The sequence below is a fragment of the Rana temporaria genome, chromosome 7, assembly GCF_905171775.1.
Source record: "Rana temporaria chromosome 7, aRanTem1.1, whole genome shotgun sequence".
Classification (NCBI taxonomy): Eukaryota; Metazoa; Chordata; class Amphibia; order Anura; family Ranidae; genus Rana; species Rana temporaria.
In genome coordinates, this window is record NC_053495.1 from 181,572,652 (window position 1) to 181,716,830 (window position 144,179).

The window sequence follows — 144,179 nt, forward strand, 5'->3', positions numbered from 1 at the left end:
ATCCAAAACACCCCCTTCATCTCTTGAAACTCGTGCTACGAGAGCTCAAAAAAGATAACCATCCAGCAAATGAGATTGCATTCACACCTTCGCATTCTCGAAATGCAGGCAGAATCACACATCACAAAAGGAGTTGCAAAGATGGTGGTCAACAGCCTTTCGCTGTTCTAAAGTATGTCATAAAGTCTCCTCCCTTTTGTGGGCATCTGATCAGGCTCCCTCCTGTGGTCTCCCATGGCAATGGAAGCAGCTCTAAACACTGTAGCAGGAATCTCAAACAAAGCAACAGAAGTTCTGGTTGCAGATGTCCTCTCCGATATTATTTCACTCAGTAAGGATATACCAGACTGCAATAGTCTACAATTATATCGTCCAGCAAATTGGTATTATTCTGCAATAATCAATTCATATTAAAGTGGTTCTAAATTCAAAAACCTTCTATTAGTTGACACCATTAGCTCCTGCTGCTGTCAATCAAATGCTATGAGGAGGGAGAGAAGGGCAGGACTGAGCCGTGCCCTCTGTCTATGTGCGCACACAGCCTGACTCTGGAGTGAGCCTACATGTGTGCCAAAATAGGAAGCATCTTCCTATGGTAGCACATGGAGAAGAGGAGGAGTCAAAATCGCAATTGGGGGACTCCAGAAGAGGAGGTTCAGGACCGCTCTGTGCAATGGTAAGGATACTATGTTTGTTATTTAAAAAAAATACAGTATAGCCTTTACAACCGCTTTAATGAGCAATGTTAAATTATATCATACTGAAATATATACAAATATACAAATTATATGTATTCTTCCATGTTCCCTCAGTCAGTATTAGTACTTTGCAGGGGCTTTGGAAAGTCATAGGGGTTGATTTACTATAACTGGAGAGTGCAAAATCTGGTGCAGCTATGCGTGGTAGCCATTCAGCTTCTAATTTCAGCTTATTCAATTAGGCCCCTGTCACATGGGGCAGATGCATTGGACGGACTCTGCTAGCTCAGCAGGGGATCGCTCCATTGATCCCCACTGAGCAGGCAGATAACAGATCCATCTCCACTCACTGTGCAGAGATGGACCTGTCAGAGCCTGGGGAGATCGGACAAAAATGGACAGCCTGTCCATTTTTATCTGGTCCCATCCGATCCGACCCGCTAAACCAGGGGTCTCCAAACATTCGAAACAAAGGGCCAGTTTACTGTCCTTCAGACTTTAGGGGGCCAGACTGTGGCCATTGGGGGTTTAAATTTTTCTTTGCATTAGTGGGAGTAAAAATTGCCCCATCAAAACAAAACATTGCCCCATCGTTGATTTCATTGGGAAGAATAGTACCTCACTGTAGGTGTCAGTAGGAGAAATGGTACACCATAGTTGATATCAGTTGGCAGAATTGTCTTGTCTCAGTGGGAAGAAATAGTGCTCCAAGTGCCAGATAAAGCCAAGCAAAGGGCCACATCTGGCCCCTGGGCCGTAGTTTGGAGACCACTGCGCTAAACGGATGGCGAACGTATGGCAATTTGTCTGTTTTGAGCGGATCTTGTAGGATCGGATGGTAGGCAGGTGTCAGCAGACACATCCGTCTGCCCATAGAAGTCAATGGGTGGCCCGCTCGGATCCGCCAGACAAAAAAAATCTGGAAGCTGATTGTTTTTTAAGCAGAGCTGCACCCGGTTTTGCACTCTCCAGTTTTATTAAATCAACCCCATTGTTTTCTTACACTTCAAAAGAGTGGAAAAGTATCCTCTGCACTGCTATTGGCTAAAGTTAAATTGTGTTGGATTCTACATCTCTGTCTTATTGAAGCGTTATCCACTTCAATACCAAACTCTTTCACCCCTTTTCAGCCCTGGCCATTTTTAAGTTTTCAGCGATGTCACACTTTGAATGACAAACAATTATGCAACGCTGTACCCAAATTTTTTATTTATTTTTTGCTTTTGGTGGTATTTAATCACCACTGAGATTTTTATTTTTTGCTTTATAAATGAAAAATATAGAAAAGTTTGAAAAAAAAATCCTTTTTTTCTTAGTTTATGTTATAACAGTTTGCAAATAAATAATCGTTCTTCATAAATTTAGGTCAAAATGTACTCTGCTACATTTCTTAAACAATTTAATTTTTTTATTACCAAAATCAATGTACAGTATAATATTATTTAGTCTGGGTGAAAGTTGTAGTCTAAAAACTATTGTATATACGTTATTTAAAAAAATTCATGGAAATGCAAGGACAGTACAAATACCCACAGAGGTACCCCTTTTTGGAAAGTAGACAGTTCAAGGCATTTAGTAAGATTTAGTATGTTGAGTTTTTTTTACGTTGTACATTTTTGTCACAATTTTTTGCAAAATGGAGAAATTAAATTAAATGTTTTTTTTTGCAAAGATGTAATTTTAACAAAGTTATGTCTTACACACAGCGTAGGCATATTTATAATTACACCTCAAAAGACATTCTGTCATGCCTCCTGAGTATGGGGATACCACATGTGTGAGACCTAACCAGGTGACCCCGTCCCCCTGACATCACATGGTGTCAGAAGGGGTGGGGTCACTTGGTTACTTCACTGGGTGGCCTCGCCCTTGCCTATATAATAGCTGTCGAAGCCAAGAGACAGTAGTCACCGCGAGGCATCCCATTCGCCGCAATGTTGTTGATCACTGCCATAACCAGTAAAAAAAAAAATTATAATAAAAATGCCGTACATGTATCTCCTATAACTTTTGCGCAAACCAATCAATATACGCTTATTGCGATTTTTTACCAAAAATATGTCGAAGAATATATATTGGCCTTAACTGATAAAGAAATTCTTTATTTTATTTTTTTTGAGGAATATTTATTATAGCAAAAATAAAAAAATATTGTTTTCTTTTTTAAATTGTCTGGCTTTTTTTGTTTATAGCGCAAAAAATTAAAACTGCAGAGGTGATCAAATACCACCAAAAGAAAGCTCTATTTGTGGGAAAAAAAAGACGGAAATGTTGTTTGGGTACAGCATCGCACGACCGCACAATTGTCAGCTAAAGTAACACAGTGCAATATCCCAAAAAATGGCCTGGTCATTAAGGGGGTAAATACTTCCAGGGCTGAAGTGGTTAATAAACTAATTATCAAAAACTGTCTGTTGTGGTTTTTACTTTTTGACACTTTTTTGATGAATGTGAAGGGGTACAATTTGCCATTGACGCATACAACCATTCCCGGCTCAAGCTGCAGTGGCGTCAACTACCTCTGAGCCTGCCCCTGCAGAGCTTATAGAATCTCTTTCCCAGTGTAGCTCCTGTTCACATGGAATCTTTTAGCCAGTTTGCGTAGCCCCTTGAACGCTTAGGGGGCACTGCTGGTTCAGGGGACAATTCAGCAGATGAGCCCATAGAGGAAGAAGAGGAAGGGTGGATCAGACAGATGTGGCAGAATCACCACCAGCTTTTTGGAGGCGTGGTGGTGGAACAAGCTTCAACACTGAACCCTGTCCTGTATCCTTCCCAGCTGCCAGCAGAGTTACCCAGTGCACTGTGAAGGAAATGTAAAGTCCCTGTCCATGCTTGCTGGACCATGAGTCAGCAGTAATGTGAACCTTGCTGCTGACTGCCCTGTTGAATAAAGCCAAAACATTGCCTTCCACATGACGGTACAGAGCTGGAATGGCCTTACCTGAAAATAAATGTATTTTTGGAACCTGCCTCTGTAGTACAGCACATTCCACAAATTCACAAAAAGAGGGCAGAGTCTACCAGATGAAAAGGCAGCCGATATAATGCTAGCAATTTGGACAAGCTAGCATTTAGACGCTGAGCATGTGGATGGCTGGAACAGTATTTTTTTATTATTTTTTTTACGGTTCAGCAACTGAGGTAGGGAAATTTGCCTGGTAAAATCAACAATTTTTTATGATGTGGGTCTTTCAGGTGCTGTTGCCAGCGGACTGCATGGCAGGTCATCATATGTCTTGTCAAGCATGTGGTACCCAAGTGGCTGGTGTTCTGGCCATGCTTGATCTGCTTCAGACAGAAATTGCAAACAGCAACGCTGCGGTCTGCTGCACATGTGTGTTGAAAAAAGCCCACACCAATGAACTTTTGGAAATCAGCGAGGAGTCAGCAGCGTCCTGCACCTGTGGAGCTCTGTGGTGTGATGCAATAGGGTGGCTGCACATAAGCCGGGCCCCTGGAGGACATCCTGCCTTGTTGGAGCTGTACCTCCTCCTCACTTTCCTCCTCTGTTCTCTCAGGCACCCAAGTACAGTCAGTGACCTCATCCTTCCCTCTCTCCTCATCACTGGCGCAAACTTGGCAGTATGCTGCAGCTGGGGGAACACGACTACTAGTTTCTTGTCCTTCTATGGCATCCCCTCTCTCTAGGCTCACGTTACTTCCTCAACCTGGGAACAAACATTGGAGTATTCAAATTGCTGCGCATACTCCAGCAACAAATAACTGACACTATGGTCCAATAATTCTAGTGACTCCTCTGTGCATGATGGTGGGGCTACGGAAGGAGTAACTGTAGACAAGGAGCCGGTGGAATAGGCAGCTACTTTGTAAGGCAAACTAGCATGAGCCTGGATGACAGAGGATGAGCAGGATGAGGGCAGCTTAGTTATCTACTCCACCAACTCTTCTGCATGTTGTGGCTCAATAACACGGCCAGCAGCAGAAAAAAAGGACAAGCGTGCCCTGCCTGCAGAGAATGCACCATGTCCGCGACCACCATTTATCACTGTAGACACAGAGGCTGCTTACCCTCTTTTAATGGCCTATGAGCATCTGCTTCTCCTTGGTGTCCTTCCATACATTATGGGAATTTTTTTTACCACACCGCACTACACTGTATTATATACACTGCACTGCACTGTAGTATATACTCTGCACTGCACTCTATACTCTACAGTGCACTATATACTGTACACTGAATGCACTGTATTATATACTGTACACTGACTGCACTGCATTATATACTGTACACCGACAGCACTGAATTATATACTGTACACTGACTGCAATGTATTACATACTGTACCCTGACTGCAATGTATTTTATACTGTACACACATAGGTAGATTCACGTAGGGGCGCCTAACTTTAGGGCGGCCTAGCCTAGTCTTTTTAGGCTACACCGCCGTAAATTAGTTAGGCTAGTAGTGATTCTTAAACCACTTACCTGCTAATTTTCGGCGGCGTAGCCTAAAACGAGCGGGCGTAAGCGCGCCTAATTCAAATGACTTGGAGGGGGGCGTGTTGTATGGAAATGAGGCTTGACCTCACGGTTTTTTATGTTTTTTGACACTGCGCATGCGCCGGGCGACTACATTTCCCAGTGCGCATTGCGGCTAAGTAGGCCGTACGGGCCTACTGACTTTGACGCGTACGTAAACGACGTAAATCCCGATTTGCGGACGACTTGCGTAAACAACGTAAAAAATTCGAACCTCGCGGCGGGAACGGCGGCCATACTTGCTCATTTACATAATCTACGCTGGCCGCAATGAAAGCGCCACCTAGCGGTAAGCCAAAACATTGCAATCTAAGATAGGACGGCGCAAGCCGTCCTATCTTAGATATGTTTAAGTGTATCTCTGTTAGAGAATACACTTAAACATAGGTCGGCTTAGATTCAGAGTTAGGTCGGCTTATCTGTAGATAAGCCGGCCTAACTCTTTGTGAATCTACCTAACAGTCTTTCTTGGTCTGCCTGACCTTGGCTTGGTATCAAAAGAGCCCCTAATTTTCCATTTCTTAATAAGTGATTAAACAGTACTGACTGGCATATTCAAGGCTTTGGAAATCATTTTATATCCTTTTCCATCTTTGTAAAGTTTCATTACCTTGTTTCGCAGGTCTTTTGGCTGTTCTTTTCTACCTCCTCATGGCTCAGTGTCTAGCCTGCTTAGTACATCCATGTGAGAGCTAACAAACTCATTGACTATTTATAGACAGACACTAATTGTGATTTAAAAAGCCACAAATGTGGGAAATTAACCTTTAACCACTTCCTGCCCGGTCAATAGCAAATTGACATCCGGAAAGTGGTTCTGTTATCCTGACTGGATGTCTATTGACGTCCAGCAGGATAACATGCCAGCGCACGAGGGCGAGGGCGCACACGTGATCAGCTGTGACCAATCACAGCTGATAATCGCATGAACTAGGAAGTGCCAGTAAACAGCATTTCTCGGTTCATGCTGACATGAAGAGCCGATCAGCACATTGATTATCAGCACAGCCCCCCCCCTCAAATGTACCAATCACCTGTCAGTGCCAATCAGTACCGCCTATCAGTGCCACCTGTCAGTGACGATCAGTGCCACTTGGCAGTGCCTATCATTGGCACCTATCAGTGCCCATCAGTGCTGCATATCAGTGCCGCCTATTGGTGCCCATCAGTACTGCATATCAGTGCCGCCTATCAGTGCCCATTGATTCTACATATCAGTGCCTCCTCATCAGTGCCCATCAGTGCCACTTTATCAGTGCCAACTCATCAGTGACCATTAGTACTGTCTCATCAGTGCCACCTCATCAGTGCCCATCAGTGAAGGGGAAAACAAAATTATATGACAGAAACTAAAAAAAAACTTTTTGTTTTTCAAAAAATGTGGTCTTTTTAGCAATAAATTGTAAATTTTAACAGTTAACTAGTTAAAAAAATAGAACCAGTCAAAATATCAACATAAATAAATAAATGTTCTGGTACAATAGTTTCAATTGAGAAAAAAAAAAACAAGATACAGGCTTGAGCAAAAAAAAAGAAAAGGATCCCACACCGGGGAGCAAAACAGTGAAGTACATGTAAATACAAAATATACAAAAGAAACACATTTTCGAAGGTTCAAAGGGAAAATTAGAAGCACCCGGTATCTAGTGTAGTGTCCGAAGTGTCAATAAGTAAATACAGTAAGTAAATGAGGAAACAAAAAATCCTTTCTATAGATTACATACAAGATATAAAACTTTGCATTTTTCAAAACAATATTGCAATAAAAGAAAGCCTAGTCAACTTTTTCCTGGAGTTGGGCTTTGAAGAAACCATAAAAGTATAAAAAAAAAATGAAATTAAAAATACATTACATACAACATACACAAGCAAAATGTATTACTACTTAATCAGTTTATTAACACTGAGTTAATCAGCCCTCATTAACTATTTCTTCCCTTAGCTATTGCTTTTCTGATGATTTTTTTTTAATTTATAAATATTTATACTTTTTTTCATTCATTTTGTTTATAAATGTTTTGTGTTCCATAAAAATTTGCAAAACTGGAAAAAATTTACTTTTTTTCATTTGCAAATAACATCATTTTAGTGTAATTGTAAATGGACCTTTGGAATAAATGGTATATTTTTTCAGTGAAGCCATTAAAAATAAAAAACTAACACTGGTAAAAATTAAAAAAATCGATGTTTCAAAATGTAGGTTTTTATCCATAAATTACATAAAAAATGTAATATTCAAAACAAAACTGCAAAAAAGAAAGCCTTCCCCCCAATTTAAAATATGTAAAAAGTATATAAAGCCTTCATCTAAACCAATATCTCTATGACATTTCTAATCATACATTTTTAGTATTAATTTTTTTAATTTCCTAAAACTGTCTATATTTTTTATTTGAAACCAAAACTTATTAGCACTGCCCACTGGCGGCTGACTGTGGGGTCTTTTCACTACTTATTTTTCCATCCTCAGCCAAAACTGATGGCATCAGATGCCAGGGTCACAATGTCCTCTAGTCATGTCATAATAATGAAAGATAAACAGGAACTGTGTACATACCTGGCAGGGCAGCGTGTTAGTATCAGTCTGATTTTAAGATTTGGTAAAATGTTAAGAAATGTCATGGACATTATTGTTCAGAGGGACCTAGTCATATTATTCACTGGAATGTTCTTAAAAAACAACATTTTAGGCATCTTATGCCCCCCCTAGGCATCAAACAAGAGAGCATTGTCTGCTAATTTAAAGTGTTTAACTGGCTGGGTTTATTTTTATCACATGCTTTGGGACAGATTAACTAAAACTAGAGAGTGCAAAATCTGGTGCAGCTGTGCATGGTAGCCAATCAGCTACCAGTTTTTTTTGTCAATGCTTAATTGAACAAGTTGAAGTTAGAAGCTGATTGACTACCATGCACCGTGGCACCAGATTTTGCACTCTTCGGTTTCAACAGTGTAAATTTGCTGTCCCCTCAAAATAATTCAACACACAGCCATTAATTTCTAAATTGCTGGCAACAAAAGTGAGTACACCCCTAACTAAAAATGTCCAAATTGGGCCCAATTAGCCATTTTCCCTCCCCAGTGTCATGTGACTAGTTAGTGTTACAAGGTCTCAGGTGTGAATGGGGAACAGGTGTGTTAAATTTGGTGTTATCTCTCTCACTCTCTCATACTGGTCACTGGAAGTTCAACATGGTACCTCATGGCAAAGAACTCTCTGAGGATCTGAAATAAAGAATTGTTGCTCTACATAAAGATGGCCTAGGCTATAAGAAGATTGACAAGACCCTTAAACTGAGCTGCAGCACGGTGGCCAAGACCATACAGCGGTTTAACATGACAGGTTCCACTCAGAACAGGCCTCGCCATGGTCGACCAAAGAAGTTGATGCACGTGCTCAGCGTCATATTCAGAGGTTGTCTTTGGGAAAGAGATGTATGAGTGCTGCCAGTTTTGCTGCAGAGGTTGAAGGGGTGGGGGGGCAGCCTGTCAGTGCTCAGACCATACGCCATACACTGCATCAAATTGGTCTGCATGTCTGTTGTCCCAGAAGGAAGCCTCTTCTAAAGATGATGCACAAGAAAGCCCACACATAGTTTGCTGAAGACAAGCAGACCAAGGACATGGATTACTGGAACCATGTCCTGTGGTCTGATGAGACCAAGATAAACTTATTTTGTTCAGATGGTGTCAAGCGTGTGTGGCGGCAACCAGGTGAGGAGAACAAAGACAAGTGTGTCTTGCCTACAGTCAAGCATGGTGGTGGGAGTGTCATGGTCTGGGGCTACATGAGTGCTGCCGGCACTGGGGAGCTACAGATCATTGAGGGAACCATGAATGCCAACATGTACTGTGACATACTGAAGCAGAGCATGATCCGATCCCCTCCCCTCAGAGACTGGGCTGCAGGGCAGTATTCCAACACGATAACGACCCCAAACAAACCTCCAAGATGACCACTGCCTTGCTAAAGAAGACGAGGGTAAAGGTGATGGACTGGCCAAGCATGTCTCCAGACCTAAACCCTATTGAGAATCTGTGGGGCATCCTCAAATGTAAGGTGGAGGGGCGCAAGGTCTCTAACATCCACCAGCTCCGTGATGTCGTCATGGAGGAGTGGAGGAGGACTCCAGTGGCAACCTGTGAAGCTCTGGTGAACTCCATGCCCAAGAGGGTTAAGGCAGTGCTGGAAAATAATGGTGGCCACACAAGATATTGACACTTTGGGCCCAATTCGGAAATTTTTACTTAGGGGTGTACTCACGTTTGTTTCCAGCGGTTTAGACATTAATGGCTGTGTGTTGAGTTATTTTTAGTGGACAGCAAATTTACACTGTTATACAAGCTGTACACTCACTACTTTACATTGTAGCAAAGTGGAATTTCTTCAGTGTTGTCACATGAAAAGATAGAATAAAATATTTACAAAAACGTGAGGGGTGTACTCACTTTTGTGAGATACCGTGTATATATATATACACACACACACACATATGCAGTGTTCAGCATATTTGCCAGAAAACCTTTACTTTCCTTTGAGAATCAAATTTTCTATGAGACACTATACTACAAAATACTCCCACAAATGCGGGTCATTGATTGCAACCAAGATTTGTCAATTTGCACAAACAAGACCATGTTGCAAAAATGAATACACCCCAATGAAAGTCCTAGGAGCAAAGCTAGATTTTATACCTTATACCTTTATAATTTAAGGTAACCATATTTGGTTATTACATATACAGGCTGTGCTACCTGCTTTGTAGTGTCTCACAATGCAAATCTTCCAGTCTGCGTATAGTTGAAAACAATGCATGCAAACTACATCTGCTTTGTCAAGCACTAGAGGAGGACTATATCTTTTAAGTAACAGACAGTATTATTATTATTTAGGTACTTCTATAGCGCCGTCAATTTACACAGCGCTTTACATATACAATGTACATTCACATCAGTCCCTACCCTCAAGGAGCGTACAATCTAAGGTCCCTAACTCACATTCATATACTAGGGCCAATTTAGGCAGAAGCCAATTAACTTACCAGCATGTCTTTGGAGTGACAGTAAGCCTATATAGTGTAACTAGACAGCTAACAGTTGTCAACCAATGATTAGCTATAGAAAGATGTATTTACAGCATTAAAAAAAAAACACAGAAAAGTAAATCTGGGAAAAATATAGTAAAATAATTGAGCCATAAGAGTAGGAACCAGTTAAATGCTGTCTTATTACGTTTGGAAAAAAGGGTTTTGCTGCCATCTTCTGGATATTTACCATACTGCAGTTGTAGAATTTTTACCACCCATATTTTTCTGACTAATGTGACTTTAACTCTGGTTAAGTATATCATAATTATTATTATTATTATTATTATTATTATTATTATTATTATTATTATAATTATTCAAAAAAGTATTCTGCATTCATCCTCCTCCAAATCTCCAAACTTTTTTTTACATTTTCTTTTTCTTGCTGTGATATGACTTTTATTTAGAGGATTGCTATGTTCATTCTCAATGGTCTCACTGTATGGAGGAACATAACCATAGGTGTGCGCAGCCTATTGCATTAAGGTGTGCCCCTGAAGCTCAAAATGTATATAAATATAAATATATATATATATATATATATATATATATATATATATATATATATATATACACATATATATATATATATATATATATATATACACACACACACAGACACATGAATGGCGTCAGAGGATGGTGTCTGTCTGTAGAGCAGTGGACGTATCAGTAGAGCAGTGGACGGTGTCAGTATTTCTTTTTTTTATGTTATTAATATTTTTTACAATCATTTTTTTTTTAATGTTTTAAAGAGGAAGTAAACCCTTATGGGTTTTCTTCCTCTTTGTTTGCCTGCAAAGGTAAAGGATAATGGGCTACTATGCATTGCATAGTAGCCCATTATGTGTCATTTACCTGAAACCGAAGCCTGCAATGTCCCCGATTTCCTCGCCTCCACGAAGCTTCCATCTTTCACCCTCTTCCCTCCGGGTATCGCAGCTTCATCGCTGTGACTGGCCGGAGCAGCGTACATGCATGCGGGAGCCAACACTAAGAGCATGATACCATTCAGCAACGGCACGCTCAGTGAGCCTGTGCCGTTGTCTATGGCGCGCGAATGCGCTGTAGACATCAGTGGATTATTTAATGCAAATATCTCCTAAACCGAGTAGGTCTAGGAGATATTGCAAGCACCTACAGGTAAGCCTTAATCTAGGCTTACCTGTAGGTGAAAGTTCTCAGAGAGGGTTTACAACCACTTGAAGAGCCTTGTTGGGGTGCTTTGGTGAAATATTAGGGACCTGAACAGACCCCTGATAAAGGGACAGAGGCAAGCTGGCATTGCTGTGGGGGTAGGCTTGGGTAGCCTGGGGAATTTGCGTTGCATGGGGTGATTAGGGTGTGCCCAGGCACATCTGTCACACCCCAGGTGCATGCCTATGAACATAGCCATCCTCTTTTACTTACTCCTGAGATGGACTATGGGATTTATAGCATGCATAGAGCGGTTGCAACTAATGTACACTACTCGTTCCAAACAAACAGAAGCGAGGGGAGGGGAAAAAAGAGGTTTAGGAGCACATGGAATACATTACAAGGAGGCAGAAAAACACTGTAAAAAATAATTTCATGAAAAACAGATAATATAAGTAGTGGATGTATATGGGTATTTTTTGGACAATAAGGATATTGTTTATTACTCTTATTATTATTATTATTATTATTATTATTATTATTATTATTATTATTATTATTATTATTATAATTCATATTATTTGCATAGATATAACAACTGCTATGTTATATTATATCATTATTATTATTATTATTATTATTATTATTATTATCATTGTTGTTGTTGTTATTTATAAAACAAAACAATATATTATTATAATTATTATTACCTGTTTTTTCCTATCCAGCCTTCAATAAAACCCCTGAGTTATATATAGAAAAAAGAAAGCTAATTATGTATGGTATATTCTCAGCATTGTGGGCTGCATAATTAATATAACATTTGGCAAATATTCAAATAAGTAGCGTACATCATCTTAATTATGAAACATGAGTTATTTATGAAGAGACATACAACTAAACTGGTAAATTATTGAACAAGTAATGTTTACATTATTTCATTATACCTCCTTTCAAATATTCAAATGGTAATATTTTTCTAATTTGGTAATTTTTATTATTTTTAAATCTCTTTAATTTGATTGGATGTTTGTGTTTGGAAGTGAGCACAGGTTTACAAGGCTAGGCTAAAAATCGCATCTTTAATAAATGAATTATATTAAAGATGTAATATATATATATATATATATATATATATATATATATATATATATATATATATATATATAGATAGATAGATAGATAGATAGATAGATAGATAGATAGATAGATAGATAGAGATATATATTAATAAACAATCTTTTTTTTATTATTCTTTTTCTAAAGGGTGAGATGTGCACATGGCTTAATTAAAACTTTTTTTTTTAGATATGTATGGCAATCTTACAGCATGGAAAATAAATTGTGTAGCAAAAGAGAGAGAGAGCAAGATAGGAGAAAAGAAGATCACATGAAAAGCAAAGGAAAATATTTCCTATATGTTTTCAGTGAAGATTTTCAGCTTCTTTAGTAAATCAATTTAAAATGAAAATCGCCCCTTTTTCACACTCTGAAAGTGATATTAAACCAATAAATAAAAAAGTACATAACTAATATCACTGCTGCTTCAATGCAAAACCCCTAAAATATTATTACAAACAGAAATAATAAATATCTACTATGCAGTGCTGTAAAAAACTATCACCTATACACCTTGCAATATACATTAAAACAATCAATATTGATGTGCAATAAAACATTTATCAAAAAATTGCAACAATACAGATTGCAAAAGTTTAGTGTTTATAAATATGTAACCGTTCAATTGATTCAAATAAAAACGTAATTTCTCAAAAAGTGCTCCTTTTGAGAAAGGCATATATTTTCAACAATTCCGATTAAACATACACCAAGGTATCATCACCTCCAATTACCAATCAAAATATGTTAAAAATCCACTTAAAAAATGTAAAACATGTCAAACAATACAAGCGTTCCTTTTTATCATAATTATCTCCAGATAACATCTCTGATGTTTCACCTATTCCGGCTTCTTCAGAAAGGATAGTTGGCTAACAGGAGCATACACTATTATTATTATTATTATTATTATTATTATACAGGATTTATATAGCACCAACAGTTTGCACAGCGCTTTACAACATCAGGGAAGACAGTTACAATACAATTTAATACAGGAGGAATCAGAGGGCCCTGCTCGTTAGAGCTTACAATCTAGAAACTGTATTGATGAAACATACAAAACATCTTCAATGAAAGCTTACAAACATCACCTTGTGTAATGAAAACCATAATGAGGTAATTCATGGACTTGTTCACCCTATGTGAAATATACAAGGAAATTATAAAGAGGCAATCTATGATATACACTTGGGGCCAGATTCACAGAATAGATACGACGGCGTATCTCCTGATACACCGTCGTATCTCTTGTCGTATCTATGCGGCTGATTCATAGAATCAGTTCCGCATAGATAGCCCTAAGATCCGACAGGTGTAATTGACTTACACCGTCGGATCTTAGGATACAGTACCTCGGCCGCCGCTAGGTGGAGTTTGCGTCGTTTTCCAGCGTCGGGTATGCAAATTAGCAGTTACGGCGATCCACAAAGGTTTTCGCGTTCGTTACGTCGGCGCAAGTCTTTTTTTCCCGTTGCAAAGTTAAGTGTGCTATTAACATGGTGTAAAATGACTCCACCATGTTAAAGTATGGCCGTCGTTCCCGCGTCGATTTTGAATTTTTTTTTCGGCATAAGTACGTTACGCACGTCGCGATTCACAAACACTTCGGGCCGCCGTAATTTCACGCAAAGCACATCGGGAAAATTGCGAACGGAGCATGCGCAGAACATCCGGCGTGGGAGCGCGCCTAATTTAAATGGTACACGCCCCATTTGAATTGGGCGGGCTTGCGCCGGATGGGTTTACGTTACACCGCCGCAAGTTTACAGGTAAGTGCTTTGTGAATCAGGCACTTACACTGAAAACTTGCGGCGGTGTAACGTAAACGGGTTACGTTGCGCCGCCGCAATTGTACCTGAATCTGGCCCTTGCACTATTAATATACAGAAGTCCTTTTTGATCATATCCAATTAAAATGGGAAATGGTCAACCGGCAGTCCCTTGGCATACTTCATAAGGGCCTCACTGCTACCCAAAAGGAATCTACAATCAAAAGAAAATCTCTTGAAAAAAAAGTCCCTTAGTGATGAAACGCGTTGATAATATTTTTTTACAGCGCTGCATAGTAGATATTTGCTTTTTCTCTCTTAAGTATATCAGCCTGAAAGAGAGAGGGTCAAACAATTTGACAGAAACATATGAACAATTTGTAAAAAAAAAAAAAAAAAAAAAAAAATTATGGGTAATTTCTAGATCGCAACATATGAAGCACTAGCTCAGTTTTATAGAGCTGAATGGTTTTGATAATTTTAGAGATGACTAAAACGATTTATATAAATCTTACAGGGCTTTTTTGGTTACGAGGAGTAAGTTATATTCTGCGCAGTAGGTGATGTGATTTTCTTTATCCATCAAAAACAAGTTCTGTAAAAAAAATTTTTTAGCTTTCACTTGTTATTTTAGCCTTTTTTAATCAAATATTTGCAGGGGAAATCTTAAATTGACTCACTTTGTAAATGTTGGATTTTTGTTTTGTAAGCACAATTTTTTATTTTATTTTCACCTTTTATAAATAATTATTTATTAATTATTATTATTATTTATAATAATAAGAACAGTAGCACGCATAAAAACATTTTAGTCATTCCAAGAGTCTGTTTGTCCTTTTGTTTAGAGGCTTTTTGTTGGGGCATTACCAAATTGGTTCTGGACCACACTGGGTGATTTCTTTTAATATCTGAGAGGGGCTTTTCTTGGTTGCTGGTACCACGATGGAGATCTTCACTTAGATGATACCCAAGTCCTGGCATAATGCAAACTTCCACTAAAGAAGTTGACTTTGGGGTTGATTTACTAAAACTGGAGAGTGTAAATCTGGTGGAGCTCTGCATAGAAACCAATCAGCTTCCAGGTTGTTGTTTTTTTTTTTTGTCAAAGCTTAATTGAACAAGCTGAAGTTAGAGGCTGATTGGCTACCAATGCACAGCTGCACCAGATTTTGCACTCCAGTTTTAGTAAATCAACACCTATGTTATGAAAAGCAGCAGAAATTTCAAACAGCACTAATCACTAAAGCACTAACAGCACTAATAATCTACAACAGTTGGGAAAACCTATGTGACTCTTAGGCCTCGTACACACAACCGTTTTCCTCGACAGAATCCATCAAGAAACTTTTTTGCCAAGGAAAACGGTCGTGTGTATGTTTTTCATCGAGAAAACTGTTGAGGAACTTGACTAGAAAAAAAGAGAACAAGTTCTCTCCTTCCTCAATTTCCTCGTCATGTTCCTCGTCGGACTGGTTTTCTACGAGAAACACGTTCGTGTGTATGCTTAGAAACCCGCGCATGCTCAGAATAAAGTATGAGACGGGAGCGCACCTTCGGTAAAAGTAGCGTTTGTAATGGAGATAGCACATTTGTCACGCTGTAACAGACTGAAAAGTGCAAATTGTCTCTTACCAAACTTTTACTTAACACGCAGTAACATGAGATTAGCAAAAGCAGCCCCAAGGGTTGTGCCAGTGGAATCGAACTTCCCCTGCCGTCGTATGTGTTGTACGTCACCGCGTTTGAGAACGAGGAGATTTGGTCTTGACAGTGTGTATGCAAAGAAAGCTTGTCAAGTTTCTCCACAAGCCTGACAAGGAACTCGTCGAGGAAAACGATGTTTCATTTACGTGTGTACGAGGCCTCATAGAATGTTGATAGTTGAATATTGACAATATGTAATATCAGAAGGAAGGATCTTTTCGCACTCAGCAACCAAGTTGATTTTTTTATGCTTTTATGCTTAACAATTTTGTTGAATGCAATTTAACAATAATACACAGTTTTATGATATAACAATTGACTAGATCAATTTGTAGAAGTAAGCTAATAATAAAATCCCCATTCTCATGCTATGAGAAAAATACAAGCCAGAATTATTGGTTATATTAATAATTATAGATTATGCAACAGAGTTAAATAAATCATATAGTCAGTCTGTCTTTGTATTCAATTTGTTTTGGCTGAATCATTCACATTTCTTATCAGCAAGATTAGATCTGGTATATTCTGTCACTGTGACCAAAAACAAAGTTATCCTGACCTACCCAATTATTTACCATTCTTACTAAATTACAATTAGGTAAATTGTACAAGATACATTTAAAATAAAAATGGAATTTATAAATTCCTTTTAATATGTTAAATGGCCTGAGGGATGTGTTGGACATATTACATTTTAAAGTTTTGATTTTCTTTCTAAAAACAAAATAGCTGTTTTGCAAAAAAACAAATTTGGAAAGGGTGGTTGCAGATTAATAATTTACTGGAGATGGCAGTTTCCAAAATGACGTACTCAGGAAAATTTCACTATAAATACTGTGGGCAGTCCTCAGTCAGGTATTCACCATCATCATGAGGGGAATCATCCTAGCATTACTGCTCGCACTAGCGAGTGAGTAGCCTTTCCATATTATAACATTTTTATTATCACTTTAATATCATTATTATTTTCTTGACAATTAGATAAAGATCTTTTTTTTTAGCATTTACTTATATTTATTTTTTCACATATACACAGTTTTTATTTTTATTTAAATTAAATACATTTTTTTCATAATTTAGAATACTTATAAATTTATTGAATTCTTATTTATTGTCTTTTTTGTTAAATTTAATGCGATGCATTGCCACATTTAAAGTATTATTATATGGATAATGTTTTTTTTTAAATACTAACATTATTATATTTATGTCTCTTTACAGGTAGTGAAAGGTCACAAAATGGTAAGTGCAATAAGTAATAATAATAAGTAATGCAACTTGTATGTAAAAGACAAACTGGAACAGCACTGTACCTGCCCTATGGCTAAAGATCTAATTTATCTGTATCCAGGCTAATTTTTTAAAGTGTGTGAAGAAACATTTGTTATTTGTTTCTCTAATGCCTCATTGGATTGCCAGTTCTCTTTCTTTGATAAGAGATAATGAAAAGGAAGAACATGGCTAGTTGATAAGTGAAACAAGAACAACCCTTCTGAATGCTTTCAAATAATAGATCCACTATAGTCCTCTACATGTTATGTAACCATAATTCCCAGCATGCATTGAAAGCCCACAGTTTAGCTTAAAAAATCCATGCAAAATATTTACCGGTACTTATTTTTTAAAAGTGCCTGGGAAGGGTAAATGGTAAAGTATCTCCACTGAGGGCCACTAGCCCAACATATTTTACTATTATTGGCCCAGGGGGGAAATCAGCCCCTATCCCCTGCCCAGTCTCTGTACAATTTGTATACAGCATATCTCAATAGTTGAGTTGCAATGTATAGTCTGTAGGTTGACTGTAAAATTGTATATTTTTCTGCATGGGGAGACAAGATATGAACGGAGCGCTATCGGCTGTGAAAGCATAATTTTGCTTAGAAATCCCTTTAAGGTGTCAATAAAAAATAGTTGCTCATTACTGTGAACTTATACAATTGGATGAAAAGAAAATTCTGGACAGCCGCACTCAAAATCAATGCCTTTATTAAAAAAGAGGTAATAATCCCAAAAATACAAGCCACAGCAAACAGCTGAATACAGGAGCTGATGCGTTTCATACTTTCGAAAGTGCTTATTCATATTTATTTTTTGGATTATTACCTCTTTTTTTATAAGGCATTGATTTTGAGTGCGGATCTCCAGAATTTTCTCTTCGTCCAATTGCCTAAGCTTAGCCTGCACCTGCTGTTCCCATTTGGAGGAGGGCTGCATATCCAGACACCCTTCCTAGAGGGGCATTTCCTCCTCACTGTGAACTTATAACTATCTAATTAATATTTCTATATTGTTTTACAGCACAAATCTTAAATCCCTCCAAGACCTATCTTTACGTCTATGAAGGAGTTCTTCTAAACGGTCTTCCAGAAAATGGACTTACCAAAGCTGGTCTGAAGATAAACTTATGGGTTCGGATCGGTAGCATTGGTCAAAAGATGTTCCTTGCTGAGGTAATAAATGGAGTCCAGAGCACATTTTTTTTTTCTGTTCACTTATTTAAATTTCTATCTATGATGATGGGGAAAAAAGGATTGAGTTTAAAGATGTGTTGTAAATGAACACTTCCCCCTCCTGTCCTATATCCAAGCCATGACCAAATGTAACTTGTTTTTGGCCAGGTAAGGAGATAATGGAAATTGCATTACCAGCAGAAATTATCTAAGAAATACAGGCATACCCCACTTTTAAGTACACAATGGGGTTTATTTACTAAAGCTGGAAAGCTCAAAATCAGGCTCACTTTTGCATAGAAACCAATGAGCTTCTAACTCCAGCTTGTTCAATTAAGCCAGGGATCCTCAAACTACGGCCCTCCTGCTGTTGCGGAACTACAAATCCCATGAGGCATTGCAAAACTCTGACATTCACAGACATGACTAGGCATGATGGGAATTGTAGTTCCTGAACACCTGGAGGGCTGTAGTTTGAAGACCCCTGAATTAAGCTTTGGTATAAAACCTGAAAGCTCATTGTTTTCTGTGCAGAAGGGAGCCTGATTTTACGCTTTCCAGTTTTAGTAAATTAACCTCATTATGTACATAAAAGTGGGGTATGCCTGTAATTAGCCTTTTCAACATTTCTACCAGTTTTTTCTTTTACACAATTCAGATTCTTGAAGTTTCAGTGCAAATGATAAACCTTTGATCTAGGCAGATATAAAAGACACAAATGAATGCAGCTTTGTATTCATTAATACACTTTATTAAAGTAAATTGTAAAGGCAGAAGGTTTTTTATCTTAATGCATTCTATACATTAAGATAAAAAGCCTTCTGTGTGAAGCAGCCCCCTCAGTCCCTTTAATACTTACCTGAGCCCACTTTTGATCCAGCAATGTTGCACGAGAGACTCGGCTGTCTGGGACTCTCCCTCCTGATTGGCTAAAACAGCAAAGCGAAGTGCCATTGGCTCCCGTTGCTGTCAAAGTCAGTGAGCCAAAAAGGAGAGAGCGGGGCCATCTGAATGAAAAAAATACAGGTAGCTGCAGCTCAGCTCGAGTGCCCCCATAGCAAGCTGCTTACTGTGGGGGAACTCAATGGGTGGGAGGGGCCAGGAGCACTGAAGAGGGACCTGAGAAGAGAAGGATCAGGGCTGCTCTGTGTAAAACCACTACACAGAGCAGGTTAGTATAACATCTAAAACGAGACTTTAGTATCACTTTAAATGCAACAGTGTTAGTACCTGAATTTGACCTGATATCAGTCTCCTGCAGTCCCTGTACAGCAGGACTGGCGTGTGAGATGAAAAAGTAGCAGAAGAAACCATTTAGTTCATGTGCTCATAATAACAATAGCTAAGACAATTTGAATACAACTGCAGTCCTTTAATGGAATTGGTAATCATATACAACTACTATGACTAGTACAAAGACTTTTTGCCATCCTACACTGGTTAATACCTTAAAAAACATTCATTCTAACTTCTTTTTCCGCTGTCTTCACCAGGCTTATAACGTTGACGTGAAAGAATATCATGGAATATGGCCCCAACAGCCTTTCACCCGATCCTCCACACTGACCGAAGCCATTGCAAAGGAGTTCAAGAATCCTTTCAAGTTTGAATACTCCCATGGTGTAGTTGGAGACATCTTTGCTGAAGAACATGTGCCAACAGTTGTGGTCAACCTCATGAGAGGCGTCCTCAACATGTTAAACATTGATATCAGGAGATCAGAGAATGTTTATGACGTGGAAGAGGTTAGTACAGAAACTTTTGTCAATGATTACTGAAGTTATGGGGCAAAAACAAATGACGCTAACGCTAATAATGTTACATATTCTTCATAAATATATCAAAATATGTAAAAGTGTGAAAAGGTATAGTTCTTGCTTGGCAACTTTGAAGGTTTTGGTACATTTTAGAAAAGTTGTGACGCATGATATGAAAGTATATATTGCAAACAACTAAAGGTCAGTTTACCCAAGAATGATATTTCAGTTTTTATTGGATTGTTTTATAGTTTAAGCACCTGACATTCATTAGATATTTTTTTTTTGGGGGGGGGGGGTGGACGAGCTCTTGTTGAAATATTGATTTCCTAGGTCTATACCCCTGCTATGGCTGCTTTGAGAGGTTCCCACTTTTTATAAATGTTATAGTATAGAGCAGCCTTTTCATAGGTTGCTAGGGGATCTTTTGTCAATGAACAAATTGTACCACTCAGATAAGCTACCAATGTCGCCAATTAACTTAATAATGTATTCTTTCTTTTTTTTTTCACAAGAAAAATGTTTATTCAAATTTTTACAATACAAGCGATGCATTAACACAGTTAGTCAATAATGTATTCTTTCTAATGATCACCAGTTTTAGGGACCTTCTTCCCACTAACCACCAATGTAAGGAAAATTCTTTCCACTGATCATCATTGTAAAGAGCTTTCTTCCCACTGACTACTAGTGTGCTTGAGCCCTTCACTGATGACCAGTGTAAGGGGCTAATTTTCCACTGACCTCTAATTTTCACTGTCTGCATTTTTTCTTGCCATTATTATTCAGAAAAAAAAAATGTTTGCATATAGAGAAGCCCATTCCTACACACCATTTCGTTTTGTTTTATTTATTCTTATATTTACAACCTACTGTTCAAACGAATGTCTCGTGAGTTGTAGATATAGTAATTATTAGAAGGGGTTCCCTGAAAGCTGAAAGGTTATTTATTCTTATATCTACAACCTACTGTTCAAACGAATGTCTCGTGAGTTGTAGATAAAATAATTATTAGAATGGGTTCCCTGAAAGTTCTTTCAATGGTTCCACCATGTTAAAAGAGTTGAGAGGGGCTGGTATAGAGAATGTAACAGGATAAGCTGGAACACATAAAACATGGTGGAAGCATCTAAAACTTCCAGATTGACAGGAAAAGCATTAGGAATTATGGCAGGAAGAGCTTGCCATTTGAGTGTCCACAAAATAAAGAGTTCAGAGGCTACCTTAAAGGGTCACTAAATAGCTTCCTTTACCTTACTGCAGTCCTGGTTTCATGTCCTCATTGTTCGTTTTCTGTGCTCTGTACATCACAATAGCAGGAAACAACATGCAAAAACGAAACTGAAACTGTAGGTACATTATATGATTGATTTTTATCTATTTTTAATCATTTTTAAAATGAATCAGTTAACTATTATGTCTCTATACCCTGTAAACAGTAATTTCAACTCCTTTAATCCCACCAGGCTCTATCTATACCTAAGAAGATATGATAACAGATTGGAAAACATTGTAAATAAATATACAGAGTAGACAATATATACAGAGTAGGCAATATTTTTGGGGGTAGACTGTTGGGTAGGGTGTCTACCTTCTCTAGTCTTCCATGCTTGATGGGTATTCTAACTTAATGCCGAAATGCAAGATGTATCAAGAATTAAAGTTCCCGCCTTGCCCTGTGATCACAGCAACCTCCTTTTAGCATAATCAAATAGGGAAAACAGGACAGGGATGCAGAACACAAACAAATTATAAATAATAATAATTATAAATATATGAAAGAAAATTAACAGCTGACAACACTATTTCCTACTCCTTTAGGAATCCATTGTTGGAAATTGCCTGACCAGGTATGTGGTCCATCAAGTTGAGAATAAACCAAACTCCGTCATCATTATTAAATCCAGAGATCTTGACAGATGTGAGAATCGGTTAATACACAGAATTGGAATGCCCTTCGCGGAGCCCTGCAGATCATGTCAGCAGGTATGATGAACTTTAGCTTATGTTAGCAACACAGGGCTTTTTTTTGCCATTTCACAGTTAAGTGCAAGTACAAAGAAATGTAGAAGTAATATGTCTTAATTAATATGATTTATCACTCAAGGAACTGGATAAATCTTTAGCTAAAGGGATGTCTGAAGGAAGCTGACATGGGGGTCAATTGAATGTCCCAGTCATACCTGCCATATATTTAATAATATTGCAGTTATAATACTCCCCCCCCCCCCTGTTGCTTTTTGGCCAATCAGCCTGGGTTATAGTAAATTGTGGGAAAGTTTTTGTCTCTCTGGGGAGGCCCTATCAGGTTTTGGAGGAGGCAAGGGTAAAACATAATATTCACTAGTCTTTCCCTATTGCTTTCCTCTCTTCAGAAATCCAGGCACTTGCGCAGACTGCAGACGTTCACCTATAAACTTGGATTCAAGGGTAATGATGCAGTCATTGATGAAGTCCGTGCCAGGGAACAAACACAGTTTGCCCCATTTTTTGAACTTTATGGATCTGCAGTAACTGAAGTCAGGTAGAGTATTTACAGTTTTACAAAAAGAATATCAGTCTATCACATACTTATGCTATAAGGGTTTTAATTTGTAGAATATAAAAGACACAAACTAATGCAGCTCTGTAATCATGAATACATCATCCAGGGTCCAGGATCAGCTGGGCTCAGAGGAAGTGCACTGGATAATGTTGGCTATCAAACTGAAGGCATGTAGCGGCGCAGTAAAAAAAGTACTACAGGGGGAAATCCCTGGATTAAAGCTGAATATTACAACAAAAAATGTTTTTGTTATTTTTTCATCTTAATGGGCTATTCATTTTTATCTTTTTATTTTTGCCTCAAACTGTGCTTCAAAGGAGGTCTTCTTTAGATTTCCAAAGCTTAAGCTGAGCTCTGCCCACGTAGCAGAGTTGTGTGCTGCTTTTACAGAAATCAGCAGATGATCAATATTCACCTTGTTTGTTATCAGTCAAAAAAAAATAAAGTAAAAAACCTTTAAATGGGCCCTAATCCTAAATAAAAGAATATCCATATGAAGAAGCTATTCATTTACAATTATTTATGTCAGGCTGGAGAAATCTTGAGCATCTGTCAGATATTCATGGCTGAGGTTTCCATTCTATCCCCTAATAATATAATATTTTTGTAGCTGTCTGTGCCCTGCGTTTGGAGATTTCTTTTGTGTCACAAAGATAAGGAAGTAAAGAAAATCTCTAAAAAATTCCTAAAAACATTTTTTTTTCTAGTATTGTCATAAAAAAACATTTGTGTTGCTGCCTGTGTCTATATTAAAGTATCCCCGTGGACAAGCTTTTGACATTCATGTTTTTGCATATTCTCAAAAAGCATTAAAACAGCTTTTGTAATCTGATTTCCTTTAGATTTACCAAAACTATGTAGTGAAAAGGCCTGCCTGATTGCATACAAATTTAAACTTTTAAGGTTTGACCTCATATTATATGGTTTTGGTAAAGGAAAAAATCTACAGAAAATTGTATAGTGTGTATCCAGCTTAAGACTCTAAAGTTCCAACAGCTTAAAATCAATTGTTGTGTGTCTCTAAAAGGGCAGGCGGGCTGCTAAAATTCCATCACATTTGAAAGTAGCAAGAAAAAAAAATAGGATTTCAGTGCCTCTGTTATAAATTTAAAGTTTAAAGAATCTCTCCACAATGTCTATAGCTACAGACTTGAATGGAGGTGTTTTTTTCCAAAGTGCTTTTACTGCTTGTTACAAAAATGTATGTACTTTAGTGTGCATAATCTAGGCACAGCTTCACTTTTAAGAGCTTTCATTATTTTCACAAATAGTGATGGAAAATCTATTCAATGGGGACACAGTTGACATTGAAAAACAAATGTTCTAGCAAAAAGTTTAGGAAAGATTTTGTTTGACCTAAACATAGTCTATTTTATATTTTCTAGGACCACATGTTTTCTCTAGTTGTAATCAATAATCTATAGGTTGCTTTGGTCCCACCTATAGAAAGTGGTCTGAATGGAAAATGTTGCTGATGTAGCGGTCAGTAGGATTGCAGTTACCAACAATTCCCATCTTATTGGTTAATACAGAGAGAATGCATGTTTTCATATGAGATTTTTTGTATATTGTCTTCTTTTTTATATAAGGTTTTGAACAATAATTTATATAAATGTCTGTTCTCTTGCAGACAAGTTCTCTCCTTGAAAGAAATCCATACCAGCAGCATTGGTGATACCAAAGTACCACTTATCAACCGTGGTGGAATAAGATTGCGTCTAGGACTTGAAGTCTTACAAATGCCTATTCTCCAGATCAAGCATAAGAATGTTGAAGCACAGGTGAGAAAACATACCGTATATAGGAAAAATTAAGAAAGTTTGTGAGGAGCAACGTATGGCTCTCATAAAAAAAAGTCAACACCCAGGAACACAAACTTGTTTAATATATATTAGGACATAGGGGGGACTGTACAACAAACAATGCCATTTTTATACTAGATTCTCAAAATGACAATTTTTGATTTGGTGAATTTAGTATAGAATATTCATACAACAGGCAGATTCAGTCTATGCCCTATATGGAAATATATTTACATACACTAAAGTGCAAGTATCCAACCTACTGAAAAAGTTTTTGTTGAGCAGAAGAAAATTGGTAAAAGTATGTAATAGCAACCATTTCTAATGTTCCAAAGTGTTTTTAGAAAGCATTAAGGTTTGCTGATTTTTTAATGAATCTAGAGAAACACGTGATCAGTTAAGATACACATTGAGGTTGAGGGGGTGGTGAAAATTCTATATACAAAAATAGTTTTTTAAGTACAAAGACGGCAAAAACTATTTACATAAATACAAACACATATCATCTACTTTCCTTCCGCAGTTTTCCTGTGGGAAAAAGTCAGATGGAGCATACACATGTTCGTGATTCCTGACGAAAAGCTCTCATTGCAGTTTTTCCGATGGGAAAACCGGTCATGTGTACGGGGCATAAGCTGATGACTAATCTAAAATATCTGAGATCCTGCCTACACTGGTAACCAGGATAAATTAGGAGAGTGAATCTCCCAAACATAGACAAAGACCACAGTAAACATTTGACCAAGCTTTGAATGCTTACCATTTTACTCAAAGCTAGAACACATGAAGACTCAGGCCTTGTACACACGACCGAGTTTCTCGGCAAAAAACAGCAAGATACTTGCTGGGAGATATTTTTTTGCCGAGGAAACCGGTCGTGTGTACATTTTCGTCGAAGGAAACTGTCGAGAAACTCGACGAGCCAAAAAGAAAGCATGTTCTCTATTTCCTTGACGGGAATGGAGAAAATTCGCTTGTCGAGTTTCTCAACGGCTTCACAAGGAACTCGACGAGAAAAACGATATGTTTCGCCCGTCGAGTTTCTCGGCGTGTGTACGAGGCCTCAATCTATTGCCTTAGTGTCTGAACCAATAAGGAAGGTCCTTCTTCTTTCTCAGGAAGTAAAATCTATTTCTGCATAAGGACATGTCATGACGGCCCCCTCCCCCATTCTCCTGTAATTAACCCTAGTTTGTTAATGGGTTCCTCCCGGTTAGGAAACATTTTTGCTCTTGGGACTATGCTAGTAATGTTCTTTTTACCCCCCTCTTTCCATTTTATTCCAGATTGAAGAGACCATGCAAAACTTGGTCCAAAATAACCAGCAAGGAGTCCAGGAAACTGCTCCAATGAAATTCATGAAACTAATCCAACTCATGCGCGAAACAAGCGCTCAAACTATTACAACCCTTTGGAAGAAGTACGCGGACAGACCCATGTACAGGTACGATTCCCACAGTTACTTAATTTCCACAGTTTATCATTTGTGATGGACAGAAATTAGTGTTTGCTGCTAAATTATATTTACTTTATTTCTCAAGAATAGCTCCAGTGGATTGCAGTCATTCCAAAATTTCAAGGATCCTTTAAGTCAGGGATCTCCAATATTTCTAAACAAAGGGCTAATTTACTGTCCTTCAGACTTTAGGGGAGCCGGACTGTGGCCAGTATAAGTAGAAAATGTCTGGTGTCAGAGGAAGTAATCAATGTCCCATCATTGATATTAGTGGGAGGCATAATGGTCCTTCAATGGTATCAGTGGGGGGCGTAGTACTGCATAATTGGTATCAGTCAAGGGAATGGTGCTCCATCATTGGTGTCAGTGAGAGGAAGAGTGCCTTGTATCAGTGGTGGAAATAGGGCCCTATGGGCCAGATCATGGAGAGCAAAGAGCCACAAAACAGACTCTCAGTGGCTCTTACAATTCAATCCTTAACAACTGTTGAGATAAAATATTGTTTGAAAACTCTTTGAAGCCCCAGAAAGCAGATCCATACGTATCATAAAGACTAACCAATGAAATGTTTTTACTTTACAGGCAATGGTTGGTAAAAGCCACTCCACTGATAGGAACAAGTGTAGCTATTAATCTGCTCCAGAAGAACATCGGGCATCTAAATGACCAGGATGCAGCCATGGCCATCTCTCTTACCATGCTATACACAAAAGCCACTCAGCATACCATCCAACTTGCAGCTGTGAGTCCTATGCCTTTCCCATTGCATTGTTCCCCATTTGCCCAACTGATATATGAATTAACTTAAATTCCTCCACCAGGCTCTGCTGAAAGATCCCAATATCCAAAACTCACCGATTCTACGCAAGACCGCCTACTTGTCGTATGCTACCATGGTGAACAAACGCTGCAATGTTATTGAGACTTGTCCTGATGCATACCTGCACGTGAGTGCCACTTCTTCATTGCTATTATAAGTGGTATTGTTTTGTGTGATTGTATTTCTTATTTAATTTTGACACTGTTCAAGTCATTAGTAAGACCACATCTGGAATATGCAGTTCAGTTTTGGGCACCAGTTCTCAAAAAGGATATCGGGGAACTGGAGAAAGTGCAGAGAAGGGCAACCAAACTATGAGGAAAGATTAGAGGAACTGAATTTATTCTATCTTGAGAAGAGGAGATTAAGGGGAGATATGATCAGCATGTACAACAATATAAGGGGTCCATATAGTAAACTTGGTGTTGAGTTATTCACTTTATGGTCAACACTGAGGACAAGGGGGCACTCTTGACATCTAGAGGAAAAGAGATTTCATCTCCAAATACGGAAAGGTTTCTTCACAGTAAGAGCTGTGAAAATGTGGAATAGACTCCCTCCAGAGGTGGTTCTGGCCAGCTCAGTAGATTGCTTTAAGAAAAGACTGGATCATTTCCTAAATGTACATAATATAACTGGGTACTAACATTTTTAGGTAAAGTTGATTCGGGGAAAATCCAATTGCCTCTCGGGGGATCAGGAAGGAATTTTTTCCCCTGCTGTAGCAAATTGGATCATGCTCTGCTGGGGTTTTTCGCCTTCCTCTGGATCAACTGTGGGTATAGAATTGGGTATATTGGATTGTATGATATTTTTTTTTTATGGTTGAACTGAATGGACATGTGTCTTTTTTTAACCTGACTATCTACAGTTTTGTCGCATTGTCTCTGGAAATGGCATTGGCTGTTTGTATCAAATATTTGTTAAAGTATTTTTAAAACCCAAGCTTTTTTTTTTTTTAATGCAGTAAGGAATGGTTAAAATGCCTGTCAGTTTCTTGATTTTGTTTTCCCCACCATCGTCCCATTGGGGAGATTTTCCTTTACTTCATGTCCTGTGGATTTAACAGGAAGTAAAAGAAAATCTCTCCAGATTGGAAAAATTCCCTTCTATTCCTGCACTGCTGACAGCTTGAATTGATTTTATCTACCTTTATTATTTGCAGTGGAGTTTATTTACTAATACTGGAGAATGCTAAATCTGGTGAAGCTCTGCATAGAAACCAATCAGTGTCCGGGTTTTCTTGCCAAAGATTAATTGAATGAGATGAATTTAGAAGCTGATTGGCTACCATGCACAGCTGCACCCGTTTTAGTAAATCTACCCCAATGTATCTTCTTCCATCATAGACTCAGTCAATGTACAGGGTGGGCCATTTATATGGATCCACCCGGGTGTGCCATTTACAGTATATGGATACACCTTAATAAAATGGGAATGGTTGGTGATATTAACTTCCTGTTTGTGGCACATTAGTATATGTAAGGGGGGAAACTTTTCAAGATGGGTGGTGACCATGGCGGCCATTTTGAATCCAACTTTTGTTTTTGGTGTATCCATATAAATGACCCACCCTGTATTATATGCTGACATTTGAATAAAGAAATATTTTTCCAGTGTTCACTGTATGCTCTTATTCTTATTACAGCCCCTCCATGACCTTGCAGCTGAAGCCGCCAACAAGGGACACACTGACGACATTGTATTGGCATTGAAGGCTATGGGCAACGCGGGTCAGATTGCAAGCATTAAGCGTATCCAAAAATTCCTGCCAACCTTTTTCCCCAGTGCTTCCCAACTTAAAGTCAGAGTTCAAATGGATGCTGTGATGGCATTCAGGAATATTGCCAAGAGGGACCCCAAAAGAGTAAGTGTTTCTTTAAGAAAGGGAACTTATTATAGAATTCAGTTACAACCAGAATATACAGGGACTATAATTAACCCAGGTATAAAGAGTCACTACCCTGTTAAGTAGATGTTGTACATAACATATATTCAACAATTGACTATATTAATATATATTTTTAAAGGCACACTTTATTCTGATTTGCTGTAAAGCAGATGTCTCAGAACTGCAGCCCAGGGGCCAGATGTGGCCCATTACGTGCCTTTATCCAGCATTTGGGGCACTAATTCTCCCACTGACACCTACAATAGGGCATAATTCATGTCACTGATATGAACAATAGGGCACTATTTCTCCTACTGACAACAATGGGGCACTATTCCTCCCACTGATACCAATGATGGGGCACTATTCCTCCCACTGATACCAATGAGGGGGTACTATTCCTACCACTAATACCAATGATGGGGCACTATTCCTATCACTCACCCAAACAACGGTGCACTATTCTTCCCACTGACTCCTATTGACGTCAGGGCATTTTCTACTCACACTGGACACTGTTCGGCCCCTTGAAGTCTAAAGGATGGTAAACTGGCCCTTTGTTTAGAAAGTTTGGAAAACCCTGCTGTAGAGCATTAGCCCCCCATACGCTCCTTAATCAGCAATCTGTTGGTCTGAGAACTAGGGAGTTTTTCACAGCAACCAATCAGATTCTAAATTAGAAGAAGTAGAAACAGAAAAAATTGTTACAATGCACAGATTATAGGAAGTACACTTCCATTGGCCCTGTGAGGTATTCTCTGTATACTGGCTGCAGTGGGTAAAAGAGAACCAGGAAAAAGGGGCTTGGTAAATAATGTGAAGTTGTGTACACTTTGAATACCTATTTGTGCAAGGGAAATGTAAAGAAAACAACCATTTTTTCCTGCACACAATTGAATGATTGTAGTTGATACAGGTTCACTCCATCCACTAAGCTAAGTGAATATACACTTTCCAAAGAGAAAATGCCCTATTACAACTCCAGTGCATTCATAATGGACAAATACAGTTGTCTCCATGCACACGTGTATATATATATATATATATATATATATATATATATATACACAGGGCTCTTTTTCTCAGAGAATAGGTGCAGGAACTCCCTCCTTCTGAGTCACCTCTTGTGTCCACCATTCATTGGTTTCACCCCCTACCCACCTCTGAGCACCATTTCTTGGTTTCCACCCCCTACCTACCTCCGAGCAACATTCCTTTTCTACACCCCCCACCCACCTCCGAGCCCCATTCCATGGTTCCACTCCCTACCCACCTCTGAGCACTGTTTCTTGGTTCCACCCCTTACTCACCTCTGAGCACTATTCCTTGGTTTCACCCCCTACCCACCTCCGAGCACTATTCCTTCATTCCACCCCCTACCCACCTCCGAGCACTATTCCTTCATTCCACCCCCTAACCACCTCCGAGCAGTATTCCTTGGTTCGACCCCCTACCCACCCCTGAGCACCATTTCTTTTCTCCAACCCCTATCCACCTCCGAACACCATTCCTTTGTTCCACCCACTACCCACCTCCGAGCACCACTCCTTTGTTCCACCCACTACCCACCTCCGAGCACCGTTCCTTGGTTCTACCCCCTACCCACCTCAGGGCACCATTACATACATTCAGAACTGGAGGTGCCGGAGCTGCGTTCCCCCGCGTTCCTTCTGAAAAAAAGCCCTATATATATATATATATATATATATATATATATATATATATATATATATATATCCATAATGTGTGAATGAAAATTAGAATTGATATTAGGGCTTATTAATTGTCATGTGCCATGAAAGGCCGGTTCATAACAAAAGGGAATGCTTAGCCTTACGACTGTTTTAGAAATATAAACTGTATCCCCCAAGATGCCAGTCACAATATTTTAATTTTTATTTTATGCAATTTTAAAGGTTCAAGAAATTTGGTTGCAAGTGATAGTAGACCAACATGTTCACAATGAAGTAAAGATGACAGCATCAGCAGCCCTGTTGGAGAGCAGACCCTCATCTACCACTGTGACAATGCTGGCTCTTTTCATACAGAGAGAAAGCTTAACTAATCTACAGCTGTCCAGCTTTGTATACTCTCACATGAAGGCCTTGACCAAGAGTACCGTGCCAGAGGATCATGACCTGTAAGTTAAGATGAATCGCATACATTAATGTGCACCATATATTTGAAGAATGTTACAGTATATGTGGACAACGAAGGATGGAACTGCATCGGTTCTGCTACTTTGTGTAGCCTGCTTTAAACTTGCATGATTCATGAAGTTCCTAAACTTGTCGCATTGGGCAAAAGTTTTGTGTATGGAACAGTATTGAAGCCTCTGTATTCTACTGTACAGAAACATTCAGATTGGGAGAGGGAAGGGTAGCACTTGGAGAAAATCAGGACTCTGTTGCTTACAGGGAACATTTGGATGCTGTTTCTCCTTCAAAGGATGCAATGTAACATATAATGATGTTTAATTAGCAGTTAGGTAAAACATTTGACATTTATGTAATACAGTATATATATATAAAATATTGTCAAAATTATTGGGACACCTGCCTTTACACGCACATGAACTTTAATGGCATCCCAGTCTTAGTCTGTAGGGTTCAATATTTAGTTGGCCCACCCTTTACAGCTATAACAGTTTCAACTCTTCTGGGAAGGCTGTCCACAAGGTTTAGGAGTGTTTGACCATTCTTCCAGAAGCGCATTTGTAAGGTCAGGCAATTTTGGATGAGAAGGCCTGGCAACACAGTATGCGTATTTATTGACTACAAAAGAGTGAAAATAAAACAAAGAAGCTGAACCATTTTGGCGAGAGCCTTAGTCGTAGCGTGACTAAGGCTCTCGCTGAAATGCATCAGTTTCTTTGTTTTATTTTCACTCTTTTGTAGTCAATAAAAATGCATACGGATTGCAGTGTTTCCGGCTCCATTATTTTTGCATATCCTGTACTGGTGTTAATGGACACACTGAGCCTGGGCACCTGTGAGTGGATCCTTCAATTAAATTGGGCTCTCCCTGTAGAGTGTGCTGCTTTCACTAGACTCTCTTACACAGCCTTACCTGTAACATTATGGGATCTATTTATTAAGGCTCTTTCAGACAGGTGGTGAAACAACGGCTTAGCCAATTCGTTTTTACCACCCCCAGGCCACCAGTGTGAAAGAGCCTATAGGAATCCATTCATAAATGTTTTCACCCAGGGTTCACACAATGTTCACCCAGAATTTAGGTGTTTTATTCCAATTAAATCCAATTACATAAATGTGAAAATATTGGGTGAATAGACCCCTGAGGCCTCGTACACACGACCAGTTTCCTCGGCAGAATCCATCAAGAAACTTGGTGGGAGAGCTTTTTTGCCGAGGAAACCAGTCGTGTGTACATTTTTCATCGAGGAAACTGTCAAGGAACTCGACGAGCAAAAAAGAGAGCAAGTTCTCTTTTTCCTTGACGGGATTCTCAAATTGGCTCGTCGGGTTCCTCGTCGGGCTGGTTTCCGACGAGAAACTCAAAGCGTGTGTATGCTAAGAAACCCGCGCTAGCTCAGAATAAAGTATGAGACGGGAGTAAAAGTAGCGTTTGTAATGGAGATAACACATTTTTCAAGCTGTAACAGACTGAAAAGTGCAAATCGTCTCTTAACAAACTTTTACTTAACACGCAGTAACATGAGATTAGCAAAACCAGCCCCAAGAGTTGTGCCAGTGGAATCGAACTTCCCTGCCGTTGTATGTGTTGTACGTCACCGCGTTTGAGAACGAGGAGATTTTGTCTTGACAGTGTGTACGCAAAGCAAGCTTGTCGAGTTCCTCGACAAGCCTAACAAGGAACTCGATGAGGAAAACAATGTGTTTCGCCCGACGAGTTCCTCGGTCGTGTGTACGAGGCCTAAGTGTTACAGGTGTTCTGTAAAAAATAAAAATAAAAAGACTCTAGGGGAAGTGATTGGAGGAAATAAAAACATTGGCCGGAAAATAAAGGTGCAGGAAAAGTTAGACTTTTTTGACTCTCCCATTTTTTTTTACTTAGTGAGCTAATATTCTGTATTTCCCATTAGGAGCGCAGCCTGTCGTCTTGCATTGAAGCTCTTGAATCCAGAATTGGACAAACTGAGCTGGCGCTACAGCAAAGTCATTCACATTGACACATTCAACTGTAAGTAACAATGCCAGGCAGCATTTACCGCGTTCTACATACAGGGAATCCACAAGAACCAATCAGGGGTCGTGTCTCTTTCTTACTGCAGTAAAAAATTGTCCAAGCTGCAATGGATATAGAATGACTTCTGTAACAATTTTTTTACACATGTCATCTATTTAGTTTCATATGAATAGTTAGTTACCTTTCTATTCTAGTAAAATAAAACTGGTATATAACTAAAGATCTGATCATATATAATGTTATTTTTTAAATATAATGCACAGAAAGGGACAGTCACAGCAATAGAAAAATGTGTCTTGTTGTGTTGCAGATTGTTGGACACTTTCACCACCAGACCAGAAAAGTGTTGCCTTAAGTTCAGCATTAGAGAAAAAAAAAAGAAGTAATAGTTACCGGTACATAGTTAGTCTGGTTGAAAAAAGACACACGTCCATCCAGTTTAACCAATAAAATTGGTAATAATAAATTCCATTAAAGTAGAACTAGAGGTAAAAGTTGAACTAACAAGAAGTCCTATTTTGCACTAGGTACAGTGCGTTCCCAAATGCAAAAGTTGTTTTCCACTTTGAATAGAGTAGGGGAGGGTTATGACCCCTATTATTATTATTTTTTATACATTTGTGTCCCACTGGGGAGATTTCAGTTCACTTCTTGTCCCACTGCCAAAATAGGAAGTTAGAGGAAATCCTTCCAAAGCAAGAGAATCCCCAGTTGCCACCAGAACTAGTGTCCCCAATTGGAAGATTTCACAATTTTTCTATTTCTGATGACAACCCAAAATTTGGGAATTTCTGTAATTTCCACTCCTGGTGATAATGGTAAACAGGACACATTGAGGTGGTGTATCTTGCTAACGGGGAAACAGACAGCAATAAAAACGTGACAGGTGTTCTAAACTCTCTCCACTCTTTCCAAAACTAAAAAAAGTTTGCATTTAGTTATACTTTAAATATCAAAATTAGTAACCCATAGTCAATTATTTTTCATTATTTGGGGACTGAAGGTTTAGGAAATTGGGGGGGATCAGAAAACAAAACTTTACTGGACGTCTCTGCCAGCTGTCAACTCATTGTTTCCTGGAACTATGTATTCTTTTTATCTCTATAGATCCTCTGATGTCTGGTGCCTCCATCAACGCCATCATCCTCAACAGCCCTCTCACCGCCCTTCCCGTTGCTTTGATTGTTAAATTTAGAGGTTACATTGCCGGAGCTGCTTCAGATATTATTGAGGTAAAGAGGACGAATAATATGAAATCATTACACCAATTTCCATACTATTTTACTCTTATTATAATTATAACAATTTTTTGCAGTTTGGCGTGAGGGCCGAAGGACTTCAGGACATTCTGAGAAAGCAAAACATTCCTTACAATGAATATTCCATAAGGAAAAACATTGTCAAGATTGTGAAATCTGTGAGTATTCTAAAACTTTTCACGCTCTAAACATTAACTTGCTGACTTACAGTAGCGGCAGCCATTTTAAAGACTGAGCCCAAAACTTTTCACTGTATTCCCTTTATTTTTATCTTAAGGTTTTTCGTTAATGTAGAAAAGTAGAATCACATGGTTGTCATTCACATAGGGCTGAGGAGTTAGCAAACTATAAGCACCATGTTTGCAGACCATAGATGCCACGTAATCCGAGAGATATTCACATCGACCACATTACTTTGGGACGTGACCTATTCTTATAATTAAAAACAGCCACCTTCTTTGGTGGTAGGGTGGGAGGAACATGACATGGCTTTCTCCATCACCAAGTTTAAGATGGTGTGTACAGCCCACTGGTCCAGTACGCCCAGGTCCATCTTTAATATTGATTGGACCCTGGGCAAACATTTTCTTGGGCCCTCCCGAATCTACTTGTCAACTATTTTAAGGCAGTGTAGGCTCAAAGGGGCACCTGCTTTGGGCCCCACGACAATGACTGGGCCCGGGGAAGCAGCCCCTTTTGCCCTGCCTTAAAGACGGCCCTGAGTACGCCAGAACTGGACATGGAGCGTGTTTAGCCTATTGGAAATTCGGATGGCTGCAGAGTTTACCTCTACTTCAAGACATGAAATAAAAAATAAAAATGTTCAATAAAAAAGACAATTCTCATTTAGAATGTTTTACAGGCATTAGGGAGAAATAACTAATAAGAAAATACCAGCAATTATTGCTCCAGGGAATTTATGGTTTTCCCTAGACAAGAGATGGTAGTCAATTAATCGTGACTTTTTGGTTAGAGGTTAGCATTAGAGGGACAGTCTTGTGTTTATGGGGTACTGGGACCCCCTGAAAGGCTGCCACAGAAAGAAAATGCATTGTTCCCATATGAGAACTCCGGTTTTAGCAGTTTCTAAAAATGCTGCTCACTGTCTATAGATACAAACAAAAGGCTGTCTAGTGATAAGTGTACTCAATGTGGGTGAGATCCTCCATGACCTCTAAGGCCACATATGCCCTCACTGACAAACAGCCTTGGACTAATTATAGGTGGAAACCAATACTTTTTGAGCTTATGGGGGGAAACTGAATATCTAGAAGGAGACAATGCAAATAGAAATATTTCAAACTCCATTTAGAAAAATTCTTGAAAAACGTTGAACTCTGGAACCCAGTGCTGTGAGAGATCTGTGCCAGCTGCTAAGCCAATTTACTAAATCCTTTGCTTTTGTTAAGATTAGCTCAGTCTTTAAAATAGCCTCCTCTATTACACAGCATATGTCAGGTTTAGGTAAGTTTTGGTTCTGCGGATTTTATTATATTATTATATGACTATGAATTATTTTTATTTTTTTTGCAGCTGACTCATTTTAGATCTCTTCCTACTTCGGTATCTCTAGCCTCTAGTTTTGTTAAGGCTTTTGGTCAAGAGGTCCAATTTGGTGATGCCACCAGAGAAACCATCCAAAATATCATCCAGGTAAGAAGGGCTCATTCAGTAATGTGATGGTCAGTGCAGAAAAAGATCACCTATAGCAGGGGGTCTCCAAACTTTTCAAACAAAGGGCCAGTACGCTGTCCTTCAGATTTTGAGGGTGTCAGACTGTGGCCAGTGTGAGTAGAAAATGCCCTGGGAGAACATTGCCCCATCATTGATATCAGTGGGCGGAATAGTGCCCTATCACTGGTGTCAGTGGGAGAAACGGTGCCCCATTGTTGGTGTCAATGGGAAGAATAGTGCTTAATTGTCAGTGGGAGAAATAGTGCCCTTTTGTTGGTGCCAGTTGGAGGAATAGTGCCCCATTGTTGGTGTGAGTTGGAGGAATAGTATTCCACTGTTGGTGTCAGTGGGGGGAATAGTGCCTTGTATCCGTGACAGGAAAAGTGCCTCAAGGGCCGCATAAAGGCAAGTAAAGGGCCACATATGGCCCTCCAGCCACAGTTTGGAGACCACTGACCTACAGCATCCATTCAGAAATTTGTTTTTAATGATCTGAACTGAGCAAAGTGAAATCTGATTGGCAGATATGGCTTCCTGCATTATGATGCATATGATCGTTACACTTTATGGATCTCTGATCTTTGCATTGAATACTTTTGCATAGGTAATGACAGCATCTGAATTATTATTTTTTTTTCCTTTTTTCAGGCTGTGACTGAACCTTCTGCCCGAACCCCCATAGTAAAGAAGATCATTAAGAAGATCATAAATGGACTTGTTGGACAGTGGGTTAGCCCAATCCTGATAACAGAGGCCAGACACATTGAAGCAACCACCGTGGGTCTTCCTATAGAGATGGCCATACACTCTGCCTTTGTAGGCAGTGCTGCTGTTAACAGTAAGATTTATTATATTTATTGCAGGAAAAAGTAATGTTGCACAAATAACTATTGCGTTGTTCTCATCAGATTCAATATAAATGAAAGCAAGCTTGGGGTAGTTACTCATTGGCGAATTATATCTCAGTTGGGTTGTAACTTTATCTCAACAAAAAATTTGGTCTCTGCAAAACACTAGAATTCCAGCATACCAAGGATTCCAGTTTTTCCAGCATCCCTCCCCCCTTAACCTCTTGCCACATGCACATGCCACATGCATAATGCTTATGTATGGCGGCGAAGAGGATGGGCTTTAAAGCCAACACTTGAGTCCATGGGTGGCCATGGGTGGCACTCCCTGCACGCTCCCAGCACACCGAATGAGCTGACTAAGACAACCTCTCTTCTCCAGTACTAAGCCAGTGGGATTGGTTCTTGATCATGTGATAACTGTGACAGCCAATCACAGTGGTCACTTGACTGGGCAGCCCTTCCTTCCTGCTGGGCATAAAGGCCCAGTTAGAGGAATGCTGGGGCTTACTTGGTTTATTTCATATGCATATTCACTGAACAACCTCTGTGGATATTTAAAAAAAGTGTTTATCATTTAAACACATTCAATAATGTACAAATTATATATATATATATATATAAATATATATATATATATATATATATATATATATATATATATATATATATATACATACATACACACACACACACACACACACACATATACATATATATATATATATATATATATATATATATATATACACATATACATATACACACACACACATATATATTGTCAAAGATTGATTTCCTGTCTCAAAACAAGAGAAGCATGCAGTGGTTTGCTGGCCCAGACTGTTGTAACAAGAAGAGACACACACACACACACAGCTCTCTTGCTTGTTAGAATGGAGAAAAGGGCTGAGCTCCAGCCGGGTATCAGTTTTATTAGCCTCATTAAAATCACAGGGCATACAATTGATTGGTTCACATTAAACAGACACACCCACTAATCCTCCCACTCACCCACGGACCCACCCATTCACCCTCCCCTCACCCACCCCTCCTGTGACCACATGTCCAAGTCCTTTGTTTGATACTAAAGCACAGGGGTTTCTTGATCAACTTTGCAAGAGTTGCCTAGTCCAATCAGATGATTACACGAAGCAGACAGAAGGTGGAGGAGATTTAGCATAACAGTTCTGATTACAAAATTCCTTCAGTCATCCAAAAGTCAATGGTTTCCTTTCAAACAAGCTCCCCTGAGTGTGTAGAAGGGGGAGGGGGGGGGGGGGGACATCTGCACTTGGTTTCAAAATAGCTTTTGTCCTTCATATGTATAATGCTGGATTCATAACTTTAAAAACCATCATATATCATTCCTGATATAAACTCTTTAAGGAAAATAAACATTGGTTGTGATACATATATTTCACACATGCATATAATTAATATAAAAACCAGTATAACTTAATAAAAAATATATAAAAAAGAAATTAAGATAATATAAAAAGCATAAGACATTTCTGTGGTTCTAATAACTAAAATTAAACTTAACTCAAAAATAGGCATTTTATTATAATCACAATATATATGTGTGTATATATATATATATATATATATATATATATATATATATATATATATATATATATATATATATATATATATGTGTGTATATAAAAAAAAATTACAATGACAATAGTTATAACAACATTTGTATTAGAACCTGTATTGTGGTACAAACTAAAAAATCTAATAAAATATAGCAATAAAAAGGATATACCTGTATGTAAAAGAAAAGTCCAAGTTATTCAGTTTCACAGCATGCCATCCAGTGTCAGAACTGATGAAGTGTGCTTGGGGTACAATACGTACCATACATTTATTACTACTACATTTTATTGTCCCTATTACCACCATCTCTGATGGTGTTGGTCTGGGCAAGTCTTTGGACAGCATTTAAAGTTCAGACAAAAGGAAGAACTAAAACACTGGAAGAATAATTTTAGTCTTATAAAATGGGAGTCTCAGCGTCAAGCACAAGGAAAGCTGACAACCAAAGACTGACTACGTTTGTTCTTGAAATTCACTGTAAATTCATATAATTAGGGGTTTCCTTTGAATGGATATTTTTTTCTACATTTTGTGGTGGTTTTGTTTGTAAATATCTACAATTTTGTCTTTTTTTTTTTTACTATTATTATTATTATTATTATAAATAATAAATAAATAAAATATTAAATTTTCCAGTTGATATGAAGACCAACCCTCCTCTGACAGGCGAGGCAAGTATTGCTCAGCTGCTACAGTCTTCTGTCCAGATCCATGATGAAGTTGGCACCGGGTGAGCATCTCCAAGTCTATAACCCCATACATGTCTGCCTGTGAAGCTTTGTATATTTACCATCTACTGTAAGCAGTCTATGAGCCCTAAGCAAAAACAGTCGCTTTCCCCAAGCTCAGACAAAACGGCTACTGTTGTGAAATGCAGCTAAATATCAGGAGAGATCAGATTATACACAATTAATTAGGTAAGAAGAGGGATGTTCTGTGTGAATAAGTCAGTCATACACAGGCAGCCAGCAGCCATGGCTTGCAAATGTATGGTCATGATGATAGTCCCCTCCACCAAATCACCAAATATTTGTAGGATTAAAGTGTTACTAAACCCACAACAGTAAAATCAGTCTGTATATGCAGTAAAGCATGCTTGTTATACTCACTCTGGAACCTAAGGGGTTAATCTTCCGCATTGTGGGAAAAAGGCTGTGTGTTTTTATTTAAAGCGGGGGTTCACCCAAAAAAATCTATATACTATTAGATCCAGCATACTGCTGACATCTGCAGTATGCTGGTTTTTTTTTCCTCCCGCTGTACTTACGGTGTGATCGTAGTTTTCACCCAGCTTCCGGTTTCTCTCTGCCCCGGGGAGTAGGCGTTCCTAAGACAAGGCGAAGATGATTGACGTGCTGGTAAAGCGTGTCACGCCTTCCGAAATACACAAAGTGGGACTCGGCTTTTTACGGCGCCTGCGCAGTCAGCTCTACACGGCAGGCGCCGTATAGCTCCGTAAACAGCCGAGTCTCACGCCGTCTATTTTCGGAAGGCATGACAGCGCGTCTCCTGGGAGGATCAACACTCACTCCCAGGAGAGCTCCCCGTCGGGGAAAAGGAGAGACACGCCCACTCCCCACAAGGAAGAAGACCCGGTGTATTGTCACAGTTTGCTGCCTATCCTAGAATGCTCCGGAAGTCACGTGATGGGCAACTGCGCATGCGCGATGCGTTCCAAACGCAAATGCGATGTGTTCCAATGGATTCACGACAGTGCACACCAGTGAAACCTCGGTCGGCATCCAGGCTCTTTCCTTAACATCCCCGTGGATTGGAGGATGTTAAAAAAAGAGCCAGGAGGCCGAGCGAGAGGAGCGAGCCGTCCGAGCGAAGCGAGGACGTGAGGCCGACTGGTCACTTTCCCCTAAGTCCACATCGCCCTGAATGCCGGGTTCGCTGGTGTGTACTGTCGAAAATCCATTGGAACGCATCGCACTTGCGTTTGGAACACATCGCGCATGCGCAGTTGGCCACTACGTGACTTCCGCAGCAATCTAGGATAGGCAGCAAACTGTGACACTACACCGGAAGACAGCAAGAATACAGGTAAGTGTAAACATATGACAAACAATGACAACACAGCAGTGTTTTACTAAGGCTGGAGACAGGTTAGGTAGAAAGTTCAATTTGAGGGTGAACCTCCGCTTTAAAAATGTCATGGTGGGAGGGATGAACCAGGGAAGGCAATCTGTCTGACTATCTCATACTCTTACCTATCCTGCCCTCACCTAACAATTGTACTTTTATTTTCTCCACCACCCCTCCCCCCCCAGTTTTTTCCTTTTGTATCACTCGACCCTCCCTTTTAGATTGTAAGCTCTAATGAGCAGCGCCCTCTGATCCCTCCTGTATTGAATTGTATTGTAACTGTACTGTCTTTCCCTCATGTTGTAAAGAGCTGCGCAAACAGTTGGCACTATATAAATCCTGTATAATAATAATAATTAGTCTTCCACCTTAAAAATGGTTTCTATCCATTGTTTATGCCCTTGGATCTGACCATGTGTTCTCTCTTTATCTGCAGTTTTGCAGTTCATACTATTGCAACAATGGGAGTCAACATACCCATGATTCAGTCTGCGGTTGAACTTCATGGAAAGGTCAGGGCAAACATCCAAGCTAAGTTTAATATCAAGTTTGATGGTAAAGAGCAAAGTCTCAAGATGGAAAGTGAAGTGGGCAAGCAGGAGAAGGACATCATACATGGAAGGTGATGTGTGCACCATGTATTTCATGAGTTTATGTGTGTACTGTCATTATCGTTCATTTTCGTGCTGATTTTATATGTTTGCACATTTCACAATCACAGGTGGGAGGCTCCATTTACAAAATCTTCCCAATGATCAATGTTAGGCCCCGTACACACGACCGAGTTTCTCGGCAGAATTCAGCAAGAAACTCGATGGGAGCCGTATTCTGCCGAGAAACCCGGTCGTGTGTACACTTTTGGCCGAGGAAGCCGACGAGGAACTCGTCGAGCCAAATAGAGAACATGTTCTCTATTTCCTCGTTAGTCAATGGGGAAACTTGGCTCGCCGAGATCCTCGGCGGCTTCACAAGGAACTCGACGAGCAAAACTATGTGTTTTGCTCGTCAAGTTTCTCGGCCGTGTGTACGGGGCGTAAGGAGCATTCTTCCCAGTGACATGGGTTGTAAATACAGTCATTTTACCAGGGATTCCCTGATACCAGAGAGTTATTTCAAGCGTTTCTCTGTATTGAAAAGGTTGGGAAATGCTGCTCTAGAGAATCTTCAGTTTCTCAAGATGTGTACACCTGAGCCAGTATATAATCTTCCACTGCCACTCTTATTGGGACATAGATTTGTTTTCACCCCTAGACCAAACTTTTCAAACAAAGGGCCAGTTCGCTGTCCTTCAGATATTGAGGGGGCAGATTGTGGCCAGTGTGAGTAGAAAATGCCCCCATCATTGATATCAGTGGGAGGAATAATGCCCCATTGCTGGTATCAGAGTAAGAAATAGTGCCTCACAATTGACATCCGTGGGAGGAATAGTGCCTATCACTGGTGTCAGTGGGAGAAACGTTGCCCCATTGTTGGTGTCAATGGAAAGAATAGTGCTCCATTGTCAGTGGGAGATATAGGGCCCATTTGTTGGAGTCAGTGGGAGGAATAGTGCCCATTTGTTGGTGCCAGTTGGAGGAAAAATGCCCCATTGTTGGTGTGAGCTGGAGGAATACTATTCCACTGTTGGTGTCAGTGGGGGGAATAGTGCATTGTATCAGTGGCAGGAAAAGTGCCTCAAGGGCCACATAAAGGCAAGCAAAGGGCCACATCTGGCCCTCCGGCCACAGTTTGGAGACCACTGCCTTATATTGCGTACATACGATCGGAATTTCCGACAAGAAAAGTACAATGTGAGGTTTTGGTCTGAAATTCCGACTGTGTGTAGGCCTTTGTCTGTCAGAATTTTCGAAAATTTGAGAGCTGGTTCTCAAATTTTACGACTGGAAAAGTTCTTGGTTTGAAATTCAGATCTTCTGTTTGCAATTCCAACGCGCAAAAACGCATGCTTGGAATCACTGATCTTCATTTTTCTCGGCTCGTCGTAGTGTTGTACGCCACCGCGTTCTTGGCGGTCGGAATTTACGTCAACATTTGTGTGACTGTGTGTATGCAACACAAGTTTGAGCCAACATTCCGTCAGAAAAAATCCACAGTTTTCTTGTTGGAAATTCCGATCGTGTGTACGCGGCTCTAGACATACTACAGGATTTTACCCAAGGTAACCACTGGAGTCTGACAATAAATGAGAACACCCTGGGAGACTCTTGGTCTGGCCTAACCAGCACGCTTCTAGTAAGCCTTCAATGCATTTTTTTTCTGCTGCTAGACGCTGAAGCTCAAAAAAAAAATAATAGCCTAAAATAGTGTGCATGGACACATAGGATAACACTATTTAGCTTCTAGGAGCAGAAAGAAAATGCTAATAACAGCTTCTAGGAGCTTAAAAAAATGCTAGCGTGCATGGAGCCTAATGCCGCGTACACACAATTGGAATTTCCAATGGAAAAAGTCAGACGGAACTTTTTCATCGGATATTCCGATCGTGTGTGTGCCCCATCAGAGTTTTTCCTTAGGAAATTCTGACGGACTTAGAAAGAGAACATGTTCTTTTTTTTTCGATCGGAAAGTCTGTTCGTCTGTATGGAACTCCGACGGAGAAAAAAACCTGCGCATGCTCAGAATCAAGTCTACGCATGCTCGGAAGCATTGAACTTCATTTTTCTCGGCTCGTCATATTGTTGTACGTCACCGCGTTCTTGGCGGTCGGAATTTGGTGTGACAGTGTGTATGCAAGACAGCTTGAACTGAATTCCGTCTGAAAAATCCATCAGAGTTTATCCCAATGGAAAATCCGATCGTGTGTACGCGGCATTACTTTTAACCAAACACAGCTGATTACATATTGACACCCTTTCAGTTACCCCAAGGGTGACAGCACATTCCATAAGGATGCAAACAATAAAGAGAACATAAGTGACAAGAAGGTCGAGATGAGGAGCCCATACCATTTAGGTGGGTTTTGCCAGCATCCGGCATCCCATGCATAGGAGAGTAATCTCAATAGTCCTGCACCATCCCTCCCCTGTTTCCCCAGTAAGGAGAAGCCCAACAGATAGGGCCTGACATCCTTGCTGTAGCTTGTTCCTTCAGACTCTTCCTATAATGTCCCGCTAGAACTACAGATATCCAAACCATACTTCCCAAGATACCCCACACTGGCATGGACAGGTCTGGCACCCAATAGGATAAAAACACACATCTACTCTAAGGGCCCCTAGTGGCTATCTAGGAGACTACCCCGGCAAACTAACTACAAGGGGTCCCTGAGCCTACTCTGACAGTTAATTATGGTGACACCTTGTGGCAAAATTAGGGAACTACACTGGACAATCCTACCCTAAAAGTTCATTGAGCCTGCAGTAGAGCTCAGTGAGTGAAATGAAAAGTGGGATGATTTAATGCCTGCATGTTCAAGTGTTGTCTTCTGTCTGAAGCCAGCTTAATATACACACACACAAATACATTTTACACTGTTATTTACCATGGTATTAACTGTGCCATTTTGCTCCCATACAGTGTACGTGCAGTTGCTATATCCAGAAATCTTTTAGAAATGGAGAATGCCAAAGAATCTCCAATCGTACCTCATGGAGTCCAACCCAGATTCCAGCAGAGAAAGTTCGAGAAGTCCTCTGGAGAAGCTCAACCTTATGTAATTTTAATGTGAAATTGTATTCAAAAGCTTTACCTTGCTTTAGTTAGCTTAGGGAAAACTTCTGTTAGATTTAATGCTTTTTTGTGTTCCCACCAAGGAGAATTTTCTTTACTAAGTGTCACCGTGATCACAGAAACAGGAAGCAAGGGGAAAACTCACAAAGGCCTATGGGTTTAATTTTTTTTATAAGACCAGAGTATACATCCAGCTTTTTCTAGTATCTTTTGTTGAAGCCTTTAGACCCGGTTCACACTGGGGCGACTCGTCAGGCGACGCAGCCGCCTGACAAGTCGCGTCCCATTCTAGTGAATAGAACCGTTCTAATAGGAGCAACGCAAGTCGCTCCGACTTAGAAAAAGGTTCTTGTACTACTTCGGGGGCGACTCGGGGCTACCTGCATTGACTTCTATACAGAAGTCATTTTGCAGGTCGCCTTAGATGTCGTCTTCATGTCGCCTGGCCGAGTCGCCCCAGAAGTCGCGCCACCCCTGTGTGAACCGGCTTTTAGAGTCAACCTAAGTTCTAGTGAAGATTATAAATGAAAAGGAAAAATCTGGTTGCAAGAGGTAACACAGACAGTTTATCTTTCAGACATCGAATCATTTGGTACGTTTAAATGGACCCGTTGGTCAATAGTCATAGGCGTGCGCACAGGGTGTGCCGGTTGTGCCTGGGCACACCCTAATCACCTCATGTGAATAAGCATTATCCAGGGGTGGCACCAGGTGGGTGGTTGGGGGATGCCAGTGGCCAGTGTAAATAGCCCCATTATATTAAAGGCTAGGTTCAACCTTGGGAACACAGCAAACTCGTATTTAATATGTTCCAAATCAACTGTCTCCCACCACCAGAGCCTCCTCTCTGTGACAGCGGGTGGCATTCATGTGTGTTTGAGCATTGGGGTGCACACCCTAATGCAATAGGCTGTGCACACCTATGTCAATAGATAGACTTCATAGTGCAAAGGGCTAATGTGATCTACAAAGCTAAAGTTTAACTAAAGGCAAAACTTTTGCGCAGAGGGATTAGAAGCCTTGTCGGATTTTATTGCCGTCCCCGTTAAGGAGATTCCCCCTTTCAATTTGTCCTGTTTACTATTATTATTGAAAGTGAAAGTAAAAGAAAATCCCAAATTGTGGATTGTCCCCAGAAAAATAATAGGGGGGAAATCTTCCAATAGGGACTTTGGTTCCAGTGACCTGGGGGTCCCCAAGGAATTCCCTTAAAGCGGGAGTTCACCCTAACAAAATATTTTAACCTTAGATTGATGCTCATTTTGTCTAGGGGAATCGGGTAGTTTTTTTAAAATCGAAGCTGTACTTACCGTTTTAGAGAGCGATCTTCTCCGCCGCTTCCAGGTATGGTCTTTGGGACTGGGCGTTCCTTCTTGATTGACAGGCTTCCGACGGTCGCATCCATCGCGTCACGAGTAGCCGAAAGAAGCCGAACGTCAGTGCGGCTCTATAAGGCGCCTGCGCACCGACGTTCGGCTACTTTCGGAAAATCGTGACGCGATGGAAGACTGTCAATCAAATAGGAACGCCCAGTCTCGCAGCCCATACCCGGAAGCGGCGGAGAAGATCGCTCTCTAAAACGGTAAGTACAGCTTCGATTTAAAAAAAAACTAGCCGATTCCACTTGACAAAATGAGCCTCAATCTAATGTTAAAAATTGTAATTTCCGGGTGAACCTCCACTTTAATTTGCTGTTTGGCTTATGGAGCAGGAAGTGAAAGGAAAACGCTCAGAAATGGGACACAGATGGCGAATAAAAATCTCACAGGGGTTATTACCCTCCCTTACTCTATAGAAAAAAAAATATATATATATATGTTTTGCCTATAGTTCTACTTTAAAGTGGTTGTAAAGGTTCAGGTATTTAAAAAAAAAATAACAAACATTTTATACTTACCGTACCTCCACTGTTCAACTGTTAGTTTTGTACAGAGTGGCCCCTCCCTGCATTAGATGACCCCCTCTGGGAAGCTCTCTCCCGAGGGGGTTACCTTGTGGGCGCGCTCCTATTTCATACACTTAGCGTCTATAGATGTTGAATGTATGACTCGGCACCACCCCCCCCAGCGCCTGCATCATTGGATTTGATTGACAGCAGTGGGAGCCAATGGCTGCGCTGCTATCAATCTATCCAATCAATGCTGAGACTCTGTGGAGAAGAGGACGCTGGGGACGCAGGTGAACTGGCTCAGGTAATTAAAACAGGGGGCCCGTGATTGCCAGGTGTTTTTTTTACCTTAATGCATAGGATGCATTAAGTTGAAAAAACTCTAACTTTCACAATCCCTTTAAAGTACCGTATATGTAAACCCTTACCTTGAAAAACAACTCAATTACGTATATGCATAAACATTATAAATACTCTTTTTTTCTTTTCTTTTTTATAATGAGCACATAACCTCTGCTTTCAGCTGCATAAAGGGCTTGGAGAGATGGGGGAGGAGACTGCAGGGGGTTGTATCAGCAGGAGGTAGATAAACAGCAGTACACTGATCTTCCCAGTGAAGAGCTGTGCAGTAGGGAATGTCAGTACAATTCTTGGCTATTACAGGCAGGCCGTACTCCCAGCCATAGGTGTGCGCAGCCTATTGCATTAGGGTGTGCACCCCAAAGCTCAAACATACATGCTGGGGGGGGGGGGGATATAAATTGGGCAATTACAATTTTATTTTATTTTTTTACATTTTTTTTATTATTATTATTATTATTATTATTATTATTAATAATTTTTTACATTTTTTGTTTATTTATTATTATTTTTTCTTTTTATTATTATTATTATTTTTATTTATTTTTGAAATTATTATTATTATTATTTAAAAAAAAAAATCTGAGCCCCATTGGGAGGGCTTTGGTGAAATATCAGGAGTCTAAACAGACCCATGATGTATCACTTTGGAGAAAAAGAAAGGGACTGAGGACAGAGATTCACCGGTCCTTTTTCCTTGCAGCCAAGCAGCAGGGGAATTCTGTGCAGCACAGGGTGATTCGGGTGTGCCCAGGCACACCTGGCACACCCTGTGCGCACGCCTATGCTCCAAGCACAGCCAGAAAACTGACCATGCTGGGATGGATGTGCTTCTATGCCTAGGGTTGTCAGTTTGAAATGGAGAACAGGACTGGCAGGATCACCAGGTATTTCACACAAAGGAAGCAATGCAAAGAGAACAAGATACTTTTTAACACAACTACAACAGACAAATGTGAGGAATATGAAATGTTAGGGTAAAATACATTGTAAGCCGCTGAAATTACAAAAAATAACAGAAATCTAGATATGATTGGTTATTGCATTTCATTATTTCCTGTCGTATTGTTTTATTGAATAAGCCTCTCTCACACATTTTTTATTTTTTTGCTTCCTAGGGGGCATCTTCTGAACTTGGAGCCAAGAAAAATGCTTATCCTGGAGGAGCCGCACAACACCGATATACATATGTAAACAACTTCCGCACATGTCTTAAAATTCCCAAGCTTCCTTTCCACCTCTGTTTCCAACATAAATCCGTCAATGCTGCCAACCGCAGACACACCTTCCTGTATCGGCTCGTAGGCGAACACGAGGCCAAGCTTACTCTGAAACCAGGTAAACCCTCAAAAGTGTTACTGTCTGTGATAGGCCAACCACAAGAACAAACAGGGCTAGATTTGGATTTTTTTTTATTCATCCTTTCTAAACTACTGCCATGCTGATCTATAAGGATATAGCTGCCTCCTGCATGTATCCTTACCTGTCAAATGTCTCCCCTCTGTCTCTTATGAGAACTGAAATTCTGTAGGTGGGTCTGTTGTCCAGAGCTCAGTTGGTGGAGTCGTGAGGTCAGTAGACTCCCCGCCCTCCTCTACACTCCCCTTGTCAACATGCATTTTCTCCTGTGTATTTCTTACACTGAATTCTGCTATGCTCACTAAGATCCAGTCAAAACCCAGAAAAGTAACCACACGACTTCAGAAAAGGAGTGGGTATTGGAATTTAAAAACAATGCATCGTACACACGACCGAGTTTCTCGGCAAAAACCAGCAAGAAACTTGCTGGGATTTTTTTTTTTGCAGAGGAAACCGGTCGTGTGTACATTTTTCGACGAGGACCCCGTCGAGCCAAAAAGAGAGCATGTCTTCTTTTTCCTCGACGGGAATGGAGAAACTTGCCTGGTCGAGTTCCTTGACAGCCTAACAAGGAACTCAACGAGGAAAATGATGTGTTTCGCCCGTCGAGTTCCTCGGTCGTGTGTACGAGGCTTTAGGCTTATGCATGAGGTATGTAAATCCCCTGTCACTCACAGCAGGGGGGGGAAGAACAGACAAGGTTTTCTCCATTTGTCTGTTTTATATCACTGAAAAAAGATAAGAGGATTGCTCAGAGCTGAATTAACTTTTTGTGGCAAGACTGGGCACATATGATAGGAAATCTTATACTCTACATTGTGATAGCAAAAAAATAAAAAGAAATTGGGGTTTACATCCACTTTAAGGGTCACTGAAATTGTGAAACTGTCACTGGGCTCCAGTTCGGCAGCACTCCACAAGACAGGGACCCCTCTCAGTGGAAAGGGAAGCCCAATATCTCATTCCAAAAACCAAGGGTAATAATATAAAGCTGGTCCTTTCTCCCCCTCTCCTCTTCTCTATAACAGAATCATAAGGTGAAAAAGAAAAAAAAGGTGAAAAAGAAAAAAAAAACACAGCCACATCAATGGGTTGGCAAGCTACAATCTGCCCAATGGATACGCCATGCCTTTATGTTTTTGGTGGAGCTAATGGGCTAGATTCAAGTAGCCCGCCGTAAGTTTGTGCGGGCATAGCGTATGTTATTTACGCTACGCCGCCACAACTTAGACGGGCAAGTGCAGTATTCGCAAAGCACTTGCTTCGTAAGTTGCGGCGGCGTAGCGTAAATCAGCCGGCGTAAGCGTGCCAAATTCAAATTTGCAAGAGGTGGGCGTGTTTTATGTAAATAAAACATGACCCCACGTAAATGACGTCTTTAACGAACGGCCCATGCGCCGTTCGTGAAAGAATCCCAGTGCGCATGCTCGAACTTCCGCCACAAATCGTCATTGCTTTCGACGTTAACGTAAATTACGTCCAGCCCTATTCGCAAACGACTTACGCAAACGACGTAAAAATATTCTAAATTCGACGTGGGAACGACGTCCATACTTAACATAGAAGCAGGAGCAACGTTACGCCGGAAAAGCCTTATGCAAACGACGTAAAAAAATTCCGCCGGGCGCACGTACGTTTGTGAATCGGCATATCTAGGTCATTTGCATATTCTACGCCGAAAACGACGGAAGCGCCACCTAGCGGCCAGCGTAAATATGCACCCTAAGATACGACGGCGTAAGAGACTTACGCCAGTCGGATCTTAGCCTAATTTTGGCGTATCTTGCTTTCTGAATACAGAAAGAAGATACGCCGTCGCAGGTTTGAATTTACGCGGCGTATCTATAGATACGCCGGCGTAAATTCTTGCTGAATCCGGCCCATGATCTATACAAAAACTTACAACCTCAAATAGTGTATACCAGCAACTATATAGATCAGACCAAAATGAGGGACAAATGAGGAGGAATGAGGGAAAGAGGGACATTGTTCCAAATCAGGGACAGTCCCTCAAAATCCGGGACAGTTGGAAACTATGTTATATTACTAATATCTATACAGCTAACATTACTAGAGCCGATGCAAATGCTTGCTCCTGGAGGTGCTTTACGAAGCACTTGTGCAATCCTGTTCTACCACACTGCCCTCATATGATCCTAATTAAGCCCTTGTAAGCTACCTTTCATAGAGAAATGTATATCTTGACCCTTATGTGGTTTGAGTATCTAAAATCGTGATTGATTTCAGTGAAAGGTAACAAGGAAGGAGACATTGAGAAACTGGTACTGGAGATCACTGCTGGACCCAAAGCTGCCTCTAAGGTAATAGCCCTGGCTGATATGCAGGAGAAAGAGGGAGGTCACATTGAAGAATCCGTAGCCCTGTCAAAGCTGATGACCATCCTTGGCATTGATCAAAATAAGGTAAGACTTCTGGATTTATTTCGTAAGGTAATTATATTGTAGGCTGTTATAGGTGGGCAACCCTCCATGTGATTACATGGGTGTGCTAATCCTTTCTAAGACCTGATTATGGCAGTTTATACTATTTTGGCTGTTATCATGGCCTCATAGCAGGCTTCTCATGTAGATGGCAGAGGGCCCCAGCACCGATATCACAAATGAACTTCTCTGTTATCGGACACATTTGGTACAGGGTCTAACCTTCTACTTTAAACTGCCAGTGCTTGTTCTGTAGGCATGTTTAGCAATGACAGTTAATAGAGGGAGGAACAGTAAACTCTAATGCAGGGGTCTCCAAACATTCTAAACAAAGGGCCGGTTTATTGTCCTTCAGACTCTTGAAGGGCCGGACTTTGGCCAGCGGGAGTGAAAATGTTCCTGGCATCAGTGGTAGTAAACATCCGGTATTAGGGGGAGGAATAGTGCCCCATTGCTGGTATCATAGGGAGGAATAGTACCCCATTAGTGGTGTCAGTGGGAGAAATGGTGCTCCATTGTTGGTGTCAGATGGCAGAATAGTGTCTCGTATCATTGGGAGGCATAGTGCTCCAAGGGCCAGATAAAGGCAAGCAAAGGGTCACATTCGGCCCTCAGGACGCAATTTGGAGACCACTGCTCTAATGCGTTCCGTGTTTTGTAGGAAACGGTAGGGAGCTGCATAAAAAAAAGTAACCTTGATGGTAGACACACATTGAGTGCCATTAAAATTTGACAGCTCTATGATACAGGATATAATTTGCAATACAACAGAGTAACAGCCATTACAGCCAATATCGTGTGACACTTGGGTATTCAGAACAATGCCACACTGAAACTTGAGTACCCAGTATAATGCCCCATTGAAATTTGGGTACTCCAAATAATTCTACCCTGAAACTTGGTTATCCATTATAATTCCACATTGAAACTTGGGGCCCCATGTAGGCAGGTTTAGTTTAGCCTCTCTGCAAGGGTGGCGCTGTTAAGTGGTTGCTGTACAGGGAGGGTGAATGACAAAGGGGAAACCAGGTTCCTCCGAGACATCTTAGACATCTTGGGGTGTCATCAGGGGAGCAGCTGTCTAATTGGACGCTGCTGCTCTGACTGATTTGGTAGCCATCTTTGATGTGGGCAGTGCTTATAAATAGCACTGTCCCCTTCGGGTTGGCGCACATTCTGAGTAGTGGGTAGGTCGGGCACAGATCCCCTGCTGGTTAGTTACAACTGGATTAGTATAGGCTCAGCTTCCTGTGGAGGACTGTTGGTCTATCTCGAGCAGTAGCCTTTCCTTACTCAGGGGCCATTGCCAGTCTACCATCCAACCGCTTCCTCCTCTGATGGATGCTGTCAGGCGTCTATAGTGGCCATATTTTCTTCTTGCCTGGTTAATGTAAGTGTTTCGATCCGGTGTTACCGTGTCTGCATAGTTTGTCGTTCTCTCTCAACAGTACTACATTATTATAAATTGCTGCATCAACCACTTTCCGTGTGAGTACTTTTCCCCTGCGGACAGTGAGCTTGAGACACAACTACACCCCAGGTAGCAAGGATAACTTGCCTTAAGTTTGCGGCAGTGTTGAATTATAAGTCTGTTAACTTACTGCACATTTTCACTGGCAAGTTGTACACTTGCAGAGCATTTGAAGCACAAGTTCTTACACTTTTCCAATTTGTAGCAAATTTGCTTGGCAAGTCTCTAGCAAGAGCAAAGTTGCAGTGGTGAGTCTACAGCAAGAGCTCTGCAAGTCTACAGCATGAAAATTCAGCCACAGTGACCCCTGTGGTGGGAGGACTATTGCACAAAATAAATGAACCAGAACTTGCAGCAGACTTTGCAGAATGTTTACCCAGTACACTGAAACTTGGGGTCCCTGAAAAACACAACACTGAAACGTAATTTTCCTGATTAATACGACACTTATGCTGCGTACACACGATCATTTTTCGGATTGTAAATTTAAAATGATCGTGTGTGGGCTTCAGAGCATTTTTCGGGTTCTGAAAAACGGCAACATTTTTTTTCGACCATGCTCTATTTTTTCACGACGTTTTAAACAATGTCGTTTTTCGGGTTGTAAAAAATGGTCGTGTGTGGGCTTTAACGACGTGAAAAAAACGCCCATGCTCAGAAGCAAGTTATGAGACGGGAGCGCTCGTTCTGGTAAAACTACCGTTCGTAATGGAATAAGCACATTCATCACGCTGTAACAGACAGAAAAGCGCAAATCGTCTTTTACTACCACGGAATCAGCTAAAGCAGCCCCAAGGGTGGCGCCATCCGAATGGAACTTCCCCTTTATAGTGCCGTCGTACGTGTTGTACGTCACCGCGCTTTGCTCGAGCATTTTTTTTTTCATGATCGTGTGTAGGCAATGCCGTTTTAATGATGAAGTTGATGAACTTCGTTTTTTCTAGAGCCTGAAAAACTTAGTTTTTACAACCCGAAAAATTATCGTGTGTACGCGGCATTAAACATAGGGCACCTGATCAATGCCACACATACACACTTGGTCACCAGAATAATAACATATTGATCCCTGGGTTTTCAGGTTAAATGTTGTTCTTCCCCATTAACTTACTGCACAGGCACCCTGATCTGGTGCTGTTAGGAGCTATTAGAAATCTGGGATACTTTGGTAATCAATATGTGTATTTGTTATCACATACCAGGCGACAAATATAACCATGTCACGTAAAAGAAAGCAAAGAAAGAACCATCACGGAGGGGGCGGAAAGAAACAGTCCAGCAGCAGCTCCTCTTCTTCCTCAAGCAGAACTAAGCATTCCAGGCAACACAATGGCAAAAGAAAATCCAAAGAGCAAAAGCGACACAACGCACACCAACAAAACCGCCAGCCAAGCAGCAGTAGCAGCAGCAGCAGCAGCAGTAGCAGCAGCAGCAGCAGCAGCAGCAGCAGCAATAGCAACAGCAACAGCAGTAGCAGCAGCAGTAGCAGTGGCAGTAAACATAAAGGACAAAAAGGACACAAAGGACAAAAAGGACATGGACATGGACAGAGCAAGCAGAGCAGCAGTAGTAGTAGCAGCAGCAGCTCTAGCCCAAGCAGCAGCAGCAGCAGCAGTAGTAGCAGCTCCAGCCAAAGCAGAAGGGGCGGAAGGCACTCACAGCAACATCAAAATAATCAGCAGCACTCTCGCCAGCAAAACAAGAACTCAAGAAAGAAGTGGCAGCGATCCAACTTGGCCAACGGTGAGACCAATGATGAAGACAATGGCAGTTATTCCAGCGAACAGGTAATAATAGCATCATATATTTTATACAATTTGTGACCTTTTCTACCTATTAATGCTTGGTCCCCCAATAGCACCTTTCCTTTGATCTCCCCTACTCTGTTAAGCCACTAGGAGAAAAGAAACTGGGTATGGGCAAGCATGGAACTGATTACCCTTCCTCCGACGTGACAGCATTGGTGCGTAGAGATTGGCTGCTCAGGCCCCAATACTGAGACATAGGGACAATCCTCAGTAAAATGCAAGGTCCGCTTATATTGCCTCGACCCCTACCCCTGAAAAAACTACTAGCTATAGTATGTTCATTAAAGTTACACTAAAGGTTCACTTTTTATTTTTAAATAACAAACTTGTTATATTTACCTCCACTGTGCAGTTCATTGTGCACAGAGTGCACCGATCCTCCTGTTCTGCGGTCCCATGGCGGCTCTCGCGGCTCCTCCCCACAATAGATAACTTCCTCTGGGAAGCTCTCTCCCGAGGGGGTTACCTTGCAGGCACGCTCCCGTGTCATACAGTCGGCATCCATAGCCGCAGAGTATATGACTCAGCCCCACACCCCGGCGCCCCTGTCATTGGATTTGATTGACAGCAGCGGGAGCCAATGGTTGCGCTGCTATCAATCTATCCAATGAAGAGCCGAGAAGTAGTGGAGAGAGCGACGCAGGATCACGCCCACTGACATTCGGGCCTGAGGTAAATATAACGGGGGCTCGGGGGGCCGACAGAGTGTGACTGACTCTCAATGGAGCCAGTACACACAGCCCTGGGGTGGCCGCTGTCCACATTTGGAAAAGGTCATGTCCGTCTTTGGTTCCAATTCAGGTGCGAATTCAGGCAAAAAAACAGACCTGATTTGCACCTGAAATCGGTGAATCGGGATGCACCAAACCCCCATGTGTGAACCCAGCCTTATATAGCGCCAACAGTTTACGCAGAGCTCTACAATGTAGAGGGGAGGGACAGTAAAATTACAATACACTTCAATGCAGAAGGGAAGGGAGGGCCCTGCTCATGGAGCTTACAATCTACAGGGACAGGAAGGTAGTACAAAAGGTAATAGCTGCGGGGGGTGATCCGATGGAGGTGACTTGGGTACAGTTCTTAAGTGAAGGTCGGGTAGGCTTCCCTGAATAAGTGAGTTTTCAGGGATCACCTGAAGGTGGACAGGGTAGGGGCTGACCGGACATACTTCGGAAGAGAGATCCATAGGATGGGAGAGGCTCTGAAGAAGTCCTGGTGAGGTGAGCAAGGGAGGAGGTATCAAGGGAGCTAAAAAGTCTTTGGAGGAGCGGAGAGGACGATTTGGGTAATATCTGCAGATGAGGTGATGTAGCTGCGGGGCTGAATGTGCATAAAGATATTTAATGATAATACTACTAGTAACAAAGATTTAAATAAATTATACCCCATATGACTGCCACATTATTGGCAAATATTTAATTTGAAGTTGAAGTTTAGGTATTGAAATTTTTACAAATCTACATAAACAGAATAGAGAGGGTGAATCTCCCCACCGGGGGTAGAGACGGCAGTGAAAACCTGACAGGTGTTCTGACCCCTCTCCACTCTGTCCAAAACAAAAGAAAATGCTTTTAATTATATTCTAATAATACATATTTTTTTTAAAGGTGAAACTTTATCAGCTGCGTTTTAGAAGACCTCATGGTAAGGTAAGGGCTCATTCATTATATTCCGTGATAATCTACTCTAGGTTACTCTGGGTAGCAGACTGGTTAGCATTCTTGCCTTGCAGAGCTAGGTTAGTTTGAAGCCTCGTACACATGTCTGAGGAACTTGACGGGCGAAACACATCGTTTTGCTCGTCGAGTTCCTTGTGAAGCCGCCGAGGATCTCGGCGAGCCAAATTTTCCCATTCCCGTCGAGGAAAAAGAAGACATGCTTTCTTTTTGGCCCGACGAGATCCTCGGCGGTTTCCTCGTTGAAAAGTGTACACACGACCGGTTTCCTCGGCAAAAAAAAAAACCCAGCAAGCTTCTTGCTGTTTTTTGCCGAGAAACTCGGTCGTGTGTACGAGGCCTGAGTCGGTTTTCTTCCAGCCACAGATATAAATGATATAAACGACCCTCATCTGAATGTCGTATTCTGCAATGATCAATCACAAAGCTGGGTTGAGAACGTTGGAGGGTTAGGTATGGAGCCACCCAAAGTAGGACATACTATTTGTGCAGACAAGGGCCCTTTAGAACTTAGTGGCCCATCTATGGGTCAGATGGACGCTACGACCTCCTCCCACTAAAAGAGACAAATAAACAAAGGCTTCCATTGTCCTAGTTGTTAACCAATGCACAGTGAATAAATGCTTTCACTAGGATAGAAGTGGAATAAGAGGCCCAATTATTAGTCTTGTGTGGGGGTCCTCTGGTCATTTGGTCATTCATTGGAGCAAGCAACTCAGTCCTAATTAAAAAAAATCTATTGGTTAACAAAAAATATGAAACTAATATCTACAAGATAACCATTCTGCAATGAAGTTTAGAAGCATCACTGGTATTTTTGTGGAGCACGTGTGTTTTTGGACTAAAGATAACTGTAGGTATATCCACAAGCTTGAATGCCATTTAGTTCAGAACCATTAAGAATTTTCCACCTTACAAGTTGACTCATAAGGTTTCAAAACCTGTAGAGAGCTTAAAGTGGAAGTAAACCCTCCTATCTTTTTCAGCCAAGGAAGCTGCCATCTTGGCCTTTGTATAATCTTCAACTGCCACGAAGCTGCACATGTGATCAGTTATGACACCAGCCATTGGATGGTTTGACAGTTTGGTTGAGAGCACAACCAATGTGCAGTTAGCATTCCCGGCATGCCGGGAATGTTAACAGTTTTTTTAAGTGTTACAACGATGGGTTTACTTCCGCTTTAATGATATCCAATTTGTAGATGAGATTACTACTACTCCAAAGCCTCATACACACGATCGGACTTCCATCTGACTTTTCCGTGGATTTTTGTCCGGAGGGCGTTGGCCGTGAACTTGGTATGCAGAACTTTTTCAGCCAACTTTAACCAAATCACGTGGTTTTTCAGCCCTGTACTGCCACCCTTTGGGCAACTTTTGCTATTGTTGTCTGATGTTTAGCATTGGTTTTGCGCATGTGTGTTTGTACTTTGGATTTTAGTCCGATGGATTTCTGTACACACGATCGGATGATCCGACGTAAAACATTTGTTGTCGGAAAATTTCAGAGCATGCACAGCGAACATTTGTTGGCGGAAATTCCAATAACAACTGTCCGATGGAGTATACAGAAGGTTGGATTGTCCGATAAAACACATCCGTTGGACCATTGTTGTCGGAAAGTCCGATCTAGTGTATGGGCTTTTAGAGTTGACTCGGGGGCTGACTGGCAAATTGTGGCCCAGGGGGAAAGTACAACCCAGAGGCCCATGGTGCAGCGACTTGGCTCCCTCCCATTCTCTACCTTCCCTGGCTCCTACTGAGCTCCAACCCAAGCAGTGTTCATTTTTACTTTAATTTTTAGTTATAGTCTTTTGACTAAAATGCCATTTTAGTATTTAGACGTATTGTAATCATCTGAATTGTTTTAGTTATATTTTAGTCAAACAAAATCTCCAGTTATTTTAGTCAACTAAATTAGAATTTCCAAACGAATTACTGTATATACTCTTGGAGTAAAAATCGAATAACATATTATTTCTGGTATTAGGCTGGATTCACACCTATGCATTTTTAGTGCTTTTTGGATTTTGCAGATTTGCACTACAGAACGTATTCCATAGGAAACCATGTTAAATGGACTGTAGTCCAAATCTGCAAAATGCAAAAAGCACTAAAACTGCATAGGTGTGAATCCAGCCTTAAGGTGTGAACATGCACTACAGACACAGATTTAGCCGCTGTGATATAGAACATCTTTATATATAAAACCAAGTTCCATAAGCAAACAAAAATATTGCTTTTTGACAAACAGAAGTGCAACATTAAAATACAAAAAAAAAATATAAGAAGCCTTTTTCTTAATTTTTTCTCTTTCAGCAGCTTAGTAGATGCTCCCTACTTATCCTTATGCAGTAGTGCAATAATGCAATACCTGTTTAAACTTTATTGTGCTATTGTTATAGGCTCTGGATGGAATTGTGTTGCCGATTTAGAAATAACCAGCAGAGTAGTGATCAATTTTCGATTTCGTTTTAGCCATAGTCTTTTGACTAAAATGCCATTTTAGTTGGAATTTTAGTAATTGTTTTAGTTTAATCGCATTTTAGTAGACTAAAATAGTGTTAATTTAGTCGACGAAAATATTTTAGTGGACAAAATTAACACTGATCCCAGGCTGAAGCTCCGCTCCAGGTACTTGCTGCTTACCGGGCCGGTCAGGCTGGATACCACCTGGACTGACTTCAGGTTCCCCAACTGGCCAGCAGGGGGTGGTCAGGGGCTGTAGGGGGGCTTGGTCGAGGCTGGGCGGGAGTGGAGAGCCTCCAGTGGGACATGGAACTGGCATATACCACCCATGAAGGAGGTTGTCAGCCTGCGTTCTGTCTTCATCCCGCACTTGGTAAGACACCGGTAGGGACTTTTTACTCCTGTTCACCAGGAAGCCTTTAGGCATGTCTGCGGCGTAAGCGGTGCAGCTTTTTTTACGGGGCATTAAAGTCTGTAGGGAGCTTGAGATTAAATTATAGGTATGCTCAGTTTTTGAATTAGAAATTTCATCTTTGGTGAAAGACCAGAAAGTATAGTTGATGTTCAAACAGATACCTGGGGACATGCACTGCTTCTTCTTACCGCAAAAGCATTGATCATGAGGATGAGATTACACAGACCCTCCAAATTATCAGTAGTATCAATACTCCCATCACACACTTTCCTGGATAAGGCTTTGGGAGTATTGGGTGCTGTAGCAACAACCAACTGGAACTGGAAACATCACTGATTAAATGCACATATTTGGACGTAATTGACGATCTGTGGTGTGCTGGCGAATATGAGCATTTGACCTCCCAATTAGCTTTCTCCTTCACCAAGTGACCTAGCATGGTCTGCCTCAACATCTATTGAATAAAATCGGATGAGGATCTAAAATAAATAAATGTATATATTAATACAGTGGAACCTTGGATTACGAGTATAATCCGTTCCAGGAGAATGCTCGTAATCCAAAGCACTTGCATATCAAAGCGAGTTTCCACATTGAAGTCAATGGAAATGAAAATAATTTGTTCCGCATTGACTTCAATGGCAAGCAATACTGCATATAGCCAGAGGTGAAGGGGGGGCGCTGGAGAGCCTCGGAAACAGTCGGAAAGGGCAGAGGACACCTCTGCTGAACTCGGAAAACCTCATAAAGGCTCTAGAACAAAGTATTTCTGAGATTTTTCGAACGGCGCCGATCAGCGCCATTCGGCGCTGCTCGGGCTCCGGTGCCCCCTCACCTCAGGCCAAAAGCGGTATTGCACACCGCTTTGACTTGAATCCTGTTCGTTTTGCGAGACAATACTCACAAACTGAGTCAGGATTTTTCTAAATACAGTGCTCGTATTGCGAAACGCTCGTTAACCGCGTTACTCGCAATCCGAATGTTCATAGTTGGCCGGTTGGTCAGCAACAATACTGAAATGTTTTTGTACTGCACAACAGCTTCTGATGTTACGTTGTCTTTATAATGCTATGATGTCTCCTAATGGTACAACTTCTCTAAATTAGAATATAAAGACAGCATCTGGCCAAGTCCACTCAACTCAGTCCAGACGCAACAACAGAAGAAGCAAAAGCAGCAGCAGCAGCAGTAGTAGCAGCAGTAGTAGCAGCAGCAGTAGCAGCAGCAGCAGTCAATCTTCCGGAAAACATGCGCATGTAAGTAGATAAATGTATTACTTCTGACCAGGACAGAACTATCAATATGGCAGCCGTGCCACTCACCTGAATGGTTAGCGTTGTCCTGTGTCCTTCTTCTTCTATATTAAATACTCATTTGGTTGTGGGTTGCCACAAATATCAGTCTAGGCATGTTTTTTCCCTTTTTATATTTGGTCTCAGTCAGGCCTTGCCACACACGGCATGTTGGAGTAGCTCCCAACTATTCCTTTAGTTGCCACTCTTTTTGAGGTCTGATAGAACTCTACATAAACCATGCCACACCATGCTACCACCAACAATGTCATAGTACACTATGGGGGGGGGGGGGGGGCTTTGTTAAAGGTACGTGAAATAATGAATGGGATCTTACTGGCACCAAGAGACTATAGCAACCATATAAAGTAAGAGAAGTTTATTGTACATCATGATTAAAAACAGATACAAAAATTAAAAACATAGAGGTCCCTCATGGCAGTAGATCACATACAAGTAAGTCACCCATATGGATACATGTATACCCTAAAAAAAACACATAAATGGATGTCTGAAAATGTGACCCAACGCGTTTCAACATTGAATTGTCTTCTTCAGGGCTTTTGCAAATAGGGTAGATACTACAAAAAACATCAATAAACATACAATGTTGATAACAGAGGCCAACCAGCCCCAGGAACCCAGGGAACACAGACCTCAGAAGAGAGAGAGAGTAGAGTTCAAGGGACAAATTGCCACTAAGAGAAACATATAATCAATAAATAGGATATAAACCACTCAGATATCGTAAACATAATATAGAACACCCCTATTTTTCAGTACTTTTGGTTGACAATGGTGTATATACACATCCCATATTATTTGTTAATATGTTGTTTTTGTAGAGTCTACCCTTTTTGCAATACCTCCTGAAGAAGACAATAAAATGTTGAAACACTGCGGGGTGCATTTTCAGACTTCCACTTATGTGGTTCTTTGGGGTATTCACATATCCATATATGTGACTTACTTGTATGTGATCTACTGTCATGAGGGACCTCTATGTTTAAAATGTTTGTATCCATTTTTAATCATGATGTACAATAAACTTCTCTTACTTTATATGGTTACTATAGTGCTTTTGAAGAGCGAGGGCCACTTAAGCAACTTGGTAACCAGTGGCGGGCCACAATGAGCGGAGCAGGCGGATAACAGGTCACGGCTACTCTATAGGTCCTCTGATCTGCCCAGATGGAAGGGGACGAATTCCCTTTTGTTTTTCGGATTAGAGGTAGGCGGGCGTGAACGAACATCTGTCGATCTGTAGAGGTGAATTGAGGGTCCCATTTGGTTGGGCTGATCGTGTAAAAAAGGGCCTAAGACTGCTTTTACACTGATGCGCTGCGGTTTACCCACAACGCGTGTGCAGCATAGTGTACCTGTGTCTATCCTGCGGCTTAGCTGAACTTTGCCATAGTCTCCAGCTGTGGCAAAAGCCAGCGCTGTCGAGAAATCATTGGCTTATGGGGCTCTGCTCCGCAGCTGCTTTCTTCCTCTACCACCAGCTTCATTCACAACACTAATGCTGCAGTATGGTGGGTTGGCAACCTGCGATCTGGGCTTGCCAACCTATTATTCCAGAGCAGGAGGTCGCGGGCCACATCAGAGGGCTCCACGGGCCATATGTGGCTCCCGGGCCACTGGTTGGCCACCCCTGCTATAGTGTCTTGGTGCCAGTAAAATCCCATCCATTATTTCATGGGCCTGTATTGACCTCAGGGATGTGGCATCATTAGTAAGGGTGCAGGTACCCACTGCCCAACATATTTTTGTTGTTGTGGTGGGGATTTACTAAAACTGGTGAACACAGAATCTGGTACAGCTGTGCATCGGAAACCAATCAGCTTCCAGGTTTTATTGTCAAAGCTTAATTGAACAAGCTAAAGTTAGAAGCTGATTGGTTACTATGCACCAGTTTTAGAAAATTGTCCCCAAACCTTTCCTCCAACCTTTAAATAATTGCATCAGTTTTTTTTTTGTTGAAAGCCATTGTAGAGGAAAAGTAGTGGTGAAAGAAATACATCTGTGGGTTTTACCAACCGTTTTTTTTGCCAATTTATTCTTAGCATTAGACATAACGTCGGGGGGGGGGGTCAGCTGTGTGTTCTTTTAGGTAGATTCACAGAAAGTTACGCCGGCGTATCAGTAGATACGCCGTTGTAACTCTGAATCTACGCCGTCGCAAATTTAAGCGTATTCTGGAAACCAGATACGCTTAAATTAGGCTAAGATACGAGCGGCGTAAGTCTCCTACGCCGTCGTATCTTAGGGTGCATATTTATGCTGGCCGCTAGGTGGCGCTTCCGTTGAGTTTGGCGTAGAATATGCAAATGACTAGATACACCGATTCACGAACGTACGCTTGCCCGTCGCAGTAAAGGTACGCGGTTTACGTAAGGCGATTCCTGGCGTAAAGTTAGTCGAACAAATAGTTGGCCTAGTCAATGTTAAGTATGGCCGTCGTTCCCGCGCCGAAATTTGAAAAATGTATGTCGTTTGCGTAAGTCGTCCGTGAATGGGGCTGGACGTCATTTACCTTCACGTCGAAACCAATACGTCCTTGCAGGGTACTTTGGAGCAATGCACACTGGGATATGTACACGGACGGCGCATGCGCCGTTTGTAGAAAACGTCAATCACGTTGGGTCACCACCCAATTACATAAAACACGCCCCCCTCATCCTCATTTGAATTAGGCGCGCTTACGCCGGCCCCATTTACGCTACGCCGCCGTAACTTAGGAGGCAAGTGCTTTGTGAATACAGCACTTGCCTCTCTGACTTACGGCGGCGTAGCGTATCGCCGCCTGAAAGATGCGGCAATCTACCTGAATCCAGCTATTTGTCTACAAACTTTGAACTAAAGTGTCCTTGCTCATCTCAAAAATTTGTGAGGTGTGTATTAGATATCTACTTGGGGAAATCTACAGACTAAGGCCCCATTCACAGTTGTGCGACTTGTCATGTGACTTTGGACACGAGAAGTCGCAGCCCATACTTTTCAATGGCAGCCGTTCAGATCAGTGCAACTTAAAGTCACAGCAATTTTGAAAATGTGCCCACACTACTTAGATGCAGCTTAGGTCCAGAGAGTGTAAAGTCGTATCAAAGTCGCATGGAGTTGCGCAAGTGTGAATGGAGCCAAAAAACTTGAACTAACCCATGAAATATGTAACTAATATTATACCTTGTTTTTTTTTTTAGGCCAAAAATGATAAATTTAGGTCTGTCAACTGGGTTATGACCATTCAGTCAATCAGAGCGGACAACACCAAGCAAGGTTACCAAATCATTGTGTACAGTAACTATCACTCATACAAGCCCCAGGTCCAGGTCTTCGTGGTGGACATCAATAAAGAAAGCCGCTGGAGAATTTGTATCAAGGCAGGCTTGGAAAGCGTGCATAAAGCCCAGGTAAAGATGTCATTTTACTAGAATTATTTTTAGCTTTATGGATCATAACAGGTTAACATTGGCCTAACTAAGCAAGTTGGCCTTACTAAGCAAGTTGGCCTTACTAAGCTTATGACAGGTTTCAGCCAGATCATGATAGAGGAGCGTCGAATATACTGGTCCTATTTATACCAGTAGTATGGTGGCTTAGGGCCTGATCCACAAAAGGGATACGCCGGCGTATCTACTGATACGCCGTCGTATCCCTGTTTCTATCTATGGATAGAACTTAAAACCGCGCAATGCACGTCGGGAACATCGCGTCGGGAGCAAGCGCAGTACGTCCGGCGCGGGAGCACGCCTAATTTAAATGGGACTCGCCCCATTAGATTAGGAACGCCTTGCGCCGGATGGATTTAAGTTACACCGCTCAAAATTTCTAGGTAAGTGCTTTGTGGATCGGGCACTTAGGTAGAGATTTTGCGGCGGTGTAACTTAAATAGGAAAATTTAAGTTACGGCCGCTCTTTGTGGATCAGGCCCTTAGTGGTTACCATGCCTGCTAACCATAGAGGATAATGCAGGACATAGGGGATAATGCAGGGTCCGATCAGGCGCACCTGAAAAACTGACAGGTGGACCTGGTCAGACGGCCCGTGTAAAAGGGGCCAAACAGATTTAGACTGAAGTAAACTGAACTGAAGTAAAACCCTATTAGACAAGCATAGCGTGCTGCTCCAAGTGCCGAAGCGACAGCTCCGGTGATCCACTGCATCCGTGTGCCGGCATCTGTTGTTCGCACCCAAGCCCACTGTATAGTATCAAGTTTAAAAGATGGCACACTCGTGAAAAAAACATGTGCTTCATTCAAACTGTTTTCCTTAGTCTAGGTTCCTCCCTTTCTATGCCCTGACACGTTTCGTCCTGCCCACAAGGCTTTACTGAAATAATGTGTTTTACAGTGAAAATGCTACCCCTGTTCCCGCTCCAGTGCTCTTTACTGGCATAACTGAGTAGCAGCCACACCCCTCATCACACCACAAGTGTCCTCACTCAGATTTGTGTTTGACCCAGAGAAGGGGTGTGTCTGACCAAGTCTCTTACTGAGCGCCAGTTACTGAGACTACTTGGTTAGGAGGTCAGCTGCTCAGCAAGGGAGCCATTTAGAGAATGATTTTCTTTTCTTAATTAATGCAAGGCATTTTCTGATTGATCAAGATGGAGAGGCGGGGCGGTAAAGTCACGCTCTCCACCTTGTCCAATCAGAAAATGATGCGCATTAATTGAGGAAATGCAATGCATTGTCTAAGTGGCACCTGTACCGAACAGCTGACCTGTGTTCAGAAAGTAGCAGGGCACCCGCTTAGCTCAGGACCCAGAAGCTAGTGGAGATTACTGGAGCAATGGTTCTACTCATAGGTGTGCATACAGGGTGTGCCAGGTGTGCCTGGGCACACCCTAATCATCCTGTGTGGCCCAGATTTCCCCTGTTTAGACCCCTGATATCTCACCAAAGCTCATAAAAAAAATGTAAAAAAATAAAATAAAAAATAAATAATGGCTTTTGCAGACCATAAAGTACCGTATTTATCTGGGTATAGCGCGCACTGGCGTATAGCGCGCACCCAGTTCTAGGAGGTAAATTTCCTAAAAAAAAAATTACTTACAGTTTAAATGTCCCTCTTCGGTGTCTTGCCCGGCGTCCATCGGCGGCCTTGTCCGGTCCGGCGTCTGTCTTCGGCCTCCGTGGTGTCCTCCCCGCTTCTCCCGCGCTGTCTCCGAGCGCCGCCGCCGACATATACCGAGCGCAGTACACTCGGCTATGCTCGGCTCCTCTCGCAGGGCGTGACCGCGAGTGGAGCCAAGCGTGGCCGAGCCTAGCCGAGTGTACCCGAATGTACTGCGCTCGGTATATGTTAGCGGCGGCGCTCAGAGACAGGGGATCGGCGTATAAAGCGCATCCACGATTTCCCCCTGTTTTTAAGGGGAAAAAAGTGCGCGTTATAAATGCGGTACATTGTGCCTCAAAATAATGATGCAAAAAAACTGAATTCTGCTTATCTCTTTGTGATCCAGGCTACAGTGAAATGGGGTGTGAACTGTCAGCAATACAAACTCATTGCCTCCGCTCAGCTTGGATATCTTGGCGTGCAGCCTGCATTGTTGGCGAAGATTGCCTGGCCTAGAGTCCCATCTAAACTGAGATCCTATGGACAACAGTAAGATTTAGATACATACTATTTTTGGCTACAATCCGAACAAAAAATCATCGATATTTCATTATTACAACACTACAACGATCATCTTAAAGAGATTGTAAACCTCAGACATGAAATATGAACAAAGCATAGCCCTCTATAGCAGGGATCGCCAAACTTTCTAAACAAAGGGCCAGTTGACTATCCTTTAGACTTTAAAGGGGCTGGTATGCGGCTAGTGGGTGTAGGAGATGTCCTGGCACCAGTAACAATGCCCATTATTCTAGCATCACATCGTTGGTTTTAGTGGGCGAAATAGTCCTCCATCATTGGTGTCAGTGGGAGGAATAGTCCCTCATTGTTGGTGTCAGTGGAAGGAATAGTCCCTCATTGTTGGTGTCAGTGGGAGGAATAGTGCCCTATCATTGATCTCAGTGGGAGGAATAGTTCCTCATTGTTGGTGTCAGTGGGAGGAATAGTCCTCTATCATTGGTGTCAGTGGGAGGAATAGTCCTCCATCATTGGTGTCAGTGGGAGGAATAGTTCCTCATTGTTGGTGTTAGTGGGAGGAATAGTCCCTCATTGTTGGTGTCAGTGGGAGAAATAGTCCCTCATTGTTGGTGTCAGTGGGAGGAATAGTCCCTCATTGTTGGTGTCAGTGGGAGGAATAGTCCCTCATTGTTGGTGTCAGTGGGAGGAATAGTCCCTCATTGTTGGTGTCAGTGGGAGGAATAGTCCCTCATTTTTGGTGTCAGTGGGAGGAATAGTGCCCCATCATTGATCTCAGTGGGAGGAATAGTTCCTCATTGTTGGTGTCAGTGGGAGGAATAGTGCTTCATCGTTGGTGTCAGTGGGAGGAATAGTTCCTCATTGTTGGTGTCAGTGGGAGGAATAGTTCCTCATTGTTGGTGTCAGTGGGAGGAATAGTTCCTCATTGTTGGCGTCAGTGGTAGGGATTGTGCTCCATCGTTGGTTTCAGTGGGAGGAATAGTGCCCCATTATTGGTGTTAGTGGGCCGAATAGTCCTCCATCGTTGGTGTCATTGGGTGGAAAATTCCCCACCATTGGAAGGAATAGCCCTCCATCATTGGTGTCAGTGGGAGGAATAGTGCCCCATCATTGGTGGCAATGGGACAAATAGTGCCCCACTGTTGGTGTTAGTGACAGGAATTATGTCCCATTATTAATGTCAGTGGTAGGAATAGTCCCCCAAGGGCCAGGTAAAGACAAGCAAAGGTCTGCAGTTTGCAGACCACTGCACTTTAGTGTGTACTTGTCTCAATCCAGAGCACTAAATGTCATTTCTGTCTGCTACCTCATTCCCCTGCTATCAGCATGAGTCACTTCTGACAAGTTTTCCTGACACCAAGAGGTAAAAAGGTGACAGGGGAGCCTGTGATGATCAGCCTCAGCTCTGTTCCTGTGTGCTGTGTGAAGAGGGGTGTGTCCCTTCCCTCCAATCAGCTCTCAGAATTCTCTTTGCTGAGTTGTACAGAGTGTACTTTCAGCTTCTCGCCTCTTGCTTTCTGAGGCCTCGTACACACGACAGAGTTTCTCGGCAGAATTCACCGAGAAACTCGGTCAAAACCCGGATTCTGCCGAGAAACTCTGTCGTCTGTACAGTTTTGGCTCGATGGAGCCGCCGAGGAACTCGACGAGAAAATAGAGAACATGTTCTCTATTTTCTCGTTGTCCTCGTTCTTCTATGGGAGAAGCCGGCCCGCCGAGCTCCTCGGCGGCTTCATCCCAAAACTCGACGAGGAACTCGACGTGCCAAGCACGTCGAGTTCCTCTGTCGTGTGTACGGGGCCTGAAAGCTCAGATAAACTGTATAAATTATGTACTTCGAATAGCTGTAAAGAAGAGAAGACTGGAGATAAACAGGTACAATTTCTGTAGGAGGATTTGTTTAATCTCTATGTATCATATGAAGCCTGTCACTTCACTTGTTATATATAAGGGTTTACAGACACTTTAACCACTTACCCCCCGGACCATATTGCTGCCCAAAGACCAGAGTACTTTTTGCGATTCGGGACTCTGTCGCTTTAACAGACAATTGCGCGGTCGTGCGACGTGGCTCCCAAACAAAATTGGCGTCCTTTTTTTCCCACAAATAGAGCTTTCTTTTGGTGGTATTTGATCACCTCTGCGGTTTTTAGTTTTTGCGCTATAAACAAAAATAGAGCGACAATTTTGAAAAAAATGAATATTTTTTACATTTTGCTATAATAAATATCCCCCAAAAATATATAAAAAAACATTTTTTTTCCTCAGTTTAGGCCGATACGTTTTCTTCTACATATTTTTCGTAAAAAAAATCGCAATAAGCGTTTATTGATTGGTTTGCGCAAAAGTTATAGCGTTTACAAAATAGGGGGTAGTTTTATGTCATTTTTATTATATTTTTTTTACTAGTAATGTCGGCGATCAGCGATTTTTTTTTTCGGTACTGCGACATTATGGCGGACACTTTGGACATTTTTGACACATTTTTGGGACCATTGGCATTTTTATATCGATCAGTGCTATAAAAATGCATTGGATTACTATAAAAATGCCACTGGCAGTGAAGGGGTTAACACTAGGGGGCGGGGAAGGGGTTAAGTATGCCTGGGTGTGTTCTTACTGTGGGGGGGGGGTGGCCTCACTAGGGGAAACACTGATCTTCTGTTCATACATTGTATGAACAGAAGATCAGCATTTCCCCTGCTGACAGGACCGAGAGCTGTGTGTTTACACACACAGCTCCCGTTCCCCGCTCTGTACCGAGCGATCGCGTGTGCCCGGCGGCGATCGCGCCCGCCAGGCACACGCACGGGAGTCGGGGGCGAGCGGGGGGCGCGCGCGCGCCCCTAGTGGCGGCTGGGAGAGAGGACGTCATATTACGTGCTCTCGCCCAGCAGAGCCACCTTGTGGACGTATTTCGACGGTGCGGCGACGGCAAGTGGTTAAAGGAAACCTATCTTTACATTAACATAGGAGGTTTCATTGTTGATCTCCTTCTCAGCTTTATTAGTTCTAGTTTCTGTATAATATAATGCAAAAACAGACAATATTGTATATAATATAAAATAAACTCTACTATTTCAGAGCCTCAGGGTTTGTACCCGGAGTTGCCTACTACCAAGGATTCAACGAAAAATCTCAGAAGAACCCATCAAGACAAGCGACCTTCATTGTTTCTCTCATTAACCCCAGACTTGCAAATCTTGTGATCAGAGTGCCACGGGTAAGAGACGCATTCGTTCGCCTGTTTCTATTGCTCTTGTCTTTTGGATAAAGGAATTTGAGATGTAATGTAACAATGGTGGCCATAGCTTATCAAATATACAGCAACCTGGCCCCTATGTGTGACACTAACAGTCTTCCTTAAGGGAAATCTATTGTATGTGTAGCAAGAAACATATATATTCATTTTACTTAAAGGGTCTATTTCTGAAACATTTCTTGCACTAATGCCTTAGGCATTAGTACAAGTTGAAAGAAATGCCCCACCCCCTTTTTTCTAGTGCCATCTAGTGGTCCAAAAGAAATACCACAATGAGAAAACTATATAGCAGGGGTCTCCAAACTTTCTAAGCAAAGGGCCAGTTTATTGTCCTTCACGCTTTAGGGGGGCCTGACTGTGGCCATTGAGAGTAGAAACTGTCCCAACATCAGTGCCCCATCATTGGTTTCAATGAGAGAAATATACTGCCCCATTGTTGGTATCAACGGAAGAATAGTGCCCCGTTTTTGGTGTCAGTGGGAGGAGTAGTGCCCCATCATTGGTGTTAGTGGGAGGAGTAGTGCCCCATCATTGGTGTCAGTGGGAGGAGTAGTGCCCCATCATTGGTGTCAGTGGGAGGAGTAGTGCCCCATCATTGGTGTCAGTGGGAGGAGTAGTGCCCCCTCATTGGTGTGAGTAGGAGGAATAGTGCCCCATCGTTGGTCTCAGTGGGAGGAAAAGCGCTCTTTTTTGGTTTTAATGGGAGAAATAGTGCCCCGTCCTTGCTATCAATGGAAAAATAGTGCCCCGTTGATGGTGTCAGTAGGGGGAATGGTGCCCCATCATTGGTGTCAGTTGGTGGAATAGTGCCTCAGGGACCAGATAAAAGCAAGCGGTTGGCCACAGTTTGGAGACCACTGCTATATAGCATTTCAGCAACTAGGTAGAGCTGACAATACAGGCATTAATCTCTTATACAGGACCTATCGTTGCACTAACTTGCACGAATGCTTCTGACATTCCTGCACCAGATGTTTTTTCTAAATAGACCCCAAAAGTGTATGTGGACTAAAGCATACATTTCTAGTTGGGTTTTCTATGTTAGAGAGATTGACCCTCACTTCCTGTCCTGCTAACAAGGGTGAGAGATTGACCTTCACTTCCTGTCCTGCTGACAACGGGGATAGATTGACCCTCACTTCCTGTCCTGCTAACAAGGGTGAGAGATTGACCCTAACTTCCTGTCCTGCTGGCAACAGGGAGAGATTGACCCTCACTTCCTGTCCTGCTAACAAGGGTGACAGATTGACCCTCACTTGCTGTCCTGCTAACAAGGGTGAGAGATTGAATCTGACTTCCTGTTCTGCTGACAACGGGGATAGATTGACCCTGACTTTCTGTCCTGCTGGCAACAGGGAGACATTGACCCTCACTTCCTGTTCTGCTAACAAGGGTGACAGATTGACCCTCACTTCCTGTTCTGCTAACAAGGGTGATAGATTGACCCTCACTTGCTGTCCTGCTAACAAGGGTGAGAGATTGACCCTCACTTCCTGTCCTGCTGACAATGGTGAGAGATTGACCCTAACTTGCTGTCCTGCTAGCAAGGGTGAGAGATTGAACCTGACTTCCTGTTCTGCTGACAACGTGGATAGATTGACCCTCACTTCCTGTCCTGCTGACAAGGGTGAGAGATTGACCCTAACTTCCTGTCCTGTTGGCAACAGGGAGAGATTGACCCTCACTTCCTGTTCTGCTAACAAGGGTGACAGATTGACCCTGACTTTCTGTCCTGCTAACAACAGTGAGAGATTGAACCTGACTTCCTGTCCTGCTAACAAGGTTGAGAGACTGACCCTGACTTCCTGTCCTGCTGGCGACAGTGAGAGATTGAACCTTACTTCCTGTCCTGCTAACAAGGGTGAGAGATTGACTCTAACTTCCTGTCCTGCTGACAATGGTTTCACCAGACAGGAAGTGGGGGAAAATCTGCACCAGCAACTAAGACAGAAAGTGATTTCTCAACAAAACAAAGCATGGAGACATGGATGGATGGGAGTTTGTTTTGAATAGTAAAAACAAATTAAATAATTTTTTCCGTTTATGGTGCTCAGATACAGTTTAGTTCCACTTTTTTGTAAAATTTTAGGAGATTATATCAGCGGTATTTAAAAATAAAATTTTAATGAATTTGAAAGGATGACTGATCTAAAGGCTGTTTTTATATTCGCATGAAATTTTGATGAATGTTTCCTATTTCTTATAATGCAGCTCACTCTGTACTACCGAGCCCTCAATCTGCCCGTACCCATTCCCAGCCCCTGGAAAGCAAATGTCGCTGGACTCCAAGTGCCAACGTTTAACGTTTTTGCCGATCTTCACAACACCATAGCAGATCAGTTTCAAGGTAAGGAAAGGTCCATCTTGTGATCAATTTTACCTATGGCTCTTACTCCAATGACATTTTAACTGTGGCTTAGCCCTATTCATAGACTGCTGTATAGGGTTGCCACCTCATCCCTTTAAACCCGAACACATATGAATTACACAGGTTCTGGAGCCAATTTATTGCAGATAATGATCAGTCTATAATTTTAATGGTAGGTTTATTTTAACAGTGAGAGACAGATAAACACCAAAACTATCCATAAAAACACATTTCTAAAAAGTTATAAATTGATTTGCATTTTATTGATTGAAATAAGTATTTGACCCCATTCGCAAAACATGACTTAGTACTTGGTGGCAAAACCCTTGTTGGCAATCACAGAGGTCAGACGTTTCTTGTAGTTGGCCACCAGGTTTGCACACATCTCAGGAGGGATTTTGTCCCACTCCTCTTTGCAGATCCTCTCCAAGCCATTAAGGTTTTGAGGCTGACGTTTGGTAACTCGAACCTTCGGCTCTCTCCACATATTTTCTATGGGATTAAGGTCTGGGGACTGGCTAGGTCACTCCAGAGCCTTAATGTTCTTCTAGAGCCACTCCTTTTGTTGCCTTGGCTGTGTGTTTTGGATCATTGTCATGCTGGAATATCCATTCAAGGCCCATTTTCAATGCCCTAGCTGAGGGAAGGAGGTTCTCATCCAAGATTTGAGGGCACATGGCTTGTCCATCATCCCTTTGATGCAGTGAAGTTGTCCTGTCCCCTTAGCAGAAAAACACACACAAAGCTTAATGGGGGTAATCCACAAAAGAGATACGACGGCGTATCTACTGATACGCCGTCGTATCCCTGTTTCTATCTTTGGAACTGATCCACAGAATCAGTTTCCAAGAGATAGACAGAAGATCCGACATGTGTAATTGAATTACACTGTCGGATCTTAAGGATGCAATTCTAGGCCGGCCGCTAGGTGGCGAGGCCATTGCGGCCAGCCTAGAATATGCAAATGAACACTTACGGCGATCCACGAACGTTCCGACGGGCCCGTCGCGCTAATTCTACGTCGTTTACGTCGAGTTACGCCGTGTAAAAATAGGGCTGAGTCCTATTTGACTAAGCCCTATTAAGTATGGCCGTCGTTCCCGCGTCGAAAATTCAAACTCTACGTCGTTTGCGTAAGACGTCCGTGAATGGCGCTGGACGCCATTTACGTTACCGTCTAAGCAAATGACGTCGGAGCGACGTCTGTTAGCGCAATGCACATCGGGTAATTTACCCGACAGAGCATGCGCAGTACGTCCGGCGCGGGAGCGCGCCTAATTTAAATGGGACTCGCCCATTTGAATTGGCGCCGGACGGATTTAAGTTACACCGCCGCAAATTTCCAGGTAAGTGCTTTGTGGATCGGCACCTAACTTGCCAACTTTGCGGCAGTGTAACTTAAATGGAAAAATTTACGTTGCGCTGGCTGGCTGTGGATCTGGCCCAATGTTTCCATCTCCATGTTTGATGGTGGAGATGGTGTTCTGATAGGATAGTCAGAGGACATCAGTCTGAAGGACCGTTTTCATCAGTCCAAACTGATCGTGTGTAGGCCCCATAGGTTATTTAACCTTAGGTTAAAAAAATGAGAACTTTAAAATGTAACCTATGGACTGGTAACCGATAGGTCAAAACCGATCGTTAGTATGCAAAAGCATCGGTTAAAAACCCGTGCATGCTCAGAATCAAGTCGACGCATGCTTGGAAGCATTGAATTTCGTTTTTTTCAGCACGTCGTTGTGTTTTACGTCACCGCGTTCTGACACGATCGTTTTTTTAACTGATGGTGTGTACGCACGACGGATCATCAGTCAGCCTCATAGGTTACCTAAGACAACGGTCCTTCAGACCATTGTCCTCTGGCTATCCTATCGTGTGTACGAGGCCTGAGGATCATAAGCAGCATTCCTCCTCCTCCAAACTAGGCTAGTTGAGTTGATACCAAAGACCTCGATTTTGGTCTCATCTGACCACAACACTTTCACCCAGTTCTCCTCTGAATCATTCAGATGTTCATTGGCAAACTTCAGCCGTCCTGTACTTTCTTGAGCAAGTGGACCTTCAGTCCTTCACGGCGTAGTGTGTTACCAATTGTTTTCTTGGTGACTATGGTCTCCAGCTGCCTTGAGATCATTGACAAGATCCTCCCATGTAGTTCTGGGCTGATTCCTCACCGTTTTCATGATCATTGAAACTCCACGAGGTGAGATCTTGCATGGAGCTCCAGACTGAGGGAGATTGACAGTTATCTTGTGTTTCTTCCATTTGCGAAAAATCACACCAACTGTTGTCACCCTCTCACCAAGCTGCTTGGCGATGGTCTTGTAGCCCATTCCAGCCTTGTGTAGGTCTACAATCCTTTCCTTGACATCCTTGGACAGCTCTTTGGTATTATTTTGCATGGACAAGGTGATAGTGACTATTTAAGGTGTTCTCAAGACCACCTCAGGAATGCTTAAATGATGATCATACTGATTGATAGGGCCACTTTAGCATGCCTCAATCACATTTTAAAGGGCCTTCAGTGTTACTTGAAGCCGGATGTAGGCGGCCATGCCAATTTTATATTTTCTCTATAATTCAACACAAGTATGCGATGATGACTCATTAGTATTCTCTGATCAAACCCTAGGACGGTGCTTAATGGCCAACAGCACAGTGACAACCTTCAATGATGTTAACTACCTTTACACAATGCCTGGAACCTGCACTCATGTCCTTGCTCAGGATTGCACCGACGAATTCAAATTCATGGTGAGGACCAAGAACTCCGATGAAAAGGATGAACACAGAGACATTATTGTTCAACTTGGTGATTTGTAAGTATACCAGTGACCTACTACATCATTGTTATCTAATATGACTGGGAACTCCGTAAGGATAAATGGTGTCTAGCGTTGCCAACGCTCATTCTGTCCTTTATTACACTTTTACTGAGTCTAGCGCCTTCCCTGTTTGGTCATCTGATGATGTAATTGAGTGAGTGAGAAACTTATATAGCGCAACACATGCGAACTGAATCGCCTCTGGGCGCTTAGTATCCTTTCCCTACTGTACTTTTGCCCTCAGAAAAGATGGGTTTTGAGTTTTTTTCTGAAGGCCAGGTGATTCACCTCCAACCGGATGCTGGTTGGTAGAGCGTTCCATAGTCTAGGTCCAGATGTTTGATTTGGACCAGGATTATACATTACACTGAATGTGCCGCAGGAGAAAGGAGACTTTTTTCAGCAGAAGATACATTTAATATCTCCTAAAAAAAAAATAATGCTTTTTTAAGCTTTAAAGATACCCTATCTGCAACTAAAAATGCTGGTAAAGGCACAGAAAATTAAGTATTTGAAATGATTATTTTGAGTAATTTTACCCTTGAACCTGCTAGAAAACTTAACTCTTATGCCGCGTACAGATGATCGAAAATTCCGACAACAAAACTATGGATTTTTTTTCAACGGATGTTAGCTCAAACTTGTCTTGCGTACACATGGTCGCACAAATGTTGTCGGAAATTCCGAATTGCCAAGAACGCGGTCACGTACAACACGTACGACGGCGCTATTAAAGGGAAGTTCAATACCAGTCGTGTTAGTAGAAGTTTGGTGAGAGACGGTTCGCGCTTTTCAGTCCGTTACAGCGTGACGAATGTGCTATCTTCATTACGACGGCTGGTTTTACCAGACCGAGCGCTTCCGTCTCGTACTTGATTCAGAGCATGCGTGGAATTTGCTACACACGGTCAGAATTTCCGATAACAAATTTTTGTTATCGGAAAATCCGACAGAAAATGTCCGATGGAGCCTACACACGGTCGGAATTTTCGACAACAAGCTCCCATTGAACATTTGTTGACGGAAATTCCGGGCATATGTACGCGGCATAATAGTCAATTCACAGCACAGCCGCCTCCCTCCTTAGGCCGCGTACACACGGTCGATCCAAACCGATGAAAACGGCCTGAAGTCCAGTTTCATCGGTCCAAACCGACCGCGTGTACGGCCCATCGGTCTGTTGTCCTTCGGACAAAAATTATAGAACTTGCTTTAAAATCGAACCAATGGACGGCTGACCGTCGGTCAAAACCGATGGTTAGTACACAAAAGCATCGGTTTAAAACCCATGCATGCTCAGAATCAAGTCGACGCATGCTTGGAAGCATTGAACTTCGTTTTTTTCAGCACGTCGTGTGTTTTACGTCACCGCGTTCTGACCCGATCGGTTTTTGAACTGATGGTGTGTACGCACATCAGACCATCAGGCCACTTCAGCAGGGAACCGATGAAAACGGTCTGTCGGACCATTCTCATCCGATGGATCGACCGTGTGTACGCGGCCTTACACGTCATAGCCTTCTCATTTTCTGGAAGTATCTAATTAATCTCTGTTGGCCCAGCTCCTCTGCTCCTCCCTTCAACTTTCTACATACATTTTTATGTAGCTGCTGGAGGAGGAGCAAAGCAAATACTATAGACACTTGGATGAGAGCTCCGAGTCTGCCTGGGCTGCCAACATACTATCCAAGATGGTTGAGCCCAGCAGAAGGAACTTTGGATGTCTACATTAAAGGCACATATAATCTTATGGGAAGATTTTAGTTTAATATAATCATTATATTACTAACATTTAGAAGGGTCAATGCTTAAATCTGATGGCAACTAAGAGCCAATACCATTATATTTTTATATACTAGTTATATTATGATGATGAGCTATAGCTTTAGTATACGGTACATATTTCATGATCATTTTCTAACCTAATGCTTTATTTCATGGCTTCCTTCTCTCTCCCCATTTAGTACCATTGATCTACGGAAAGAATCTGGAAAGTCCACAATCTTGGTTAACGGCGCTGAAATTTCCAAACTGCCTTACGAGCCAAGTGAATGTAAGTAGTGTTCTACACAGCTGTCCGTGGGCTTCACTGATCTTTATGGAATAACGAACTGGCAATGTACACTGCTGACAACATAGGTATAGGATCATCTAAGCCCTTGGTGAACCAAGAAGCCACATGCGGCCTTATGGTATTTACCCTTTGCAAACCCCAGTGGTGGGAATGGGAGAATTCATTTGGCAAATGAGCTGTAAAAGCTGTAAAAATCTCCTATAACACCCCCCCGCGTACACGCGATTGGGCTACACACGATCTGAAAATCCGATGGAAAAAGTCCATCGGAAAAACCGATCGTGTGTACGGGGCATTAGTCTCCGGATGTCTTTTGCAGCAGGCTTTAAGTCTTCAACAACACCAATAAACATGTTTGGAGTCTCCTACTATTCTTTCCAGCATGTTTTCAGTTTCATATGATGTGTTGGCATTTGGTGCCATCAGGGAACACAGTGCGCCCTATATAGGGGCGGACTGACAAATCATGGGGCCCCCGGGCAATAGGAGATTATGGGGCCCCCAGGCAATAGGACATTATGGGGCCCCCATGCAATAGATTACGGGGCCACACAGTATACACACACACACTGAGAAGGTACTGTAGAGGAGGGGCAGCTATAACCTTGGGATTTTTAGACCAAAAGAATGTCGGTAAGTTACATTTCAGGGACAGATGTAAAAAAAACACAGATTTTTACATACTGTCCCTGGTTTTATTGAGGCTGGCAACCCTGATGGGGCCCCCTAGTGGCATGGGGACATCGGGCAGTGCCCGAGTGCCCGAATGGTCAGTCCGCCCCTGCCCCTATACCTTGTAAGTTGACAAACACTGGTCTAAACGGACAGACAATATCTGGTCTGTTTGCATTGGCTTCCATTCTGTGTCATATCACTCACATGTCTACATGAGGAAGGCACTGCTCCATAGAGTCTAGCGTTCCTGTAGAACAGAACAAAAAATAGCATCTGGTGTTAGTATCTTTCAACACAGAGGGGCTAGTCATGAGTCCAGAGGATGCTGATGCAGGTTATGTGAAAATGCAGGAAGTTATAAAGTTTATATCCAGGAGGGTTAGTACTAAAGGAAGGTTTGGCTTAGGGGTTACTGGTAGAGTTAGTTTTAGGACTAGAGGGAGGGTCAGCGTTAAATTTAGAGGGAAGGATAGTGTGATCTCAGGGATATAAGTTAGTGTTAGGGTTACAGGGTGCTTAGTATGAGGCTCTGTGTTAGGATTATAAGAGGGGTTAGTGTTAGGTTTAGATAGAAGGTTAGGGTTGCAAGGTAGTGTGAGTATCTATGTTAAAGAAGAACTGAAGGTGCAGAAATAATCACCAGTACTGCCTGAAGTCTGCCTGCAGCCGATCTGTCTCCTTTATTTACCATGCCTTGTTCTGCACTGTGTTTCTGTGTATAGGCAGCCATCTTAGTAGAGCAGGGCTTTGCTTCCTCATGTCTGAACCTCCAGCAACAGTGAGCAGCACAGTAGAGATATCACCAAATCTCATTCTAAGTCAAATTAAACTAGCAATAAGAGGCAGCAGAGCTCACACTTTAGATATATAACTTTGAGGCTGGAGACACAAGAGTGCCCATGCATAATCCTATTCCAGGAACTGCATTACTAATTTTCAGAAGGAATTTCAGACAAAATATAGATTTTTCAGGGTGCTTGCTGCTTGGACACAATTAACATTACTAAATACTCCCTATAACATAACAAAACTGCATTTTTGAACTTCACAGATATTGAACCACAGTTGTAGATACCATTAACAGAGCCTTCAGACTGCAGTTAAAATGGAACCAAAACAATGCCTATTCGGTATATTGGATGATACTGAGATGTAAACCCTACTAACGGTATTTAGAGCGCTGTCCCAGGCCTGTAAATTCATTTTGCTGAGCTGGAAATCCAAGACTCCTCCAACTCCTCAGGATTGGGTTAGGCTACAAGTAACTTATCTATCAACATCGTGGATGCCCAGATAAATTTGAGAAAGAGTGAGATGGCTGGTTGCACACCCCTAGTCTTGCTTTAGTAGACCTGAAGTTCCATAGGCAATATAAGCTAACTTCTTCTGCCACTGTTTCTTTAACCGCAGTATTGTACTATAAGTCAACATTAACGACTGCACTGCTTTAGCACCGCTCCGATATCTGTATTTGTGCTCTAGATGTTTACTTAAAGCGGAGGTTCACCCTAATAGCATGTATATCTGACCAACTCCTTTATAGTCGTAACAAGTATAGTCCACAATTAGTTTTTTTTTTATGCTTTACGTACCTTGTAATCCATTTTTTCAATCTACTTCTCCCCACGGGAGTAGGCGTTTCTATGCCTATGGGGATTGTCATCTGGGAGGTCGCCCAGATGATTGACGTCTGTTCGCCCCGGCAGATAAGGCCCAGCCCCCCGTATTGCGTAGGCGCACACGAGTTACGGGACTTCCGAAAAAAGTCGAACATGCAGAGTGCAGGCGCCGTATAGAGCCGACTCACATCTCCGCATGTTTGGCTTTTTTTGTGCGCGCCTACGCAATACGGAGGGCGGGGCCTTATCTGCCGGGGCGACAGACGTCAATCATCTGGGCGACCTCCCAGATGACAATCCCCCTAGGCATAGAAACGCCTACTCCCGCGGGGAGAAGTAGATTGAAAAAATGGATTACAAGGTACGTAAAGCATAAAAAAAAAAACGAATTGCGGACAGTACTTGTTACGACTATAAGGGAGTTGGTCAGATATACATGTTATTAGGGTGAAACTCCGCTTTAATTCTGTATATGACCATTTTTAGGATGTTATATGTTGGGGTATATGATATGACTGCCCGTGCCTATTTGTCTACTGCCATAGGGGTGCACAGTCTATTGCATTAGGGTGTGCACCCCAAAGCTCAAACACACACTACTGATCACTCACAATGTTTATTCAGAAAGGGAAGCGGATGGTCAATTACATATTTACCAGCCCCTTCCCCCACTCATCCTAAAACAACCTTGCAGCAACAGCTGGTGGTACAGGAGGGAAGCTGGTAGCATTGCAGGGGGAAGGAGGGAGCCAGGGAAGTAGGGGCTGTAAAGGGTAATTAGGGTGTGACTGGGCACACCTGGCACACCCTGTGCGCATGCCTATGGTCTACTCTGAAACCTTTTCAATGCGTTTAATAAACTTTTTTATTTTTCTGATAAAAAAATATATTTATAAAATTGCTAACTATCATTTCAGCATTGATATACTTAATATACTTAAATTCCAGATCTGAAATTGGAGGAACAAGATGGAAAGATTGTGCTAATAGCACCACATTTAGGTATCCAGAAGGTGTCCCATGATGGAATGACAACTGAGGTAAAAAAAACAGGAATTGTATGAATGATTACAGGGCTGCATTCATTTGTTTATTTTATATCTGCCTGGAGTAGGGTTGCCACCTGTCCAGGATTCACCCGGACAGTTCGGGTTTAGGATCTTGTGTCCGGGTTTCAGTCTGCCTGAAACCCGGACACATTATTTAGACAGGGCTGTGGCTCCCCAAGTAACTGAGGTAGTCACACAAAAATCTGTTGCCATTAGGGAGATGCGGGCCGCTGTCTGGGGGCAGGTTTGGCATCACTGAGGGGGAGCCACGATGTCAGCAAGAACAGTTTGGCCACACCCACTGTTTGTCGCAGCGCGCTGCAATACCACTGTCCTTGAGGCACCCAAAGGTGCCCCAGGTCTTTTATTATCCGATTGTGTATACTACGAAAAAAAACGTGCCCTGTGCCGCTAAAGTGTTAGGGTTTGGCTTGAAGAAAAGGTGGCAACCCTAGCCTGGAGTTCATCTTTAATTATAAAAGGAAAAGGCATACTGTAAACATTTGATTTTTTTGGTTAATATAGATAATAATGTGACATTGTATGTACAGGTCCTAGCTACTAACTTTATGAGAGGCAAGATATGCGGTCTCTGCGGTCGTTTTGATGATGAGACAAAGCAAGAATTCAAAAGGCCCGATGGATCTACAGCAAAGGATGCCGACAGCTTTGGCCATTCTTGGATCTTGGCGGAAGAAGCCTGCTCAGGAGGTAAGTAGACTACAGACCCACACAGTGGAACTGTCAGTGTTCATTTTGGCAGCAAATTTCAATTTCGTTTTAGTCTAATTTTTTTGAATGCCGAAAAACGACCATGTGTACGCGGGTACACATGGTCGTTTTTCGGCATTCAAAAAAATGACATTTTTCAGCATGTCCAAAAAAAACGACGTTTTTCCAACTTCATCATTAAAAACGATGTTGCCCACACACCATTGTTTTTGAAAAATTATGAACAAAGCGCGGTTACGTACAACGGCACAAGTTCTATTCACCTTTGGGCTGCTTTAGCTGATTCCGTGTTAGTAAAAGACGATTCGCGCTTTTCTGTCTGTTACAGCGTGACGAATGTGCTTACTCCATCATGAATGGTAGTTTTACCAGAATGAGCGCTCCCGTCTCATAACTCGCTTTTGGGCATGCGCGGGTTTAAAACGTCGTTTTAGCCCACACACGATGATTTTTTACAACCCGAAAAACGACATTGTTTAAAACAACGTTAAAACATGCAGCATGTTCACATTTTTTTTGGTCGTTTTTCAGAACCTGAAAAATTATGTGAAGCCCACACACCATCATTTTAAATGACGTTTTTGAAAAACAACGTTTTTTTCATGCCGAAAAATAATCGTGTGTACGCAATATAAGATATAATTTATTAGTTGACATGAACACTTATGCAGCTTGTGTTATTTTTTTGCAGCTTGCAAACTTCAGCGAACTTTGGTGAAGACTGAAAAGCCAGAATATGAGGAATCCAAGTGCTATTCTACTCATCCAGTTCTGCAATGTGCTGAGGGCTGTACCGCAACCTCCACCACGCCTGTCTCTGTTGGCTTACACTGCCGGTCCACTGGTACGTTTCAGTAGTAGTGGGCTTCTAGTTTTTTGGGCTGTTCCGTTATACAACCCAACAATTTACTAGGAATTAGCCAAAATCCAATTTTAAAAATAGCCTCTGTTGCTATTGTTGCCTAATTTTGTATAAAGTAATTTCTACATATGTATCCATCTTTATAATCTCTGAATGAACTCAAAGGTTCTATCTGGGTCTTGATCTTACCAGACAAACTTAATTCCTAAGGGCCAGATTCAGAAAGAATTACGTTGCGCAGCGGCGGCGTAACGTATCCCATTTACGTTACACCGCCGCAGGTTTACAGCGTAAGTGCCTGATTCACAAAGCACTTACCTGTAAACTTGCAGCGGTGTAACGTAAATCCGCTCGGCGCAAGCCCGCCTAATTCAAATGGGGCGGGCACCATTTAAAATTAGGCACGTTCCCGAGCCGAGCGTACTGCGCATGCTCCGTCCGTCAAATTACCCGACGTGCATTGCGCTAAATGACGTCGCAAGGACGTCATTGGTTTGACGTTAACGTAAATGGCGTCCAGCACCATTCACGGACGACTTACGCAAACAACGTGAAATTTAAAATTTCGACGCAGGAATGACGGCCATACTTAACATTGCTTAGACCACCTAGGAGGCAGCCTTAACTTTACGACGCGTATCGCTACGGAAACTACGTAAATTTAGATCGACGGGCATCGCGGACGTTCGTGAATCGCCGTAACTAGTCATTTGCATATTCTACGCCGACCGCAATGGCCTCGCCACCTAGCGCCCGGTCTAGAATTGCAGCCTAAGATCCGACGGTGTAACACAAGTTACACCTGTCGGATCTTAGGGCTATCTATGCGTAACTGATTCTATGAATCAGTCGCATAGATACGACAATCGTATCTCAGAGATACGACGGCGTATCAGGAGATACGCCGTCGTATCTCTTCTCTGAATCTGGTCCTATATGTTTATTAAAATGATTTATAACTGGTTTTGTCCAATTAAGAACACCTGTGTAGAGACAGTATGGCACTCAGACATGTTAGATCAAACCCTCCCTGTCCTGATAAGACTCCACCAACTTCAAGGATAACAGATTTACGACATTAGGAGAATGAACCTTATGTGTTATGTTATGAGGGCACAAGCAGACCTTTGATTGACCCTGTCAAACTTAATTAATGTACTATACATAACTTTCCCATATTCCACATAATTATTTTAAACCACCTGTATCACTTATCCTAGACGGTGCGTATCTTATCAGGCTATATTTCAACTGTTGTCAAAATGTTTCTTTTCTAATTAGTGAACTTAAAATGAACTATCCTAACACACTTTCACCCAGTAAACTTGTCCCTGTCTTATAAAAAATGCCAGCATGAAGAGAAGTCATCTAAAGTTCAGCATTTAAAAATTAAGACTTTCTCTATATTTATAGAATAACATATTAAAGGGGAGTTCAAGCCTTTTAGTGTTTATTAAAAGTCAGCAGCTCCAAAAGTGTAGCTGCTGACTTTTAATAAACAGACACTTACCTGCTCTGCGGTCCAGCGATGAGGCCGCCCGGAGCTCCGCTCCTCTCCCCCCCTCTCCAGCCGGCGCCTCAATTCGTAGTGTGGGCACCCGGACGCTTTCGGCTTCACGGCCGCACACACACTGCGCATGCGCGAGTCGCGCTGCGCTCTATGAGTGGACAGGCAATCTTCAGGGACCTGTCACGTGTCCCTGGAGATTGTCTAAAGGGAGGAGCCACCTACGGCGAGAAGAGAAGTCGCCAAGGTGGTCCCTGGGTGGAAGTAGGAAGTGGCACAGGAAGTCCTACTTCCTACCCGAAGCCCTCACTCCCGCCCAAAAAAAATTACATGCAAAAAGAGGCATGTAAGGGGGTGAGGAGTGCCTAAAGTTGGGTGGAACTCCAAATGTTATAACTATTACTTTACTATTGAATAATAATATTGATAAGACTACTACTATATAATAATAATATTAATAATAATATTAATATATTATCAATAAAACATATGCAAATCAATATGAATAATATGAAATACATTGGCTAATATGAGATTCTACAACACTTCCAATGATGATCCTACACAGGAAATCTCTTCAAAGTGAGGGGAAAATCCTTCTTAGATTGTTGTCACTGTTATGGGTGTCCCCATTGGTAGATTACCCACAACTCCTGTTCCAAGAACACTGTAAAAGTTTAGATTTTCCATTTCTTTCTGCCCCAGTTACCAAAACAAATAGGAAAGTGAATTTTCCCAAAATGTATTTAAATAGCAGTAAAACCTGAAAGGGGGTGTAATTTTTCCTTACTCTATCCAAACCTAAAAAAATTTTTTTTACTATACATATACATTAAATCAGCCATTCTCAACCTATGTTCCATGGTTCCTCCAGGGGTTTCTAGGGCTTCCCTGAATTGTGGCTGATTGACTTCCTATTGGATGGTGCCTGCATAATTCCAGGCCCAACTTGGTAAAGCCCGTAACAGGACACAATTTTCTTTTCAGCTATATGTAAGCGTAGCATTCTGACCACCACTGAGAGGGGGCATTCTTTACATTGACCATCAATGTAAGGGGTATTTCTCCCATTGATCCAGATGAATTGGTTGTATTAAGCCCCGTACACACGATCAGACATCTGTCTGACCAAAATCACATCGGACTTCCGATGGAATTCCATCGGAGTAAAATAGAACATGTTGGGCCAGATTCTCTAAGATTCGGCGTTGGCGTAGTGTAAGCCATTTACACCATGCCACCGCAACTTACTGGAGCAAGTGCCGTATTCCCCAAACACTTGCTCCGTAATTTGCGGCGGCGTAGTGTAAATGGCCCGGCATATGGCGGCGTAATTCAAAGGGGGCGGCTTGTAATCAAATTAAGCGTGCCCCCGCACCGATCGAACGGCGCATGCGCCGGGCGGAAAAAGAGCCCAGTGCGCATGCTCCAGCTCACGACGGAAAACGTCAATGACGCCGACGTGAGCGTCTTTCACGTAAAGTCGTATTCGCGGACGACTTGGTAAAACGACGTAACCGATGGAAAAAGACGACGCTGACCCGACGCCATACTTAACATGGCATACGGCGGACTGGCGTAAGGTTACCCCTCCTATAGCAGAGGTAACCTTACGCTTACGGAAACGACGACTACGCGGCGCAAATTCGTTTGGGAATCGGCGTATCAGGCTCATTTGCATAGTCAAATGAGAACTGAACGTAAGCGCCACCTAGCGGCCGGCGTCGAATTACATCTAAGATCCGACTGTGTAAGTGACTTACACCTGTCGGATCTTGGCCGTATCTATGCGAAAATTATTCTAGGAATTACTCGCATAGATACCCGGGAGCCAAAAACAGAGATATGACGGTGTTTCCTGAGAAACACCGTCGTAACTCTTTTGAGAATCTGGCCCGTTCTCTGCAGTATCTCTATAAAATAGAATTCATCTTCCATCAGAAATTCCGATCGTGTGTACGGGGCTTTAGGAGATCCCAAAGACCTGACAATTATTTTAGGGGTTCCTTTCGCGCAAAAAGGTTGAGAAAGGTTTTTTAATATCATGCAATCGGCAATAAAATATTAGTAGTTTGGCTCCTTCTGTTCCAATATATAACTCTAGGATAAAAATCTGTACGGAGCTGACATTTCTGGACACTATGCTTGGCCTGGGCACTGCATATCATTCTTGAAGATGGCCATTGTGACTTCAGTATTACATTTTATTATTAATCTGGCCAATGAGAGTCCTAGTGGAAGTGTGCTACTTTATCTCATTTTTGAACTGCTGAAAACACAAGTTTTTCTTTTTGTATAACGTATTCTCTGATTCTTTTGCAGAACTGGAAGAAGATGAGATCCTGGCTGACCTGCCTGAAGACGTCACTGAGACCTTACAAGCTCACACTTCTTGCTCCTGTGGAAACCTGAAGTGCGCCTCCTAATTCCACGGCTGTTGTCCTCGGCCGACCTACATTGTACTTAGAAACTAAAATATGAGCTGTAATGTCAGCCCCAATCAACCCAATCGCACTTTCAAACCAAGTGTATAGTTCTCCATTGTAACCCCTGAAATTGTCAATAAATATTTGCATCCACAAAACATGTCTGTTATTCTTATAAAATATCTGTTAAGGTCGTGCAAACCTAAATAGCAACTAAAAGGCACGTAAAAGAAATAACAAGTTACATTTGCAGAGGTGTATGTAAATGTTCTTGCTGGTTACTAGAATTAGAGATAACACTGATTGTGGGAAAAACAAGAAGTTTCTGTCCAATAATCCTATTAATAAGATCTGCAGGCGGTGTTTGGTATGTTCTATTGTGAAAGAAGCACAGACCATTGGGAAGCATTAGATCAGTGGTTCCCAACTCTTTCCCACAGGCCAAAGTGGCCATTTCTTGCCTTTAACTGTCCCTTGGGGCACCATTCTTACCATTGACTTCATTGATAGGGCACTATTTCTCCCGAAGACACCAAGGATTGGGTCCTACTTCTCCCACTGACACCAACAATGGGGAATAATTGTTCCTACTGACACTATTAATGGGGCACTTTTCCTATTACTGACACCAGCAATAGGCCACATTACCTTCAACTGACAACAACATTGGCGCACAGTTCATCAAACTAGAGCCAACGATGTAGCACGATACCTCCCACTGACATCACTGATGCGGTACTATTCCTCCCATTGACACCAACAAAAGGGCACTATTCCTCCCATAGATACAAATGATAGGATACTATTCCTCCCATAGATACAAATGATAGGGTACTATTCCTTCCACTGACACCAATGATGGGACACTATTCCTCCCACTGACACCAATGATGGGACACTATTCCTCCCACTGACCTCGTTGATGGGTCATTTTTAAATGCACTGATAACAGCAATGGGGCCCTACTCCTTCCACTGACACTGAGCCATTATTCCTCTTCAGACTGACCACAAACATTTGTCATTTTTTACCCCTCGCTGACCACTGACCCATGGACATTGTATACTTCAAGAGAGCAAGGGACACCGCGGCATTAACCAGAAGAGTCTTAATATATAGGAAACTCATACTTCCAGTGCCCTTCATGGACATTAGGGGCCGGGCGCATAGAGATTAAGGGGGCAGCACCCCTGCGCCCCCTATGGACGGGCCGCCACTAACCCCTGCACACGCCCCTGCCATGTATTGTGGGCTCCACTTGCCCATCTGAGGGCCTGGGACCAGCATAGCGGGTGCTGCGGGGTAGAGGGGAGAGAGCTGCGTGGACATGCGATATTACTGGGCGATCTGCACTGCATTCGATTCACTAGAGCACAGGTGAGCCCTTTGGACCCCAGATGTCTCATTAAAGAGGACCTGTCACCAAGAAATCATAGAGGACTTCTTGTCATAAAAAAGAAGAAAACTTATGTAAAAGAAAAACAAAATTTAAATAATAAAAAAAATTAAAGTTACACCAAAGCACATACAATTTGTGAGGCCCTTAACTTAGCCCCCGCCCCCCAAAAGTGCAAAGATAAACTCGAGTTACATATCATCACCACACACTCCAGATTGAGAGCAATATTTCCAGCACCAGGCCTCCTCCATAACTGGAAACTGATGACCTGTAGGGGGCTTTTAAAGCGCCACCTATAGAAAATCTAGGGTACTGAAGTTTGTCGCCATTTCACAGATGCACACAAATTTAAACATGTTGGGTATCTATTTACTCTGGGCGACCTTGCCTTTTATATTTTACCAAAAAAATTGGGTAATATATTGCGTTTATTATGCCCCAAAATAAACTTTAGTGTGTTTTTTTTACAGACATTTTGCATTCCTTAGACCTTTGCAGTAATATTGTGTGACATAAAAAATCGGAACTACCACTATTTTATTCTCTAGGGGTGTCTGCTTTCAGAAAACATGTCATGTGCAGTTTTGGGGCTCATGCTTAAAAAATTTTTTTAAGCGCGTAGAAAAAAATAAAACAAACCGGCTCTGGTTGGGAAAGGGTTAGCGCTTCAGCACAGGTAAGTGTCATTTTCAGGTGAGAGGAGATCAGAGACAACCTACCTCCCCTGAGACAGATCACCTTCTGTAGTGATGAGGGGGAGGGGTAATATTACACTGACTCTATACAGATATAATCCCTTCCAATGAGAACTCTTTCCTCATCAGATGTCTGCACTCTGATTGGCTTCTGCAATGATCGCTGATTATTTCCCTTTCTCTACAATGAGAAGTATCTGACCTGTCAATCACTCAGCACATTGCCCCGCCCCCTGCCGGTCAGTCCCCGCCCCCCGGTGTGTCTCCCAGGCAGGGCGGTGGGAGGAGTCAGTGTGCGGGAAGGATGGGGGGGATGAGTGCGGTGTGTCTGATCCTGATGATCGGGGCTGCTGTGTGCCTGGCTGCCTGTCCCTGCTCCGATCCGGCTCTCTGCGATCCCATCCAACACTCCCGGGACTCCGAGGTACATTGGGATCCGCAATCCTCACATTGTAACTTCCTGCTTCTCCTTCTTCTATCACTGAGCCCAGAGCCAATCACACAGGAGCTCTCATCCCTGCACTGCAACCTAGGAGATGAGAGCTGACATCTGATTGGTTGTTGATCTGGGGGGGTGCAGAGTTAGGAGATGAGAGCTGACATCTGACTAGTTATTGATCTGGAAGAGGTGTAGAAGATGTTGATGAGTATGACATCTGATTGGTTATTGGTGATCTATAGGTAGATTAATTCTGGGATATGATCAGTTATTGATCAGCAAAATGCAGAGTTTGGAGATAAGTGCTAACATCTGATTGGTTAGTGATCTGGGGGAGTCCTGGATGAATTTTGGGATCTGATTGGTATTTGATCAACAGGATGCAGTTAGGAGATTGGAGCTGGCATCTGATTGGTTATTGATCTGCGAGATGTAGAGTTAGGAGATGAGAGCTGATATCTGATTGGTTATTGAACTGGAAGAGGTGCAGAGGTTGTTGAGTGCTGACATCTGATTATTGATGGATGGGGGGGGGGGGTGCAGAGTTACATGAATTCCAGCATTTGATTGGTTATTGATCAGCAGGATGCAGTTAGGAGATTGGAGCTGGCGACTAATTGGTCAGCAGGATGCAGAGTTAAAATATGAGAGCTGGCATCTGATTGGTTATTAATCTGGGAAGGGTGCAGAGTTTGGAGATGAGTACTGACATTTGATTGGTTGTTGATTTGGGAAGGGTGTAGAGTTAGGAGATGAGTGCTGGCATCCGATTGGTTCTTGCTGTGTGGGATGCGGAGTTAAGAGATGAGATCTGACAACTAATTGGTCAATGATCTAGGAGGGGTGCAGAAGTATGAGATGAGGGCTGGCATCTGATTGGTTATTGATCTGGGGGATGCAGATATCAGACCTGATACGGTGAATGGAGACGCGCCAGACTCCTGCTGTGAGCCTCTGCGTTCTCCAGCCTGAGGGTTGAGTGCTTTCAAGAATTAATTGTTCTGGGAAATGGTGAGTTAGGAGATGAGTGCTGGTATCTGATTGGTTCTTGCTGTGTAGGATGCAGAGTTAGGAGAGGAGAGGTAGTATCTGATTGGCTCTTGCTGTATGGGATGCAGAGTTAAGAGATGAGATCTGACAACCAATTGGTCATTGATCTAGGAGGGGTGCAGAAGTATGAGATGAGTGCTGGCATCTGATTGGTTCTTGCTGTGTGGGCTGCAGAGTTAGGAGATGAGTGCTGGCATCTGATTGGTTCTTGCTGTGTGGGCTGCAGAGTTAGGAGATGAGTGCTGGCATCTGATTGGTTCTTGCTGTGTAGGATGCAGAGTTAAGAGATGAGATCTGACAACCAATTGGTCATTGATCTAGGAGGGGTGCAGAAGTATGAGATGAGGGCTGGCATCTGATTGGCTCTTGCTGTGTGGGATGCAGAGTTAGGAGATGAGAGGTGGTATTTGATTGGCTCTTGCTGTATGGGATGCAGAGTTAGGAGAGGAGAGGTGGTATCTGATTGGTGATTGATCTGGGGGTGGAGAGTTTGTAGCTCCACATTTGTTGACATTGCTGGTCAGGAAGATGATGAGAAGGGCTGTTTCCATGCTTAGAGGACCTGTTCACACCATAATAACCCCGCCCACATGTGTTCCAGATGCTTTTCTGCATGCGCGTTTTTTATGTGTTGCAGTGCATTCTATCCCCCCTCTTTTTTCTCCACCTTCCATAAAGACGTGTGTTTCAGGGCATTTTTGGTGCGTTGTACCATATTGCAGTAAGGATGGGCTCAGGCGTGTTCCCAACCCCCCGCGCCCGCCAGGAAGCTGACACTCCGCAGCGCTAATCACAGGCAGTGAGACATTTTCCGATCGGCGGCTGCACAGATCAGGAAATGTCTCACTGTCTGCGATTAGCGCTGCGGAGTGTCGGCTTCCTGGCGGGCGCGGGAGGTTGCGAACACGCCTGAGCCCATCCTTATATTCCAGTACAGCAGGGTTTGACAAATTTGCTTGGAATCTAGGAGCCAGCTAAAAAAGTTAGGAGCCAGAAAACGCACCCCGTCCCGACGAGCTTGCGCGCAGAAGCGAACACATACGTGAGCAGCGCCCGCATATGTAAACGGTGTTCAAACCACACATGTGAGGTATCTCCGTGATCGTTAGAGCGAGAGCAATAATTCTAGCCCTAGACATCCTCTGTAACTCAAAACATGCAACCTGTAGATTTTTTTTAAACGTCGCCTATGAAGATTTTAAAGGGTAAAAGTTTGTTGGCATTCCACGAGCGGACGTAATTTTGAAGCGTGACATGTTGGGTATAAATTTACTTGGCGTAAAATTTTCTTTCATAATATTAAAAAAAATGGGGATAACTTTACTGTTGTCTTATTTTTTTAATTAAAAAACGTGTAATTTTTTCCCAAAAAAGTGCGCTTGTAAGACCGCTGCCCAAATATGGCGTGACAGAAAGTATTGCAACGATCGCCATTTTATTCTCTAGGGTGTTGGGATAAAAAATTATGTTTGGGGGCTCTAATTAGAGGGAAGGAGATGGCAGTGAAAAATAGTGAAAAATGACAATGTTTAACTTGTAATGCTTAACTTGTAATACCAACGGCCACCACCAGATGGCGCCAGCTCACACATCTGGTGGTAATAACTTGTTTTTTTGCCCACCTTCCAAGCCAAGTCGCCAGGACACTATTTCTAGTCGCCATGGCGACCTGGCGACCGGGATTTGTCGACCCCTGCAGTACAGTTCAGTGCAGAACTAGCACGTGATACTTTTTTTTTTTTTTACTGAAACGCACTGAAACTGACCGCACTAGTGTGAACTATGCCATTGAAAATCATGCAGCCTACTATCAATGCTTTTCTGATGCAGAAAATGCCTGCATGTGGTGTGAGCTCCCCCTAAGAGCTCTCTTTCACGCTTGTGGTGGAGTTTAGTGCCTTCTGAAGAGCGATCCCCATTCAGATCACTTTTCAGCAGGCATTGGACTGGAAGTTTTTGCTAAATGTCTGTCCCTGGACTATGAGCTGCGGGTACTTCTGTGGGGTATTGCTGGTTCTTCAGGATGAGCAAAATATGATAAAACACTGATGACCTCTTTCTGTTCCTTTTTCTAGGTCTATGTCTTCCATGTAAGTGGAAAAAGCTGGAAGCTCTATGATTGGTCTAAAGTGACCACAGTGGCTTTATTTGCACCCTATGACCCCGAACTGATGTGCTTTGCACACTCCAAAGGAGCAAGATTCGTGCTGACGGGTGAGAATGGCATCACAATTCGCTTGATTATTCACAGGCTCATCGAACGTTGTTACACGATACATGATCTGGTTCTCTATTCATAAATTTGCTTGGAATCTAGGAGCCAGCTAAAAAAGTTAGGAGCCAAAAAAATGCACCCTGTCCGGCCAAGCTCACGCACACAACGCATACGTGAGTAGCGCCCGCATATGTAAACGGTATTCAAACCACACATGTGAGGTATCGCCGTGATCGTTAGAGCGAGAGCAATAATTCTAGCCCTAGACCTTCTCTGTAACTCAAAACATGCAACCTGTAGAATTTTTTAAACATCGCCTATGGAGATTTTAAAGGGTAAAAGTTTGTCGCCATTCCACGAGCGGACGCAATTTTGAAGCGTGACATGTTGGGTATCAATTTACTCGATGTAACATTATCTTTCACAATATAAAAAATTGGGATAACTTTACTGTTGTCTTATTTTTTAATTAAAAAAAGTGTATTTTTTCCCCCAAAAAAGTGCGCTTGTAAGACCACTGCGCAAATACGGCGTGACATAAAGTATTGCAATGACCGCCATTTTATTCTCTAGGGTGTTAGAATAAAAAATATATATAATGTTTGGGGGTTCTAATTAGAGGGAAGGAGATGGCAGTAAAAACAGTGAAAAACACATTAGAACTGCTGTTTTGCTACTTGTAATGTAACTACTTGTAATGCCAACGGCCACCACAAGAGGGCGCCAGATCACAGAAGGAAGCTTAGGCCTGCAGAAGGCCGCAAAGCCGCGGCCTCAATTGCCGGCCGGTAATTGAGGCCGCAGCTTTGCGGCTTTCTGCAGGCCTAAGCTTCCCTGGGCGCCAGGTCACAATTTCTTGTCACAATTGCGACCGGGCGCCCGGATTTTGTCGAGCCCTGCACTAATGCATTGTAAAGGGTATAAAACATTGCTGGACAGATGAATATATTGAGCATTTGGCAGGCTGAATTGGACACTTTTGTTTTGAAAATGACGTTTTATAAATTTTGAAGAAAATAGAAAAGGTTACATCACAGTTGCAAAAAAGGCAACAAGAAAAATAAATATATACAAAAGTAGAAAAATACAAAATCTCTTAGGCTGGGTTCCCACTAGGGGTGCGCATCTTCACCGGTCTCACGATTCGATTCGATTACGATTATCTGGTCAACGATTCGATTCGATTCGATTCGGCGATGCATCACGATTACCGACGAGCTCTCACTTCCGCTTGGGCCGCCTAGGTGGCCCTTTCTTCCTGCAATCTTCTGAGACACATCACAGGTTCCAGAAGATTGCCCAGCTATGCAGGACAGCGCAGTGAGACATGTACACCTGGCTGTGAAGCTGCAAGCTGTCACAGCCGGATGCCCACAGAAGTATTGCCAGTGCCGTGGACAGAATGGAGTGTTCGGGTGGCCACATCGCTGGATTGTGGGACAGGTGAGTGTCTTTTTATTAAAAGTCAGAAGATACTTTTTTTTGTAGCTGCTGACTTTTAATATGTTTTTTTTTGACTGAACTCTGCTTTTAAATAAAAATAACCTCACTCCCTTAAAGTGGAGTTCCACCCAAAAGTGGAACTTCTCCTTTAAGCACTCCTCGCCCCCTGACATGCCATATTTGGCATATCATTTTTTTTGGGGGGGGGGTCCTAATTTTAGTGGGACTTCCTGTCCTGGCTGCCTAGGTGACTCCTTCTGTCGCCCTAGGTGGCCCCTCCATGCCAGCGATCTTCTGGGACACAGGTCCCAGAAGTTTGGCTGGCCAATGGCAGATCACAGTGCGCGCCTGGCCATGAAGCCGTAAGCTATCATGGCCGGGTGCCCACAGTAGATATGATGGCATTGAGGAGAGGAGCGGGGAAAGGTATGGGGCTCTGTGCGGTCGCATCGGTGGACTGTGGCACAAGTAAGTGTCGGTTTAATAAAAGTCACCAGCTACACTTTTGGTAGTTGCTGACTTTTACTAAACTAAAAAGCGGTGGAACTCCACTATAAAAAGTGATTAGTGCACTACAGGGTACAGGAATATACAAATGTGGCTGCTGGGAGGTCTGGAGGGATTATAATTCACAGCAAGTTCCCTGTACTGTCTGTGTTGAAATTTCCCTGGCTTCCCAAATTCGCACATTCCAGCACACAATGGAATGTGCGAACTTAGGACACCAGAGAAATGTCAACACAGAGCACGTGGAGGAGGAGAAAGAATACTGCTGTAATTAAGAATCCCCTTTTTGCAATACATGCCGTTCTAAACCATTTAATGGCCACTGCTGCATGTGCTGTTTAAAATAAATACAGTCAGCTTCTCATACCTTCGTTTCTGTGTGTGTGCTGCTCTCTGTATTTCCGCACATGTGACTCTGTCCTGTCCGGCCCGCCTCTCACCACTCGTTCTCCTCTTTCCCGACGTCAGTGGGAGTTCTCAGCCCCGCCCACCGACTGTACTATAGCTATCAGATGAGAAGAGAGGCGGGCGGGGCTGAGACGTAGGAGGTGAGAGGCGGGCCGGAGCTAACATGAGAGGAATACAGACAGCAATATAAGTATAAAACGCTGTATATTTTAAAAAGTACATGCAGCAGTGGCCATATAGTGTATTAAAGCGGAATTTATTGCAAAATGGGTATTTTATTAGACGCGCTCGGAGCGCTCTCCCGGGAGGGGCGGGGCAAGTCGGGATGGCGTCACCCGACATCGATTATTGGGGCCACATGCATCGATGCCGAATCGGGGGCCCCCGAATCGCGATGCATCGATTATATTCAACACCCCTAGTTCCCACTGGTGTGATCGCAGACATCGCATGTGATTCGCACCGCATTGCATGTCATGTGAACATCAATGTTAATTCAGCCATACAAATTATATGGATCAAATCGCATTGCATTCGCACCAAAATGACGCAGGACCCTTTTTTTTTTTGGTCTGCAGTGTGAAAAACCACGTGATCCGATTCCTGCACCATTTCATACTTTACACTGCGATCTGCAAATCGATTTGGGGTGTCATTAACTTAACATTGACATCAATGTCGGTGTGAACCAGTGTGCGATTCAGGTGCGGGGAACCACACAGGAATCGCAGGGCTTCCCGCATCGCACAAGTGTGAACTGAGACTCGGGCCAGTCGTGCAGGACTATTCCTCCCCCTGGCCAACCCCTCCTCACCTTTCCTAGTAATTAGTTGCCAACCAGGGGCTTCTGTGTTGCAAATGTTGAGGTCAGGACTCTGTGCAGGCCAGTCAAGTTCCTCCACCCCAAACGCACTCATCCATGTCTTTATAGACCTTGTAACTGGAATTTAATCTGGACTAAATGAAATGGACTTTAGACGGTACAAGTAAATATGGTAGAAAATCTATAGATATATTTATTCATAAAAAAAGGGGTATATACGAAGAAAGGGATGATATACAAAACTTTGTGAACAAAATAGTACAATATCAGCATATTATCACAGTACATAATTTAGGAAATATTACATAAAAGTTTATACTAGTGCACATATGCTTATAAAGATAAAACCATACAGCACCAGGAAGTATAAAAAACTTTTAGATCCTTAGGACTGGATTGGATATGCGGAGTGATGGATGTTGCTTTTACTCAACATGTTTCGCATTGAAAACGCTTCATCAGGAGCATAACGGTAAGTAGGATAAGTCTCCGCAGGAATGTGTGAAACAGACCACTCTAATATTGGCATTCACAGCATTTAGTCGCCCTGTGTTTTATGCACTTTTTCTAGCAAGACCCATTTAAATCTTTATAGACCTTGCTTTGTGCACTGGTCCAAATCATTTGGTGGAGGGGGGATTATGATGTGGGGTTGTTTTTCAGGGGTTGGGCTTGGCCCCTTAGTTCAGTGAAGGGAACTCTTAAGGCATCGGCATACCAAGACATTTTTGGCAATTTCATGCTCCCAACTTTGTGGGAACAGTTTGGGAATGGTCCCTTCCTGTTCCAACATGACTGCACACCAGTGCACAAAGCAAGGTCCATAAAGAGATGGATGAGTGAGTTTGGGGTTGAGGAACTTGACTGGCCTGCACAGGGTCCTGACCTCAACCGGATAGAACACCTTTGGGATGCGAAAACTGCGAACCAGGCCTTTTCGTCCAACATCAGTGCCTGACCTCACAAATGCGCTTCTGGAAGAATGGTCAAACATTCCCATAGACACACTCCTAAACCTTGTGGACAGCCTTCCCAGAAGGGTTGAAGCTGTTATAGCTGCAAAGGGTGGGCAACTCAATATTGAACCCTACGGACTAAGATGCCATTAAAGTTCATGTGTGTGTAAAGGCAGGCGTCCCAATACTTCTGACAATATATAAAAAAAACTGGACTTGTCCTGTTGATGATGTAACTTTCTCAAGAGCGATCCTAAATCTTCTTTGCTTTAATTCTCTCTATTTGTAGGCGATGTATCTGTGAAGGAAATCGTAGACCCAAAGCAGAGATCTGCCTGGATTGCAGGGAAGGTGAACCTGGCCAAGACTCAGTATATGGACGGGATCAACTTAGACATTGAACAACCGATCCTTCCACATACACCCGAGTATTACGCTCTAACGGATCTGGTGAATGAAACCACAGAGGCCTTCCACAGAGAAATCCCGGGATCTCAGGTGACCAAGATGCTTTTACAGCTTGTTCAGAGAGCTCCAATCACCAAGTTTAAAGGGTTTTTATAGACTTGGCCAAAATTGACCCCCCTACCTATCTTTCTACCTCTAGATTATTCATATTGTTTATTTTACCTTGTCCCTGTAGCGGGAAACAGCTTTTATTACTCCCTGTGACATCATAACTATGGGAAGTTTCATGCAGGGTCAGCTGCTGGGAACTCATTCCCTAGTGTTGTCGAAATGCCCCCAAAGCTACATCTCCCAAGAGCCTTTTCTTACACAGAATGAGTTGTCGGGCTCTTAGGATCAGTGGCAGTGCGTCCATAAAGGGCGCATGGACGCCGCCCCATCTCTCCTGCCACCTGTCTATCACCATAGATAATTCATGCATTGCATGGTCGCCACTGCCATCCCCTATTCAGGTGCCCAGCCCCTTTTCAGGCACCTGAATTACAGTAGCAGGGTATTTTTTGGAAGCACCTGATTAGAGCCATGGGCTCTAATAGGCGTCCAAAAAGGTGAACAGCGGGCGCCATGCTGGACGCTCGCAGTTCACTCAGCGGTTTGTTAGGAAAGCGAATTAATATTCACTTTAATAACACTGAACCACCTCTCAGCCAATCAGGTGCTCTGGTCTGTTACTTGTCACCTGATTGGCTGAAACAACAGGCGCTGTGATTGGGTGCCTATCAGGCGTCCAATCATAGCAGAGGGCGGGAGAAGACATCGAGGAGCGTGGAGGACCCTCTGCCCCACCGAGACAGGTAAGTGCCGGGCAGGGGCGCCATCAGGGGGGTACAGGCAGTACACCTGTAAGGGGTCCGGAGGTCCACAGGGCCCCATATGGCAACTCCCCCTTTTTTTTTTTTTTTTTTTTTTTTTTTATTAAAAAAAAATTCTAATATATATTTATTTTATTTTTTATTAAAGGGCCAATTTTTTTTTTAGGGGTACAGGGGGCACTGAGATCCCCAGGGCCCTGGATGACAACCCCCCTTTTTCTATAAAAAAAAAATGTATTTAATATATATATATATATATATATATATATATATATATATATATATATGTGTATGTAGAGGTCCCCAGGGCCCCGGATGGCAACCCCCCTTTTTTTTATTAAAAACATTTTTTTTTATATATTTTATTTCTTTTTATATATAATATATATATATATATATATATATATATATATATATATATATATATATATATATATATATATATGTGTGTGTGTATATTTTTCTCTCAAGCGTCTTCCAGGACAGCCCATGAGACCTAGGGCTCCTCCTACCAGGACAGGAAACACGTTAACCCCCACCAGATAAAAGGGAGGTCCTCCAGGCCCCATGCCAGTATTAGTGTTTCCTCCGGATGGGGGGTAACATGTTTTAGGAACCTGGTCCCCTAGGTCTCATGGGCAGGGGCTCTAATGACCGTTTAACGGGATATATGTGTTTTTTACTAACCTCCTTGCCATAGCAGTTTTCCATGGGGAAGTTTGCTGCTGCCCTTGCTTCTTTGTGCCTGGAGAGGGCCAGGACCGGGATGGCGTCGGGTCCCTAGCGCTGTTCGCAGCACAGGCTGTATGTAGGTGACAGTGTTTCCCGCACACAGCATGGCTGATTCGTGCTGGGAAACGTGGAGATCACTAGCGCTGGTAGGGGCGGAGCCTCTGCGCTCCAAGCTGGCCACAGGAAGATCCGGCGAGGGTCACTTCCGGGTCGCATGACGTCATCCTCGGGCGCCAGAGACATGGTTCCTGTCTCCATAAAACGCGCGAAACGGGGGCTAATGGCTGCTGGTGATTTCTGGTAAAGACAGCACAGGCTGTAGGACTACCAGACGGACGGCATGGACAATCCTGCGGTAATCGCTCAGGCAGCGGATGCAGTCCCCAACACCAGCACCTCTCAGGTAAGCTTGAAGTGTTTTTATGGTCACTTTTTCTTGCTATCCTGGTGAAGGTTTTTACCCCCCAGCCCTCCCAATCATAGGATTTGGTGTTAGGGGACACATTTTCTTCTCCTGCACGTGGTGATGGAGTGTTTTTGTGGCTTGGGTTACTTATGGGGTCATTTATTTTGTGTCTTTCAGGCCAAGACTCAGGACAAAGCCCAATCACAGCCACATAAGAGAAAATGTGCGGTGTGCGGTAACAAACTGAGTTCCACTTGGGGAAAAACAGTTTGCCGCACCTGTATAGATGGTTTAGCGAAGGATGACCCTGTGACCTCATGTCAAAAAATGTTGACTTCGGTCAGAGATGAGCTTGCTTCTACTTTTGGCTCATTTAGAGATTTAATTGACAAAATGCAGGTTCCCCAACAGGGTACAGCTTCAAAAAGAAAGGCTTCAGTTGTTAGCACCCCGCAGGTGAGCGTAGAGAGTGAAGACTCTGAGGCTGAAGCCAGATCTACCCATTCTTCTCCGGAAGACTCAGGGTCAGATACAGAGCCCAGGGATAGAGTATCCTCTAGGGGCTCAAGGTTCAAATTGTCTCTGGAAGATGTGGATAACTTGTTAAAAGCCATCTATACCACCCTTGAAATGGAGGAGGAGGTACAAATGTCTAGGCATGACCTTATGTACAAAGGTTTGCACAAAAAGAAAAGTAAAAACTTTCCAGTGCACGATTCCATCCTTGATACGATCAAACTGGAGTGGGAGAATCCAGAGAGAAAACCTTTCTTTTCCGGGAAACCTAAAAAGAAGGTTTCCATTTGATGAGGATGCAGCGCTACCGTGGAATAAGAACCCAAAGTTAGACGCTCCTCTTTCAAAAGTTTCAAAAAATTCGGACCTGGCGTTTGACATGGGTACGCTTAAGGATCCTATGGACAAAAAATGTGATGTCCTTCTTCATAGAGCTTGGGATTCAGCTATGGGGAATCTCAAACCAGCTCTGGCCTCTACTTGTGTAGCCAGAAATCTGGAGGAATGGCTTACACAAATCCAAACCCATCTTTTGGCTGGTACTTCTAGGGAAGAGATTTTAAAATCCTTTCCTCTCCTTTTTAGTGCCGTGGGTTTTTTGGCGGATTCTTCTGCGGAATCAGTAAGAATGACAGCCAGAACTTCAGCTTTAGTGAACTCAGCCAGAAGAAGCATTTGGCTTAAAATATGGTCTGGGGATGCAGCATCTAAGTTACGATTATGTGGGCTTCCCCTGACCGGGGATCATCTTTTTGGCCCAGGTTTGCAGGAGGCACTGGAACGTACGGCCGATAGGAAAAAGCCCTTTCCAGAAAAGAAAAAGCAGACGGGAAGAAAAAATTTTCGTGGCCAAAATAAAGGCCTGCCATGACAACAAGGTCCTAAAGAAAAGGACAATAGGCCCAAAAAACATTGGTCCGGGTACAAAGGCAAAGGTAGAGGAGGTGTTTTGTTTAACACACCTCAGCAGCCCGCCAAGCCACAATGACCAGCATCTGCCAGTGGGGGGAAGACTGAGGGCCTTTCTCCCACAATGGGCAACCATCACCTCAAGTCCCTTCATTCTGGATCTGGTGGCAAATGGATACAGGCTAGAATTTTCCTGTCAGCCACCAGAACGACTCTTGATCACATCTCCTCCCAAAGATCGGGAGAAAGCAAGAGCTCTGGGTCTCCAAGTAGGAGATTTGTTGGACCAGAAGGTCCTGATTCCTGTTCCCCGGTCAGATCAGAACAAAGGGTTTTATTCCCACATTTTTGTCATCAGAAAGCCGTCAGGGAAGTATCGGCTCATTCTGAATCTTCGGTCTCTAAATCGATCGATCCGGTACAAGCACTTCAGGATGGAGATAGTGTTCTCTATCAAGAATCTGCTTTACCCAAACTGTTTCATGGCCACGTTGGATCTGAGGGATGCTTACCTACATGTCCCGATCCATCCAGCTTTCCAGAGATTCCTGAGAATAGCGGTAAAGATGGGAACGGAAATCAGGCACTTTCAGTTTCAGGCCCTCCCCTTCGGTCTGTCCTCTTCCCCTCGTATCTTCACAAAGGTATTGGGGGAGGCGCTGGCTCCACTAAGGTTAAAGGCGATAACTATCATCCCTTACCTGGACGACCTATTAATAGTGGCGGTATCCCACCAAAAATTACTAGCAGATCTCCAGACTGTACTAGACTTTCTTCAGTCCCTGGGCTGGCTGATAAACAGGGAAAAGTCTTCCCTAGATCCAGCCCAGAAGGTGAAGTACCTGGGTTACGACTTTTGCTCAGTAGTCCAAAAAGTTTTCCTCCCAGAGGAGAAGGTCTCCAAGATGGTGCAAGCAGTGTCAGCTTTACAGACCAATCAGTTGGTCTCGCTGAGGGAAATTTCAAGGACGGTAGGTCTCATGACCTCGTGTTTCCCTGCGGTACCATGGGCAAGATTCCATCAGAGACCATTGCAGAGATTCCTTCTGGAAAATTGGGATGGGGACGCCAGGTCCCTAGAGTCAAAAGTTTGGTTACCTACCAAGGTAAAAAGAAGCTTGTGGTGGTGGAGGAAAAATCTGCACCTGACAAAAGGCCTGCCTTGGTCCATCTCGATATCCAAGAGGATCACGACGGACGCAAGTGCCTGGGGATGGGGAGCCCACCTCAAAGACCAGGTCGCACAGGGGAAATGGTCCTTGAAGGAAGCAAGAGCCTCATCGAACCAGAGGGAGCTGCTAGCGGTTCAGAGAGCCCTGCAAGCCTTTCAATCGGAGGTCAGGGGTCACAATCTCCAGATCCTGTCCGACAACATTGCGACAGTGGCGTACCTCAACAAACAAGGAGGCACGAGGAGTCGAATTCTTCAAGGAATTGCACAAGAAATTTTGTCTTGGGCAGAAGTAAATCTAGGCTCAATTTCAGCAGTGCACTTGAAGGGGACGCAAAACAGTCTGGCAGACTACCTCAGTCGCCACAGGGTGGAGCGAGACAATTGGTCACTTCATCCAGAAGTCTTTTGGATCCGGATAGATACCGATGTCACACGTGATATCAGTGCCCCATTTTTTATTTCCTTCTTGTGATGGAAGAAAAAAGTTCCAATCCTGTATGGTTCATGGAATTCTGATGTAATCTTGGGCACCCAGTGCATCGGTGAGAGAAAATAGCTATATGCCCCCCCCCCCCCCTTATCCAACAATAGGTTGTTTCTTGCTGCTCTTGCTTGTTTCTTGCTGTGTGTCTAAGCAGCCAAATGCCATGTCTGAGCACTATGAAGCAAGGACAGGGGGGGCTTAAAGTGGTTGTAACCCTTCACAATATACCCAGTGAAGTAACTGGCCTCAGGTGGTGCACAGAGATGGAACAAATCCGTGACCATGGAAAGGCTGAGTGCGGGCGTAGAGGCCGATTCAAATGTGTATCCTGTGCGTTTTAAAGTGGACACCCTGATTTTTTTTTTTTTTTTACCAAAAATACAAAAAATAAAATAAAAATCAGGGTGGAACTCCACTTTAAAACACACAGGATACGCATTTGAATCGGCCTCTACGCCGCGACGGCCGCACTCAGCCTCTCCATGGTCACGGATTTGTTCCATCTCTGTGCACCACCTGAGGCCAGTTACTTCACTGGGTATATTGTGAAGGGTTACAACCACTTTAAGCCGACCTTGCTTCATAGTGCTCAGACATGGCATTTGGCTGCTTAGGCACACAATACATCATGGGGGGGGGGGGGGGGGGAGGTGCATGCTCCTCCCCCTTAATTTAATGTATTTTTTTTATACTTACCAGGAATAGCGGTTGCTATGCGAAAGTCCGTAATCTGCCTCTTCATCGTCCGCAGTGGGTCTTCTACCTCTGTCCTAGTCGCGGTGCCTTCTGGTGAATGGGGCGTGCTGCCTTCTGGGAACTGTTTGTATCCCAGAGAGCAGCCGCCCATTCACAAAGAGCCACGCGGCTCGCACATGTGCAGTAGGAAACTGACTTCACTGCCTGTTTCCCTTACTGAAGGTGGCGGCGCTGGAAGCTGCTAGCATCAAGGGATCGGCCTTGGGGGGGCTGACATCGCGGGCGAGTAGGACAGGTAAGTGTCCTTATTAAAAGTCAGCAGCTACAGTGTTTGTAGCTGCTGACTTAAAAAAATAGTGGGTGGAGCCTCGCTTTAAGTTGCATGCACCTGTAAAAAATGTACATGTGACTCAAATATATTGACATGAAATTCTTTGCATTAGATTTTTTTGAGTAGGTGGAAGGGCAAGAAATTCAGGTTGAGCCACTAAAAAGAATCTGTTTTCTTAAAGTATATGTGAACCCTCGCCTTGTAAAACAACCCATTCAGTTGCAATCAGAAATGAAAGGCAATGCATTTGTGTGTATTAATAAACAAAATAAATCTAAATATATAACCCCTTTTTTATTTATACATTTTTTTTTTTTTTTTGCTTTTTCGAAGATTTTATTCAGATTTTTTTCAAATAAAAAATGTACAATAAAATTCATTAATTGCTTCAGCCCCGGAAGAATTCAACCCCTTCCTGACCACAGCAGTTTTTGCGATTCGGCACTGCGTCACTTTAACTGACAATTGCGCGGTCGTGCAATGTAGTACCCAAACAAAATTGACGTTCGGTTTTTTTTTTTTTTTTCTTTTGGTGGTATTTGATCACCTCTGCGTTTTTTTGCGCTGTAAACAAAAAAAGATCGACAATTTAAAAAAAAAAGCTATTTTTTTGGACTTTTTGCTATAATAAATATCCCCCCCAAAAAAAAAAAAAAAAATATATATATATTTTTTTTTTTTTTCTTTTTCCTCAGTTTAGACCGATATGTATTCTTCTACATATTTTTGGTTAAAAAAAAAACCACAATAAGCATATATTGATTGGTTTGCGCAAAAGTTATAGCGTCTACAAAATAGGGGATAGATTCATGGCATTTTTTTATTTTTTATTAATTGTTTTTATTAGTAATGGCGGCGATCTGCGATTTTTATTGTGACTGCGACATTATGACGGACACATCGGACACTTTTGACGCTATTTTGGGACCATTGTCATTTATACAGCGATCAGTGCTATAAAAATGCACTGATTACTGTGTAAAGGACACTGGCAGGGAAGGGGTTAACCACTAGGGGGCGAGGAAGGGGCTAAGTGTGTCCTAGGGAGTGGTTCTAACTGTGTGGGGGGGCTGGGCTACAAGTGACACGACATTGATCACTGCTCCCGATGACGGGGAGCAATAGATCAGTGTCCTGTCACTAGGCAGAACAGGGAAATGCCTTGTTTACATAAACATCTCCCCGTTCTGCAGCTCTGTGACACGATCGTGGGCCGCTATGAAGTTTGCGGGGCACGCGGGCGCGGCTTCTTAAAGGGGACATACAGGTACATCCATTTGCCCACTGCTTGATCAGACGGGGTGACCCCTTCAGATCAAGGATCAACGGTGATCCGTTGCACCACTACTCTTAAAGAAAAGTACCTTTAAATGTACAAGTCTAAAGGTATCCTTGTGCCGACTTTTCTATTTTTGAAGTATTTTTTTTAAAGGGGGGGGGGGGGGTGACAGCAGCACACTGGTCGGCCCAGCAAACAGCTGTGCGGAGAGTGGGGGGGGGGGGTCAGTACGATTCTGATCACTGGAGGAGAGCAGGCTGCGTTCCCAGCACAGCTAGAAAACTGGCCATGCTGTGCTATCATGCCTAGTGTGGTCAATTTGAAGTAGGAGAGCAGAGGGACTGGCAGGAACACTGGGTATCTCACACAAAGAAGGCAATAAAAAAGAGAACAGGATACTTTTTCATACAAGTACATGGTACAGCAGGCACATATCATCAGGAATATTAAATGTTTGGGTTTAACATATTATTTAACCACTTAATTTTAATGACAGGCCATTTTTTGGGATACGGCACTGCGTTACTTTAACTGACAATTGCGCGATCGTGCGACGCTGTACTCAGAATTGTTTTGTCCTTTTTTTTCACAAATGGAGCTTTTTTTGGTGGTATTTGATCACCTCTCACAATTTTTAAAAAAATATATATATTTTTTACTTTCTGATATAAAACAGAACTCCAGTAACAATCTCTGATCATCTCCTGCAGCATGTCCCCAGTCCTAATCATCTCCTCTATCATGTCTGCCATCTTTGACCATCTCCTGTCTCTGACCATGTACTGTCTCATGTCTACAGTCTTTGACCATCTCCTGCAGCACACCCGCAGCCCTGACCATCTCTTGTATCATATCTGCCATCTCTGACCATCTCCTGTCCCATGTCTACAGTCTCTGACCATCTCCTGTCCCATGTCTACAGTCTCTGACCATCTCCTGTCCCATGTCTACAGTCTCTGACCATCTCCTGTCCCATGTCTACAGTCTCTGACCATCTCCTGTCCCATGTCTACAGTCTCTGACCATCTCCTGCGGCACATCCCCAGCCTTGATCATCTCTAGTATCATGTCTCCAGTCTCTGACCATCTCTTGTATCATGTCTCCAGTCTCTGACCATCTCTTGTATCATGTCTCCAGTCTCTGACCATCTCTTGTATCATGTCTCCAGTCTCTGACCATCTCTTGTATCATGTCTCCAGTCTCTGACCATCTCTTGTATCATGTCTCCAGTCTCTGACCATCTCTTGTATCATGTCTCCAGTCTCTGACCATCTCTTGTATCATGTCTCCAGTCTCTGACCATCTCTTGTATCATGTCTCCAGTCTCTGACCATCTCTTGTATCATGTCTCCAGTCTCTGACCATCTCTTGTATCATGTCTCCAGTCTCTGACCATCTCTTGTATCATGTCTCCAGTCTCTAAACCTCTACTGGACCATGCCTGCCATCTGACCATCGCCTGAATTATATCCACAGTCTCTGACCATCTCTTGTATTCTGCCTGCAGTCTCTTCTCTTACCATCTCCTGTGTTATGTCCACAATCTCTGACCATCTCTTGTATCATGTCTCCAGTCTCTGACCATCTCTTGTATCATGACCATAATCTTTGACTATATTTTGTTGCCTGTCTGCTGATAATGAATATTGACAATTCTATGCACAGCCCTTTGGTGATGACATGGGTCAAAAAAGTTGACCACCACTTCTTTATTGTATAGCATGAGTTAATTCAGATGTACTTTACAATCTCTGTTACTCTAATTGCAGGTGACGTTCGATGCTACGTGGAATCCCAATTGTGTGGCTATGCGTTGCTACAACTATTCTGCCATAGCGGAGCTGTCTGACTTTTTGTTTGTAATGTCCTACGATGAGCCGCCTCCGATCTGGAATAAATGTATTGCTGGAGCCAACGCACCATTTAACCAAACCATAACCGGTGAGCGTGGAATCTACTTATGACATGTTTTTTTGTTTTTTATTTCCTGTATATTCTACAATGCTTCACACAGTGCATAGAAGCTTTGACTTTAGTCCCGCCCAAGAGGAACTTATTTTCAATATCTAATCAGGAATCTCACACACTTAGTCAATGTCAGCTAAATATTTGAAGATTTTTCAAAAGTCTTTCAAAAGATTTAAAGTAGGGCTGTGCGTTAAACGCGATATTAACGGCGTTAACGCAAACCAATGTTAACGCCGTCAATATTTTTATCGCGCGATTAACGCAGGAGCCCTCGGGGTGGACATGCAGAGTGTGCAGCGGCGCGGCGCGGCTTACCTTCTCGCTGGATTCACAGGCAAGTTACTCACCTTGTCCCTGGATCCAGCGATGGAGCGGGTCCTCCTTGCTTGGCGGGTCCTCCTTGCTTGGCGGGTCCTCCTTGCTTGGCGGGTCCTCCTTGCTTGGCGGGTCCTCCTTGCTTGGCGGGTCCTCCTCGCTTGGCGGGTCCTCCTCGCTCGGCGGGTCCTCCTCGCTCGATTCACAGTGCCTGTGTGCCGCCGAGCTCCGTTCCCTGCGACGTTACGACGCACGGGAGCGGAGAACGGCGCCAAATTTAAAAAAGTAAACAAACACAATACACACAGTATACTGTAATCTTATAGATTACAGTACTGTATGTAAAAAATACACACCCCCCTTGTCCCTAGTGGTCTGCCCAGTGTCCTACATGTTCTTTTATATAATAAAAACTATTCTTTCTGCCTGAAAAACTGTAGATTGTCCAAAAGTGTCCCTTTATGTCAAAAATGGTTTTAGATCAGCTAGAAAACAGCGATAATAAATTATAATCACTTGCAGAATTGTGCGATATTTGTGGGGAAATTCGTCATAAATTAGAGCGATTAATCGTGAGTTAACTATGACATTAATGCGATTAATCGCGATTAAAAATTTTGACAGCACTAATTTAAAGTGATGATAATAAAGCTTGAGGTTTTTTTTTTTGTTTTTTTTTTTTGTTTTGTTTTTTGTTTTGTTTTTTAATAAATATTTCATACTCATCTGCTCTGTGCAGTAGTTTTTCACAGAGCAGCCCAATCAGCTTCCAGGTTGTATTGCCAAAGCTTAACTGAACAAGCTGATGTTAGAAGCTGATTGGCCACCATGTACATTTGCACCAGATTCTGAGTGATCCAGTTTTAGTAAATCTCCCCCTGTGGGGCATGAGAAAAGTCTGTGTGTTTTGTGCTACATCGGTACTTTACCCCTTTATGACCACCCCATAGCAGATTTAAATACCACCAAAAGAAATCTCTATTTGTTGAGGGAAAAAAGGACATCAATTTATTTGGGTACAGCGTAGCATGATCACCCAATTGTCAGTTAAAGCAACGCAATGCCGTATCAACAAAAAATTACCTTGTCAGGAGGGGGGTGGCAAACTTTCCAGGGTTAAAGTGGTAATAAACTCTGTAATACCACTTATACCTACAGTTAAGCCTATAATAAGGGTTACCTGTAGGTACTGGAAATATCTCCTAAACTTGCACTGTTTAGGACATGGTTGCTCAACCTGTGGCCCTCCAGCTGTTGCAAAACTCCAAGTCACATGAGACATTGCAAGGCTGACGTTTGCAAGCATGACTCCCAAAGGCTAAGGCCTAGTACACACAAGAGGATTTATCAGCGGATACGGTCCAACGGACCGTTTCCGCGGATAAATCCTCTCGAGGATTTCCGCGGATTTGGATCCGATGGAGTGTACTCACCATAGGATCGAAATCCGCGCCGAAATCCCATCGCGATGACGTGTCGCGCCGTCGCCGCGTCATCATCGCAACGCGGTCATATAAGGAATTCCACGCATGCATCGAATCATTACGACGCATGCGGGGGGTCCCTTCGGACGGATTGATCCGGTGAGTCTGTACAGACCAGCGGATCAATCCGTTGGAATGGATTCAAGCGGATAGATTTGAAAGCATGTCTTCAAATTTCTATCAGCTTGAAATCCATCCCAGGGGATAAAAATCCGTGGAAACAGATCCGCTGGATTGTACACACCAGGGGATCTATCCGCTGGAGCCGGTCCGCGGATCAATTCCAGCGGATGGATCCTCTCGTGTGTACGGGGCCTGAGGCATGATGGGACTTATAGTTTTGCAACAGGTTGGGCACACATGGTTTAGGAGATATTCAGAGTGCATGCAGCTAATGACATCATCCATAAATGCGCTCTAAAGGTCCAGCTTATAGTGCTGTACAGTCAGAGCACGTGCCATTAACGGCGGCTCCGGTGCGCATGCGCGGTAGTGATGTCATCGCGGCTCCGGCCAATCACATAGCTGGAGCTCACAAACCGAGAAGACAGACAGGGCGAACATGTCGGCCCTCTCAGCGGTGACTTTACAGCGCAGGAGTGCTTTGTTCCAAGGTGAGTATTTCATAATGTGCTAGTATGCGATGCATATTAGCACATTATGCCATTGCCTTGCAGGTGTTTTTTTTTTTTTGTTTTGTTTTTTTGAGCATCAGCGGTTTACAACTGCTTAAAAAAATTATTAAGTTCTAGTGCAACGTTAAACGCGTAGACTCTTCTCATGCCCCATTGTGTCTTTCTGCGATATTATGTTGCTTTTATGACGCAATAAAAATTTATTGTTTTCAGAGTGCAGCTGTCTTTAGATGGCCAATTGACAAAAATAATGGAACTTCTCTAGTTCTACAGAAATACCAACTTTTCGGTATTTGCAAAGCGACCTTCGCGGGCACTAACATGGTGATCCTAGACGTTTTGGGTGCCTAAGGGCTTCTGTTTTGGAAATCAAGCTCTTGTCTAGACTTTTGGAAAGACCAGATTTGCAGTTCAAATGTAAAGACACATTTGTTAAAAATGACTTATTTTTCAGGTTATCAGCAATTCATTAATTTGGGAATTGACCCCAAGAAGCTTGTAATGGGCGTCCCGTGGTATGGTTATGATTACGTCTGTCTCAATTTAACAGAGGTAGGTTTGTATTAGACATGTGCAATTTGTTTAGTTTCTAATTCGTTTTTAACGAAAATTCGGAAATTCGTTAATTCCGAATTTTCGTATTACCAAATTTTTTATTAACGAATTTTCGGACTTCCGAAAATTCCAATTTCCGAATTTCCGGACTACCGAAATTGCAAATTTTTTCATTTCCGAATTTTTTCATTTTCGTATTTCCGAATTTCAGAAATTCGTATTTTCGGAAATACTAAAATGTTTTATTTTTTTTATCTTTCACATTTTTAGAAATTTCGAAAAAAAAAATTTCAAATTTCGAATATTCAAATTTTTTATTTTTCAAATTTTTCATTTTCAAATTTCGAATTTTTCAGCTTTCGAAAATTCGATTTTTTTTTATTTTTCAAATTTTTCATTTTCAAATTTTTCATTTTCGAAATTTCGAATATTCAAATTTTTTATTTTTCAAATTTACGAATTTTTCACTTTCGAATTTACGAAAATTAAAAAATCGAAAATTAAATTCGAAATTGTAACATTCAAAAATCTAAATTCTGAATTTTCGAATTTCAGAATTCCGAATTTACAAAAAATTTAAAAAATAACAAACGAAAAAAACAAATTTTTGGGCAGTGCACATGTCTAGTTTGTATTGCATGTCTGTGTGCAAATGCGATCGGCTTTGTAATTGAATGTTATTCTTAGGGAAAGCCGTAGTTGAACAATATATTTGCATCCTTTGCTTTCTGTTTTAGGTTCTTATCTTAGCAGACATTTCCAGTAATAGTCACACCGCTTCTCCAACCCCCCCCCCCCCCAGCTGTCTTCTGGGAAACACACTGGTCCCAGGAGACAGTGGGGACCAGTGAGGGCTCGCCGTGCGGCTAGCGCATGCGCAGTAGGGAACCAGGCTGTGAAGCCGTAACGAGGATAGCGGTGGGGGATAGCTTCACTGCCGGGCGCTTCACTGCCGGGCGCTGACTAGCTTTACTGCCGGGCGCTGGCTGGCTTTACTGCCGAGCACTGTTGGGGCTGCAATAATGATCAGGGCCCTGATTATCTCTACAGATCTCCCCTGTGAGGAAATGCTGCTGATTGGCTCTCCTGTCCTCACACTCTGTCAGTGTGAGGAGAGCCAATAACTGTCATTTCATTGTTTACATGTGATCAGCTGTGATTGGACACAGCTGATCACATGGGTAAAGAGCCCAGTCATCGGCTCTTTACCGAGATCAGGGTCCCAGCGTGCCTGCGATCGCAGTGAAACTGGGGCCAAGTTGTATATCTCAGAACAAATGAGCACCCCACCCGACATCATTTGTCTATACAGCGGGAGGGAGGTGCTTAATAAAAGTGGGCTGCCACGCCCTCAAATACTGTTTGAAATGGTGCAACTCATTGGAAAATGCATCAACCACGTGAGTATAATCACCCCAATACCACACCGTGCAGTGCAGGGGGAATTCACTGTATGGGTACATTTAAAGTACCTTGGAGTTGCTGTTACTAAAGCTGGCAACTTTTGACCACTTTTTTTTTTTTTTTATAGCAGAGAATTGCACTTTTTTTAAACTATCTTCACAAAATCAATTATTGCCCTCGGAACTACAGTACTCGGTCTTATGGCCCGTACACACAATCCGAATATCGGAAGAAAACGATCGTCCGAGGAAGAATCGTACGATTTTCGGATCGTGCGTACACTACTTTCGAGAGCCGATCACGACAGTTCATCCGATATTATTCGATCGGACATGCATGAAAATTTTCCTCGCACGATGTCGGATCGTACGATTTTCATTTAATCAGTACAGTTGTCGTCCGAAAATACAATACAATACAAATACATTACAACACATGACATCACTTCCGATTATTTTTTTCGGTCGTACGAGAATTTTCGTGACTTTAATAACCTATTTCATTTTACTTGCGACTATTAAGCGAAAAAAGTCGTACGATCCGTCGTACGATATTCGGATCGTGTGTACGGGCCATAACTAGTACACTCCCAAAGCCAACTGTCAACCTCCAACTGTTGGAAGTTGTAGAGAACTTGTAAAGTAATGGTATATTTGATCTCTCATCAACTGCCATACAAATAAAATTGTCAACTTCCTAATGGACTAACGTTTTGCATTTCTCCAAGGGTAACAAGTGTGAGATGGGAAAATGTTCGTTCCAATGGGATCCATACAGCTATGCAGAAGGCAACCAAGTAGGCTACATGACAATTATGAAGCAGGTGAACAGTTCTCTGACGGGGCGGTTATGGGACGATGTGCAGAAGGCTGCGCTCTTTAATTACAAGGTTTGTATGTCTGTATTTATCGCTGTATTGCGCTTTTAGTGCTTTCTATGACGATCACTAAGACGCGTTGTATAAAATGTTTTCCAGGACACAGAGGGGAAAATCCATCAGGTGTGGTACGATGACCCGGAGAGTATAACGCTGAAGGCAACCTACGTCAAGAAGCTCGGTCTCCGAGGGATCGGCATGTGGCATGGAGACGTCCTGGATTATTCTGATGATCCGGTAGCTCAGGAACAAACCAAGGCGATGTGGAAAGCGTTAACGCCATAACTGCTGCTGATGACCCGTCACCTGTAGCCCAGGAACACAAATGATTTGCTGCTAGGTTTTCTATCATAGATAATTCTTAAAGAATATGTAAACCCAACATTTTATATTCCTGATATGTGCCTGCTGTACCATGTACCTGTAAGAAAAAGTATCATGTTCTTTGTTTCTCTTCCTTCGTGTAAAATCTCTGGTGTTCTTGCCAGTCTCTCAGCTTTCCTATCAAAAACTGACCACACTAGGCATGGAAGCACTGCGTGATTATTTTTCTGTCTGTGCTGAGAACTCATCCTGTTCTCCAATAATCAGATATGTGCAGACAAGCCTGTCTGCACAGCCATTCACTGGGAAGAGCAGTGTACTGCCGTTTCTCCTCCCCCAGCTCTCTTAGCTCCTTATGCAGCTGGGACTGAGGGTATGTAATCACTTATAAAAATTGGAAAAAAAGGTGTGTGTGTGTGTACTGTGCATCCGGAAAGTATTCACAGTGCTTCTCTTTTTCCACATTTTGTTATGTTGAAGCCTTATACCAAAATTAATTAAATTCATAATTTATCACAAAACTCTACAAACAATATCCCATTATGACAACGTGAAAGAACTTTGTTTGAAATGTATTAAAAAAAAAAAAGGAAAAAAAAAAATCCCATGTGCATTAAGTATTCACAGCCTTTGCTCAATACTTTGTTGAAGAACCTTTGGCACCAATTACAGCCTCAAGTCTCTTTGAGTATGATGCTACAAGCTTGGCACACCTATTTTTGGGCAGTTTCTCCCATTCTTCTTTGCAGGACCTCTCAAGCTCCATCTGGTTGGATGGGGAGCGTCGGTGCACAACCATTTTCAGAGATGTTCAATCAGGTTCACGTCTGGGCCACTCAAGGACATTCACAGAGTTGTCCCATAGCCACTCATTTGTTATCTTGGCTGTGTGATTAGGGTCATTGTCCTGTTGGAAGATAAACCTTCAACCCCAGTCTGAGGTCCAGAGTGCTCTGGAGTAGGTTTTCATCAAGAATGTCTCTGTACATTACTGCATTCATCTTTCCCTTCAGCCTGACTTGTTTCCCAGTTTCTGCCATCAGGGCCGCTGTTAGAAATTATGGGGCCCTGTACAGCCTACCTGATGGGGCCCCCTTCGACCACACCTTTGACCCCACCCCTAACCCCGTTATAAAACAAAAGGCAGGTTTGTTGATGTTTACACGTGCGTGCGGGGGCCAACATGTGCGTTCGCAATTGCGCGTAAGCATTTTGTTAATAAAATTACATTGTAGGTTTCATTTGTTTTTGTTTTTTTGCTTTCACAAGAAATTAATAACATCCCTTGTGATAGCAGAGCCATGACAGGTCCTCACATGTTTACTGCTCCCCCCAACTGAAGTAGCATTACAATCATCATCACAGGCAGCACAGTAAGCAGGGGCTCTATCATGGCTGTATGTGACATGGCTGTTTGCTGACTTTGTTAACTTATGGCTGTACTGTATATAACAGACTGTAACACAGCACAGCCATAACAAAGTCAGCAGCCATGAGACAGCAGCCATGATAGAGCCCCTACTTACATAACTGTGCTGCCTGTGAAAACTATTGTAATGCTAATGATAACCTGCTGAGTTCTATTCTAAGGACACAGTGAGGACTCTATGTTTTATTCTTTACTCACTGTGTCCACTGCAGCCAGGCTCTCCTTCATGTCAGCCTCCTTGCATCTAAGCACCTGAATCATAGTATCACTCCGCCGGCCGGAACTAATTCAGTGAGTAGTGAACTGCTGCATATACATCCGCTCCCGAAAATGAAGAAATAGTCCCTTCTCTGTGAGCACCTGGGCCCCTCTGTTGACCTGACATTGCCCAGGAAAATGGTATAACCCCGCTCCATAACACAAGGAGGAGCGGGGGAGAAGTTTACCAAGCTTTATTTTTTTGTTTTTATTTAATGCAGCAATGAGCTGTAATGCTGGCCGGGCCCCTCTATGCAGCTGATAGGGCCGGGCCCCGTACACCAGGGCTGGCTGTACTGCCCTATCAGCGGCCCTGTCTGCCATTAAAAAACATCCTCACAGCATTATGCTGTCACCACCATGCTTCACAGTAGGGATGATATTGGCCAGGAGATGAGTGGTGCCTGGTTTCCTCTAGACATGACGCTTGCCATTCAGGCCAAAAAGTTCAATCTTAATTTTATCAGACCAGAGAATTTTGTTTCTCATGGTCTGAGAGTCTCTCAGGTGCCTTTTGGCAAAGTCCAAGGGGGCTGTCATGTGCCTTTTACTGAGGAGTGGCTTCTGTCTGGCCATCTACCATACAGGCCTGATTGCTGCAGAGATGGTCGTTTTTCTGGAAGGTTCTTCTCTCTCCACAGAGAAACACTGGAGCTCTGTCAGAGTGACCATCGGGGTTCTTGGTCACGCTCCTGACTAAAGCCCTTTTTTCCCCCAACCGCTCAGTGTGGCCAGGCGGCCCGCTCTAGGAAGAGTCCTGGTGGTTCCAAACTTCTTTCATTTATGGGTGATGGGGGCCACTGTGCTCATTGGCACCTTCAATGCTACAGAAATGTTTCTGTACCCTTCCCCAGATCTGTGCCTCAATACAATCCTGTCTCAGAGGTCTACAGACAATTCCTTGGACTTCATGGCTTGGTTTGTGCTCTGACATGCACTGTTAACTATGGGACCTTATATTGACAGGTGTGTGTGTGCCTTTCCAAATCATGTTCAATCAACTGAATTTACCACAGGTGGACTCCAATCAAGTTGTAGAAATATCTCAGGAATGATGAGTGGAAACAGGATACACCTGAGCTAAATTTTGAGTATCATGGCAAAGGCTGGGTTCACACTACACTACTTTGATCCTACTTTGCTCTGCTACATTGGTCCTACACTGATCCTACATTGGTCCTACATTGATCCTACATTGGTCCTACATCCATCCTACTTTCATGAACAGGATACTACTTTGATCCGACTTTCTGATAGTCTGACTTGTTCTTTGACCAATCAAAACAATCCCAGAGTGAGATAAATTCCTTTTACTGCTGCTGTAATCACAAGTCGGATGTCAAAAGTCGGATGGTTAGGACAAGGATCCTACTTTAATGATATTCAATGGGCTGATGTAGGATCAAAGTAGGACCAAAGTAGTACAGGGAGTAGTTTCAAAGTCGGACCGACTTGTGTCGGACCAGTTAAGACAGCTCTCATAGGGAAACATTGATTTTCACACGTCATGCTACATGAGCTCCCAATGTAGGACCGTTGTAGGACAAGTGTGAACCCAGCCAAAGGCTGTGAATACTTATATTTCAAATAAACTTCTTCCACGTTGTCATTATGGGGTATTGTTTGTAGGTTTTTGAGGAAAATAATGAATTTAATCCATTTTGGAATAAGGCTGTAACAAAATGTGGAAAAAGTGAAGCGCTGTGAATACTTTCCAGATTCACTGTGTGTATAAATATATACTGTGTGTGTGTTTTAATATTATATATATATATATATATATATATATATATATATATATGTGTATTAAAACTGAATAGTATGTTCTATAGGTTGGGGGTTTACATATACTAACCTGATTATCTTGATCATCTAATGTGGAAATGATACTAAACTGTGTAAAATTATGGTGATTTAAAAGCCCAACTCTGGAAAACGTAGAAATTCTCCCTTGGGCCTCATTAGCAAATTGCGTAACAGGAATGTGGGTTTCCTGCTTGCGATTTTAAAAAAAATGTGATTCACACACGTTTCTGCGTAGGACCGCAATATGCGCAACTGCTTTGCCACATAAGCTCAGGGACCAAATTTTAGCCAGGTTAGTTTTTACACACGCGCTTTGCTGTTCCTACAATCACGGCAAAATCGTGCTGCCTTTGGAAGCGCCATTCGGGGTGAATTGCACATTTTGCCACGATTTGGAATCATGGGCAGAATTGTGCAGATTTTCCACTGCCCACAATTCCTAAGCCCCCCCCCCCCCCCCAAGTGAATGGATCATAACAGTGGGGCTGCATCCGCACTGCAAAGGTTGCCTGCCCATTTAGGTCTGGGGGGCAATGCAGCATCCAAAGCTCTACATTGGATGTTATGATGCCAAGTAACAGTCCACTGCCAGAGCACAGGAGAGAGCTGTCCGCTGGGGGAACGGAGGATCGGGTAAGTTAAAGTGCTTTTACTTTCTAGAATAAATGAGCCGTCAATCCTTGCCGCGCAGGCTCAGCCTCACTGCAAGGGAAGAACTTTCAGATTTCCCAAAGTTGGGCCAACAAAAAAAAAGAAAGGGGGTGGCTAATGAGTAATTAACTGTTTTACATCACTGAATAGAATGTTTTCAATAAAATTTTATAAGGTTTATTTTCTTTCAGCTGGTTATTTCTAGTAGACTAAAAATCAATACTTTTCAGGGCTGGTTCACACCATAGTGTCTGCGTTCTGGGTGCATTTTTGATGTGTTCCTGTGCGTTTTCTTTTCTTTATCTCAATTGAAGACGTGCATTCTGGCGCGTCTTCCCACATTCCATCCAGAAAAAATGCCTGCACTGAAAAGCTCTGCATTGGTGTGAACCAGAACCATCGGAGTCCATGTTAAAGCGGAGTTCCAGGCTTTTTTTGTTTATTAAAAGTCAGCAGCTACAAAAAGTATAGCTGCTGACTTTTAACCACTTAACCCCCGGACCATATTGCTGGTCAAAGACCAGAGCACTTTTTGCGATTCGGCACTGTGTCACTTTAACTGACAATTGCGCAGTCGTGCGACGTGGCTCCCAAACAAAATTGGCGTGAAGATGTCTTGAAGCCCCCAATTCGGACTCACAAGAATTTTGCAGTGAACTGTCGGATTACTTCATTAATAAAATCGAGGGGATCCGACAAAGCATTCAGCAAAATAATTCCCCCCTCAACCCTCCCCGTAATGATTTACACAATACCTGCAGTAATTCACCACAACTAGGTAAGTTCACGCTGGAACCTATCTCTATCCATGCCACTAAAAATATCATCGGTACTCTGCGTAACAGCACCGCGCTGAATGATATTATCCCCACTAAACTGCTGAAGGAATGCGCCGACATCCTGGCACCTCCTATCACGCAGCTTATCAACCAATCCTTCAGGGAAGGCATAGCGCCCTCCCAGTTGAAGGAGGGTATAATTCGACCCATCTTGAAGAAACCCAACCTGGACCCCAAGGACCCACTCCACCGTCGTCCAATAACAGGTCTAAATGTACTCTCAAAGGTAATGGAAAAAGTAGTGGTACAACAGCTGCAACAGCATCTAGATACCCACAACCTACTTGACCCATTTCAATCGGGATTCCGGCCTGGACACGGGACAGAAACCGCATTGCTCAAAATATGGGACGACGCTCTCGAGGCCGCAGATAAAGGAGAATCTTGTCTTCTGGTTCTGTTGGACCTGAGCGCAGCCTGCGACACAGTAGACCACAAGCTTTTATTGACTTGGCTAGCTGAAGTAGCCAGAGTCGCAGAAGGCGATTTATCTTGGTTCTCCTCTTTTTTGGAAAACCGATCGCAAATAGTGAAGTTAGGACCTTTCACTTCTGAGAAACGCACATTATCGTGCGGAGTCCCTCAAGGATCCCCCCTGTCGCCGGTGTTATTCAACATCTATCTTCGCCCTCTTTTTGAGATTATTAGCAGTCAAAAACTGCTCTACCACTCATATGCAGACGACACGCAACTATATTTCCGCATTTGCAATAAAAAGGATCATCACCTCAATCTAGAGACATGCCTCTCTTTGATAGAGGACTGGATGACAAAGAGTTACCTTAAACTCAACGGAGAGAAAACAGAACTTCTCCTGTTTCACGCCAAGCGTCTGAATCAACCTGCAACAACTTGGATACCGCCGCCCATTCTGGGCAAAATCATCACCCCTAGCGCCAAAGTCAAAAGTCTTGGGGTCATCTTTGACTCCTACATGACAATGGATGCACAAATAGGGTCAGTAGTCAGCGGATCTCACCATCTGCTGCGCCTACTACGCAGACTTACTCCTTTTATTCCCAAGGAAGACATAGCGGTCGTGGTGGGAGCTATTGTAAACTCAAGATTGGACTATGCAAATGCCCTTTACCTCGGACTCCCCAAGTACCAAATCGCTCGTCTACAAGTCGTTCAAAATACGGCCGCTAGACTTGTGACTGGGAAAAAACCTTGGGAATCAATCTCACCTTCACTGAGATCCCTTCACTGGTTACCAGTAAAAGACAGAGGCCCATATTCTCTCTAAAAATCCGTGGGCTGCGCTTAAGGCACTTACACCCTGCTGTCCCAACTTACAGGAGCAAGTGTTGTATTCCCCAAACACTTGCTCCGTAAATTGGGACGGCGGAGTGTAAATGCCCCGGCGTAGCCTGGCGGATCTCCAAGGGGGCGGCTTGTATTCAAATTAAGCGCGCCCCCAATTCTAATGAACTGCGCATGCGCCGGGCTTCAAAAAGCCCAGTGCGCATTCTCCAGTTCTCGGCGGAAAACGTCAATGACGCCAACGTGTGCGTCATTGACGTAAAGTCGTATTCAAGAACGATTTACGGAAACGACGTACGCGACGAAAAAACACGACGCGGACCCGACGCCATCCGTAACATGGCCTACGTGGGACTTGCGGAAACTTACTCCTCGTATAGCAGGAGTAAGTTTCCGCTTACGCAAACGACGTTAGCGACGGTTACGCAACGCGAACTCGTTCGGGAATCAGCGTAGAAGGATCATTTGCATACGCAAATGAGTCCTTCACGTAAATGCCATCTAGCAGCGGCCGGCGTCATTACATTTAAGATCCGCCAGTGTAAGTGACTTACAGATGGCGGATCTTAAGTGTATCTATGTGAAAATGATTCTAAGAATCAGTCGCATAGATACACGGGCCAAAAAAGGGAGATACGATGGAGTATCCTGAGATACTCCATCGTAACTTCTATGAGAATATGGCCCAGAATCACTTTTAAAGCACTCTGTCTAACGCATAGATGTATCTATGGGAATGCTCCCCATTATCTATGCGAAAAAATAAAAGCTCATAATCCCAATCGCGTTCTGCGATCCACCAATCAAAATTTCCTCCAGATACCCAAAGCCAGATACAAGTCCAAAGGAGAAAGGAGATTCGCGGTCCAAGGGCCTAGACTATGGAACGCTTTACCAACCAGCATTCGGTTGGAAGAGAACCACTTGACGTTCAGGAGAAAGATCAAGACTCATCTCTTTTGATACCAAAGGAGACAGGAACAACAAGCGCCCAGAGGCGATTAAGTTCGCATGTGCTGCGCTATATAAGTTTTCATTTATTCATTCATTCATTAGAGAGCCGACGTTATTGTACGGGCTCTCGCGCAGGGGAGCCGACCTGCCACCGTAGAACTGCGGCAGCAGGTCGGCAAGTAGTTAATAAACAGCCACTCACCTGTCCCAAGGTCCAGGGATGCGGCCGCACGGAAGCCAGCGCTCCTCGGTGCCTCCATTGGAACTGTGGACACCTGGCCATGACAGCTTGTGGCTTCACGGCCGGGCGCGCGCTGCACATTCGCGAGTCGCACCGCGCTCTCCCAGTGGATAGGCGATCTTCTGAGACCTGTCACGTGTCCCAGGAGATCGCCTAGAGGGAGGGGCCGCCTAAGGGGAAAGGAGGAGTCGCCTAGGCGGCCCTCTAGGTGGAAGGAGGAAGTGGAACAGGAAGCCCCACGGCCACGGAGCTTTGGACCGGGTTGCGTGCGCGCGACCCACGGCTGGGCTCTTAAAGGCGACATGCATGTGCCCAGCCATGCCATTCTGCCGACGTATATGTGCAGGAGGCGGTCCTTAAGTGGTTAAAGTGTTGCTTTTGCACAAATTGCAATTAAAGCGTGACATGTTTGCTATCTATTTACTTGCCATAACATCATCTTTTTTACATTTTATAAAAACATACATACACTGACCTACCTGACATACATACACTGACCTACCTCACATACATACACTGACCTACCTGACATACACACACTGACCTACCTGACATACATACACTGACCTACCTCACATACATACACTGACCTACCTGACATACACACACTGACCTACCTGACATACACACACTGACCTACCTGACATGCATACACTGACCTACCTGACATACATACACTGACCTACCTGACATACACACACTGACCTACCTGACATACATACACTGACCTACCTGACATACATACACTGACCTACCTGACATGCATACACTGACCTACCTGACATACATACACTGACCTACCTGACATACATACACTGACCTACCTGACATACATACACTGACCTACCTGACATACATACACTGACCTACCTGACATGCATACACTGACCTACCTGACATACACACACTGACCTACCTGACATACACACACTGACCTACCTGACATACACACACTGACCTACCTGACATACATACACTGACCTACCTGACATACACACACTGACCTACCTGACATACATACACTGACCTACCTGACATACACACACTGACTTATATACACTGACCTACCTGACATACACACACTGACCTACCTGACATACATACACTGACCTACCTGACATACATACACTGACCAGGAGACAGACTTGTCCTGCAGCTCAGCCGTGGTGTTCGTGGTGGCATCAAGACAGCGCTCGTATATCAAGACATGCTCGTGTATCAAGACTGTGCTTGTATATCAAGTCCGCGCGCGTATATCAAGACAGCGCTCGTATATCAAGACAGCGCTCATATATCAAGACAGCGCTCGTATATCAAGACATGCTCGTATATCAAGTCCGCGCGCGTATATCAAGACATGCTCGTATATCAAGACATGCTCGTGTATCAAGACCGCGCTTGTATATCAAGTCCGCGCGCGTATATCAAGACAGCGCTAGTATATCAAGACAGCGCTCGTATATCTAGACATGCTCGTATATCAAGACAGCGCTCGTATATCAAGACAGCGCTCGTATATCAAGACATGCTCGTGTATCAAGACATGCTCGTGTATCAAGACCGCGCTTGTATATCAAGTCCGCGCGCGTATATCAAGACAGCGCTAGTATATCAAGACAGCGCTCGTATATCTAGACATGCTCGTATATCAAGACAGCGCTCGTATATCAAGACAGCGCTCGTATATCAAGACATGCTCGTATATCAAGTCCGCGCGCGTATATCAAGACATGCTCGTATATCAAGTCCGCGCGCGTATATCAAGACAGCGCTAGTATATCAAGACAGCGCTCGTATATCAAGACATGCTCGTATATCAAGACATGCTCGTATATCAAGACCGCGCTCGTATATCAAGACCGCGCTCGTATATCAAGACATGCTCGTATATCAAGACCGCGCTCGTATATCAAGACATGCTCGTATATCAAGACATGCTCGTATATCAAGACCGCGCTCGTATATCAAGACATGCTCATATATCAAGACAGCACTCGTATATCAAAACATGCTCGTATATCAAGACAGCACTCGTATATCAAAACATGCTCGTATATCAAGTCCGCGCTCGTATATCAAGACATCGCTCGTATAGCAAGACCGCGCGCGTATATCAAGACATACTCGTATATCAAGACATACTCGTATATCAAGACCGCGCTCGTATATCAATACATGCTCGTATATCAAGACAGCACTCGTATATCAAAACATGCTCATATATAAAGACCGCGCTCGTATAGCAAGACATGCTCGTAAATCAAGACCGCGCTCGTATATCAAAACATGCTCGTATATCAAGACCGCGCTCGTATATCAAGACATGCTCGTATATCAAGACCGCGCTCTGACACACTGACCTACCTGACATGCATACATACACTGACATACAAACACTGACCTACCTGACATTGGGGGTGCAACGGATCAAAACACCCCCACCTCAGTGCAGGCCCTCCCCAGCAGTACACCCCCTAGTACAGACACACCCCTCCCCTCCTCAGTGCAGACACCCCCTCTCAGTGCAGACACCCCCCAGTAGTACACACAGTATCCCCTCAGTGCAGACCCCTCATCAGTATGACTCCCAGTCCCCCTTACAGACCTCAGACAGCGGTGTGTGTGTCCTACGAGTGCAGGCTCCTCCTCCTCCTCTGTGGCTGTAAACAGAGAGGAGGGCCGCCGCCGGGTGTACCATGATGGCCGCAGCTCCGGAGCTAGGCCGAAGCCACAGCCTTTCCTAATGCTATGGCCGCAGCGGCAATCCGCGGATCACATAGTGTGCCGATCCAGAAAGGGGGAACAGTTAGGATCACGGATCAACGGTGATCCGATGCACCACTATCTGACATGCATACACTGACCTACCTGATATACACACACTGACCTACCTGACATACACACACTGACCTACCTGACATACATACACTGACCTACATACACTGACCTACCTAACATGCATACACTGACCTGCCTGACATACATACACTGACCTACCTGACATACACACACTGACCTACCTGACATACATACACTGACCTACCTGACATACATACACTGACCTACCTGACATACACACACTGACTTATATACACTGACCTACCTGACATACACACACTGACCTACCTGACATACATACACTGACCTACCTGACATACATACACTGACCTACCTGACATGCATACACTGACCTACCTGACATGCATACACTGACCTACCTGACATGCATACACTGACCTACCTGACATACACACACTGACCTACCTGACATACACACACTGACCTACCTGACATACATACACTGACCTACCTGACATACACACACTGACTTATATACACTGACCTACCTGACATACACACACTGACCTACCTGACATGCATACTCTGACCTACCTGACATACATACACTGACCTACCTGACATACATACATACACTGACCTACCTGACATACATACACTGACCTACCTGACATACATACACTGACCTACCTGACATGCATACACTGACCTACCTGACATACATACACTGACCTACCTGACATGCATACACTGACCTACCTGACATGCATACACTGACCTACCTGACATACACACACTGACCTACCTGACATACACACACTGACCTACCTGACATACACACACTGACCTACCTGACATACACACACTGACCTACCTGACATACACACACTGACCTACCTGACATACACACACTGACCTACATACACTGACCTACCTAACATGCATACACTGACCTGCCTGACATACATACACTGACCTACCTGACATGCATACACTGACCTACCTGACATACATACACTGACCTACCTGACATTCATACACTGACCTACCTGACATACATACATTGACCTACCTGACATACACACACTGACCTACCTGACATACACACACTGACCTACCTGACATACATACACTGACCTACCTGACATGCATACACTGACCTACCTGACATACATACACTGACCTACCTGACATACACACACTGACCTACCTGACATGCATACACTGACCTACCTGACATACATACACTGACCTACCTGACATACATACACTGACCTACCTGACATGCATACACTGACCTACCTGACATACATACACTGACCTACCTGACATGCATACACTGACCTACCTGACATGCATACACTGACCTACCTGACATACATACACTGACCTACTTGACATACATACACTGACCTACCTGACATACACACACTGACCTACCTGACATACACACACTGACCTACCTGACATACACACACTGACCTACCTGACATACACACACTGACCTACCTGACATACACACACTGACCTACCTGACATACATACACTGACCTACCTGACATACATACACTGACCTACCTGACATACATACACTGACCTACCTGACATGCATACACTGACCTACCTGACATGCATACACTGACCTACCTGACATACATACACTGACCTACCTGACATACATACACTGACCTACCTGACATACATACACTGACCTACCTGACATGCATACACTGACCTACCTGAAATACATACACTGACCTTCCTGACATGCATACACTGACATGCATACACTGACCTACTTGACATACATACACTGACCTACCTGACATACACACACTGACCTACCTGACATACACACACTGACCTACCTGACATACATACACTGACCTACCTGACATACACACACTGACTTATATACACTGACCTACCTGACATACACACACTGACCTACCTGACATACATACACTGACCTACCTGACATACATACACTGACTTATATACACTGACCTACCTGACATACACACACTGACCTACCTGACATACACACACTGACCTACCTGACATACATACACTGACCTACCTGACATACACACACTGACTTATATACACTGACCTACCTGACATACACACACTGACCTACCTGATATACATACACTGACCAGGAGACAGACTTGTCCTGCAGCTCAGCCGTGGTGTTCGTGGTGGCATCAAGACAGCGCTCGTATATCAAGACATGCTCGTATATCAAGACATGCTCGTATATCAAGACATGCTCGTATATCAAGACCGCGCTCGTATATCAAAACATGCTCGTATATCAAGACATGCTCGTATATCAAGTCCGCGCTCGTATATCAAGACAGCGCTCGTATAGCAAGACCGCGCGCGTATATCAAGACATACTCGTATATCAAGACATGCTCGTATATCAAGACCGCGCTCGTATATCAATACATGCTCGTATATCAAGACAGCACTCGTATATCAAAACATGCTCGTATATCAAGACAGCACTCGTATATCAAAACATGCTCGTATATCAAAACATGCTCATATATAAAGACCGCGCTCGTATAGCAAGACATGCTCGTATATCAAGACAGCGCTCGTAAATCAAGACCGCGCTCGTATATCAAGACGTGCTCGTATATCAAGACAGCACTCGTATATCAAAACATGCTCGTATTTCAAGACCGCGCTCGTATATCAAGACATGCTCGTATATCAAGACCGCGCTCTGACACACTGACCTACCTGACATGCATACATACACTGACATACAAACACTGACCTACCTGACATTGGGGGTGCAACGTATCAAAACACCCCCACCTCAGTGCAGGCCCTCCCCAGCAGTACACCCCCTAGTACAGACACACCCCTCCCCTCCTCAGTGCAGACACCCCCTCTCAGTGCAGACACCCCCCAGTAGTACACACAGTATCCCCTCAGTGCAGACCCCTCATCAGTATGACTCCCAGTCCCCCTTACAGACCTCAGACAGCGGTGTGTGTGTCCTACGAGTGCAGGCTCCTCCTCCTCCTTTGTGGCTGTAAACAGAGAGGAGGGCCGCCGCCGGGTGTACCATGATGGCCGCAGCTCCGGAGCTAGGCCGAAGCCACAGCCTTTCCTAATGCTATGGCCGCAGCGGCAATCCGCGGATCACATAGTGTGCCGATCCAGAAAGGGGGAACAGTTAGGATCACGGATCAACGGTGATCCGATGCACCACTATCTGACATGCATACACTGACCTACCTTATATACACACACTGACCTACCTGACATACACACACTGACCTACCTGACATACATACACTGACCTACATACACTGACCTACCTAACATGCATACACTGACCTGCCTGACATACATACACTGACCTACCTGACATACACACACTGACCTACCTGACATACATACACTGACCTACCTGACATACACACACTGACCTACCTGACATACATACACTGACCTACCTGACATACACACACTGACCTACCTGACATACATACACTGACCTACCTGACATACACACACTGACCTACCTGACATACATACACTGACCTACCTGACATACATACACTGACCTTCCTGACATGCATACACTGACCTACCTGACATGCATACACTGACCTACCTGACATACATACACTGACCTACCTGACATACACACACTGACCTACCTGACATACACACACTGACCTACATACACTGACAGCGCTCGTATATCAAGACATGCTCGTGTATCAAGACCGCGCTTGTATATCAAGTCCGCGCACGTATATCAAGACAGCGCTCGTATATCAAGACATGCTCGTATATCAAGACATGCTCGTATATCAAGACAGCGCTCGTATATCAAGACATGCTCGTATATCAAGACATGCTCGTGTATCAAGACCGCGCTCGTATATCAAGACATGCTCGTATATCAAGACATGCTCGTATATCAAGACAGCGCTCGTATATCAAGACAGCGCTCGTATATCAAGACATGCTCGTATATCAAGACATGCTCGTGTATCAAGACCGCGCTCGTATATCAAGACATGCTCATATATCAAGACATGCTCATATATCAAGATATGCTCGTATATCAAGACATGCTCGTATATCAAGACAACGCTCGTATATCAAGACAACGCTCGTATATCAAGACAGCGCTCGTATATCAAGACAGCGCTCGTGTGATACATTTGCCTATATGTCTCAGTATACTGCTCCCTGCAAGCCATGGGTAGAGGTAGAAAGGAATTTCATGTGTGATTCATTCCTCTGACCGGTTATTGACGTGCTAATGTCCCTTCACTATTCTAAAGGTTAATTGATCTATTGTGTTGTGTAAAGAAGATCTGTGTTTACCCTTAAAAGATGTGTATTGTCTCATCAGGCTAAATGATTAGAGAAGTAGTATGTTAATTATTCTGATTGCTTCAGTGTATTAATTAACTCCCCTGATGTCTTTATCTAAAGAAACGTGTCTGCAGGGTCGGCTCCGACTTGTCTCCTATAATCTGTATGGGAAACCCCACTGTGTGAGGGGGGCGTTCCTAACAGGCTGTAACCACATATAAGCTGAGTTTTTGTGTCAATAAAGTGTGTTGGTTCCAGCAGTAAGCTTGGCATGTGTGGCTTTCTGGGCGATTCCAGGGATATCCCTCCTCGTGGAATATTGGGGTGATTTTCGTTATGGGAAGAAGGGAACGTTGACGGGGATATCATACCGATACCGTCACAAATTGGTTGGCAGCAGCGGGATTTTCCCTTCTACTCTCCTTTACACCCGGATTCCAAGCAGACACTGGAAGAACTACTGGAAGTTCGTGGAAGGATTGCTAGCAACAAAACCAAGCAGGTCATCATAGCAGAATCAATGGAGCTAGACCAGGAGGACGGGATTGCAGCAACGCCAGCAGTACAAGAGATGGAGACACCAGTGATTCAGGAGGAGGAATCGCCAGCCAACAAGCTAATGAGAGAGAATCTAGCGTGGTTCGGCCCGAACCCAACGCCGGATGTGGTGCTGAAAGTGATGGACCTGTTAGTAAACGCAGAACTACAGTTAAAACTGGCAGCAGTCCAACAAGCAGCCGCACCTTCTCCAAACAGTGAGTACAGCACAGCAGACGCAAGGAAGATTCCGTTTAGCGCTTTTAAAGCTTTTGATGAAAAGGACTGTGAGATTGATAACTTCCTGGCGGATTTTGAGCGACAATGTAACCTGCACCGAATAGCTAGAAGAGAGTGGGTCGCAATATTGTCAGGCAAACTGTCAGGCAAAGCTTCTGATGCTTTCCGGACCGTGCCAGATCAGGATATCCATAGCTACGCCCGGGTTAAAGAAGTGCTCCTGGCTCGTTATGCAGTAACCCCAGAGTCCCACCGACAGAAGTTCAGGGACTCACGCAAAACCACGAAAGACTCTTATGCGGAATGGGCATGCCAGTTGTCCCGGTCGGCCTCTAACTGGGCTAACAGCAGCCAGGCCACCACCGCAGAGGACATTTTGCAACTAATGCTCCTGGAGCAATTTTACAATCACATCCAGACGGATGTCAAAGATTGGGTGAGAGATCGCAGGCCCATGACTCTACCAGAGGCCGATAAGTTGGCGGATGAATATGCGGATACTCGCAAGACGAACCAGATCACACCACAGGAACAACCTCCACCACAAACGGTGCCCTCACACCCACCAGCCGCTAGATACCAACCTCCTAACAGACCGGTGACATCTAGCCCTCGCTATCCACGCCAGGAGGGCAACGAACAACGCTGCTTCCGGTGCAAACAGCTGGGTCACTTCAAGCAGAATTGCCCCATGAATGACAACACCAGGTCAAATTGGTCTCAACCTGGGTACCGCCCACCAGCAGCAGCCCATTGTGTAGACTCGGCTTGGGATCCCCAGGAGCGGGGTCGGGAAGAACCATTGGGCACCCCTTACGAAGCCCTCATGGTACAATCTGCTATTACGGACAACAGGGAACACCATTGTCAGCTGGTCATGGGCTCCAGCCCTGAGCCGGAGGGGCCCTGGAGGGAGCTGGGCAGAAAGAGGCACCACCGGCCACCCTTCAAGAAGAAGAGGTCCTGGAAGCCGTATAACAAGCTGACCTGGAGGAGAGGGAGTCGCAGCGGGCGTCCCAGATGCGGGCCGAGATGTTCGCCAAGGGCCCACCGGTGGCCCCTTACACCACCACCCAGTTCCTGATGATGAAGGACCACGTGGAGAGCCTGCAGGACATGAGCAAGCAGGATCTGATCCGTGAGTACATAGAGCTGGAGGAGTGCATAAGCCGCATGGAGGAGGAGAACAACCACCTGAGGTCACAGCAGGCTGACCCCCCCAGGCTCCATGAACTGGAGATGGAGCTGGAGAAGCTCCAAGAGGAGAACCAGCGGCTGCGGAGGGAGCAGGGGGTGGCTGACCTTATGGGGCTCTGAGTCCCCTCCCCCCCCCCCCTCCCGGACTCTGAGCACCAGTGCTACAGCATTTCAACAAATATAACTTTTTCTTTTTATGAATCTCCTGTGATTGTCACTTCAGAGCCATAACCTGCCCCCTCCCATAGCGGGACACCTAGACGGCGGCGCACAGACCCATTCGCTGTCTTCACACTGACTTCTGGTGACTTTGCAGATCGCACAAAGACTTGGGGACTGACCGGCGTGTGATCTGACGACCCGGTGACATACCTGAGTCTGAAGCAGTTGCCAAGGGAGGTCAGTCATGCCAAACGGAGTTAACCTCGGACTAAAAGCTCTGAACCCGTCAACCCTACTGGACCAGGGAAGGTCCAACCGGATTTGCCGGAGCAGGGAGCAAAAGGGGGGCCATTGTGATACATTTGCCTATATGTCTCAGTATACTGCTCCCTGCAAGCCATGGGTAGAGGTAGAAAGGAATTTCATGTGTGATTCATTCCTCTGACCGGTTATTGACGTGCTAATGTCCCTTCACTATTCTAAAGGTTAATTGATCTATTGTGTTGTGTAAAGAAGATCTGTGTTTACCCTTAAAAGATGTGTATTGTATCATCAGGCTAAATGATTAGAGAAGTAGTATGTTAATTATTCTGATTGCTTCAGTGTATTAATTAACTCCCCTGATGTCTTTATCTAAAGAAACGTGTCTGCAGGGTCGGCTCCGACTTGTCTCCTATAATCTGTATGGGAAACCCCACTGTGTGAGGGGGGCGTTCCTAACAGGCTGTAACCACATATAAGCTGAGTTTTTGTGTCAATAAAGTGTGTTGGTTCCAGCAGTAAGCTTGGCATGTGTGGCTTTCTGGGCGATTCCAGGGATATCCCTCCTCGTGGAATATTGGGGTGATTTTCGTTATGGGAAGAAGGGAACGTTGACGGGGATATCATACCGATACCGTCACAGCTCGTATATCAAGACATGCTCGTATATCAAGACATGCTCGTGTATCAAGACCGCGCTCGTATATCAAGACATGCTTATATATCAAGACATGCTCGTGTATCAAGACCGCGCTCGTATATCAAGACATGCTCGTATATCAAGACCGCGCTCGTATATCAAGACCGCGCTCGTATATCAAGACCGCGCTCGTATATCAAAACATGCTCGTATATCAAGACATGCTCGTATATCAAGTCCGCGCTCGTATATCAAGACAGCGCTCGTATAGCAAGACCGCGCGCGTATATCAAGACATACTCGTATATCAAGACATGCTCGTATATCAAGACCGCGCTCGTATATCAATACATGCTCGTATATCAAGACAGCACTCGTATATCAAAACATGCTCGTATCTCAAAACATGCTCGTATATAAAGACCGCGCTCGTATAGCAAGACATGCTCGTATATCAAGACAGCGCTCGTAAATCAAGACCGCGCTCGTATATCAAGACGTGCTCGTATATCAAGACAGCACTCGTATATCAAAACATGCTCGTATATCAAGACAGCGCTCGTATAGCAAGACATGCTCGTATATCAAGACCGCGCTCGTATATCAAGACGTGCTCGTATATCAAGACAGCACGCGTATATCAAAACATGCTCGTATATCAAGACAGCGCTCGTATAGCAAGACATGCTCGTATATCAAGACCGCGCTCGTATATCAAGACATGCTCGTATATCAAGACCGCGCTCTGACACACTGACCTACCTGACATGCATACATACACTGACATACAAACACTGACCTACCTGACATTGGGGGTGCAACGGATCAAAACACCCCCACCCCTAGTACAGACACACCCCTCCCCTCCTCAGTGCAGACACCCCCTCTCAGTGCAGACACCCCCCAGTAGTACACACAGTATCCCCTCAGTGCAGACCCCTCATCAGTATGACTCCCAGTCCCCCTTACAGACCTCAGACAGCGGTGTGTGTGTCCTACGAGTGCAGGCTCCTCCTCCTCCTCTGTGGCTGTAAACAGAGAGGAGGGCCGCCGCCGGGTGTACCATGATGGCCGCAGCTCCGGAGCTAGGCCGAAGCCACAGCCTTTCCTAATGCTATGGCCGCAGCGGCAATCCGCGGATCACATAGTGTGCCGATCCAGAAAGGGGGAACAGTTAGGATCACGGATCAACGGTGATCCGATGCACCACTATCTGACATGCATACACTGACCTACCTTATATACACACACTGACCTACCTGACATACACACACTGACCTACCTGACATACATACACTGACCTACATACACTGACCTACCTAACATGCATACACTGACCTGCCTGACATACATACACTGACCTACCTAACATGCATACACTGACCTACCTGACATACACACACTGACCTACCTGACATACATACACTGACCTACATACACTGACCTACCTAACATGCATACACTGACCTGCCTGACATACATACACTGACCTACCTGACATACACACACTGACCTACCTGACATACATACACTGACCTACCTGACATACACACACTGACCTACCTGACATACATACACTGACCTACCTGACATACATACACTGACCTACCTGACATACACACACTGACCTACCTGACATGCATACACTGACCTACCTGACATGCATACACTGACCTACCTGACATGCACACACTGACCTACCTGACATGCACACACTGACCTACCTGACATACATACACTGACCTACCTGACATACATACACTGACCTACCTGACATACATACACTGACCTACCTGACATACACACACTGACCTACCTGACATACACACACTGACCTACCTGACATGCATACACTGACCTACCTGACATGCATACACTGACCTACCTGACATGCATACACTGACCTACCTGACATGCATACACTGACCTACCTGACATACATACACTGACCTACCTGACATACATACACTGACCTACCTGACATACATACACTGACCTACCTGACATACACACACTGACCTACCTGACATACACACACTGACCTACCTGACATACATACACTGACCTACCTGACATGCATACACTGACCTACCTGACATACACACACTGACCTACCTGACATACATACACTGACCTACCTGACATACATACACTGACCTACCTGACATACATACACTGACCTACCTGACATGCATACACTGACCTACCTGACATGCATACACTGACCTACCTGACATGCATACACTGACCTACTTGACATACACACACTGACCTACCTGACATACATACACTGACCTACCTGACATACATACACTGACCTACCTGACATACACACACTGACTTATATACACTGACCTACCTGACATACATACACTGACCTACCTGACATACATACACTGACCTACCTGACATACACACACTGACCTACCTGACATACACACACTGACCTACCTGACATACATACACTGACCTACCTGACATGCATACACTGACCTACCTGACATACATACACTGACCTACCTGACATACACACAAACTGACTTATATACACTGACCTACCTGACATACACACACTGACCTACCTGACATACATACACTGACCTACCTGACATACATACACTGACCTACCTGACATACATACACTGACCTACCTGACATGCATACACTGACCTACCTGACATACATACACGGACCAACCTGACATACATACATACACTGACCTACCTGACATACATACACTGACCTACCTGATATACACACACTGACCTACCTGACATACGCACACTGACCTACCTGACATGCATACACTGACCTACCTGACATACATACACTGACCTACCTGACATACACACACTGACCTACATACACTGACCTACCTGACATGCATACACTGACCTACCTGACATACATACACTGACCTACCTGACATACACACACTGACCTACCTGACATACATACACTGACCTACCTGACATGCATATACTGACCTACCTGACATACATACACTGACCTACCTGACATACATACACTGACCTACCTGACATACATACACTGACCTACCTGACATACACACACTGACCTACATACACTGACCTACCTGACATGCATACACTGACCTACCTGACATACATACACTGACCTACCTGACATACACACACTGACCTACCTGACATACATACACTGACCTACCTGACATGCATATACTGACCTACCTGACATACATACACTGACCTACCTGACATACATACACTGACCTACCTGACATGCATACACTGACCTACCTGACATACACACACTGACCTACCTGACATACATACACTGACCTACCTGACATACATACACTGACCTTCCTGACATGCATACACTGACCTACCTGACATGCATACACTGACCTACTTGACATACACACACTGACCTACCTGACATACACACACTGACCTACATACACTGACAGCGCTCGTATATCAAGACAACGCTCGTATATCAAGACATGCTCGTGTATCAAGACCGCGCTTGTATATCAAGTCCGCGCACGTATATCAAGACAGCGCTCGTATATCAAGACATGCTCGTATATCAAGACATGCTCGTATGTCAAGACAGCGCTCGTATATCAAGACATGCTCGTATATCAAGACATGCTCGTGTATCAAGACCGCGCTCGTATATCAAGACATGCTCGTATATCAGGACATGCTCGTAAATCTAGACATGCTCGAATATCAAGACATGCTCGTATATCAAGACAGCGCTCGTATATCAAGACATGCTCGTATATCAAGACATGCTCGTGCATCAAGACCGCGCTCGTATATCAAGACATGCTCGTATATCAAGACATGCTCGTATATCAAGACATGCTCGTATATCAAGACATGCTCGTGTATCTAGACCGCGCTCGTATATCAAGACATGCTCGTATATCAGGACATGCTCGTAAATCAAGACATGCTCGTATTACAAGACATGCTCGTATATCAAGACAGCGCTCGTATATCAAGACAGCGCTCGTATATCAAGACATGCTCGTATGTCAAGACAGCGCTCGTATATCAAGACATGCTCGTATATCAAGACATGCTCGTGTATCAAGACCGCGCTCGTTTATCAAGACATGCTCGTATATCAAGACATGCGCGTGTATCAAGACCGCGCTCGTATATCAAGACCGCGCTCGTATATCAAGACATGCTCGTATATCAAGACATGCTCGTATATCTAGACAGCGCTCGTATATCAAGACATGCTCGTATATCAATACATGCTCGTGTATCAAGACCGCGCTCGTATATCAAGACATGCTCGTGTATCAAGACCGCGCTCGTATATCAAGACATGCTCGTATATCAAGACGGCGCTCGTATATCAAGACCGTGCTCGTATAGCAAGACATGCTCGTATATCAAGACATACTCGTATAACAAGACATGCTCGTATATCAAGACCGCGCTCGTATATCAATTCATGCTCGTATATCAAGACAGCACTCGTATATCAAAACATGCTCGTATCTCAAAACATGCTCAAATATAAAGACTGCGCTCGTATAGCAAGACATGCTCGTATATCAAGACAGCGCTCGTAAAACAAGACCACGCTCGTATATCAAGACGTGCTCGTATATCAAGACATGCTCATAAATCAAGACATGCTCGTATATCAAGACATGCTCGTATATCAAGACAGCGCTCGTATATCAAGACAGCGCTCGTATATCAAGACATGCTCGTTTATCAAGACATGCTCGTGTATCAAGTCCGCGCTCGTATATCAAGACAGCGCTCGTATAGCAAGACCGCGCGCGTATATCAAGACATACTCGTATAACAAGACATGCTCGTATATCAAGACCGCACTCGTATATCAATACATGCTCGTATATCAAGACAGCACTCGTATATCAAAACATGCTCGTATCTCAAAACATGCTCATATATAAAGACTGCGCTCGTATAGCAAGACATGCTCGTATATCAAGACAGCGCTCGTAAATCAAGACCGCGCTCATATATCAAGACGTGCTCGTATATCAAGACAGCACTCGTATATCAAAACATGCTCGTATATAAAGACCGTGCTCGTATAGCAAGACATGCTCGTATATCAAGACCGCGCTCGTATATCAAGACGTGCTCGTATATCAAGACAGCACGCGTATATCAAAACATGCTCGTATATCAAGACCGCGCTCGTATATCAAGACATGCTCGTATATCAAGACCGCGCTCTGACACACTGACCTACCTGACATGCATACATACACTGACATACAAACACTGACCTACCTGACATTGGGGGTGCAACGGATCAAAACACCCCCACCTCAGTGCAGGCCCTCCCCAGCAGTACACCCCCTAGTACAGACACACCCCTCCCCCCCTCAGTGCAGACACCCCCTCTCAGTGCAGACACCCCCCAGTAGTACACACAGTATCCCCTCAGTGCAGACCCCTCATCAGTATGACTCCCAGTCCCCCTTACAGACCTCAGACAGCGGTGTGTGTGTCCTACGAGTGCAGGCTCCTCCTCCTCCTCTGTGGCTGTAAACAGAGAGGAGGGCCGCCGCCGGGTGTACCATGATGGCCGCAGCTCCGGAGCTAGGCCGAAGCCACAGCCTTTCCTAATGCTATGGCCGCAGCGGCAATCCGCGGATCACATAGTGTGCCGATCCAGAAAGGGGGAACAGTTAGGATCACGGATCAACGGTGATCCGATGCACCACTATCTGACATGCATACACTGACCTACCTTATATACACACACTGACCTACCTGACATACACACACTGACCTACCTGACATACATACACTGACCTACATACACTGACCTACCTAACATGCATACACTGACCTGCCTGACATACATACACTGACCTACCTGACATACACACACTGACCTACCTGACATACACACACTGACCTACCTGACATGCATACACTGACCTACCTGACATACATACACTGACCTACCTGACATACATACACTGACCTACCTGACATGCATACACTGACCTACCTGACATACATACACTGACCTACCTGACATGCATACACTGACCTACCGGACATACATACACTGACCTACCTGACATACATACACTGACCTACCTAACATGCATACACTGACCTACCTGACATGCATACACTGACCTACCTGACATACATACACTGACCTACCTGACATACACACAAACTGACTTATATACACTGACCTACCTGACATACACACACTGACCTACCTGACATACATACACTGACCTACCTGACATACATACACTGACCTACCTGACATACATACACTGACCTACCTGACATGCATACACTGACCTACCTGACATACATACACGGACCAACCTGACATACATACATACACTGACCTACCTGACATACATACACTGACCTACCTGATATACACACACTGACCTACCTGACATACGCACACTGACCTACCTGACATGCATACACTGACCTACATACACTGACCTACCTGACATGCATACACTGACCTACCTGACATACATACACTGACCTACCTGACATACACACACTGACCTACCTGACATACATACACTGACCTACCTGACATGCATATACTGACCTACCTGACATACATACACTGACCTACCTGACATACATACACTGACCTACCTGACATACACACACTGACCTACCTGACATACATACACTGACCTACCTGACATACACACACTGACCTACCTGACATACACACACTGACCTACCTGACATACACACACTGACCTACCTGACATACATACACTGACCTACCTGACATGCATACACTGACCTACCTGACATACACACACTGACCTACCTGACATACATACACTGACCTACCTGACATACATACACTGACCTTCCTGACATGCATACACTGACCTACCTGACATACATACACTGACCTACATACACTGACAGCGCTCGTATATCAAGACAACGCTCGTATATCAAGACATGCTCGTGTATCAAGACCGCGCTTGTATATCAAGTCCGCGCACGTATATCAAGACAGCGCTCGTATATCAAGACATGCTCGTATATCAAGACATGCTCGTATGTCAAGACAGCGCTCGTATATCAAGACATGCTCGTATATCAAGACATGCTCGATTATCAAGACCGCGCTCGTATATCAAGACATGCTCGCATATCAGGACATGCTCGTAAATCAAGACATGCTCGTATATCAAGACATGCTCGTAAATCAAGACATGCTCGTGTATCAAGACCGCGCTCGTATATCAAGACATGCTCGTATATCAAGACAGCGCTCGTATATCAGGACATGCTCGTATATCAGGACATGCTCGTATATCAATACATGCTCGTGTATCAAGACCGCGCTCGTATATCAAGACCGCGCTCGTATATCAAGACATGCTCGTATATCTGGACAGCGCTCGTATATCAAGACATGCTCGTATATCAATACATGCTCGTGTATCAAGTCCGCGCTCGTATATCAAGACATGCTCGTGTATCAAGACCGCGCTCGTATATCAAGACATGCTCGTATATCAAGACCGCGCTCGTATATCAAGACCGCGCTCGTATATCAAAACATGCTCGTATATCAAGACATGCTCGTATAACAAGACAGCGCTCGTATAGCAAGACCGCGCGCGTATATCAAGACATACTCGTATAACAAGACATGCTCGTATATCAAGACCGCGCTCGTATATCAATACATGCTCGTATATCAAGACAGCACTCGTATATCAAAACATGCTCGTATCTCAAAACATGCTCATATATAAAGACTGCGCTCGTATAGCAAGACATGCTCGTATATCAAGACAGCGCTCGTAAATCAAGACCGCGCTCGTATATCAAGACATGCTCGTATATAAAGACCGTGCTCGTATAGCAAGACATGCTCGTATATCAAGACCGCGCTCGTATATCAAGACGTGCTCGTATATCAAGACAGCACGCGTATATCAAAACATGCTCGTATATCAAGACCGCGCTCGTATATCAAGACATGCTCGTATATCAAGACCGCGCTCTGACACACTGACCTACCTGACATGCATACATACACTGACATACAAACACTGACCTACCTGACATTGGGGGTGCAACGGATCAAAACACCCCCACCTCAGTGCAGGCCCTCCCCAGCAGTACACCCCCTAGTACAGACACACCCCTCCCCTCCTCAGTGCAGACACCCCCTCTCAGTGCAGACACCCCCCAGTAGTACACACAGTATCCCCTCAGTGCAGACCCCTCATCAGTATGACTCCCAGTCCCCCTTACAGACCTCAGACAGCGGTGTGTGTGTCCTACGAGTGCAGGCTCCTCCTCCTCCTCTGTGGCTGTAAACAGAGAGGAGGGCCGCCGCCGGGTGTACCATGATGGCCGCAGCTCCGGAGCTAGGCCGAAGCCACAGCCTTTCCTAATGCTATGGCCGCAGCGGCAATCCGCGGATCACATAGTGTGCCGATCCAGAAAGGGGGAACAGTTAGGATCACGGATCAACGGTGATCCGATGCACCACTATCTGACATGCATACACTGACCTACCTTATATACACACTGACCTACCTGACATACACACACTGACCTACCTGACATACATACACTGACCTACATACACTGACCTACCTAACATGCATACACTGACCTGCCTGACATACATACACTGACCTACCTAACATGCATACACTGACCTGCCTGACATACACACACTGACCTACCTGACATGCATACACTGACCTACCTGACATACATACACTGACCTACCTGACATACATACACTGACTTACCTGACATACATACACTGACCTACCTGACATGCATACACTGACCTACCTGACATACATACACTGACCTACCTGACATGCATACACTGACCTACCGGACATACATACACTGACCTACCTGACATGCATACACTGACCTACCTAACATGCATACACTGACCTACCTGACATGCATACACTGACCTACCTGACATACATACACTGACCTACCTGACATACATACACTGACCTACCTGACATACGCACACTGAGCTACCTGACATACACACACTGACCTACCTGACATACATACACTGACCTACCTGACATACACACACTGACCTACCTGACATACATACACTGACCTACCTGACATACACACACTGACCTACCTGACATACATACACTGACCTACCTGACATACATACACTGACCTTCCTGACATGCATACACTGACCTACCTGACATGCATACACTGACCTACTTGACATACATACACTGACCTACCTGACATACACACACTGACCTACCTGACATACACACACTGACCTACATACACTGACAGCGCTCGTATATCAAGACAATGCTCGTATATCAAGACATGCTCGTGTATCAAGACCGCGCTTGTATATCAAGACAGCGCTCGTATATCAAGACATGCTCGTATATCAGGACATGCTCGTAAATCAAGACATGCTCGTATATCAAGACATGCTCGTATATCTAGACAGCGCTCGTATATCAGGACGGCGCTCGTATATCAAGACATGCTCGTATATCAAGACATGCTCGTGTATCAAGACCGCGCTCGTATATCAAGACATGCTCGTATATCAAGACATGCTCGTTTGTCAAGACAGCGCTCGTATATCAAGACATGCTCGTATATCAAGACATGCTCGTGTATCAAGATCGCGCTCGTATAGCAAGACATGCTCGTATATCAAGACATACTCGTATAACAAGACATGCTCGTATATCAAGACCGCGCTCGTATATCAATTCATGCTCGTATATCAAGACAGCACTCGTATATCAAAACATGCTCGTATCTCAAAACATGCTCAAATATAAAGACTGCGCTCGTATAGCAAGACATGCTCGTATATCAAGACAGCGCTCGTAAAACAAGACCACGCTCGTATATCAAGACGTGCTCGTATATCAAGACATGCTCATAAATCAAGACATGCTCGTATATCAAGACAGCGCTCGTATATCAAGACAGCGCTCGTATATCAAGACAGCGCTCGTATATCAAGACAGCGCTCGTATATCAAGACATGCTCGTTTATCAAGACATGCTCGTGTATCAAGTCCGCGCTCGTATATCAAGACAGCGCTCGTATAGCAAGACCGCGCGCGTATATCAAGACATACTCGTATAACAAGACATGCTCGTATATCAAGACCGCACTCGTATATCAATACATGCTCGTATATCAAGACAGCACTCGTATATCAAAACATGCTCGTATCTCAAAACATGCTCATATATAAAGACTGCGCTCGTATAGCAAGACATGCTCGTATATCAAGACAGCGCTCGTAAATCAAGACCGCGCTCATATATCAAGACGTGCTCGTATATCAAGACAGCACTCGTATATCAAAACATGCTCGTATATAAAGACCGTGCTCGTATAGCAAGACATGCTCGTATATCAAGACCGCGCTCGTATATCAAGACGTGCTCGTATATCAAGACAGCACGCGTATATCAAAACATGCTCGTATATCAAGACCGCGCTCGTATATCAAGACGTGCTCGTATATCAAGACAGCACGCGTATATCAAAACATGCTCGTATATCAAGACATGCTCGTATATCAAGACCGCGCTCTGACACACTGACCTACCTGACATGCATACATACACTGACATACAAACACTGACCTACCTGACATTGGGGGTGCAACGGATCAAAACACCCCCACCTCAGTGCAGGCCCTCCCCAGCAGTACACCCCCTAGTACAGACACACCCCTCCCCTCCTCAGTGCAGACACCCCCTCTCAGTGCAGACACCCCCCAGTAGTACACACAGTATCCCCTCAGTGCAGACCCCTCATCAGTATGACTCCCAGTCCCCCTTACAGACCTCAGACAGCGGTGTGTGTGTCCTACGAGTGCAGGCTCCTCCTCCTCCTCTGTGGCTGTAAACAGAGAGGAGGGCCGCCGCCGGGTGTACCATGATGGCCGCAGCTCCGGAGCTAGGCCGAAGCCACAGCCTTTCCTAATGCTATGGCCGCAGCGGCAATCCGCGGATCACATAGTGTGCCGATCCAGAAAGGGGGAACAGTTAGGATCACGGATCAACGGTGATCCGATGCACCACTATCTGACATGCATACACTGACCTACCTTATATACACACACTGACCTACCTGACATACACACACTGACCTACCTGACATACATACACTGACCTACATACACTGACCTACCTAACATGCATACACTGACCTGCCTAACATACATACACTGACCTACCTAACATGCATACACTGACCTACCTGACATACACACACTGACCTACCTGACATGCATACACTGACCTACCTGATATACATACACTGACCTACCTGACATACATACACTGACCTACCTGACATGCATACACTGACCTACCTGACATACATACACTGACCTACCTGACATGCATACACTGACCTACCGGACATACATACACTGACCTACCTGACATACATACACTGACCTACCTAACATACACACACTGACCTACCTGACATGCATACACTGACCTACCTGACATGCATACACTGACCTACCTGACATACATACACTGACCTTCCTGACATACATACACTGACCTACCTGACATGCATACACTGACCTACTTGACATACATACACTGACCTACCTGACATACATACACTGACCTACCTGACATACACACACTGACCTACATACACTGACAGCGCTCGTATATCAAGACAACGCTCGTATATCAAGACATGCTCGTGTATCAAGACCGCGCTTGTATATCAAGTCCGCGCACGTATATCAAGACAGCGCTCGTATATCAAGACAGCGCTCGTATATCAAGACATGCTCGTGTATCAAGACCGCGCGCGTATATCAAGACATGCTCGTATATCAAGACATGCTCGTATATCAAGACAGCGCTCGTATATCAAGACATGCTCGTATATCAAGACAGCGCTCGTATTTCAAGACATGCTCGTTTATCAAGACATGCTCGTATATCAAGACATGCTCGTATATCAAGACATGCTCGTGTATCAAGACCGCGCTCGTATATCAAGACATGCTCGTATATCAGGACATGCTCATAAATCAAGACATGCTCGTATATCTAGACATGCTCGTATATCAAGACAGCGCTCGTATATTAAGACATCGCTCGTATATCAAGACAACGCTCGTATATCAAGACCGCGGTCGTATATCAAGACCGCGCTCGTATATCATAACATGCTCGTATATCAAGACATGCTCGTATATCAAGACAGCGCTCGTATATCAAGACAGCGCTCGTATATCAAGACAGCGCTCGTATAGCAAGACCGCGCGCGTATATCAAGACATACTCGTATAACAAGACATGCTCGTATATCAAGACCGCGCTCGTATATCAATACATGCTCGTATATCAAGACAGCACTCGTATATCAAAACATGCTCGTATCTCAAAACATGCTCATATATAAAGACTGCGCTCGTATAGCAAGACATGCTAGTATATCAAGACAGCGCTCGTAAATCAAGACCGCGCTCGTGTATCAAGACATGCTCGTATATCAAGACATGCTCGCGTATCAAGACCGCGCTCGTATATCAAGACATGCTCGTATATCAAGACCGCGTTCGTATATCAAGACCGCGCTCGTATATCAAAACATGCTCGTATATCAAGACATGCTCGTATATCAAGACAGCGATCGTATATCAAGACAGCGCTCGTATAGCAAGACCGCGCGCGTATATCAAGACATACTCGTATATCAATACATGCTCGTATATCAAGACAGCACTCGTATATCAAAACATGCTCATATCTCAAAACATGCTCATATATAAAGACTGCGCTCGTATAGCAAGACATGCTCGTATATCAAGACAGCGCTCGTAAATCAAGACCGCGCTCGTATATCAAGATGTGCTCGTATATCAAGACAGCACTCGTATATCAAAACATGCTCGTATATCAAGACCGTGCTCGTATACCAAGACATGCTCGTATATCAAGACCGCGCTCGTATATCAAGACGTGCTCGTATATCAAGACAGCACGCGTATATCAAAACATGCTCGTATATCTAGACCGCGCTCGTATATCAAGACATGCTCGTATATCAAGACCGCGCTCTGACACACTGACCTACCTGACATGCATACATACACTGACATACAAACACTGACCTACCTGACATTGGGGGTGCAACGGATCAAAACACCCCCACCTCAGTGCAGGCCCTCCCCAGCAGTACACCCCCTAGTACAGACACACCCCTCCCCTCCTCAGTGCAGACACCCCCTCTCAGTGCAGACACCCCCCAGTAGTACACACAGTATCCCCTCAGTGCAGACCCCTCATCAGTATGACTCCCAGTCCCCCTTACAGACCTCAGACAGCGGTGTGTGTGTCCTACGAGTGCAGGCTCCTCCTCCTCCTCTGTGGCTGTAAACAGAGAGGAGGGCCGCCGCCGGGTGTACCATGATGGCCGCAGCTCCGGAGCTAGGCCGAAGCCACAGCCTTTCCTAATGCTATGGCCGCAGCGGCAATCCGCGGATCACATAGTGTGCCGATCCAGAAAGGGGGAACAGTTAGGATCACGGATCAACGGTGATCCGATGCACCACTATCTGACATGCATACACTGACCTACCTGATATACACACACTGACCTACCTGACATACACACACTGACCTACCTGACATACATACACTGACCTACATACACTGACCTACCTAACATGCATACACTGACCTGCCTGACATACATACACTGACCTACCTAACATGCATACACTGACCTACCTGACATACACACACTGACCTACCTGACATGCATACACTGACCTACCTGACATACATACACTGACCTACCTGACATACATACACTGACCTACCTGACATGCATACACTGACCTACCTGACATACATACACTGACCTACCTGACATGCATACACTGACCTACCGGACATACATACACTGACCTACCTGACATACATACACTGACCTACCTAACATGCATACACTGACCTACCTGACATGCATACACTGACCTACCTGACATACACACACACTGACTTATATACACTGACCTACCTGACATACACACACTGACCTACCTGACATACATACACTGACCTACCTGACATACATACACTGACCTACCTGACATACATACACTGACCTACCTGACATGCATACACTGACCTACCTGACATACATACACGGACCAACCTGACATACATACATACACTGACCTACCTGACATACATACACTGACCTACCTGACATACATACACTGACCTACCTGACATACACACACTGACCTACCTGACATACATACACTGACCTACCTGACATACATACACTGACCTACCTGACATACATACACTGACCTACCTGACATACACACACTGACCTACCTGACATACATACACTGACCTACCTGACATACATACACTGACCTACCTGACATACATACACTGACCTACCTGACATACATACACTGACCTGCATACACTGACCTACCTGACATGCATACACTGACCTACCTGACATGCATACACTGACCTACCTGACATGCATACACTGACCTACCTGACATGCATACACTGACCTACCTGACATACATACACTGACCTACCTGACATACACACACTGACCTACCTGACATACACACACTGACCTACCTGACATACATACACTGACCTACCTGACATACATACACTGACCTTCCTGACATGCATACACTGACCTACCTGACATGCATACACTGACCTACTTGACATACATACACTGACCTACCTGACATACATACACTGACCTACCTGACATACATACACTGACCTACCTGACATGCATACACTGACCTACCTGACATGCATACACTGACCTACCTGACATGCATACACTGACCTACCTGACATACACACACTGACCTACCTGACATACATACACTGACCTACCTGACATACATACACTGACCTACCTGACATACATACACTGACCTACCTGACATGCATACACTGACCTACCTGACATACATACACTGACCTACCTGACATACACACACTGACCTACCTGACATACATACACTGACCTACATACACTGACCTACCTAACATGCATACACTGACCTGCCTGACATACACACACTGACCTACCTGATATACACACACTGACCTACCTGACATACATACACTGACCTACCTGACATACACACACTGACCTACCTGATATACACACACTGACCTACCTGACATACACACACTGACCTACCTGACATACACACACTGACCTACCTGACATACACACACTGACCTACCTGACATACATACACTGACCTACATACACTGACCTACCTAACATGCATACACTGACCTGCCTGACATACATACACTGACCTACCTAACATGCATACACTGACCTACCTGACATGCATACACTGACCTACCTAACATGCATACACTGACCTACCTAACATGCATACACTGACCTACCTGACATACACACACTGACCTACCTGACATACATACACTGACCTACCTGACATACATACACTGACCTACCTGACATGCATACACTGACCTACCTGACATACATACACTGACCTACCTGACATGCATACACTGACCTACCTGACATGCATACACTGACCTACCTGACATGCATACACTGACCTACCTGACATACATACACTGACCTACCTGACATACATACACTGACCTACATACACTGACCTACCTGACATGCATACACTGACCTACCTGACATGCATACACTGACCTACCTGACATGCATACACTGACCTACCTGACATACATACACTGACCTACCTGACATGCATACACTGACCTACCTGACATGCATACACTGACCTACCTGACATGCATACACTGACCTACCTGACATACATACACTGACCTACCTGACATACATACACTGACCTACCTGACATACATATACTGACCTACCTGACATGCATACACTGACCTACCTGACATGCATACACTGACCTACCTGACATGCATACACTGATCTACCTGACATACACACACTGACCTACCTGACATACATACACTGACCTACCTGACATACACACACTGACCTACCTGACATACATACACTGACCTACCTGACATACATACACTGACCTACCTGACATACATACACTGACCTACCTGACATGCATACACTGACCTACCTGACATGCATACACTGACCTACCTGACATGCATACACTGACCTACCTGACATGCATACACTGACCTACCTGACATACATACACTGACCTACCTGACATACATACACTGACCTACATACACTGACCTACCTGACATGCATACACTGACCTACCTGACATGCATACACTGACCTACCTGACATACATACACTGACCTTCCTGACATGCATACACTGACCTACCTGACATACACACACTGACCTACCTGACATACATACACTGACCTACATACACTGACCTACCTAACATGCATACACTGACCTGCCTGACATACACACACTGACCTACCTGATATACACACACTGACCTACCTGACATACATACACTGACCTACCTGACATACACACACTGACCTACCTGATATACACACACTGACCTACCTGACATACACACACTGACCTACCTGACATACATACACTGACCTACATACACTGACCTACCTAACATGCATACACTGACCTGCCTGACATACATACACTGACCTACCTAACATGCATACACTGACCTACCTGACATGCATACACTGACCTACCTAACATGCATACACTGACCTACCTGACATACACACACTGACCTACCTGACATACACACACTGACCTGCCTGACATACATACACTGACCTACCTAACATGCATACACTGACCTACATACACTGACCTACCTGACATGCATACACTGACCTACCTGACATGCATACACTGACCTACCTGACATGCATACACTGACCTACCTGACATACACACACTGACCTACCTGACATGCATACACTGACCTACCTGACA

General features: G+C 43.5%; 2 protein-coding genes across 2 annotated transcripts; both read left to right on the forward strand.

Moving 5' to 3' along the window:
• Positions 1-16,882: 16,882 nt before the first annotated feature.
• Positions 16,883-84,386, forward strand: LOC120945972 (vitellogenin-A2-like). The gene is made up of 35 exons (XM_040360579.1): positions 16,883-16,931; positions 17,243-17,263; positions 18,320-18,471; positions 19,965-20,216; positions 22,050-22,214; positions 22,604-22,752; positions 24,404-24,554; positions 25,862-26,019; positions 26,614-26,773; positions 26,853-26,978; positions 28,500-28,718; positions 30,659-30,882; positions 32,809-32,906; positions 34,020-34,144; positions 34,228-34,329; positions 35,705-35,824; positions 36,494-36,683; positions 38,935-39,028; positions 40,823-41,008; positions 43,903-44,038; positions 47,422-47,641; positions 49,910-50,085; positions 52,774-53,358; positions 54,987-55,028; positions 59,046-59,195; positions 62,435-62,644; positions 64,699-64,841; positions 67,914-68,052; positions 70,303-70,438; positions 73,092-73,278; positions 75,249-75,337; positions 78,601-78,692; positions 79,253-79,412; positions 80,125-80,277; positions 84,125-84,386. The coding sequence occupies exons 1-35, from the start codon at positions 16,892-16,894 to the stop codon at positions 84,226-84,228; spliced, it is 5,454 nt and encodes a 1,817-aa protein (XP_040216513.1). The 5' UTR covers positions 16,883-16,891; the 3' UTR covers positions 84,229-84,386.
• A 2,175-nt stretch (positions 84,387-86,561) lies between these two features.
• On the forward strand, positions 86,562-109,732 carry LOC120945975 (di-N-acetylchitobiase-like). The gene is made up of 7 exons (XM_040360581.1): positions 86,562-86,746; positions 89,887-90,025; positions 94,453-94,661; positions 103,741-103,912; positions 106,828-106,925; positions 109,060-109,221; positions 109,309-109,732. The coding sequence occupies exons 1-7, from the start codon at positions 86,627-86,629 to the stop codon at positions 109,492-109,494; spliced, it is 1,086 nt and encodes a 361-aa protein (XP_040216515.1). The 5' UTR covers positions 86,562-86,626; the 3' UTR covers positions 109,495-109,732.
• The last annotated feature ends 34,447 nt before the right edge of the window (positions 109,733-144,179 follow it).

Bases quoted from the DNA above. Each gene is read 5' to 3' on its own strand.
- LOC120945972 (XM_040360579.1), top strand. From the start codon at position 16,892: ATGAGGGGAATCATCCTAGCATTACTGCTCGCACTAGCGA. The intron at 22,215-22,603 runs GTATGATGAACT...TCCTCTCTTCAG, and splicing joins CCTGCAGATCATGTCAGCAG to AAATCCAGGCACTTGCGCAG. The intron at 22,753-24,403 runs GTAGAGTATTTA...GTTCTCTTGCAG, and splicing joins TCTGCAGTAACTGAAGTCAG to ACAAGTTCTCTCCTTGAAAG.
- LOC120945975 (XM_040360581.1), top strand. From the start codon at position 86,627: ATGGGGGGGATGAGTGCGGTGTGTCTGATCCTGATGATCGGGGCTGCT. The intron at 103,913-106,827 runs GTGAGCGTGGAA...CTTATTTTTCAG, and splicing joins ATTTAACCAAACCATAACCG to GTTATCAGCAATTCATTAAT. The intron at 106,926-109,059 runs GTAGGTTTGTAT...CATTTCTCCAAG, and splicing joins TCTGTCTCAATTTAACAGAG to GGTAACAAGTGTGAGATGGG.